Raw genomic sequence first — 144179 nt, forward strand, 5'->3', positions numbered from 1 at the left:
TTTCTCGTCGATCCATCGAGAGTTCGAGACCCTTTCTCATAAAAAAAACAAAATCATTTTATATTTTCACAGCTGACGGGCTTTTTTCACGTATACCATTTATGACTATTTTGGAGATTTGACAAATTTTAATTATTTTTTGAATAGTGTTTAAAATGTTAGCTTTATTTGTCTTTTTCCTCCGTTTACATAATGGATTAAAATCACATCATGTGGATTTTATGTAGAGTTGAATCCGCCTTGAAATCCTTGTGTGCTTGAGCCATTTTAAAGCTTTAGTTCGTTCCTTGAACCGTTTGTGCGGCGATGTGTGATGTAAAACGTGTGCACAATAACATTATTAATCATACGGTTCATGTATTCTTTGATGAAAATTGCAAAAAGGCGAATGATCAATGAAGCCGACACAGTTTTGGTAAAGTGAAAATAAAGTAGTATTAATTTAAGATACCCTTTTACATGTGATCAATATTGACAAGAACATCTTGTCTTAAACCCTATAGAGTCCCTCTGAAATTAAAAACCCCGATTTATGTTAACATAGAAAAAGAGTAGCCAAAAGTTGTTTTGATGGCCGATTTAGACCCGTAAAGTACAATGTGTGACATTTTAGTTTTGGTTTCGTGGTTTTCTTTTATATAAAAACGTACCTTTACTTTACTACCTTTGGACATTGATATTGCTTTTTGGTTAGATGCATGATGAGTAGCCAAAACTTGTGTGCGCCAACTTAAAATTCAAGTGATACATTCATGGATCAATAAAAACGTGAGAGAAAGGTCCATCATGTGTCATTGATTTCACACAATTTAACAGATAGACAAAAATAAAATAGAACCAAAATAGTTGAATATAGAATATCGATCCCTAATAAAAATTTTGAATTGTCGAGAACCAAAGTAGTTCCTTTAATTTTATTTCAAAGCTCTAATTTTTGGGAGAATCTGTAAAAAAAATATGCCTATATAACTACGTTGACATAATTTTCGAAGCGATTTTGTATCAATGCCAATTTGAATTTCTCTTAAAAGGTATGTAAACGATGTATTTACTTTCGTTATGTGTAACTTTCCATGAACTCACAAGTTTGATAGACACAAAGCTAATTACTCGTAAACAAAGGGAGCTGAAAATTGTAGAGGGAGAAAGGAGAGCATAAGACCACATTTTTTGGGCGTGGAGTAAATGGGAGAGGTCCTATTTATAATGAATACCAAAAACTGAATCCCCTAAAAAAACGGATTTGCTGATGACATCTAGCCTCTCATAGGCTGCTATGTAGCAATCCGAATTTTGAATCCGATGACGTATCTCATCTGATTCAATCTGGGGTTTATCTAGTGTTTCTGGAGGCCTCCGGTAAAGAAAAGATAGAAAGAGCACATAACTTGTATCGGATAATGTAACATCCCAAAATACAAATAAAATTTTTGTTTTTAAATTCATTCAAAACTTGCGATAATCATATCAAAACAATCGAAAGTGTATCATGACAACATTTTATCAGAGTACAAATTCCCAAAATCACATAATGCGGAAAATGATATGGTGATGCAGTGCGATCAGGCAGACCCTTCCCCTTCGAGCTGGAAGTACGTGAAACATAAACTGAAAACCGTAAGCACAAAGCTTAGTGGGTTCCTCCAAAATACCCCATATCACACAAACATACAGTCAAGCATATATGGGTGCTTGCAATCCCCTTCGGTCCATTTCAACAAGATACCGTCAAGCATATATGGGTGCTTGCAATCCCCTTCGGTCTATTTCAACCGAATACAATCAAGCATATATGAGTGTTTGCAATCCCCTTCGACATTTTTCAACCGGATATTGGGTCTATTTCACCCCTACCACTACCACATAATATCATAACGAAAGAATCACAGAGTCATTAAGCAAATGTAGGCACAAATGACAGTTGTCACGAGGAGAATCATCATACTACAACATAAAACAATGGGCTCGACATTGGTGCCTTCGATCCACAGATATGGTGAAGGAAACTCACCTCAGACTGAAGGTATCAAATCACACTCAACGGCTGACTCACGAAATCCTCTCCCTAAGTCACAAACATAAAACCCTAATTAGAAATTAGGTCAATAGTCTAACCCGAGAGCCCAAACCCTAATTTTTGACTTAAAAGCAAAAGGTTTGCTTAACCCTTGCCTCATTGGGCCTACCCCACAAAGTCCCGAATCCAAAATTGTCCAAAAAGGCATTCCAAGCCCAACTACAAGGCCCTTAAGGCCCAATATGGCCCAAGAGCACCCAAAATGCAATAAAACCCAAAAATGTCATGCTTCTACAGGTAGGTCTGAGGCCCAAATCTAAACAAGGCAAAAATCCCAACAAAACTCGAGCCTAAAATCTCTTACATCCACAGACTGCGTATGCGTGACGAACCTGGCTCGTACGCCCGACATATGCTTGTTGATCCGGAATCGGGGCACTGGCTAGTACGCGCAACGTACCTAAGAGTACGCCCAATGTAATGGTCAGTTAGCCTAAAGATGCTCCAATGTCTTAACCCATTAAGCTTTAACGTCCAAAACTTAGATCCAAGCTCATAAAATTGTCATAAGCCATAAAGTTGCAAACTATATGCTCTTGCATGCCTCATTGAGACTCAAACCATGAATTAAGCCTTCTATCTCTCTTAAGTGGTCACAGACTCATGCATGGTTGAGTCTTAACCTCCAAGATACAATTTTTATGAGTTCATGCACCCTAAGAGTCCAAAAGGACAACTCAAATGGTCTGGAGTAGCCCATACCCCCAAAGACCAAGTTATGGGACCAAAAGATGTTGAGTTCTTCCATAAACCTAGATCTAAGCTTAGAATGAACAAGTTTCATACTTTATAGATCCAATGAGCTAAAAACGATGCACAAACTCTGGATCTACAAGTTTCTTCTTCTCCTCAAGCTTCCTTATTCTTCAAAACCACAAAAGAACAACCAAAAAATCTTTGTAAGCTCAAAAATGCACTCAAGATGGCTATGGTTTCGAGATTAGCCCTAAAAGGCAATGGGGGATGAAAATGTGATGAACTTGAAGGACTTAATGATCTTAAATAGGGTGCAAACCCTAAAAATTAGGGTTTGCCCCTAGCTTGAGTACACCTAGCGTACATATAGGTACGCCCAACATATGCAATGATCACCCCGATGCACGCATGCAAGGAGTACGCCATGCGTACCTAGTGTACGACCATCATACTTATGGGCCCTTCATGACTATTAATTGATTAATGGTTTAATTTCGTACCTGGGGACTCGGGCGCTACAAATAAAACTCGCAAATTTTATTGAAGAAAACTAACTCAAAACATCAATCTTAACTCTCTGATTACAGAATACAGGATCCTATCTAATTATATACTAAAACAAAATACATTAGAATATAACCATGATTCTGTTGGATAAGGTGTCTAAGTCCATAACTTATTTGATATATACTTGACCCGACCGACATGGTCCATTTGGGTTGCATCTCATCCAAACTATTTATGGATAATTTTCTGAGAGTTATACACATATGTTTATTAATATATTATAAGTTATAATATATTAATATGAAGTTATGTTATTTAATTAGTATTAGTCTTAAATTAATTATGAATTAATTTAGAGATTAAAAGGAAGACTAATTAGATTATGGGCTATTGGTTTTATATGGTGTGGGCTAACACTCATTTGTTAATGGGCTAGGCTTATATGGAAGTCCATGGATGATCCATGGAGCTTTTAACCCATGGATCCTTAGAAAGGAAAAGTCATGGGTTATTAGGGTTTCACCCTAACCATGTACACTATATAATCATGCTTATGGAGCATGAAATGGCAACTAGTGAAATAGTGTGTGTGAGCTTGTGTGTGGCCGAAAATATACAAGTGTGTATACTCTCTCAAAGTTTTCCAAGAGTTTGTGGTGTTTTGTGATTCCATTTGAGGCATTCACACTATTGGTGCTTGGCCCTCAAACTCCTCAAGAACCAAACTCATCAAAAAGGTATGTAATCTCTTCTAACTTTTTATGTTGAAATGTTCCCCATGCCATGTTAGATAGCTTATAAACCTTGGAAAATTATTATTTTGCATGTATTTAGACAAACATAGATCCAAGGTTTATTAGGGTTGCATGCACACTTAAGAAGTGTTAGATTGCTCAAAACCCAATAGTGGTATCAGAGCCTAGGCTTGCTTGTTTAATACTTGATGCAAAATAGTTGAAAAAGTCGAAAAACTTGCTGTCTGCCTGATGAACTCGCCGAGTCCATGGGGGGACTCGCCGAGTTCATGTGTATCTTCAACCTACTCGCCGAGTAGGTTCATGCACTCGACGAGTAGGAGCCACAAAGTGCAGATTTTCGACTTTTGCTGCTGGAAATGGACTAGAAACATTACCCTAAACTGTTTTGGTGTTTTAAAACTTGTTTTAGTTGGTGTAATGGTTGTTCTAATCCATTTACAATAGCATATATCAAAATTCCATGATTTTTATGTGTTCATATAATTTTTGAAATTTTGATGATCATGTTCATGTTCTTATGAATTTAGAAGATAGTAGGAATTATTTGCTGAATTGTTTAGAATTAATTCTTGATCATTTATGTGTTTTAATGGAGTCCATAATTTGTCCTCAAGATATGGATATCCAAAGGTCACTTTCTTTAACACACACATTTAAACACATAATTTACATGAAAGTGAAGAGTCTTCATTTTATGAACCTTGAATTCATAAGTTATGAAATGAAAAGTTTTGCATAGTTACAAAACTTGTCCTCAAGTTTTGGAATTTGTAAAGTTTCACACACTTTAATAAACTTTAATTCCAACCCTTAGAGTTTTAATAGTTAAAATTCAACCCTTATACTATTTATAACATTAATGGTTAATTATTATATATATGTATAAGAATAAGTCGTTCTACCGTTAGTAGGCCTCATTCACGAAGCCGGTCTATAAGGTGGGTATAAGGTTGTTGCCTATAAAATGGTGACTTAATGGGTGTCCACTCTCACCCACCGCTCGCTTGACTGGTGGAGGGTCGTTAGCCGAACGGGTAGGACAATGACTTTAAATCCTCATTAAAAGTATAATGATTATTATAAAGTAACTAAACCTTTTTAATTCCCAATCTTAGTTATTTTAGGAAAAATGTGAACATGGTGCTAGTCCATGGAATTCACACTTTGTACCTTACCAAGTCGTTGGTGGAGCGTGTGTGGTTAACCGGCACACTAACTTGGACTAGTAAGGATCACGAAGGGTGACTTAATGTTTGTCATGGATCAATGGAGCGTGTGTGGTTTACCGACACATTGATTAGGTGATAATATTAAGGGTACCAAGTGAATTAGCATGGTTATTCACACCTTGTTTTGTGATCCTCGACATCCCAGTCACAAAACTTGAAGGGCACAATCGAGATTGAAACATGCCATTGAAAAGTTCAATGAATCTCAAAAGAATCTAGGAATTTCAAATCCAATTAAAACCTAATAATTCATTTTGTTTTTCATGGTGGAAATTGGTGAATCGTCATTCACCTACCTTTCAAATATATTGTTACTTAGATTACGGCATCCCTCTTCTAAGTATAATATATTGTGATTGGGTCCTAGCCTTAATATTACATTTGGGTGTCTTATTAAGGATTCTGTATATCTAATCTAAACTTGCTTTCTTCCTTCAGATGTCTTCCAACACTAATGCTTCAGGCTCTAACCCAACTGGTTCTTTCTCTCTCATGAATCTTTGTGGGAGGGTCATCTTTGTTGGTTCCAACTTCATGGATTGGATTAGGAACATCATGATGGTTACTCGTTATGAGGACAAGGAATATGTCCTCGATAAGGAGTTAAAAGAGCTTGATGAGTCTACTGCTACTCCTGAGGAGATCGCTGAATTCAGGACACATGAGAGAGATGCTACTAAGGTGGCATGCATCATGATGGCCACGATGACAGCCGAGCTCCAAAATTCATATGAAGATTTCTACCCTTTTGAGATGCACCAAGACATGATGGAAAGGTACCATCAGAGTGCTCTTCAGGAGCGGTATGAAATAATCTCCTCCATAATAACTACCCGCATGAAGGACGGTGATTCCGTCACGGCTCACATGCAAAAGATGCAAAGGTATGTGGACCGTTTGCTGAAGCTGAATGTGAACATCCCTGAGGAGTTGGCAATTGACATCATTTTGCACTCCTTACCTTCTTGTTATGATCAATTTCGTATAACGTATCATATGAACAAGGAGGAAGTTACCCTCAGCAAGCTTCAAGGACTCTTGAAGACCGCAGAAACCGGTCTTAAGGGCAAGGCGGTTGTTACCTCTCCTACTCCTACTCCAACACCTACCCCTGTTTTAGCTATCGGGCAAGGCAAAGGGAAAAAGAGGAAGCACCCTTCGAAGGGTACCAAGGGAAAGTCTCTTGAAGGCTCCTCATCGAAGACCAAGAGCGGTTCTATCACTCCTTCTGCCATTCCCAAGGATGCTGAATGCTTTTATTGCCATGAAAAGGCACACTGGAAGCGAAACTGTCCTAAGTACTTGCAGGATCTAAAGGATGGGAAAGTGAAACCCACCCATGCAGGTATTTACACAATATTGTCTAATTACTCATCATATTCTAACTCTTGGGTGCTTGATACAGGATGTGTTATTCACATATGTTCTGATATGCAGGGCCTAAGAAGAAGTGAGGATGTGGAGCACGGGAAGATAAACTTGATCATGGGGAATAGGAAGGCTTCACCTGTTTCCAAGATTGGAGTTTATACTTTGTTGCTTAATAATGGGTTAAAATTAGATTTGAATAAATGTGTGTACTCGTCTGAAATGGCGAGGAATATTATTTCTTTTCATGCTTTGTACAAACAAGGTTTTACCTTTTCGTTTGATAATGCATGTGGTGGTATTAATGCTTTCTATAAAAATGTGTTTTATTTTAAAGCGTTACCTTGTGATGGTGTGTATGAAACTGTGTCGATTGTAGACAACTTAGGAAATAATGTGTTGTATATTAATTCTTCTACTAGCCTAGATAAAGCATCATTGTGGCATTGTCGTCTTGGACATGTAAACAAGAAACGCATAGGCCAACTCCAAAAGAGCGGAGTTTTGGAATCATTCGACCTTAAATCGGATGATAGTTGTGAATCTTGTCTACTTGGAAAGATGACAAAATCACCATTCACTGGAACTTGTGAAAGGGGTGAGGGTTTGCTGGACCTAATACATACTGATGTATGTGGCCCATTCAAAACCGCCACAAGGGATGCTAATCGGTATTATGTGACTTTTATTGATGATTTTAGTAGATATGGGTATGTCTACTTAATCAAACATAAGTCAGAAACCTTTGAAAGGTTTAAGGAATTCAAACAGGAAGTAGAAAATCAATTGGGCAAGAACATTAAGATGCTTCGATCCGATCGAGGTGGTGAGTATCTTAGTACCGAGTTCCTTGACTATCTTAAGGAGTGTGGGATTGTCTCACAATTGACTCCTCCCAGGACACCACAGCTGAATGGTGTAGCTGAGAGGCGTAATCGAACCTTGTTGGACATGGTTCGCTCTATGATGAGTCGAGTTTCGTTACCAATCTCTTTTTGGGGGTATGCCTTAGAGACTGTCGCCCATATCCTTAATCTAGTCCCTACAAAGAAGGTTACCAAAACACCTCATGAGACGTGGACTGGGAAGGTTCCCAATTTGAACCACATCAAGATTTGGGGTTGCGAGGCTTTCATGAGGCGTGAGACTCATGATAAGCTCGAACCCCGAAATGAAAGGTGTATTTTCATCGGCTACCCACAGAAATCCTTCGGTTACCTCTTCTATAGACCCAGTGAGAATGTGGTCTTTGTAGCAAGAAGAGGGGTCTTTCGTGAGAGAGAATTTATAAGCCAAGGAGACAGTGGGAGGCAAATTGATCTTGAAGAAATTCAAGAAGCAATTGGTGAAGGAACCTCAGACACTAGCAATCAACCTGAGGAGGAAACTCCTGTTGAGCAAGCTGACATGTCTGTCCCTCCGAGGCGTTCCACATGGGTTAGGAACACACCTTCGTTTTATTATGGCTTTCATATTACTACGGAAGGTGATACGTTTATCAGTGATAGTACACTGGTAAATTTGGATGAACCTAGCAGTGTTAAGGAAGCCATGGCAGGCCCGAAGTCTGCTAAATGGAAGGAGGCTATGGACAGCGAGATACAGTCCATGTATGACAATTAAGTTTGGAACTTGGTTGACAATGTACCAGGCCGTAAAACAGTCGGGTGCAAATGGATCTTCAAGAAGAAAACCGACATGGAAGGAAAGGTGCATACTTATAAGGCTCGACTGGTTGCGAAGGGTTTTACTCAGACTCGGGGTATTGATTATGATGAAACCTTCCCGCCGGTAGCCATGATTAAGTCTATTAGGGTTATGCTAGCCATTGCAGCATTTCATGATTATGAAATATGGCAAATGGATGTCAAAACCGCTTTCCTTAATGGAAAGTTGGCTGAGGATGTGTACATGAATCAGCCAGAGGGTTTTGTCAGTGCAGAGTACCCTAATAGAGTATGCAAGCTTGAGAAATCCATTTATGGATTAAAACAAGCATCTCGTAGCTGGAATCTTTGTTTTGATGATAAGGTAAAAGAGTTTGGCTTCTCGAGAAGCGAAGATGAGTCTTGCGTGTATGTCAGAGCTAGTGGGAGTATAGTTAGCTTCTTGGTACTGTATGTGGATGACATACTAATTATAGGAAATGACATCCCAACCTTGCAGGAGGTTAAGTCCTGGCTTGGGAAGTGCTTTGCTATGAAGGACCTAGGGGAGGCTGCCTATATCCTAGGGATAAGGATATTAAGAGAAAGGAGTAAAAGACTAATTGGACTTAGTCAGAGTATCTACTTGGATAAGGTCTTGAATAGGTTCAACATGTAGAATTCCAAGAAAGGAGATTTACCGATCCAAAGCAATGCCAAACTAAGTAAGACTCAGAGTCCAAGTACAGAGGCAGAGATAGCTAAGATGAGCCAACTACCGTATGCTTCCGCTGTTGGCTCGATCATGTATGCTATGACTTGTACCCGCCCTGATGTGACATTTGCTTTGAGCATGGTCAGCAGGTATCAGGGGAACCCTGGCAAGGCTCATTGGACCGCGGTAAAGAACATTCTCAAGTACCTGCGGAGGACTAAGGATTGGGTCCTTACCCTTGGTGGGAGTGATGACTTGAGAGTGTTAGGGTATAGTGATGCTGGTTTTCAGACTGATAGGGATAACTTCCGCTCTCAGTCGGGCTGGATCTTTACCTTAAATGGAGGGGCAATCTCTTGGAAGAGTTCCAAGCAGGAGACAGTGGCTGATTCGACTTGTGAATCAGAGTATATAGCAGCGAGTGAAGCGGCGAAGGAGGCGATATGGCTGAAGAACTTCATCGGAGACCTTGGAGTTGTACCAGCTATTAAAGAACCTATGGAGATTTTCTGTGACAACAATAGTGCGATTGCCTTAGCCAAGGAACCGAGAGATCATGGCAGATCCCGACACATTGACAGAAAATATCACTTCATAAGACACAAGATTGAAGAAGGACTCCTCGTGGCAAGGAGGATATCGTCGGATGAGAATCCTGCAGATCCCCTTACGAAGGGACTGACAAGGGTTAAGCATTTTCAGCATGCGAGGAGCATCGGGCTGAGGGACGATATTAGTTTTACAGATTAGATAGTTTTCCTGAAACTTGTAAAATGTAATTGACGTTTGATGATGAATAAAATTTGTGATTTATTTATGAGTAAAGTGTTACTATCATTGTCAATTATTTACTATTGTTTCAGTTTTGCATGTTTTGACTTCCAGAATAATTAATTTATTCAAACCTCCACAATCGATCATATGTCGGAAGTAGGTATGAATCAAGATTGTCATGAATTGGGTTTGTAGATGGCTAAAGGTGTTTGGACATGGCAATGGTGGCTGCAACATTCATGAGTACTCATAAGTTATGAGTATTGGTATAAACCCACGCTCACTTGTATCACTTCATGGAATTTATCTCGAGTGATCGTGAGACGATAATATCATATAAGTCTTCAAACCTAGAGATATGAGTTGTTATCTATGAGTTGGTTGTGCATTGATTGCACGAAAACGCATCAGTAACTCGATATTATAAAGCGTGCCTTTGTGTACAATTCAACAAGTAGTAGAACAAACATATGAGTCGAAGTTTATCTGTTCCTTCTAGAAATAGAAGCAATATCTGGGCCCCTCGATGATTTTGTGTTGACCCATGTACCGGGCCCGGTCAGAACTAAACTGATGTGTTCAGTGAAGTTCTTAGTCAAACAAATCGGAAATCAAGAAACAACTGCTAGACAATAAGCAAGACATAGTTCCATGTGTTTGTCCGGCTGATATCATGAGAACAGAGGATTATATGATCACTTGTCTTAAAATGGTGCTTCATAGTTCAACGGAGTTTTCGAGAGCTACGATTGCTGGTTGGTTCCTGAAGTTATATAGGCAAATAGAGTTATTAGACTTATCCAAGTGGGAGTCTGTTGGATAAGGTGTCTAAGTCCATAACTTATTTGGTATATACTTGACCCGACCGGCATGGTCCATTTGGGTTGCATCTCATCCAAACTATTTATGGATAATTTTCTGAGATTTATACACATATGTTTATTAATATATTATAAGTTATAATATATTAATATGAAGTTATGTTATTTAATTAGTATTAGTCTTAAATTAATTATGAATTAATTTAGAGATTAAAAGGAAGACTAATTAGATTACGGGCTATTGGTTTTATATGGTGTGGGCTAACACTCATTTGTTAATGGGCTAGGCTTATATGGAAGTCCATGGATGATCCATGGAACTTTTAACCCATGGATCCTTGGAAAGGAAAAGTCATGGGTTATTAGGGTTTCACCCTAACCATGTACACTATATAAGCATGCTTATGGAGCATGAAATGGCAACTAGTGAACTAGTGTGTGTGAGCTTGTGTGTGGCCGAAAATATACAAGTGTGTATACTCTCTCAAAGTTTTCCAAGAGTTTGTGGTGTTTTGTGATTCCATTTGAGGCATTCACACTATTGGTGCTTGGCCCTCAAACTCCTCAAGAACCAAACTCATCAAAAAGGTATGTAATCTCTTCTAACTTTTTATGATGAAATGTTCCCCATGCCATGTTAGATAGCTTATAAACCTTGGAAAATTATAATTTTGCATGTATTTAGACAAACATAGATCCAAGGTTTATTAGGGTTGCATGCACACTTAGGAAGTGTTAGATTGCTCAAAACCCAATAGATTCTGTTATAGGAACATCTAGACTTTCCTTCTATACATTCCCTATAACTCAAGGACTCTAGAACTTGGACAACACTCGAAGTTACTTGGACTACACACTGATGAATTATGATCTAGACCAAACATGCATGGAATGCCACATTGGGCTCATATATTCGCCAACAATCACCCCTTGAAATTTTGAGTTGAGGGTTATGCTTGCATGCCAAGTAATTCTCTCATTTTTCATGAACCTTATCCGAGCTAAGGCCTTCGTAAGTGGATCTGCACGTTGTTTGTCCCTAGAAACATGTTCAACTATCACTTTTTCATTTTCAACCCGCTCTTAAATGAAGTGGAATCAAGTGTGGATGTGTGTTGCTTCTTCCATGAAAAACAGGGTCCTTGACGGTGCAATTGCTGATTTGTTGTCTATGCAAATCAACACCTTAAGTTTCTTCATTCCTGTCAGCTCAACTAACAACTCTCTCAACTAACTTGCATGATACACAACTACAGTAGTTGCCATGAACTCAACTTCACATGAGGACAAGCTACTGTATCTTGCTTTTAGGAGAACCAAGTGATTGGTGAGTCACCAAGGTAGAAAACATGTCATATTGTACTTTTACCACCATCTACATCATCATTATGACTACTATCACTGTAACCTAGCAAGCTCATATTTTTACTTCGTTTATCTGTTATCCAAAAATATGTTGTACTATGCAAGTAACGAAGAATTTTCTTAATGGCACGTGCATGAGTTTCTCTTGGACTTTGCATATAATAACTAAGTACTCCAACCGAATATGCTAATTCTGGACGTGTGTGAAAGAGATATCGTAAGAAACCCACTAGTTTTCGATAATGGGCAACTTCAACTTTAGGCTCATCTTCAACTTTAGACAGTTTTAGTCCCAGATCCATAGGACATTGAGTTGAATTACAGTCTTCCATGCCTGCTTCTTTTAGAATTTTCATGGAATAACTCTCTTGTTTTACCTTTTCACAACCATTTTCTTGCAATATTTCAATACCCAAGTAGCACGTTAGTTCTCCAAGGTTCGAAATTTATAATTGTAACGCCATTGGTTTCTTGAAATGGTTTATAAACGCTACACTTGTTCTCGTCGCGGATAAATCATCTACATAAACTGCAACAATTATAAATTCTCAAAGTATTATTAAGTTTCAAAAGTGTAAACTTTTTTAAGTTTCAAAATTTCTTGCATGAATCGTTGAAAACCCATATTTTTTCAAAGTATTATTAAGTTTTAAATTCCATGCTCTTGCATATTGTCGAAGACCGTTTAAAGCTTTTGCCAATTTATAAACTTTTTTTTTCTTCACCTTGCTTCACGAAACCTTCCAGTTGGATAACATACACTTTTTCCTTTAATTTACCATTCAAGAATTCCATTTTTATGTCCAAGTGATGAATCTTCCATCAATTCCCGGCTGCGAGAGCAATCAATAGTCTTATTATCTTGAGACGAGATACCAGTGCGAATACTTCATCAAAATCAATACCTTGTTCTTGTACATAGCCTTTAGCCACTAGATGCACTTTGTACATTGTAATTGATCCATTTTTATTTCTTTTAATTTTGTACAACCATCTTAAGCCGATAGGTTTAGTATCTTTACGTAGAGGAACTAATTTCCAAGTGTTGTTCTTTTCATTGGAATCAATTTTGGCCTTCATAGCTTTAAGCCAATCGTTCTTCACTTTGGATTCATTAAAATTCTTTGGTTCTTCATCTAACATTAATAATAAATGATCCACATATTGCTCGTGGTCATTTAATCTTCTTGGCAACACTGATGTTCGAGTGAGTCGTCGACGTGGGACATAACCTATATCATTATTATCATCAATAGGTTGCGATGGGTTGCTGTGTCAATGTGAGAGGTGCCATCAGTTTGGTCGGTTTGGGCATGATCAAGGGTTGTTCGGTTACTGTTGCAGTTGGGCTCGAACCACCATTAAATTGGGTCTCTTGATCATTACTCCAAAAGACTGTAAATGTACCCGGTCCATTTCCAACTTGATTTTCGGGTACATTACACCACTACCATGTCTTATTTTCATCACACACTTAGGCGCTTACAATAACTTTATTTTCCCGCGGATTGTATAACCGAAATCCTCCCAAATTGGGTTCCTTTCCAAAATATACCAACGGACGTGATTTATCATCAAGTTTCTTCAAATGTTTTATGATTATTTTTTCATATGCAACACAACTGAATACTATCAATTCAAGGTTTGGTTTTTTACCATAAAACTTCTTGAATGGTGTAGCACCTATCAATTATTGAGTTGATGTTTGATTTATAATGTAAGTTGAATGATGAATCACTTCACCCCAAAATTGGTTAGGAATATCTTTTATTTTCATTAGGCACCGTGTCATCTCGAGTAGAGTTCAATTTCACCATTCAAAAATTTTGTTTTGTTGAGGTGCATAAGGAGCCGTCAACATATGTGTTGTCCCTTATTCATCATAAAAATGGTTTAACTCGTGTGATGTGGATTCTCCACCTCTATCCATATGAAATGTCTTGATATCTTTACCGGTTCTTTTTCAATTGAAGTCTTAAAACTCTTAATAATTTCGGATGCATCGCTTTTGTGCTTTAAAAGAAAAGACCACAAATGTCTCCATGCTTGGGTGAGGGGATCAACCGGTCCACAAAATATAAATGTTACCTGCTTGGGTGAGGGGATCAACCGGTCCACAAATGTCTCCATGCACCATCTTGAGAATATTTGTAGCTCTATACTTAGTTTTCTTTGGAAACGACTGCTTTGTTTGTCTTCCAACAATGCAAGATTCACAAAGTTAGTCTTGATGTTGGATTGCGGGTACCCGTTTAGCTAGCTTGTGCATCAAGTTTATCTCGCCAAGTTATGCGTGCCATAACCAAGCTTTTTTTTTTGTGACATCCTCAAATTTACAGACATTTTAATACTTTTATTTATGCTTATTTTTAAACTAGAGTTTTTATTTTGTTGCGGAATTGGTCCCAAAAATATTATTTCAATTTGAGATGTTTTAACTGATACAGAACATAAGCATAAACAGACCTTACATTAATTTACACTAATGATCTACATCTCCTTTAATCTCTCAATGTAATGTATCTTCATCGATACCTGTGATACAAATAGACTGAGTGGGTCAGGTTTAGAAAACTTGTGAGTACATAAGGTTTTCAACCCATAATAATATAGTTAATGTGTTTAATCATCAAACAATTAACCCAATTATCCATCACCGTTTTACTATTTATTCTTCCCTAAGGATTTATCCTAAGGGTCATCTTAATCATCGTTGCTGACAGTACTGTTACAGGGATTTCTTCGTAATACATGTCAGTATGTTTCTTTCTATTTTTATTCCTAAGGATTTGTCCTAAGGAATACGCATGAAGTCCATCGTTGCCAGTGTTTAGGAACAAAGTCTATTGTTTCCAGCATTTAGGCACGAATTCCATCGTTGCCGGTGTTTAGTGTGACATCCCCAATTTCACGGCCATAAAAGACCGATTTGTTTATGTTTATTTAAAAATCAGAGTAACCTTTTTTAGGAATAATATTGCGGTATTTGTTCCCAGAAAACATGATAATGATATAATCAAAACATTTCCGAAGAAATGTATTTTATTTATATTAAAACATTGAGATGTCATCGTCAATACAAAAACATAAGCATAAACAGACCTTACATTAATTTAAACTAATGATCTACATCTCCTTGAATCCCTCAGCAGAATATATCTTTATTGCCGCTACCTGTGATACAATAAACTGAGTGGGTCATGTTGGGAAACCTGGTGAGTACCCATCGCCATTTTCTTTATTTATTAATCGGAGTATCCTTTTTTAGTACATAAGCATAAACAGGCCTTACATTAATCGGAGTATCCTTTTTTAGTACATAAGCAGAAACAGACCTTACATTAATCAGAGTATCCTTTTTTAGTACATAGGTTTTTCAACACACAATAATATAGTTTTTGTTTCTTCACATATTTCATGTCAAACAATTAACCCGATTACCCATCGCCATTTTCTTTATTTATTTTTCCCTAAAGATTTATCCTAAAGTTCTTCTCCTACATCGTATTTACCTCTCACTGCCTGGCATCACATTTCCTTATATGTTTGTTCCTAAGGACTTTTCCTAAGGATCATCGCCTACATCGCATAGATAATATTGATTCGGGGATTACTCCCCCAATACGTGACCAGTAAGGGTTAGAGTATCATCGCATGAATACGTAGTTACTACATTGCTTGAACTCGTAATTCATCACCTACAGGTTATGAGCCTGACGGCGTTTCCACATGACTTGTTTAGATTAGTCAGTGGTTGCCTTCTATACTCTGTTAAATGACTACATCGCAACATCGCAGGCCAAAATTATGGCATATCCTAATCATTTCTTATCTCGCATCACCTATCTATCATAACCTAGTTATCATCACCTGTCTATCATCACCTATCTCTCATCACCCGTCGCTCCACAATACATATTTTTAAGTATATAATAATTATATGGTTAAATCAGTTAAACATCATCTCATAATATCTTATCTAACACATAATATTCTTAGCACAAATAATAAGCACGTAAGCATGTAATTATATAGATACTTCATATCTATGTGTAAGATGAAAGTAAATATGCACTCCCTTGTTAAAGTGATGAATCGTAATTCGGACAGTGCTTCGCTTATAGCAATTGTCTTTTTCGTTGATGAAACCTAGTATCATAATTACTAAGTTTTAGTATAATATTTATTGCGACACATTATTAGTCTAGATTCATCATTAAATCAAAGTCTACTTTCATGATCTATCAAGTAAGGAACAACCAGGTATGATCATATTGGAGGTAGAGTCCGTTTGTTATATGAAATATATATATACTACTTGGAAATCCCACTTTAAACACCTCACTAAATCACAGTCTATACTGATGGGTTTTTGGCCATAAGAACATCCTATGTGCTCATGCAAACCCTAATGATTGGATCTAGGTTTCTTTATTGTACATGCAATTCATCCAAGAATTTAAACCCTAGTTCTAGCATACAATTAATCATATTAACATGTGAAAGGGTTTTTAGACCTTACCTTGATTGTTATGTAGTAATAACAATCTCAAATCCTCCTTGTAATGACTTTAGAAAGCTTAGAGTCACAATTGTCACTCCTCTAATGGCTCACAAACACCAAGAGCAAGAGGATGAAGAATGAGGAGAGAGGAGGCTTCCCAAAACCGTCCAAACCCTAAGGAGTTTCTTCCACACGTTTTTGGTGCTCTAGGGATCTTTAAATAGTGAGGCTATTAGGGTTATCAAACAAGGAAACCCTAATTTGGATGCTTAGGCCCTAAGCAACCCATGGACTCCTTCCTTAAAGGCCTAGGACGATTTCTAATGGGTTTCCCCATAGAATTCGTCCACCCCTTTAATATGGAATCCATTAGCTCAATATTCAACTATCATACAATTGACAGTTCTAGTCCCTTAAGTTTAATTAATGTCTTTTAGCCACAAAATTAATTCCTAATTAATTATTGACTAATATTATTTAAACAATATGATTTCTCCTGAAATATATTATTCTCATAATATATTAATAAATCATAATTAATCCTTTCTCTCCATAATTCATCCTATCAATTTGGTTTGGTGAAGGCAACCCAAAAGGACCATGCACCATCGGGTCAAGTACATACCAAAATAGTTATGGACTTAGACACTAATCCAACAGTCTCCCACTTGGATAAGTCTAATAACTATTCTGCGTATGGCTTCAGATCCTGATCTGCAATCGTAGCTTTCCAAAGCCACTGTCAACTCTGATCTTATCAGATACGCGTGTCCTTTAGATAAGAGATCATATATTCCTCCATTCTAGATATCGTATAGATATGAGACATGAACTTAATCATTCTCTCTATACTATTTCCTGACTTCCGATTTATGACGACTGACAACAGACTACAATTGAACCATCAATTTAGTCCCGGCATGGCCAAGCACTTAGGTGCCATCACTAAATCATCGAGGGGCCCAAAGATATCGCTTTTATCCTACTTTGGATAAAAGGAACGGATAAACTTTGACTCAATGCTCGCTTGCACTCACTTACCGAATCACACACAACAATATGTTTTATAACACCAAGTTACTGGTGCGTTCACATATTATCAATGTGCAACCGACTCGCAAGATACAACTCACACATCTCGGTTTTAAGAATGTAAGATATTATCGTCTCACCAATCACTCGTGATAAAATCCATGAAGTGATCCAAGTGAGCGTGAGTTTAATCCAATGCTCAAATCATATTCATAAGCACTCATGAACGTTGCAGCAAACATTTGCTTATGTCTAATACACTTTAGACAATCCACACCCCAATTCATGACAGTCTTCATTCATACCTACTTCCAACATATGAACGGGTGTGGCCCGTTCGAATAATTTGACTGTTCTGAACCAATTAAATTATTCAGGAAGTCAAAACATGCAAAGTGAAACACAAGAATAATACTAATCCCATATGGCCTCAAACCTTTGAGTATAAATAAAACACCTTTTATTTATCACCATATCGATTACTCATTATTTGTTGTTTCGGGTAATCAACTTCCTACTTGAATTATTACTACACTTGTCCCATGCTCTTAGCATGCACACAATGTTTACCTACGGTTCTTGCTTTGTGAAATAGATCAAATGAACACATTTCAAACCATACTCATTTCACAACTCCCAATCCTTTTCACAAGTGAAAGAATATCAAATTCTTGCCACTTATAGAATATGCTATGTTCTAACATTTTATGCAATGATCGTTTTGTAACGTCATAGCACAAAAGTCACAATGACTATTGCCAATTTCTATCAGAAACAATCCTATAGATATGATGTCTCTCACTCAAAGTACATTCCTTTGAACATCCTTCTTGCATAAAAGTTTCTAATCTAGACATAGATTCTCAATATCCAACTCTCAATATGGAAACATTTCCACATTTACCATATGACAATTCATTCTTAATAGAATCTTATCTATTCATAATAATGTCGATATGGTTCATTCAATATCATACTTCCAACTACACACAAGCGACCAATCCTCAGCGAGCTTTGGATCGTCCTTTGATAGTTGTTTAATTATCTTAGTCAAAACCGATTCTTGTCCTTTTTCCCTCTAAATGCGCTAGACATTTGGAAAAAAATTTAGAATGGTCAAATATTATAGCATTTGCAATCAATCCTATACCCGAAGCGTATGGGACACGATGCATAATAAAGATACGATACTTTATCAATCTTTTGCCATAATATTTTATGTGTCACGTTCTAACAATTCGAACTATGAAGAGGGATGCCATAATCATAATCGAAATTTGAGAACGCACTACGTATCCTTGACTAAATTTATTAACATTCCACAACCTAAGCCTTTAGATTTGAAATGAAGCATAATATTCTCTCCTTTAATTATAGCAAAACAACTATTCAACCCTTACGACTTTGTAAAGTATAACTCTTGTTTTCTATAATTAATATTGCTAACTTGCAATTCTTGCCTTAATAATCATACAAGCACAACATTTATGCTCCCACTATCATGATGATTATTATCATATAAGCATAACACTTATGCTCCCATTAGCTTTGACATGATAATCCTTTATCCAATCTTCTTAAACTTATACACCTTTGCTTTAGATAGCTCATATGTGTGTCTAAACAATTCAGACTAATTGCCAAATCTCACAATTCGAATTATGGAAAGGGATACCGTAACCATAATCGAATTTGAGAATACAATTTCACAGTCATTATCTTCTTAAAATCTCTCTTAGTGAAAGCATTTCCTCACAGTCATCTTCATGAATGAGGAAATCTTATGACACTTAGATTTTAATGGTGTATGTGTTCCTATCCATGCGAATTTTTCAAAACCAAAGTTTGCGACAAATCCAAACTCATATGGACCGAACTTTCTTAATCTTGATCTCTTGCCTTATGGTAACACGGCTGTCCACCATGTCTTCCAAGTAGTTAAGCAACTCACCCTTTCCTATCAATGTACTTTTCATTTATCAAGGTGCTTGCCTTTTATGCGTTCAAATGAGAACTCATATGAATAATTAATTCACTTGGAACGACACAGAAACAAGATAGTGTCAACACGATAGGTCGTAAACCTCAAGTTGTGTGCTAGTGATGATTAATAAGGTTTATTCGTGATTTGTTCTTGAAACCTTTCAAGAGTATTGAGACTCCCACTGACTCCTTGACATATAAGATTCTTTTGTCAATAACATTTCTTGACAAACAAATATTCAAGAGTTAGTGTAGCTTTTATCAAAACAAAACATTTCATAAAATTGGTCCTAGTTGGTCTTTGTCTTATCCAAGACATCACAACTTTCCACATTTGATGAATGTTATAAACCTTCTTAAGACTTGTCACTCAATGTCACAATCTTAACTCTAAGAATTGTTTTTGGAACGAAGTATGATTCACTTCTTGATTTAACCATTTCTTCAATTCTTGATTCCTCTTCTCAGACATACAATTGTACTAAGACTCATTTAGAGGATCAATTGAGATATGGTTCTTAATCATTAAGACCTATCATAAAACATAATAAAAGGTACTCTCCCTTCTTCTTAGAATAGAGAAACTTTTATCTTTCTGCCTACTTGATTCTTCTTATTCATTCTGCTATTGATTTAAACTCTTTCAATCAATTCAGAATTATACTTAATCTTATAAGTATAATCATATCCACTAAACTTTTAGTAAATCATGACGAATATCTTTGTTACTCTTGTGGTGGACTTGATCAACACACAACCTTTGTGTACTTGATCTCCTAGTCCTTCACCTGACACTTTGTCAACAAATTAGTCTAATTTCCAAATATGAAACTTCTCATTCATCATGCAATACTTGTTGTATGATTCCAAGTTTCTATCCAGTTGAACCTTGGGCGATGAGAAACTCTCCCTATTTGGTAATTCTCGACATTTCCACAAATAACATAATTAAGAATCAAATCCATTATTGCTAATAATAGAAAACATTCAAACATCAATTTTTCATACACGCCATTGCAAGGATAAATAAATAAACAAAATCAAATTTTATCTTATTGCGGAAAAATTTGTCCTTACAATGCAAATCATTGAAAAACTATGCTAATACATATATTTCTTAGCAATCTATTCTAACTCTAAGTAGTAGCTCAGGATTCTAATCTTCAAGTAATGCGATCGAAATCCATTTCTTCACGATTAGATTCCGCTCACTTCTTCCCTTAAGTTTCCTCTCTTTTCTTCGATCGTACAAGACATCGAAATGTAATCTTATCACCTCATGTAGAATAGGAACTTAAAAGAGTTAGTAGGGACCGGTCTAGGTGAGAACCCTCTGGTCTCACTGCTCTTTGGACCCTCCGGTCCGGTCTAAGTGAGGACCCTCCGGTCTCATAATTCGTTGGACCCACTGGTCCGGTCTAAATATCACATAATATAGCACACAACACATATCACATAGAAAATGTACAACTCAAGCAAGCACATAAGACCCTCTAGTCACACATAACTACCACTCTAGGTAAAGTATAGTGAGAAGACTCACCTCGGATGGCGAACAGATCCTATAAATGCTGCTGGTACACTCCGACTTCTATCACTAAGCCAAAACCACAAATAAACCCATTAGGATCTGAGACCAACCTTCACATATTATGTCTAAACATGGTCCACCAACCTGGCCCATAAATAACTCAAGTCCATTGGGCCCACCAAGGCCCAACCATGGCCCAATTTTCCCAAATTGGGCCCAAACCCTCATATGGGCCTTACCCTAAAGCCCACTAAATATTCTAGTCCATATGACTGCTCTTTGATGGCCCATCAATAGCCCAAACACCAAAGCCCAATTCAAGGCCCAAGCCAAAAATTAGGGTTTTCACATGAAATGACGATTAGGGTTAAGTGTTTCTCACTTAACCCATTAAGTCCATCACTCCACTAGGCCATTCATACAACGAAGTCAGATATAATTCACAATGTCAATCCAATAGTCTAACGCGGGTCCCGGTAAAATCCAAACTGACAAACCCAAAAATTAGGGTTTTCCAAACCCTAATTAGGGTTTCTAGCCCAATCACCATACAACTAGTCCAAATCACGCATTTGGGCCGATTAGGGTTCACTATGCCAAACACCACCCACTACCACCTCAGGCAGTGGTGGTCAGTGGCGGATCACGGTGGTGGTGGTCAAGATTTTAGGCCGAAAAAATAATAAAGTACTTCAAACACCGATCCATATATACCCACAAACACACAGCCACCAGAGATGGTGGTTGGTGGCGGCAAGGAAGTGGCAGCCACCACCTCACGGTGGTGGTGGTTTACCGGCCACACAATCACCAATATAGCCCCAAGATGGCCAAGGCAATGACTACTCTCAATTTCACGTCCATACAAACACCAACAACCACATCCCACGGTGGCTGGTGGTGGTGAAACACGACAACAAGCAACGATATTAATAAAAGAAGGACGGCAGCGAACCATATTGGACACCGAACCTGAGAAGAGGAACGAAGGAAAATGAGGTGTAGTGCCTTACCGAGAATCTTTCAATCACGCCAGACCCATGCAGTGACGAATGTGGTTGTAGCCGCCGGTCTCGGTGACTCCTCGGGTTCCCTTACGTCTCCGGCAGCAGTAAGGAGGGGGTGCTCGTCGGCGCTTCAATAGAATAGGACGTGGGGAAGGGATACGGGTTAGTCCCGTATCTCATTTCAAACTTTGTACCAATTCTCCAAATTTGGTCCCTCCTCCTAAAAACATTTTCAACTTAGTGCCATATTTACCAATTAGCCCCTATCTTTAATAATTCATTACAATGGAAGTCCCAACAATTACCAACCAACCCTCGCCTCTAGAAATATTTACAAAGTGGCCCGGAAATTATACTTTAACCCTCGAAATCCATAATTATATCAATTTGCTCCCCAACGCCAACATCCCGTTCAATATTAATTAATTCAGAACTATTATCCATTTATAAATCTTTATCTACTTATTTAATCAATGAAAGGGATGTTACATATGTTCTTATTTAATTTAGTAAAATAAGAGTAGTTTTCGGTCATGTGGTTGCTCGCACCATTTTCTAAGTCTCAAATTCCGTCTTCATCGATATTTGCTTCAATTTTTTGAGGGATATATTAGTCTTCGTTCAAGAACACCATTCTTGAATTGTATTCATCATAAAAACATCCATTCTTCATGATTCGTATCTCCTTCGCGTGTCCCGCTAAGGTTTGCCTCATGATTTTTGGTTCGATCTAGGCATCTTGAAGCGAAGTGTTTGTATTTGTCACACCGGTAACATTGGATGTTTGAGAGATCTCTTTGCTCGCGTTGTTTTTCTTTTTTTGCTTTTGATATTCTTGATTTTTAGATGATTCTGAGTGACCGTGAGCTTGTGTGTTACCTCGACCAAGTCCACAACCACGTCCTCTACCTCGATAATTTGAACCTTGTGCTCTACCTCTTGATGATTCGAGGTTTCTGTTGGACGATTCACTTTTAGAATAGAGTAGCTTCGCTTGTGTTTCAGATGCTTTATCTTCTCCCTTGATTCGTTCTTCATAGGTTTTTAAGCGACCAACCACATCCACAAAACCTATTGTTTTAAGATCCAAGACTTGTTCAAGAGCTGCTACAATGTGAACAAATCGTCTAGGAAGGCTCATAAGAAACTTCTTCACAAGTTTCTGCTATGTCATGACTTCTCTTGGCGAGGCTGATTTTGAAACAATTCCCAATAATTTTGCAGCAAAATCGGCGATTGATCCAGTGTCATTCATCTTCATGTTCTTGAACTCGGTAGTCAATGTTTGGAGCCTTGCTTCCTTTAATTGATCAACCCCCGAATATTGTGTTTTTATTGCATCCCACATCTCTTTTCTGGTTTTCAGATAACTAATTTGAAGGATTAAGTCTCATGGAACCGATTGAAACAACAATCCTTTCAAGATGTTGTTCTTCTTCCCGTCATCTAGTCCGGGACCGATCCCATACCAGACGCCATGAATACCTAGTAACACCTCCATGCGCATCATCCAGATGGTGAAATTTGAAAAATGGATCGTGTATTATCATTAAAAGGAAAATGATCAATTTTGTTTGAAGGAAAAAACGGAGAGCAAAAACTAATGAAGGATATTTATTATATCTCGTCACTCCGTAGCAATGTTATTAGCCTCATGCAATCTACAGTAACCGGTTGTGACATTTCGGATGAGAGATGATTTCTTAACCATGCGAGATGGAGACAGAAGATTGCTTATGAAAGTCCTGAGAAGTGCAAACCGACTTTACAAATAAAGTTAAAAGTTGGTAAACCATAATTCTTGCAAGCTAAATTCAATGAAGAAGCTTGGGTATGGCACACAGGATTTGGTCACATTAATTTTAGCATGATAAACTTGATGCACAAGCTAGCTAAAGGGGTACCGATTGGTAAACCACATTAGTTACAAAATGTTCATTCTGCTTATCCACGAAGTCAATGTTGATGGACGTGTTGAATAGTCCGGTCTAGTGACTTAACCCGAACTCACCAAAATCAAAGCTATTGAGCGAAGTGAAAATTGTGTATGCATCAAATAATTGGTTTTACACTGAAACTTACAACCTTATATAGAGCGACATAAAAGCCTATGGAAGAAGCGATAAATTAAAAGGTGATTACTCGGAAATATGAAGAAGCGCATGTAATTACAGAGGGAGAGAGGATATTTGAAGGCTACGTTTTTAGGGTATGGAATTAATAAGACCTGAGATATCTTATTTATATTGAATATGAACAAATTAATCCCCCAAAAAACAGATCTGGTGACAACGTCTAACCGTGAGACTACAATGTGGCAATTCAAATTTCGAATTCGGTGACATCGTTATCCGGTATCTCATCCGATGTTTGACCTGACTCAAAAAATGGAAATCACAGTTTTTCTGACACAAAAATGAAAATCAAAGTGTTTCTAGAGGTGTCTAGAATGTTCAGTGTGCTTATCCACGAAATAAGCGCATTGAATGAGTCCGTCTAACTGATATGACCTAAACAAGAATAAGTTCTTCCTTAGCAATCTGCAAACTGGACCTATACACATCCATGTTGTGTGTGCATATGAGTTTGATATATCTCTTGTCTTCATTAAAGCTTTTAAAGTGGTACAAGAAGAAAAAAACTTATAACTACATTTTTTTCCTCCACCAATATAGGACGATAAAAACTTACCTACTTGCAAGCAAACTTCAAATTTCCAAAGAGAGTAACACTATTTCTTTTTGACAGTAACGGAACAAAATATTTGCGTATAAAATAATTTATTCAAAATTAGAAGGGATTGGTAAGGGAGTAAGGTGTTGTTTGTTTTTCGAAGCCAAAATGTCTGTAGTCTGCGGACCATATATGCAAGCCTTTGCAGGCTTGCAGCAAAAGAGGTGGACCAAATGTCTGCAGTCTGCAATAAGAAATCTGTTTGTTTTTTTAACGTTTGCAGGTACTGAAATAAACTGATTTTTCAAACTTAATTTCATGCAATAAACATAAAAAAAAGTCATTTTCGGCAAAAAAGATAGGCGGAAGAGAAAGAAAAAAAGATAAGCGACGTTTTTTTTGTTTAGGTTAAAATGAGGCGTGGAGACTTTTGAAGACAGTGGCTCATGTCTGCGTCAGGAAGATTTTGCACAGACGTTTTTTGATCTGCACACTTCCAAAAAACAAACACTCTACAATGACATATGTTTGCGCGTTGTCTGTGCGGCGCAGACAAAAGTGATTGCACAGATCTAAAAAAAAAAAAATCAGCCTACCTCAGTAAAGTGACTAAATTTTTCATGAGATAAAGAAATGAAAAACTAAAAAACCGCTTACTTTATGTTTTGGGTGGGTGCAAAGAAATTTCTTCCACCAAAAAGTATGATGACAAAACTCTCTTGCTAAGTAAAGTAAAGGGTCAACAAATCTGGTACTGCTATTTAATTTGTTTTTAAATTAAATTGGGTTTTGCTTATTGTAAAGTACTTGCAGAAGACATTGAAATGCGGTCAAAAGTCAAGTAGCCATGTATTGCCGTTCAAAAAGAGAATTGATGTTATTACCCAATATAATTTCTAAGGTTATGCCGATAGTCTTTTATATGAATATGATCAGAATAATTTTGACAAGGTAATCATAAATTCAGATTTCCAAAGAATACTCAATTAATAATAAACAAATGATGTTTACTTCCTGAGATAGATGGCTGTGGAAATTTGTAATTTTACGTAATTTTCAATAATCATAAAATATAATGAAAGCCAAAATTTCCTCGAAACTTTGAATATGGAGCATAAATAAAAGATTATGGGTCCAACGATGTTCTCTAACACTCTCACGAACTTTATGTTGAGCGTTACCAGCCTACTAGCTAGGCTTTGTAGCTTTTACCAATTAAAATTATGGGCAATTGAAATTTGAAAGTTTATATGGGGTGCTACTAACTACTTCATCAGCGTTTAAGTTAATTGTGTCCTTCGAAACCTCTATATCTCTCCCTTTTAGATTTTGCATTACTTGAATAATGTAATTGCTCTTTTGAACCGATGCTAGCTAAATTTGATGTTTAAGCATTTGGCTTATAGCAGGATACTTGAGAAACAATTAAAGGCCCTACGTCTATAATTCATTTAAGCTTAGCCAACGATACACATTATTTGATATCTATTTTAGTGTTAAAAAAAGTAAATGTCACTATATCTTAACTATGTTGTTTAAATAGTCATTTTTTTTTTGTTTTTGTTTTTGTTTTTTTGTTTTTTTTTTGCTTTTAAGGGATACGAATTTTTATTTACCTATTCTTAAAGCCATTATGTAGAAAATGAAGGGGTGAGCCGGTTAACCCCATCCTAGTCACCAGGCAGTAAACCACAAGTCACTTCAATTTATGCCACCGTTGCCACACATACCTTATCAATAATTGAGATTTCCCTACATAACCTTTTCTAAAGAGCATATTCCCCCGCCGCTGTCTTCTTCCTCTTTTTGTCTTACTGTTCCTCTAAAAAATCCCAAATATGGTCGTTTATGTGAAGATCGATCTTCATTTTGTTGGAATTTTTACAAGGTACCCCATAATTAGTTACGCAGATGGAGTGGAACAAAGGTTCGATGATATCGATTTTGCTGGAATGAACAAGAACGAGTTTGTGGTGTTCCTTGAAAGATTCTCAAACGAGATGTGTATGAATGTTTACTTTTGCATGCCCGATATTGAGATTTCTGATGGATGGAAGATATTAGCTACTGAAATGACTACTAGGAGTTCATCGAAGTAGGATATGCTTGTGGCTGTGTCATGACTATATACATGGATCATCTTGGTGTTAATGTACATCAATGGATTATTGATGAGCAAGCTGAAGTTTGCAGTCCCTCATACAATCATTCTGGTGTAGCTGAAGCTAATGAAGAAGTACGTGTTGAGAGAATTTTTTAGAATGACCTAGAAGAATTTCAAGGTAATATTCACGATGAACTTGAACATGTCGGTTGAATTCCTATGACTAAGACCATAAATGATATGTTTTTGAGCAAGCTATGCCCCAATGTGCAGTCAACCCCATATAATCCACCTCATGATGATTCATATGTTTAGATGGATGACAATGAATCAAATCTTAACGAGGTAACTACTTATAATGAAAATGAGCATTGGAAAACACAAAAACCTATGTTAGGTATGTGATTTGAAAGTCCAAAACAGTTAAAGCAAACATATGTTATGTAATTACGCTATTGCTAATGGGTATCAGTTATGCTACAAAAAAATGATAGTAGGAGACTTTGAGTCCAATATATTAAAAAATGTGGGTAAAAGATTCAAATCTATACTTTTAAAATAAGATTTTTACTTTTGAAATGATATACTAATTTTATGTCGCCCTTAATGTTGTAATCCTACAATTACGCCAAAAGAAGTTCCAAATTACCTCGATTTAAACCTTACATTCATATGGATTAACAAAATGCTAGTTGAATTATTTTGGTCATGATCAACATGTTTATTAAATAATTTTTCTAAGCAAACCTTATGTTAATTTTGTATTGTATATATTAATGATCACTTGAAATTTAAATATTAAAAGTAGAATTGACCCAACATATCACTTTAAAAATAGGCAAAAGAATTGCATATGTAATGGCATGATTTGAACATGTAAAATGCTTCCTCAAGGACCTAACTTTTTTATGGCCATTCAATATTGCATTGTCATTTGTGAAGTGGCTTTTTTAGGTTGTCCTTACTTGCAACTTTTGTTTTGTTGCTTTAAATACCATCGTCTTCCTCTCCTTCTTTAACTGCAAACATCAAGTCTCTCTCTCTCTCTCTCTCTCTCTCTCTCTCTCTCTCTCTCTCTCTCTCTCTCTCTCTCTCTCAAATTAATCAAACCCCCAGAGAGAGAATGGAGCAAAATTTACCAGTAATGGCAAAGAAAGTATGGAGCTTGGTGCGTGTGATGTTCATCATGTTGAAGAAGGGCATCATTTCCAAAAGAAAATTCTTTGTTGATCTTAATATGATGATGAAGCGTGGCAAGATCGCCGGCAAGGCCTTTCACAACCTTATGTTCCACGGCCACCACAATTGGGCTGCTTCCACCTTCCACCGCCACCCACAACACCTCGCCACCCCTACCACACCACCACGCGAATACGAATTCAGCTGCAGCAACACTCCACCTTACCCTCTCTCCCTGTTTTCTACCCACAAGAAACACAAAAACAAGCACCACCGTGTTGCTACTCCGAACCCGCCGCTGGCTGTAGACGATTGTGATGACATAATAATCGATGATGCGGTTTTTAAGGTTCTCAATATGCTGACAAGCGCCGCAGCGTCGCCACCACTGCCGGAATTTAGGAACACCCCGATGGTGGAGCAGATGAGGATAACGGACTCACCGTTTCCGTTCACTCACTGTGGCGAAGATGGTCATGTTGACGAGGCTGCTGACAAGTTCATAAAGAGATTTTATAACGGTCTAAAACGGGAAAACTAAATGAGTTCAGTATGATTAGTTAATTCATCAGGAGGTTATACAAATTTTTACGTGATGATCCCTTCTCTGAATCTGAATGCTTCAAGATTGTTGGTTTTGTCATTTGTGTAACCCCAAATTTTTTGCTATTTTTTTTATTAATATTAATGAAAATAAATTATTGATATCAACTTTGCTAGTCGATATCCTTTTTCAGTCATATCTTGATTTTAATTTTCAAACTGTGTTTATTATCTCGATTGTTGAACATTAATTGTTATGAATTGATGGTAACTTCCGCGAGGGGGTTAAGGACTTTTTTTTTTTTTTTTTTTTTTTTAAATCTTAATAGTAAATAAATTAAAAAATAATAAAGATAAAGAAAGACAAAACTTCAAAAATGGTCTTGTGGTTTTCGGAAATATGAAGTTTAGTCCTTAATTTTTAAAAACCTCATAGGTGGTCTTGTGGTTTCAAAACTTTTTAAAAAATGGTCACTTCATTAGCTTTTGACCGTTAAGTGAAGAACATTTCTGTCATTTCACTACCACATAGATCATTTATGAAGTTTTGCCTTTATATATATATATATATATATATATATATATATATATATATATATATATATATATTAAAGGGTACCTCTCTCTCTCTCTTGTACATCTTCTTCCTAATCAGGTCAAGAATCAAATTCCAAATCAAATTTCCACAAGCTTGATGTCATCTGGGTTTTGAATCTCGTTATCAATCGACCCTCAAATTCCAAATCAGATCAAGATTCAAAGCTTTGTTACATGTTTTAATTGAATCGAAATCTCTCTATTTCTTTTCCCTGCTCAAGTTGAGCTTAATTTGCATCTTTATCGGACAAAGAAGACTCCCGTTATTTCAGTTCGAGCTCCAACTTTTCCGATTCACCCTTTTCCCTTTCTCTTCTTCCATAAACAACCACCACCACCGTTTTATGTTATCTCCGACCAACAGCTACCCTCCCCTGCCTATCTGATATGTCTTCTCCGACAAGTTCAAAAAAATCAGTCCAAAACAATTTCAAAATCAAACATGTTGCAACCTCTTAGTGACCCATGTGAGAATACAATCGCCAGAAATCATTGCTTTTCTCTTGCCTGACCCACCCGACTTGACCCTCAACATCACCTAGCATATCTCGCCATCACCCAAACAGGTAACATCTTCAACGAACACCAACAACACCATCCCCTCTTCTTTATTCGTCCCTATTTTCTTCTGTCACTCTGAACAACCCGACCATGTTTACAGGAACACAATGTTATAGGAAAATAATGCATAAACCCATTACAATACTTATAGAAACAATAAACCCTAGAAATCATATCATATTAAAAATCATTATTATTGGTTTTCAACAATGAAGTCATACCATATTAAAAATCATTCGTTCTAATTCGTCATTATCACCAACAATTTAGAATAATAATTGTAAACTCCTTTCATCAAAATTAATTATAAAAAACTTCATCGAAGTTATTTACAAAATAAGCGATTGAAACTAACATGGTATATACATACCATAAAATATACGTTGAATAATGTTATCTTATACATAAAATATATTTTCTTAACATAAAAAAGAGAGAGAGAACATAAAGATACATACATGTTAACAAATTTGATTGCTCTAACTTATATATAACTTGATGGTTGATTTACAAAAAGCTCATGAGAAGTAATTATCAATCCCACTTCATCATCCCGTGATTAAGAAAGATGCATAACACATAAACATAAAAAATGATCTCCAATATACCTTTACAAACATACCTAAATTTGAACCATGGTTAATATCTAAAACTTTACATGCACCTAATTTGAGTTTACATGAATTTATATTTGGAAAAGTTGCAATTGCTTTCTTACATCTATGGAACCACTCATATAACTCTTTAAACCCTATAAATATAATTTATCATTTTGTGTTGACATGCATGTAATATGTAATCTACAAATTTCTTATGTAGGATAAATATGTTATTTAACTTATCAATTAAATAGCCTGATTTGAAGAATTTTAAGAGTTACAAATCATAATAGTTCAATGAATCATAAATTAATTTGTATAAGTTGAATAGTCTTGGGAGTTTCAAATGCACGAGGTTCAAAAAAATGGTCTTGAGAGTTTCAAATGCATGAGGTTCAAAGAAAAATGATAGTTTTATAAGATACTAGGTGTAACCTCGCGCGTTGCGCAAGAATGCATTTAAGTGGTTAAAATAATTATGGGAAAAACAGAAATATGTTGAAATTTACGTTTTTAGTCATGTATTGGGCATTAACCGAATTATCAAATAACGTAAAAATCCATCAACTTATATTTTGATACTATCTAATATAGTTCATACCTTATAAACTTTACTTTTACATTTATAATATCCAATATATATTATAAGTTTTTGTATAACATTAATATAATCTACTTTCCTTGCGTCCGATAATATTTTTTTGGGTAAAATAAGAAATAAGTTGTTTTGAATGAACTATTAATAAACAATATTGAACTAATAAACTTTGTATTACACTATTTATATTACACCAAAACATCCAATGTTTCATATATGAACTTTCAAATATTAAACATTAAAATTACGAATGAACTCATACAAAATATGTCATTATACATAAATGTCATCAAGAGTTGTAAAATAAGTCGATTACTAATATGATATTTAATTTTAATTACATATTTTGCAACGCGTACGTTTGACTTTATGTTGGTGCGCCGATAATCATCTTTCTTAATTTGTACCTAAAAAATTAAGGTGAATAGGAATATAAAATAGATATTACTAAGCTTTAATATAAATAATTAAAAAGGATATGTGGATCTCCTACCACCGGTTAAAGACAAGTTAAAACGACATATTTTAGATGTTTAGTACCTAAGCTTAGGTGGAGCTGTAATGTATATTCCCTATCCCCACATATATATATATATATATATATATATATATATATATATATATATATATATATATATATATATATATATATATATATATATATATATGGCTAGGTTAAATTGTTTCTTATATTTATTGTGTGCTAGAATGCACCAATAAGAATTTAGTAAAATTTAATTATTATTTAATTAAATAAAGATAGATATTAAATGATATCCATAATTATAGTTTTTTATTTATGGAAAGTGGAAACTAATTAAATTCGTCATTAATGTTAACAATAATATTTTTTCAGAATGAATTCGTATCTAAATTTTTATGTCAGCAATAACATTTTTTCAGAATTCACTCACTTAAAATACAATAAAGTTGTACGAAATATGAAAAATGAGGGTGTATTCTAGTAGAGTATACTCTCGTTCTGCTAGAATACACTCTTATTATTCTATGGGCGTGTTTGGTACGGAGCGTTTGAGAGCTTCTAGCTTCTAGCGTTTGACAAAACGCTTCATTTTAAACAAAAAGTTTCGTTCAACACTACAAGTTTCTAGCGTTTGGTTTAAACAAAACGCTCCAAATCCAAATGCTACTTCATGTAGCGTTTAACAAAACGTTACAAGCTACAAGCTACCCGCTACAAGCCACCCGCTACCAGCTAATTTTGCCGAACACGCCATATATATGAATTCATTCTGAAAGAATATTATTATTGACATTGATGAAGAATTTAATTAGTTTCCTATAAAAAAGAATTATAAGTAAGAATATCATTTAATATACATTTAAAGTTTACTAAATTTTTATTGGTATATTTTAGCACACAATAGATGTGAGAAACATTTAAACCTACCTACCTACCTCTCTCTCTCTCTCTATCTCTCTCTCTATCTCTCTCTCTCTCTCTCTCTCTCTCTCTCTATATATATATATATATATATATAGAGAGAGAGAGGGGGGGGGAGGGAGAGAGAGAGAGAGAGATGGAAGGTATAACATATGTATGCATTTTAATTAATTATCTTTTGAAACGGTGCAATTACAAAACTAAAAAAAAAACATATTTAAAATATTTAATTAAACATTTTCGACATCACCCTACATAACATATAATCAATATATTAAGGATTAAACCACAATATAGAACGACTGTATTACAATAATCCAAAAACGAAGAAAATATTAAAACGAATTAGTATAACATACTTACAAATTAAAAGCACTAATATAATAACATATCTCCAAAAATGGTCATAAGACCTCAACCAAACACAAAAACCTTTAAGTTTATTTTCTTTCTGAAATTTTTATATGATTTGTATGCTTGTCTTCCCAAAAGATCAACATTTTTATAGTAAACTTTTCACTAAATGCTAATTAAACATAATATAAGTAATAAAACTTTTGAAAGTTAAATCATAATTAAAAAAAACTTTCGATTTCTATGTATAAAAAAACCAAAGTAGTATGAAAAAAGTAAATACTACAACTTTTGATGATTTTATAGAACGTATTAAGTTGTGTAAATTATATATGAAATGTTGCCGATTTATATATAAAACAAATAACAAATAGTATGAAAAATACTATAACTTTAAATAAAATAAAAACACTACAACATTATAACATTTAAATCAAACAAAACTTATTAAATACTTATAAATCATTTAAACTGAATATTTAGAAATCAACATATATTTGATATATAGAAATATTGTTATAAACAATTTATGTTGAAATAACCATTGATGCGATAAAACGTATTATTTTTTAACTCTTCCACTTTGAATCACAAATATTTTCAAACATATGATTTTTTAAGCAAAACTTACTTATATACTACTAATATAGCTACAATGTGTATAATAAATAAGTGAAAAATAAAAAAAACATTGCACATTAATAACCATAATATTAAAAACTTTTGAATGTAGTGGAAAATATAAAAGCAAATTACGTTAAATTTAAATAAAAAACTATTGAGTTATAGAGAGAGTTTTAAACTCTTGATTTGTACTTAACAATGTAATATAAATATTAACAATTATATGTTATAAAAACAATATTATAAGTATTTATCATTGAAATAATAATTTTTATACTAAGTTCTAACTAATATTATAATAATTTTATTTATACAATAAGAAAGATATAAAAATTTGTGTTTGAATTAAATTTCTGATTTAAAATTATTTTAAACTATAGGTATTTTTAAATAATTTATATATAATTTATTTGAATATTTTTTTCCTATATTATTATTATTATTATTATTATTGAATAATGTTCTCTTGTATATAAAATATATTTTTCTTAACATAAAAAAGAGAGACAATATAAAGATACACACATGTTAACAACGTTAATTGCTCTAACTGATAAATAGTTTGATGGTTGATTTACCAAAAGCTTATGAGAAGTAATTATCAATCTCATTTATTTATCATGTGATTATAAAAAGATACATAACATATAAACTTAAAAAATGATTTCAAGTATACCTTTACAAACATACCTAAATTTGAACCTTGGTTAATATCTAAAACTTTACATGCACCTAAATTTGGAAACTTTTAACGATTATAAAAATATATTTAGGAATTATTCTAGTTAAATTAAGATTACAATTTAATTTTTGCTTTTATCACTACAATTTATCACTTTTAATTATTTACAAAATATTATTTGGTTTATTAAGTGGAATTGAAATTTATATTTAAGTTGACATTCTAATGCGTAGAAACACCTATATAGTTAAAGTCTTTATAATTATATGTTTTTTTTTTATAAATATAACAATAACGTTATTGTTACATTTAATATAATAATTCATATACTAAATTGATATAATATATTGATTATTTTGACTTATATGATAATATATACATCTATTATAACATCATAATCTCAATCGTTTGAATGACTTCTATCAGTGAGTTACATATGAAGAAAATTAAATGTAATATATGGTTTAATATTATTTATAGTTGTTGTTATTGTTAATTAATTTTTTAAAATTTATATGCTTAATGTTTAATTTCTATCATTATAATTATTTAAAACATCAAACATTATTTTTTGATTTTAAAGGTAACAATATAATCATTTATATAGAGTTATTTTTAACAATTGTTATTGTAAGTTATTTTAAGCTACTTATTTGAGAATTTTTAACGATTATAAAAATATTTTTAGTAAATATTTTAGTTTAATTGATATTACAATTTAGTTTTTGCATTTATCACTACAATTTATCACTTTTAACTACTTATAAAATATTCTTTGGTTTTTTAAGTGGAACTGAAATTTATATTTAAGTTGACATTTTAGTGTTATATTTAAGTTAACAATTTAAGTATTTTGTCCAAACTGTTCAAAAGTTGTAGCTTTAAACTGATAATGATGTACATAAAACAACATATTAAATCTAATAAAGTAAGTATAATATATTAAAAGTTAAAGACATAACTTTATAAGTAGAAGTAAAGATATTATATTAAAATTGAAATTTAGTTTATTTATGATTACACTTTAGATTTGATATTTATTTAACCTTATTAACCAACTTACAATCATCATTAGAAAGACACTACAATTTATCATTTTTGACTCTTTACAAAATATTCTTTGGGTTGCTTAAGTTAAACTAAAATTTATATTTATTTTGAGCATGTAATGTTATATTTAAATTAATAATGTAAGTATTTTATACAAATTATTCCAAAATTGTATCTTTAAAATGATAATGGTTTACATCCAACAAAATATTAAAACTAATAAATTAAGCAAAAAGTGTTAAAGTTAAAAAACATAACTTTATAAGTAGTAGTAAAAATATTATTTTTAATATTGAAATTTGGTTTATGTATGATTACACTTTAGATTTGATATTTATTTATCCTAATTAACTAAATTATAATTATTATTAGAAAGAAATTTAAAAGTCATGGGAGTTTCAAATGAATGTGGAGAAAGGAAAAATGTTTCCTTTATAAGTATAAGTATAAGTATATATATATATATATATATATATACTAGACGAATGCCCGCGCGTTACGCAGAAACACTTATACAGTTGAAGTCTTTATAAATATACGATTTTTTGAATATAACAATAACGTTGTTGTTAAATTTGATATAATAATTTTTATATACTATATTGATAATATATATTGATTATTTTGAATTATATGATAATATATACATTTAGTATAACTTCATAATCTCAATCGTTTGAATGACTTCTACCCGCGAGTTACATATGAATAAAATTTAATATAATATATGATTTGATGTTATTTATAGTTGTTTTTACTGTTAATTAATTTTTTAAAATTTAGTTGTTTAATGTTTTAATTTCTATCATTATCATTATTTAAAACATCAAACATTGTTTTTTATTTTAAAGCTAACAATATAATCATTTATATAGAGTTGTTTTTAACTATTGTTATTGTAAGTTATTTTAAGCTACTTATTTGGAAACTTTTAACGATTATATAAATATATTTAAGAAATATTTTAGTTAAATTGAAATTACAATTTAGTTTTGCTTTTATCACTACAATTTATCACTTTTAACTATTTACAAAATATTCTTTAGTTTTTTTAAATGAAACTGAAATTTATATTTGAGTTGACATTGTAATCCGCAGAAACACCTATATAGTTGAAGTCTTTACAAATATATATTTTTTAAAATATAACACTAACGTTGTTGTTAAATTTGATACAATATATTGACTATTTTGAATTATATGATAATATATAAATATATTATAACGTCATAATCTCAATCGTTTGAATGACTTCTACTCGCGAGTTACACATCAATAAAATTAAATATTATATATGATTTAATATTATTTATAGTTGTTATTTTTAACTAATTTTTTAAAATATATTTGCTTAATGTTTTAATTTCTATCATTATAATTATTTAAAACATCAAAAATTATTTTTTTGATTTTAAGGGTAACAATATAATCATTTATATAGAGTTATTTTTAATTATTGTTATTATAAGTTATTTTAAGTTACTTATTTGAAAATTTTTAACGATTATATAAATATATTTAGGAAATATTTCAGTTAAAATGATATTACAATTTAGTTTTTTTTGCATTTATCACTATAATTTATCACTTTTAACTATTTACAAAATATTATTTGGTTTTTTTAGTCGAACTGAAATTTATATTTAACTTGACACTGTAATATTATATTTAAATTAACAATTTAAGTATTTTGTCCAAACTGTTCAAAAATTGTAGCTTTAAACTGATAATGGTTTACATGCAACAACATTTTAAATTTAATAAATGAAGTATAATATGTTAAAATTTAAAGAAATAACTTTATAAATAGAAGTAAATATATTATTTTAAAATTGAAATTTAGTCTATTTATGATTACACTTTAGGTTTGATATTTATTTAACCTTATTAACCAACTTACAATCATTCTTAGAAAGACACTACAATTTATCACTTTTAACTATTTATAAAATAATCTTTGGTTTGTTTAAGTTAAATAAAATTTATATTTAAGTGGAGCCTATAATGTTATATTTTAATTAATAATGTAAGTATTTTATATAAATTGTTCAAAAATTATACATTTAAAATGATAATTGTTTACATCCAACAATATATTAAAACTAATAAATTAAGTATAATATGTTAAAAGTTAAAAAACATAATTTTATAAGTAGAATTAAAGATATTATTTTAATATTGAAATTTATTTTATATATGAATACACTTTAGATTTGATATTTATTTAACCTAATTACCAAATTATAATTATCATTATAAAGAAATTGAAAAGTCATGGGAGTTTCAAATGAATGTGGTGAAAGAAAAAAAGAACAGGGGTTTCAAATGCATGAAATTCAAGAAAAAATGCTAGTTTTATAAGTATGTATGATATATATATATATATATATATATACACACACACACACACACCAGATTATGACCCGCGTTAAACGCAGAGAATATAAATTAAATACACATCACATTAATAGATGATATTGTTTTAGGTGAAATTTTAATAAAAAAATATTAATTAGATTCATTTTGAGTTTTTGAACCAAACTTATTAAATTAAAATATTTAATATTTATATTAGAGGAATTTTGTGTTTTAATACAGTAATTTTTAACATAAATGATCCACGTGATATTTGTTTTATCACAACATGATGCGACTCATTGATTAAAACATGCTGTCTAGTAGCTTTATGAATTGACTTTGTCCAGTATACAAACCCCCATGGAGGCTCATATGACACTTTTCATATTGGTCATGTAAAACCAAAAGAAACAATAAGTTGTTATATGTACCCACAACGTTAAATTTTGTAAAGAAATTTGATAAACATTACAATTAAAGTGATTGTCATAGCCATAACCATCAAACTCAGACATTGTAATTTGGTCAATTTCTAAAGTATTTATTTCCTTATAATAATTAAAATATAATTTTTCAGGCTACACCTAAATAGATATACATATATCTTCCGATCAAAGAAATTATTATAAAAAAAACTTGTTATGAACCAAAATATAATATTAGTTTCATAATTTTCCAAAAGTTAACACTTATAAATAATAATGAACTTTCACAAATCTTGCATTTTAGTCACTGTATCTAACTAACAAATGAATTTTAGTTTAGAGGATTGATTCAAGAAGTGCATACATGACTTCTTGTACTTGAATTTGGGGGAATGCTAAGAACTATTAAGATATGTGAGAATGGTCTATGAGACTACAGTTGGTTTCTGGAGGGCAATAAAAATTCAAACTGTTAGCACGTATCCTTCCTATAGTAGATTGATTAATTTTTTGTTTTTTGACATTTCAACAGGAATATAGTAATAACACGTAATAAGAACAGAGTAAATTCATGAAATTAGAGAAGAAGAAGGAGACAGAGTAAAAAAAAGAACCTAGAAAAAAGAAATGGAGAAGAAGACCATTGAAGAAGAGAATTATAAATTGTACAACTCAATCCAAAATCGTAAGAATAAAAAATTATATATATATATATATATATATATATATATATATATATATATATATATATATATATATAGTATTTTTGAATAAGGAAATCATTATTTTCCAAAAAATTGGGATCCTAAGATATCAACTTGGAGATTTTCGGCTATTCATTTGGAAAAAAAGATATCGGTTATATTGATTCAAAATTTCAAATTAATTAACTTGCTTATTTAATAAGTTTTAAAATTCAAACTGTTATCTCAAATTGATTCATTTTACGTGGGATATACTGGGAAATAAATTATGAATAATATTAACTTTAATTTTGACTCACAAATATTTTTGTTGATTTAATGGGATTAGATTAGATTTTGTGGGTTAATAACCGAATTATTGATATTCTTATTTAATAAGTTTTTAAAAAAAAATAATAAAAGAAATAAACGTGTTTGAATTTTGAAGCCAAAAGCTATAAATAAAGGAGTTAAATTAGAAACAATATTAATTATAAAATATGATATCTCGTATATAAATAGAATTATATGCTTCAATTGATAACATAATTGCTGAATTAAAAGATTCTATAACTAAATGTAATTGTGTTTGATTTTTATTTGGGGAAGGTGATGTGAGCAATTTGATCTAAGGGTGGAAAACATATGATTGAAGTACGATCAAGGGTCCTGATTGCTTCATTGGTGAAATAAGGGTTCTCTTGTAATAATATTTAGATATGAATGAAACTAATATGCTTAAAGTAGATTGATTAATTTTTTTCATGATCTCTCAACAAGAATACATTAATAACATGTAATTAGAAGAGAGAGTAAATGCAAGAAATTGGAGAAAGAGAAAGAGCACAAAGTAAAGAAAGAACCTAGAAAAAAGAATTGAAGAAGAAAATTGCTAAAGAACACTATAAATTGTAGGACTCAATCCAAAATCGTAAGAATACCAAGTTCAATACAATCATATATATATATATATATATATATATATATATATATATATATATATATATATATGATGTTTTTGAATAATCAAATAATTATCTTCTAAAAAATGGGATCCTAAGATATCATCTTGGAGATTTCCGGCTATTAATCAAGAAAAAAAAATCAGTTATATTGCTTCAAATTTACAAATTAATTGACTTGCTTATTTTATGAGTTTTAAAATTCAAATTATTATCTCAAATCGATTCATTTTATGTGGGATATTTTTTGAGATAAATGATGAATGATAGTGACTTTAATTTTGACTCTCAAATATTTTGCAGATTTAATTGGATTAGATTAGATTTTATAAGTTAATAACCAAATTAAGGATATGTTTATTTAAAGAGTTATTTCAAAAAAAATGGATTTAAATTTTGAAGCCAAATGCTATAAATAAATGAGTTAAATTAGAATCAATATTAATTATAGAAATTGATATATTTTATTTAAATAGAATGATATGTTTTAATTGATAACATAATTGTTGATTTTAAAGATTATATAATTAATGTAATTGTGTTTGAATTCTATTTGGAAAATATGATGTCATCAATTTATCTAATGGTGGAAAACATATGATTGAAATACAATCAAGGGCCGTAATTGCTTCATTAGTGAATTAAAGGTTCTCTTTTAATAATATTTAGAGATATTGAAAAATTCATGTTGCAAAAAAGATAGAGCATCACAAAAAACTGTTTCTTCTTCCAAATCAATTTTTCAGAATTATACCATATCAAATTTGGATTAGCCCTTAATTCCAAATCATTTTTTTAGGATTATACCATATCAAATTTCATAATACCCGAGCAATATTGTCATAATTACATATTTCAAAGAATGTTTATATATACGTGGTCTTTAAAATATCCAAATAAATTATGATATTTGAAACCTAAAATCTAATATGTATATTAACAATGTACAGTGTCTCTCGTAGTGTTGTATGGATGAGCAAACCAAATATCAAGAGAGCATCTAGGTAGGCCCTCATTTACCCTTTAAATACTCATGTAATCTTCCTTCATCCCGTTAACCTTAAACCTCAAATATCAACCTCTCTCTCTCCTCCTGCCTAGAGAGAGAATGGAACAAAATTTACCAATAATTGCCAAGAAAGTAAGGAGTTTGGTTCGTGTCATCTTCTTCATGTTGAGGAAAGGCATTTCCAAAATTAAATTCTTCGCTGATTTGAACATGATGATTAACCGTGGCAAGATCGCCGGCAAAGCCTTGCACAACCTTCTTTTCAACCACCACCACAATTGGGTTGCTTCCACCTTCCACCGCCAACCACACCACCTCTCCTTCCCTACGACACCACCAGGCGAATACGAATTCAGCTGCAAAGACACGCCTCCTTACCCACTCTCCCTCTTTTCTACCCACAAGAAACACCAAAACAAACATCACCGCCTGGCAACTCCTCACGCGCCTCCGCCTCCTGATGCCAATGACGACATAATCATCAATGCTGCGGTTATGAAGGCCCTGGAGATGCTGACAAGCACCACCGCGTCGCCGGCACTGCCGGGATTTGGGAAGTCTCCGATGGTTAAGCAGCTGAGGATAACAGACTCACCTTTTCCGTTAAGTAACGGTGAGGAAGATGGTCATGTGGATGAGGCTGCTGAGAAGTTCATAATGAGGTTCTATAACAATTTGAAACGGCAAAACTAAATGCCGGTGTAATAAAATGCCATTAGCTAATTTTTCAGAGGTTACACGAGGCTATAACTTGTGCAATTCTCATTTATATTTCTTTTAATCAATTTTGATAATAAAAGTAAATTCGCAATTGCACAAATAGTCAATAGACCAGTCCTAAAAAAACAATATAAACTGAGTCCGCAAAAAAAATGACGAGATCAGTTCGAGACTGGTCCCAGAAAAGACCATACCGTAAAAATGAGTTAGATGTGTGTGTGTCTGTGATGATCAATCCAGAGATGCAATGAATATATAACACCGAATGGAAACAAAAAATGAAAGAATGAATAGGTAAATTTACGAGCGTTGACAATATAAATGGAAAATACAAGTGACTATTTGATATTCAAAAAGAATGATCATTTACTTTGGACATGTTTCGCTGCTATTACTTGAAGAAATGGATCCATGGCGTCATAAACTAAATCAGTATTTTATTACAAAAGCGTAATGTTGTTCATATTGATATTCTCAGTTCATCGTCTAGCGAAAGTCCGCAGTATGTTTCTTGGTGAAAAAAAGCTTTCTATGGATCTGCCCACTTATTTTTCACATGATTTGTATGTAGATATAATTAAAGCATCCGTGTGAATTGATTTACTTCTCACATATTTTTTGGGTATATGAATGCCCTTAGATTTGTCGAATTGTAATTTGTAAAGTACATGTTTTGCAATTTTGTCAAGAAATTGCATGATAAGTTGGAGTTACTTCTAAAACTCACACTTTTCGGTATGGAGAAGTTAGCTAAAATGATGTACTTAAGAGTATTAATAAGTCAATAATTTTAGTTTTACACTAGATATTTATAAATGTTGAAGTTTTATACACTAATAAGAATGTAAAAAGATTATTATTTGTACAAAGTTACAAGTGTGAACTTTTTACAATTTCTACATTTCCATAACATAATATAAACACAATCATTACAAAAAGTCCCACCTTGTGAACTTTAACTTTTTGTAAGTAGGTTATAGGGGTTAATATATATGTAATTGATTTCTTCGTCATTAAGGATACAAGGCTTCAATGAGGTAGACAAAAGGTCAAAATTTTGGTAGTTTTAGTTCCACATCAATTTGTATTAAAACTTTGGGGGTAGCAATTTGATATCCTAACGACCTAACCAAACCTTTTGTTTTCCTTTTGTTTACGGGTAAACTACCACCTCAAAATTATTTTAGTTCATTTTGAATAAATATATGATCTGAATGACGTTTATCTTTAATAATAATCGATGTTTTTGGTCATACCTCGTTGCATTAAAGGTCGAACTGTATTGAAATTTGGAAGGGGTTGGCTAAAGGGACATCTCATTTTACCATTTAGATATCCTATATAGTTTTTAAGGTAATTTTATTGGTTAAAATTGTATTCTTTTTTTGAAAAAGATGATTAAAAATAGTTAACTATAGGTTGACTTTTAATAAAGATGTCTATAGAGTGTCTAAAAGGTATCTTAATAGTAACACTAATTTGGAAAGGTCTAACAGATTTGTAGGGAGATTTAGACATGAATTTCTACGTAGATTCGAATTGATGAACTTTTGTTCAATTATTGTTATGTTTTATTTTTTTAACTGTTATTATGTAGTTTTGACTATTTTAGTTTGAATTAATGAAATCAAATTCATTTTTTATTAATTTTGATTTTATTTAAATTAATTGTACTTTTCATATATTTCTTTTAAAAACATGTGAAAAGACAAAAGTGAAGAAAAATGAGAGGTGATTTCCTTTATGAAAGGAAAGTAAAATAAGAATTGACCCGAGCGCTAATATTGACAGGACAGGAACTCTGTTGATTGTTGAGTAGTTGAGTACACTATTTGAAGTTTTGAACAAATAATTTTTTCGCATGCCCGGGAAATTTTGATTTTTGATATTTGGATCGCACTTTATTACTATGAATATCAACCCCCCTTTACGCAATACTTTTGTCAAACAAAGACATAAAGCTTAAGTCCTAACACGTGATGAATAAAGTTCATATATATGGGCACAGGGCATATCATTATCAATTATCAACACTTTTCTAACTAGAGTACCTAAGTTTCGAAAGAATTCTAAGATATTTTAAAAGAACACGACGCTTTGTAACAACTATAAGTAATAGAAAGCAACAATAAGCCAAAACGATTTTTAACACTTAAGATGGGCCGGTAAAAAATATTAACCTACCAACCCAACCCAATCGGTAAACCCATTAAAATTTAATATATATTTAATTATTATTATTATTTAATATTTTAATTATAATGTTTTATAATATCTCTTTTCCTTATTCTAATAAAAAAATAATTTTATTTTTCGAATAAAAAAGTCTTGACTTTTTAACCTTTTGTATAGAAAAGCCCAGAAACCGGTTAATTTATTCACTTAGCCCTTTTTGACCTGTTTAGCAGGTCAAATGACCAAATTGTTAATTTTTCGAAAATAATGAGAATTTTTTGCAGATTTCGTCAAAAATTTTATGTAATGTATAAACATATTTCTTACATATCTATATCTATTTTTACGTATTATTGTATTTTTTATGTTTTTATATGTATATATTTACGTATTTTTATGTATTTTAAATGTATAAATGTATTTTTTACTTATTTATATGTATTTGTAACCATTTTACATATTTTTTATGTATTTTTATGTATTACTTTTTATGTATTATGTATTTATATGTATGTTATATATTTTTACGTATTTATGTATTTTTTAAGCTTTTTATATAGATGTTTATGTATTTTAAGTGTATAAACGTATTTTTTACGTATTTATATATATTTTTAAGTATTTTACATATTTTTATGTATTACGTATTTATGTATTTTTTTAAGTTTTTAATATAGATGTTTTTGTATATTTATGTATTATAAATGTATAAACCTATTTTTTACGTATTTATATGTATTTTTAAGTATTTTACATATTTTTCGTGTTTTTTTATGTATTACGTGTATATATATACTTTTGTATTTATGTATTTTTTTTAGTTTTCTTATATAGATTTTTAAGTATATTAAATGTTTAATTGTATTATTTTTACGTAAAAAATATATAAACACATAAAAATAATACAATTAAACATTTAATATACATAAAAATATATAAACATCTATATAGGAAAACTAAAAAATACATAAATACGCAAAAATACATATAAATACATAATACACAAAAAAAAACACATAAAAACACACAAAAATATGTAAAATACCTAAAAATACATATAAATATGTAAAACAATATGTCTATACATTTAAAATACATAAATACACAAAAACATCTATATAAAACACTTGAAAAAATACTTAAATACGTAATACATAAAAAATATATAAAATACTTAAAAATAGATATAAATACATCAAAAATATGTTTATAAATTTAAAATACATAAACATCTATATAAAAAGCTTTAAAAAATACATAAATACGTAAAAATACATATAAATACATAATACATAATAAATGACACGCAAAAATACATAAAAAAAATATGTAAAATGGTTAAAAATACATATAAATAAGTAAAAAAAATACGTTTATACATTTAAAATACATAAAAATATGTAAATATATACATATAAAAACATAAAAAAATACATAAATACGTAAAAATAGATATAGATATGTAAAAAAATATGTTTATACGTTATATAAAAATTTTAACGAAATTTGCAAAAAAATCCATTATTTTCAAAAAATTAACAATTTGGTCTCATGACCTGCTGAACAGGTCAAAAAGGCTAAAGTGAATAAATTAGCCAGTTTTTGGGCCTTTCTATTCAAAATGTGAAAAAATTAGGACTTTTTTACTCAAAAAATAAAATTTATGACTTTATTAAAAATTTGCCCAAAACATTGGGACTTTTTTGGAGATATCTCTTAATACTTGCCACTTGTCAACCTATTGATTATTAATTTCAAATTTACATTTTAAATTTCCCACTATATCTATATTAAATGTAACGCCCGCGTTTCCAGGCTAGACATTTTCGTTGATGTAATAGTCTAGGTTAACCTTTGTAACCCATTTTGAAATAATAGAAGTGTATTATTTGAGTATTATGTGTTGTGTGCTTAATTGCTTAATTATGTGGTTTGATTAATTAAGAATAAAAATAAGCGTCAAAATTTAAGTGTAAAATAAACTTGATATCTTTGGATAATGTTGTAGTAGTTGAAACGAGGTTTCCGAATATATAAAGAGCGCCAGAATCTGACTTCGTATGAGGAAGTTATGATTTTCGGAAGTTTCGACTTAGCGGTATGCAGCCCGAAATACTCGATTTGAGATCGAGCGGTTTTTAGTCGAATCGATCTAAACGAGAATCGAAGATCTCGTTGTTGGTATCAAAACGATGAAAAGTTAGGCGAGAACGGATGTCAAATGAAGAAGTTATGAATTTATAACGAAGTTTTTATGTCCCGGCCTACTAAAAACAATTAATAAAAATAAAGTCAAAATTAGCCGACGGAGTCTAAACGAGAGTTGTAGAGCTTAGTCTCACCTACGCGTTGATATAAAGAACGTCGAAAACGGAGTTCGTATGAAGAAGATATGAATTTCCGAAGTTTATTAAATAATTTGTATTTAAATTTAATCTTTAATTCGGATGTATATCCGAAGGAGTCACCGATCTGATCCGAAGTACGCCCAGCGTACCGCGAAGCATGACGCACCTCGCACTCGAGTTCTTCGGAGATGCATGCCATGACGATTCGGACGCGTACGCCCAACGTACTCCGAGGCTCCAACCTCCTATAAATAAGATGCGAGGGTTCCGGGCATTTTTGCTCATTTCTTCTCCTTTTTGTGCCGAATCTCTGCGCGTAAACCCCCGAAGCCATCCCGACACCCCGGATCTCATATCCAAATTAAGAAGGAAGTTTCACGCTCCCGGGATCCCAAGAAGTGCGATTCCCCAGCCGAAGCTCTGCCCGCGAGAAGTTCGATTTTTGTAGAGATCTTCCAGATCTGCTGAGGATTACTACTTCTGTAAGCCGTAGTGTTGTCCGATCATCTTCTGATCAAGTGAGTGTATACTACCTTTCATAAACACGATAATAATACAAGTATGGTTTGAGTGTATTAAGTATATTGTTGTTTATATGCATGAGTGTGTGGTTACTTTCTTCTAACGCATAATTATAAAGTATTTTATACGAAATACGTGTTATGTGTATATTTTGTGTTATATGTGTGAATGTGTATTCACTTTCTTTTATCTCATAGATATGATTTATTTTCTATGAAATACGTGTTATATGTGTGTGCCTCATCTGTTACGTGGAATATGTATTGATTAAAGCATGTTATACAGGTTTTAAACTATGTATAAAAATGTATATTTTTATCTACTAATATGTTGGGTAGAACATGGGTAGATAGTTGGTGTGTAATAAACAGATGAGAGGCCTCGTTGTTGTTTTGATTCAGTCATCTAGCGGAGTTTAGTTGACGACCACAGACTTTTCTAGACAGTCCTGTGGAATGCTAGCAGGTTCGCCACCTGTAGGTGTTAATGAACTTGGGTGTTCATTCGCTGTACTCCATCCCCCTCATGGTTGCCTTATTTGACTTATATTGCTGAGGAACCCCCGAAGCATGTGTTGTCGCCCCGATGAAATATTCTTAGACTAGGTCCCTTGTGTTAGTTATTTTAGGGACATAAAGTGAGAATAACAGGAATGGGTAATTGGGTTATTGTTGGTTGGTGGAACTAAATATAATTATTTATTGTGGGTTGAAAACCCTATATGCTCACCAGGTTCCCAAGTCTGACCCACTCAGTTTTATTTGTATTACAGGAAGTGACACAAGGGTATAAGATGGATGAACCATCAAGTTGTTTTGTTTACAAGTCTGTATATGTATATATTTATTGAATGACTTGTAATGTTATCGTTTATGCTTTATTGTCTGTATCGAAACATGACATCCCAAGTTTGATTATATAATGAAAATACATTTCTTTTATGAAATGCTTTGGTAAAAATTGTTTTATCACGTTTTGTTTTTGGGAACAAATTCCGCAACTCTTTCAAATCAAAAGGATTTACTCTGAAATTATTTTAAAAACATAAATGAAAATCAGTATTTTCTGGCCGAGATTTTGGGGATGTCACATTAAATTAATAGCATTAAAATAAAAATTAAAATAAAATTAATATAAATTATAAAGTGATATAATTTCACATATTTATTTAAATCAATGATTATAATTTTATATAACTAAAAAATCTCTTAATAAATAATTTATTTAAAATAATTGATTAATAACTTTGAATTTTTACTATAAAAGTTTAATTAATTTTGTAACTGTGGTTCACACGGGTTATAAACTAGTTTATGTTAATAAATAAATGCAATCGTAGTTCCCATCTCTAATCATGGTGTCTAAAACACTATACACTTTAAACCTGAGTCTCCAATCACGTCTCACACTGCTTAGCCACAAATTGTCGAGCTCGGAAAACATAAATTGGTCAACCTGATACACACTCATTTATCTAACAAGTTGAGTTATTAATAATATCAATTCATTTAATTAAACATGATGGATTGAACTGTGTTGATATATTAGCTCATTTAATAAATAAATTGAATTGTTCAAACACTACACACTTTAGACCTTACTTTTCAATCAAATATCGCACAACTCAACCACAAGTTATCGAGCTCGAAAATACATAAATCAGTCAACACGTTACATATTTATTTATCTAACAGGTTGGGTTGAATTGGAAATATAACTCATTTAAGTAAACATATTTGTTTGGATTAGATTGATTCTCATTTAATAAATGAATTGAACTCGAATCCAACCCAAATCCAACTAAACTCTAATTTTAATTTTCAAGTAGTAAATTACAAATTGTATAAATAGGTCAACATAAGGTTTATTCACTAAAATAAGTAAAATGGAAGTTGCATAACCATGTTCTTTTTTAGAATTATCACTAAATAATCATGTACTGTTTTAAAAATTATGAAATATTAATAATTTAGTGAAATTTGTGTATGACATGTTACCACTAAAAAACACTTACTTTGTCATGTATTGAAAAGGTATATTATAAAATTGGTCCATGTGCTTTATATTAGTGATGAAAGTGGGTCCAAATCCAGCCCGATGAACCCGAAAAACCCAGAACTGGTTAACAGGATTTTTTAGGATCGGAAACCGGACCGGTATATAGGAGTCGGTTCCGGATACAGTACCAGGTAAAAGGAGTCTGGAACTGGAAAATCCGGAAACATCAAAATGGGTAGGTGGAACCGGGTAAAGTAGCTCTAGAACCAAAAAACTCAGGAAAACCGGAATTTTTTGGTAATTGCTTAGTGGGTTGAAATTTGAAATTTTTTCATTTTTGATATCCTAACTATAGAGGAATATAAGTCAATGAATATGAAACCAAAAATGACAACATTATAATCTAAAATCATGTATAAACTCTAAACTACATGTGAGAGAAAATCTTATGTCAATCCGACTTCAAACAAATGAGATATGCATGTTTTAAATTTTCACAAAATACAAAGTATAAAACAAATGGTTGAAAAGCAAAACATTTCCAGCTTGATATCTTGACTTCAGGGGATGTAAGTCATTGAAAATAAAATTAAAAATGAGAAAATTATAGTCTAAAATCATGTACATACTCTAAATTATACGTTGGAAAAAAAGCATGTCAATATTTGGTTTTTCCAAAAAGTCAGTAAGGAGTTTAAAAGCACTGCCAAACATTAGAAGACAATTTGTTGTGTTTGAGGTATTGTTTCTTTAAACCAATGTATTTTGTTTATCATGTTACATATTTGTATGACTTGATTACTTCAAATGCTAACTCATAGTCAATACCAAATTCAAGGGTTTATTGTAAGACCTTTATCCAAAATGAAGTTTAAAAACATTCAAAACTATCTTAAATTTGATTAAATAGTTTAGCTGGTATAAGAAGAGTTACACTTTATCAAGAGCTTTAGTTTAAGTGAATTAGATCCACATCAAGAGGTTTTGGTTTGATAACTCATAATCAATACCAAATTCAAGGGTATACTAACCCACATAATCAACCAAAAAAAGGTAATGATATGAAGTCCAAAGTCAAAGATTTAATGATCCATAATATAAGATGAAAACGATTTTATAACCAATAATCCATATTAAAGGTTTAGGAACGCATAATCCAAAGCATAAACTTTAATAAACCCATAATCCAAACAAAAGAATCCCTAGACTCATGAATAATATGTAAGAAGCATTACCTTAAAAAAATTTTAACCAGATAAAAATATGGAGCCATCAATAGTATGAATTTAGCACCAGCTTCTAACTTTTTTTTCCAATAGCATAACAATGAACACGCTAGGTTTTATAAGGATGATTCTACAAAAATAAATATAATATACATGCATCTACCTTGACCCCGAGTTCATTCCATAAGACCCAACTCCTCGCATATATATATATATATATATATATATATATATATATATATATATATATATATATATATAAATGGTTCACAAAATTTGACTCATTAGTAGTGAGTACTTAGCACAACTCTAAACTTTTTGTCCATTGTAACAAATTAGGCAAAATGAACCATTACACTATGTTACACAAAGTGTTGCGAACCATGCTTGTTCTCGCGAGGGCTTTCTAGAATCCTGCTCATGACCCACATCATGATTATTCTTACAAAATATGAGATCCCAAAGTCATGTGTCCATTCATTTCAACCCAAATCTTGAATGAATGAATACTTAGGATGCTTTAAACTCGTTTCAAAACTATGCATATATTTTTATCAAAATAATATTTTTGTAATGTCCCAAATTTCAACCCGACGGACCTCGCCCAACATGCATAATAGGTCTCACTCAACCGACCTCTCCCAACATATATATATATATATATATATATATATATATATATATATATATATATATATATATATATATATATATATATATATCATTCCAACTTCAACCAATCATAACTTATTCGTATCAAAATCGTATTCAATGATCTTTATATGCACATGAAGGTATTAACAAGCCCCAAAAATTATATACAATTACTTTTGACTTCTCATAATCAAATCAAGTACATAACAAAAATAGTTATGGGCTTAGACACCTAATCCAACAGTCATCTTCATGGGGAATTTTTTTTTCCAAAAGATTCGGGAAGACCATAGTTGTTAGAATTTGACATCTACAAAAGGGAGAAATTCAAGTTAGTTGATTCAATCCTTAATATAACACCCAAATGAAATATTAAGGCTAGGACCCAAAACAATACTCTACAATTCGAAAGAGGGATGCCATAATCCAATTGTAAAATATTTGAAGGTAGGTAAATGACAATTTACCAATTTCCACCATGAAAAACGAAAATGAAAATTAGGTTTTAAATGAATTGAAACTCCTAGATCTTTTGAGATTCATTGAACTTTTCAATGGCATGTTTAATACCGATTATGCCCTTCAAGTTTGTGACTATGATACCGAGGATCACAAACGAGGTGTGAATAACCATACAAATTAGTTTGGTACTCTCGAAGACATATATCACCTAATCAATGTGTCGGTTAACCACACATGCTCCATTGATCTATGATAATCTACGAGTTACCCATTACCATCCTTCATTGGTTCCATATTAGTGTGTCGGTTAACCACACACGCTCCACTAACGAACAACAAGGTGCAATGTGCAATTTCATAGATTAGCACCAAATTCACATTTTTCCTAAACTAACTAAGATTTGGGAATTTTATAAAAGTTTTTAGTTACTTCGTACTTCATTATACTTATAATGGAAGGTTGTGTCCTATCCTACCCGTTCGTCTAACGATCCTCCACTAGTCAAGGGTGCGGTGGGTAAGAGTGGATACCTAATGGCGGTCATTTTATTGGCCGTTTCATTAAACACCATTTTTGACCAACTTCATGAATGAGGCCTACTAACGGTAAGACTGACATTTACTTATACATATAATATATTAGACTTTTAGTTTTATATAGTATAAGGGTGTATTTTATACATTTAAAATATCAAGTGGTTTAATCTATTAATAAATTATATTTTTAATTTGATTAAGCTTAAACCATATTATTATGGATTGATTAATTCTCTAATTTAATAAAATACATAAGGGTGTAATTTGAACTTTTCAAAACACTAGGGTTTTAGAATTTAATATTTCAAAATTAATAACTTTTAATTAAATTTTAAATTACAAAACTTATTTCAAAATTAATAACTTTTAATTAAATTTTAAATTACAAAACTTGAGGACAAACTTTGAAAACCTTTTAAAATATTAGGGCTTAACAATTTAAATTTCAAAAACTAAAACTTTTAATTTCAAATTTAAACTATAAAACATAAAGGGTGTAATTTAAAACTTTTTCAAAAATTACAAGGTCAAATGTTTGAATCACAATAATCCTATATTATCCATATTTAACCAAATCAAAAAATTTTGATAAGGATATCTCATACCAAACATAAAAATCGATTTTAGGCAAGAAAAATGAGTTTTGGTAATTATCCTAATAAAAATCTGGCCAAAAAATCGAAAATCCCAGCAACAGAACCTTGGACTCGTCGAGTCAACTATGGAACTCGTCGATTTCATGCAACTCGTCGAGTCCATACATGGACTCATCGAGTAGACCTGCCAGACAGCAAAAATTTTGACTTTTTGATCCTTTGGCCGTTCACTTTTGCATCTATTCAATAGAAAAACGACCTAGTTTCTAATACCACTGTTGGGTTTTGAGCATTATAACATTCTTATGGTGTACATACAACCCTAATTGCTTTGGATCTAGGTTTTTCTAATTTGAACATATAACTATGAATACCAAAGCAATAACCCTATGACTAGCATACATATATCGAAAATCACATATGATTAGGGTTAGAATCTTTACATCTCTTGTTATGTAGCAATAACAAGTTTAATCCTTCTTGATTTTGACTTTTGAAAGCCTAGTGCCCTAAGTTTTGTACCTCTAATGGAGTCACAAACACCCAATGCAAGGAGGATGACTTAGGAGAGAAGGATTTCGACTAGGGTTTCTTTCTTGAATGATTAGCCGAAAATCCCCTCATATAGGGTCCTATATATAGTTGTGGTTGCTAGGGTTTTCAGGTGGAAACCCTAATACCTAACTTAGGCAACAAGCAGTCCATGAACTCCTTCCTTATAGCCCATGGAAAAAATCTATAGGGCTTCCCTCTAGGATTTCGTCCACTCCACTCATTGGAGTCCATCAGCGCATTTATGCAACTATCAATGATTTGCATATCAGTCCCCCAATTATTTAATCAGTTTTTTTATTACTAAATTAATTCCAAATTAATTTTTAATCAATACTAATTAAATAATATGATTTCCAAATAATATATTAATCTTGTAACATATTAATAAAATCATTTTCGGGTACTAATTATTATTCATATAATAAATTCTACTCTTTCTCCTCTCGTCATCCTATCAAGTTTCATGAGTGAAGGCAACCCAAAAAGATCATGCTTATAATCAAATCAAGTACATACCAAAAATAGTTATGGGCTTAGACACCTAATCCAACATCAAGTTGGGCCTCAGGTATATCGGACCTTTCAGGGTGGTTTCTCGGGTGGGAAGAGTTGTGTATGGTTTAGATCTACCCGAGGAACTGATTCAGATCCACAGTACTTTTCACGTCTCTCAGCTACGGAAGTGTTTGGTTGATGATTTCGCAGTGGTACATTTGGAGGACATTTAAGTGGACGAGTGCTTGAATTATATAGAGAGACCAATTTTCATCCTCGACAAGAAGATGAAGACTTTGTGTAGCAAGGTTGTGAGCTTGGTGAAGGTGCAATGGCGACATCACAAGGGTTTAGAGTGGACATGGGAACCCGAAGAGGAGATGAGAGAGTATTACCCAGAGTTGTTTGCAACATCGGACTTTGAGGATGAAGTCTGATTCAAGTTGGGGAGAATTTTAACATATAGAGTCTTGGAGGTATTTAATTTTAATGTATTTTGGATTTTGGGAGTGAGCGCATCGTGGTGAAGGCATCCCACGACGTGGCAATGCTGGAAGTTTCGCGGATCATTTAATCATCCCCACGATGTGGCATCTATTAACCACGACGTGGTGACGCCCTGTCGTGAAAACCCTAATTTTCGAGTATTTAAAGGAATGTGTGAAGTATAGGGTTGCCTATCTTCAGCCTCCATCACTCTTAAGCCCTGAAAATCTAACCCTAACCCACCTTGAAGCTTTTTAGCTCATTTTTAAGCCATTTTGGTAATTTTAAAGGAAGTAGAAGAAGATTGAGTGCAAGAAGCAAGCAAACAACACTCTCCAATCTCTGGAATCATTTTGCTAGATCGTTTGTAAGGATCTTTAATCTATATTTTCATCTTTTCTCTAGGGATCTAGAGTTATCTTGCATTATTGAACTCTTTGATGGATTTTGAGTGAAGCAAAGTGATAAAGTTTGCAACTTAATGACTCTTAGGAGTCCCAAGGACACTATACTTTGTAGATTTGAGAAATGGTTATGGTTTGGGATCCTTGCATAAGTTTAGGTCCCTTTTTCTACTCTTTTGACCAAGATTTGATGGAGGACATGCATGGGGCATGCATATCCATAAAATTTTACATTTTTAGGGATCAATAGGACCCCTAGATGCTTTCTAGAAATTTTGGGCAAAAGGCTTTACAGATTAAGGATCTTTGAAAGAGTTCTTCCATCAGACGTTTCCCCACAACGTGGAAGTAGGGTACCTCATTGTGGCGATGGCATTTTCCATGACTGTTTTGAGAATGTCTCTTCCACAACGTGGTGCTTTGGGGCTACAATGTGGCTATGTATTTTGGTATGTATCTGGTTTAATCCGAGATAAGGTTCTGATCTAGTTGAACCCACCAGCCACAACGTGGAGGTCGACTAAGGTTGACTTTGACTTTGAATGTGGACTTATTGACTTGTGTTGACATTTGGTCAAAACCCTAGTTTTGGAGGGTAAGATAAGAGTGTACCTTCTAGCGCCATATAAGTGGTGTATAACATTTGTACTCTCGATAGGAAGAGCGGTAACAGTTGATCGTTGTCTGATAGGTGGGTCTCTTCATTGTACTTGCGGGTCGAAGACACTAATGCCTGCCTACTAGATTATATTGTATGATGCTAGTCATCTGTGTGATACTTGCATGTTTTTTATGTTGGGTGGGGTCGTTATGCTAGTTAGGGCAAGGCCCGTTATACACATTGGGCGGGCCCATTATGCAAGTTAGGGTGAGGCATGTTATACTAATTAGGCGGGTCTCCTTATACGAGTTAGGGCAAGGCCCGTTGCTTGTATGGTATGTGGTATTTTAGGGAACTCAATAAGCTTTGTGCTTATGGTTTAAGTTTATGTTTGAAATACTTTCGGTTCGAAAGGGAAGGGTCAGACCTGATCGCAGTGTATCCACTCGTGTCCAAACATACATGTGTATCCTCCTCTGAAGCACCATATCTATATACGTGATAAATATGTCGGTCAATCTCCGTGGAAAATAAACATTACTCCCTCTGTCCCAAAATTATTATCAACGTTTGACTTTTTAAGTCTTTTTCATTCAACTTTGACCTTAAATAATTTATTTTTTGTTATATAATTTTTTATGCAAGAGATATGAATAGATTGTTTTTTAAATTTATTTTCATTGTTATAAGTTTCATCAAAAATTATATAACATAAATAAAGTTATTTATGGCCAAAGTTGACATGGAAAGACTTCAAAAGTCAAACGTGGACAATAATTTGGGGACGGAGGGAGTATTATTTTTGGTAATTTTACAACTAAATAATATTTCAATATTTATATAGTATTTTACCCATATGTCACTGCGTTGAATAAAAATCCATTGAATGTATACACGAATGACCTCAATGAGTGTTATTATCGATACATTGCGGTCATTAAATGATAACACCATGAGATATTCTAGAATATCGATGTTAAGTACATTCCAATGGATGTTAGCGAAATTGCATAACTGGTGTTAGCAGGCACCTCACATGCATTTGGGGTTAGCCGAAATAATGTTTCTTCAAAATCAGACGTAGTATATGATTTGCATGTACGCTAGAACAAATGTTCAAATGTTCTGTTTCGACAACTATTGTAAGCAAATGCAATGCCAAACACTTACAACAATACACATGATAAAAATTAGGGAATAATTGACCGAGGGAAGAAGTTATCACATTGTCCATATTGATTATGAATGATACTTCTCTAGCGTCCCTAAGAGCTTCTTTTAACCTCATCAAGAACCAGATACAATAGTCAATATTATTTGTCATGCCTAGATAAAATATTGTAGGCAGGGTCTGGGTTTTTTCGTCTATAACAACCGCTATGAACATTATCTGTAGGTAGCCCCCTCTTAGATTATAACAAGCAACAAACAATCTATGAATGTATGAAGCGGGGTTTTTTTTTTGCAAAGTAAAACAATTACTTGTAATAACATTAGAAAATTAAAATAAAAAATTAAATTTTGGAACAAAATCATTTTACCACACATCTAACGGCCACAAAATAGAATTGAAAACGATCCATAACATCTGATGTTGGTGTAACTATGAAGGTTTGTCCTTCCAAAGTTATATAAGTTATGCAGGTAAACAAACAAGTTAGCAAAGCTTTTTTCATAATCATTATCTGAGAAACTCATTTTGAAACAATTATAAAACAACACAATTACAATTTTGGTTGTAAGTAAACTAAATTAGAATACACATGTTTGTATAGTCTATTTGTGTTTGGAATGTGTGTTTTGTCCTTTGTATGGTATTCGGTCCGAAATATCAATATGATATGTACGGTTTTGACTAAGGTGGTCCGGAATTGACCATGTCAGTCTGGAATGAACGACCGGAATCGAATCCCTGCCTATCATGTTGATCCAAAATGCATAGTATTTCTCTAGAATATCCTACTCCGAAAAAGATGGTCATTTTTCCAAAAAAAAAAAGTTGTTAATTGTTTTTATTAAAAATGTTGTTTATAATGATTAAATTACTCAATTTTTCTAAAAAAAAATTGTTACATGTGTCCTTTTTATCGATCTTAGTTATAACATATTCCAACTACACAAATAAATTATATATGCTGTAAAATTGTCATAGTTTTGCTTTGTTGTGACTGTGGTCCTTTGTTGGAACGCTTTTTTGGTGTTCAAAAGTTTTAAGCCAAAGTTTCTCTCGTGGATATCGATCTTTTGAAGTACAATGATTAATACATTGCTTTGATCTTTGAGTGATAAGACATGTAACTTTTTTTTAAAGCATATATAAAGTTCCAGAGTTAACTTTTTTTTTTTAGATGGCAACAACTTGGGCTACTGATATTTTTTTTAACGAGTCGTTGGAAGTTTTCATATATCGTTTTAGCGTATACCCAAGTCTAAACTTGCGTTATGTCATAGTTATTTTTTAATTACGAATAAAGGTTTGTTTATGTTCGTTCGTTTAATTTAACTAGACAATCGAATGAACACGAACGGGTTAACAAATGAGTTTTATTTTCATGTTCGTTCATTTAACAAATTTCATTATTCATGTTCGTGAATATGTTAAACGACCGGAGATAAACAAACATAATCAAACATATATAAACATAAACAAACATATAATATAATAATGTATCGAACACAATTGAACATATATAATAATAAAATGAACTTAAATGAACGAATATAAACGAACATTCACAAACATAACTGAATAAACGAGATCATTGTTCATGTTCGTTCATTTATTAAATAAATGAACACACAAGAACTTTCCGTCGAACAGTTCACAAACAATTCGTTGAACATTCGTTTCATTTACAAACCTATCATATATGAAAATCAAAAAATAGTTTATATATAGTTTTTTTAATAGTTTTCCATACAAGATTGTGTTAATTTTTTTTAATTATCTCAAATATAACCTTCAGCTACCAGATTGTTTTTAAATGGTTATGACAAATTAAGCATACACCCGTACGTTGCGCAGATTAATATAACGAGAAAATGATTTGCATCTCTAAATTGTTTTATCATTGTACTCCAATTGCATATAAATATAATTAAACATATTCTTCAACATTCTACCACTTTTATTTATTGTTAAAATTAGCGTGCATATAACTTATATAACCATTTTTTATTTGGATATATATATATATATATATATATATATATATATATATATATATATATATATATATATATATATATATATATATGAGAGAGAGATGTTATTTTCAATTATTATTGTTAATAATTAATTGATCAAGTATATTTTTTTTGAAAAACTTATTACTATTATAAAAATAATTTATAGAAAATTTTGAGTAGATATGCTATTTGATATTTGAATTTTAGTTTTATTTAATAGTATATTAAAATATTAAAATATTTAAGAATAAATAATAATTAAATATTTTTTAAGTTTATTTGATGTTTTGATTTAGGCTTTGTATTTAACATCATATCTATATTAAAAATTCCAACAGATTAGATTATTAATTCAAAATTTATAGCATTAAAGTTAGAAAGACGTACATATTGAAAAACTTATAAAAACTTGAGACTTAAAAGGAAAATATAATATATTCATGACTTTTAATTATTTATTTTTTTAAAGCAACACAAAATAAACAATTATGATCCACATCACACATATATAATATATAATCGATAACGTGTATCTAATCTAATTTATGTTAATGATTCCGCTATACCATATAAAAAATAACTAATATATAGCAAACTTAGAAATTAAGAGTTCTAACATAATATCATACTTAATTTACAGTAATGATTCAACCACAACATATAAAAAAGTTATATTGTATAACAAACTTACAAATTAAGAGTTCTAGCATAATAACATATCTAATTTACATTAATGATTCTACCAAAACATATAAAAAGAATTACTATATAACAAACTTACAAATTAAGAGTTCTAACATAATAACATATCTAATTTACATTAATGATTCTACCAAAATATATAAAAAAAAATAAATATATAACAAACTTACAAAATAAATTTCTGACATAATAACATGTATTCAAATATGGTAAAAAGACCTCAAATATTTCTATAACATGTAATCAATAACATACAAATTAAAAATTCCAACATAATAACATGTCTTCAAAAATAGTAAAAAGACTTCAAATATTTATCTAACATGTGATCTATAACACGTATATAATCTAATTTACATTAATGACTCACCTGCAACATATAAAACAAATTATTATATAACAAAACTTACAAATTAAATGTTCTAACAACCAACACAAAAACATTTAAAACTTTTTTGCTTTGTGAATTTTGTATGTAATTTATATATGTCTCTACTCTAAAGGTTGTTTTTTATTCTAAAATTTTCATTAAGTGTTATTAAACATAATGTATAAATTATAAAACTTTTGGGTGAAATCATTATTAAGAAGACTTTTGGATGATATTATTTAAAATATGGAGGGTTCAAATGAATATGGCTTGAATAAAAATGTCTTTTTATAAGATATATAGATAGATATAGAAGTTATTATAAATATGACGAAAATGTAACAAAATACTATTACACTAGTGCTTGTACTACATGTACATAGAACAAACAACACCTATAATTGATTTACAAAAACTCTAAATGTCATAAATTAAACTAAATATAACCTAGTTCTATCTTCATTTTTAGACGAGGAGACATACTCTAACCTTTTTCTAAATTACAAGGGTAAATGACATAAAAGCCTTTAAGTTTTCAAGAAACGTTTGGATTTATCATTTGGTGAGTTTTAGGTTCAATAAGGCCTAAAGTTTTGTCTAATTTGTTCATTTTTGTCTTTTAAAAGGTTTGGTCGGTCACATGTTTAAGTAGGGGGCATGTAGGCCGATGACAGGGCAGATCCGTCTGACGTGGCACCACATTGTTTCACTTAATTAATCAAATAAAAGTTTTTATGTAACACTTGGATTTTTGGGTATGTTCCTTTTTGACCCTTCTATTTTTAATTGTTGCGTCTTTGGTCCTTGGAGTATTACACGGGGCGTACCACATGGTACGCTTAGCGTACTAACGTGGAGCTCGGGGGTGCGAGGCCTCATATGCTAGGCATACGAGGATTACGCATGGCGTAATGGTCAGACTTGAAAACCCTAATTTTAGGGTGTTGTACCCTATTTAAAGACCTTAAGCCCCTAGGGATGGCCTCTTTACCATCCCCCATATCTTCTAAACCTAAAAATCGACCTTAAGCCTCCATTGTTGTGTCTTTGAGCTTTTGAGAAGACGTTGGTGCTTATTTTGCTCATCTTTAAGGATTTGAAGAATGGTGAAGGTACTTGGCTTGGTGGGAAGTTTAGAGATCCAAAATCATCATTCATTTTGCAAGCTTTTAGAGGTATCAAGTCCAAACCTTGTCTTCTCCATGCTTAGATCTCTTTATATCTTCATTTTTAGGCTTTTGGTCCCTTTTTGGGTTGGTTGATGAGTTAAGATGTTTGTGGGGCTTGTACTTTTAGATCTGATCATGTTATGAGGTTCTTAAGCATAAAGGCGCAAGCTTTATGGGGTTTATGGTCACATGCATGCATTAAGTCATCTATTAGGACCTTTTGAGCTTTAAGAGCTTCATTTATCCATGCATGAACGTAAATTTAGCAACTTTACGTGACTAACCAGCTCAAGGAAGTCAGATCTACGTTTTGGAGCAATGTCTTAAAGTATTAAGAGCTTAATTTTGGAAGATGGCTGAATAGGATAGTACGTTGGGCGTAAGAATTTTGAGAGATAGAAAGAATAGACTAATTGGACTTAGTCAAAGTATATACTTGGACAGGGTACTAAAACGGTTTTGTGTGGATGAAGAGATAGATGATGTGAGTCGATTCCCTTATGCTTCGACTATAGGATCGATCATGTACGCTATGACATGTACTCACCCTGATGTGTCCTTTGCCTTGAGCTTGGTCAGTAGCTATCAGCAAAATGCTAGCAGAGCTCATTTGAAGTAATTAAGAACATTCTCAAGTATTTGTGAAGGACAAAGGACATGGTTCTAGTCCTTGGTGGCAATGATATATTGAGGGTGACTGGGTATAGTGACCCCCGCTTTCAAACATATAGAGACAACTTTCGTTCTCAATTTGGATGGGTATCTACATTAAATGGAGGAACAGTTACTTGGAAAAGTTTCAAGCAAGACACAGTGGCTGATTTTACTTGTGAATCAAGTACATAGCGGCAAGTGAAGCATCAAAGGAAGCAGCTTGGTTGAAGAACTTCATCGGATATCTTGGAGTTGTTCCAACCATTCAGGAACCAATGGAACTTTTTGCGATAATAAAGGAGCGATTGCTTTAACTAAAGAATCGAGAGATCATGGCAAATCAAGACATATCGACAGAAAGTACCATTATATCAAACATAGAGTTGAAGAAGGTCATCTCATAATGAAAAGAGTATCGTCATAAGAAAATCATGTAGATTCTCTGACAAAGGTTATGAGTATGATTAAGCATAGACAACATGTTAGGAGCATTAGATTGAGAGATGACATTAGTTTTAGTAGTTAGATGATTAGCTTGAAACTTGTAACAAAAATAAACGTATTTGACTTTTGGTGATTAAGTAACAGAGATTATTTATGAGTTTGTTTACTGCCTTGGTCAATTATTTATTCTTGTGTTTCGTTTTGCATGTTTTACTTCTAGAATAATTTAATTATTCAAATTCCACAGTCGCTCATACTTTGGGAAGTAATTATTGAATTAAGACTGTCATGAATTGGATTGTAGATTGTCTAAAGGAGTTAAGCATAGCAGTTATATTGCTACAACTTTCATGGGTACTTAGAAATGGAGATTTAGGTATTGGATAAACCTACGCTCAGAGAATTACTTCATGGATTATATCACGATTAATTTTGAGACGATAATATCTTATATTCTTGAAATGGATATATATATATATATGAGTTGTAATTTACAATTCGGTTGTGAATTGGTGTTGCGTAAACGCGTCAGTAACATGACGTTATAAAATGCAATATCATGTATGATTTGATGAGTAAAGGATACAAGCATATAAGTAAAAGTTTATTCGTTCCTTTTTCCCTAACAGAAAAAGCGATATCTTTGGGCCTCTTGTGATTTGGTTTTGACTTATAGTGTTGGCCCCAACCAAGACTCGGTTGATTTGTTCAATTTAAAGTCATATGTCGTCATCACAAATCATGAAATCGAGAAACAAAATTTTGGACAATTAGATTGATTCAAATCCATGTCTCATGTATGTATGATATCAAGTAGAACGGAGGAATATTGGATCACTTATCTTAGGACCAATGTCTGTTTATTTCAGAGTTCGGCAGTTGCTAAGGAAGCACTCTTTGCTGTTTAATTTAGAAGTTATAACAGTAATTTAGTTTTAGACTTATCCAAGTGGGATATTGTTGGATTATGTGTCTAAGCCAATAACTAAATTAGTATAATCTTGAATTATTAGCAAAGTCTTTTTGGGTTGTCCTCAAACCTAGTAATTGAGTATGATGACTTTTAGAGAGACAAACTAATTTATTAATTTATTATGTGATTAATAAATTAATTAGAAATAAAGATAAATGAATTTATTAATATGTTATGAAAATAATATATTAATTAGCAATCATATTATTTAATTAATAATTAATCAGAAATTAATTAGAATTAATTTTGGGATTACTTGGATTAATTAAAAGTGAAGGGACTATTTGGTTATTTATTGAAAGTTAAAGCAGGAAGGCTTTAAAATCTCATAGAATGAGGTGGACGAAAATTGGCTAGGGTAAGCTTAGAATTTTTGTCCATGGGGTAAGGGATAAGGAGATCAGACAGTTTGATTATTATATTAATTAATCTAGGCCTTATCCCAAAAACCCTAGCTTTGGCCCCAAGTTTTTTTCAGCTATATAAAGAGCTTCCTGGCCTTCAAAATTTCGTCCATCCCTTCTCATAAGCCAAATGCCAAAATTTTGAGCTCCCCTCTCTTCTCTCTCTAAGCCTCCTTGATACTAGGGTTGGGTGTTAACCATCTGGTGGTTGTCGAGGCCAACACAAATAATAACCCTAAATATTACACACTAAAATAGTGTATAGTGGTAAAGGGATCGAATCCACGGAGATTGGTTCAATTTATAACTCTATGAAAAATCTCTTTGTAAAAATACTTGTAAAATGACAATAAAAATAAAATGGGGGGTTATGGTGTTTTGAAATACTTGAAACAAACTAGAATTAACTATGATTTAAATAGACAAATGCAACAAAACTAAGAGTTTGATGTAAAATCAATAAGGGAGAGATGGTTGACTTAAAGTTTCCTCACTTTGACTTTTGATGAACATATCATTAGAATCCAATGGTGCAATACTTTGATTTAAATCCTTAGTTTGACTATAGTAATCCAAGGAGCTTGAGATTACCTAGACTTTTCTTAATTGTTGAAATGGCTAGAGAAGCTCATAATAATTTTCTTAGTCAAAGTCACTAATTCCAAATAGCATGTAATTAGTGAAAGTCAACTAGCATTAAGAACCAAAAAGTCACCAAATCCAAGAGGGGTCAAATGCTTTCACCACCATGTTGGAGGAAATGTTTTTATGATTGTGTGAAGCAAAAACAACACAAAAATCATTTTTTGCTTGCTAATTTGAGGATCCTTTACTTAATTAAGAAATTAGCCAACTAATCACCACAAACACATTTAAACTCGTGAACTAAAACATACAAGTAATGATAAGATATTAAAACACAAAACATTCCCATAAAGATTCAAGAACATGTTCATGGATTCTTCAACATTCAACAAAATTTCAAAGGATTAACCAAAAGTCAACCAAGATTAGTTTAGCCAAGCATGGCTAAACTCAAAGAAACAAAGTTAGAGAAAATTGTACCAAACATTAAGCAAGAATCAAGAGGTAAAAATATGATGTTCTTCAAGTGTTCTTGGCCTTCAAAAGTCTTCACAACTCCAGAGAGAATCTCCAAAAATCGGATGTCCAAGAGTCCCCAAAAGATGGGCACCAACCTTCCTCAAATAGCCTTCCAAATGGATTTCCGAAATTGCCCCTGCAGGAGGTTGCGCGACCCGCGTGCTTGAGAGGAATGGAGTGGGTGCTGGAAGGTTACGTGCTTGAGAGGAATGGAGTGGGAGGTCAAGATGGTTAAATGAAGAAGAAGGGAAGCTGAACATTGTACTCTATGGGTCAATAAGGGTCAATTTCGGTCAATGTTGGTCAAGAAAAGTCAAAAGGTCAACTCATTAAAACCTTTGGTCAACACCTGGTCAAATAATAGCCAAAAATAGCCCAAATTGCCCAGCACAGTGCGCGGGTCGCGCAGAGTATCACGCGGGTCGCACAGACCTTGCAGTTAAGTCTTGGGCCAATGTCGCTTCATCACACCTGGCCGCGCAACTCACCCGCGCAACAGCACGCGGGTCGCGCAACCTCCTGATCCTGATCTTCATTTTTGCTTCATTTTTCTTCGTTTTTCACCCGTTCTTGCTTTGGAAGGCCCCAAGCACCTAGAAACTCTTGGTTTCTTCAAAAACAACTCTTTTGAATCCCAAAAGCATCTTCAAAACTCATTTATTGAAATTAAAAACACGAAAACACAATGTGTTCCAAAAATGCCATTCTTTAACATCTTTGGCGAGACGCCTCCAAACTTCACTTTAACACTTTAGGGCGTCCAAATGGACGACATCTTGGACATTTGAATCAAAAACTTCATTGAATGGATTCAATCGATGTCCATTAACCTTGTAAATTTTCCCCGTGTCGACATTTTTTAATTTCCACACCTCCATTGGGACTCTTTTCTTGTATTTGACTTTCTTTTTACGGGAAAACCATACCGGACTCAAACCTTTGATAATAGCAATCATCCAACCATATTCTTTCTTGTAATTGTTCAGTAAGGTGACCAAATCTTCCTTCTTTGACATGGTGGTTAAGTAGGTGACAGGTTGGACATCTTCTTTATCAAGATACGTATCCTTTGAAGGGTCCGACAGATTTATCGTTTCCGGCTCTTGTGGTTGTTCTACCACTGGAGTTAGTTTCTCAATGGTAGTGGGTGGCTCAATCTCTCTTTCGTTAACCCCTATTACTTCCTTTACAGTTTCATTGACAACATTCTTAATTTCTTCTTCCTCTTTGACAACTTCTTCCACTTCTACTTCTTCTTCCTCTTCTTCATATAACACTCTTGGGTCATCAAAAATTTTCTCATCTTTCAAAGGAATGCAACATGCGTTATGACATGGGCTCTCTTCAGATGGTAATTTGTGTTGAGCTTCCACTATACTCAATGATTGAGCAATTTGTGTTATTTGTTGCTCTAAGCTTTTGACGCTAGCTTGAGTTGTTTCCTGGAAAATTTGGGTAGAAGTGGCAATGCTTTTCACAATGTCCTCTAAGGACATGCTTGGCGTTTCAGTTTGTTGAGGAGGGTAAGGATAAGGTTCTTGGAACAGTGGAGTTGGTTGGTATTGGTTATTTCCCCATGTTTGGTATGGGTTTTGGTAATGGTTATTTTCCCAAACTTGGTTGTTGTCCCACCATTGATCATGTTGAGGCTGATCATAACTCCATTGGTTTGACCGGTAGTAGCTTCCCTTATCTTGCACTTCTTCCCATTCTCCTTGTAAATATGGACACATGTCAGAATGATGTCCATTTTGGGCACAAATATCGCAAAGAAGAGGCATGGGTTGCACACTTTGGTCACTTTCAATCATCATAACTAACTGAGCTAGCTCAGAAAGTTTATCTTCAATGCAAGGAGTGTTCATTTCTGAACCATACTTTTTTTTCGATTTTTGAGTATTAAACTGGCGTACCTGCACAATGAGATCTACGCATAGAGAAACAAACTGATTAAATATAAACCAATCCCCGGCAACGGTGCGAAAAATTTGGTGGTTGTCGAGGCCAACACAAATAATAACCCTAAATATTACACACTAAAATAGTGTATAGTGGTAAAGGGATCGAATCCACGGAGATTGGTTCAATTTATAACTCTATGAAAAATCTCTTTGTAAAAATACTTGTAAAATGACAATAAAAATAAAATGGGGGGGTTTTGGTGTTTTGAAATACTTGAAACAAACTAGAATTAACTATGATTTAAATAGACAAATGCAACAAAAATAAGAGTTTGATGTAAAATCAATAAGGGAGAGATGGTTGACTTAAAGTTTCCTCACTTTGACTTTTGATGAACATATCATTAGAATCCAATGGTGCAATACTTTGATTTAAATCCTTAATTTGGCTATAGTAATCCAAGGAGCTTGAGATTACCTAGACTTTTCTTAATTGTTGAAATGGCTAGAGAAGCTCATAACAATTTCCTTAGTCAAAGTCACTAATTCCAAATAGCATGTAATTAGTGAAAGTCAACTAGCATTAAGAACCAAAAAGTCACCAAATCCAAGAGGGGTCAAATGCTTTAACCACCATGTTGGAGGAAATGTTTTTATGATTGTGTGAAGCAAAAACAACACAAAAATCATTTGTTGCTTGCTAATTTGAGGATCCTTTACTTAATCAAGAAATTAGCCAACTAATCACCACAAACACATTTAAACTCATGAACTAAAACATACAAGTAATGATAAGATATTAAAACACAAAACATTCCCATAAAGATTCAAGAACATGTTCATGGATTCTTCAACATTCAACAAAAGTTCAAAGGATTAACCAAAAGTCAACCAAAATTAGTTTAGCCAAGCATGGCTAAACTCAAAGAAACAAAGTTAGAGAAAATTGTACCAAACATTAAGCAAGAATCAAGAGGTAAAAATATGATGTTCTTCAAGTGTTCTTGGCCTTCAAAAGTCTTCAAAACTCCAGAGAGAATCTCCAAAAATCGGATGTCCAAGAGTCCCCAAAAGATGGGCACCAACCTTCCTCAAATAGCCTTCCAAATGGATTTCCGAAATTGCCCCTGCAGGAGGTTGCATGACCCGCGCGCTGCTGCGCGGGTGGTGCCTGACATGGGTTTTTTTTGAGTTTTTGGGCCTCCAAAGCATATCTCACTAGCCCAGATCGAGTCCAATCACCTCCTAGCCCATTTTCTTCAAGTTTTTCTTCATTTTAAGCCCAATTTGACCTCTCCAAATCCTCCAAAGCTCGTGCACTCGCCCGATTAACAATCTACGCACGCTTGAATAAACTCCCGCATCTTACAAATTTAAAGTTTATTTCTCTCCAAGCCTTCAAATAATCATCAAGCTCGCTTCATGCATCATCTCCACAATCACCAAGCCTAACATCCTTTTTGTCTACCAAATCCCATCGCTTTCCATATGTCCTGAACACTCCCGCTCCGCTAGACCCGAAAACCTGCAATCATGCTCACAAGATTCGAAAGTACCCGAAATAGTCATAAAATAACAAAAAGGAAAATATGCATGGAAATTATCTAAATTATGAATGAAATATGCTAAAATAAACTATAAAAAGAAGTAAACAAAACAAACTATCACCATCAGAGACACCAGATTTCTGGTGCTAGCTTCCAAGCAATTTCAAGAAGGATTTTGATTTGATTATCTGCTAGCATAATCAAAATGTATGTTTTCTATACCCTTTTATGATTTTCGAAAATCCTAGGATTCTTGATATTCAACTTCATTATTGCATTTAATAATGAAAACTTAAATCCTTATGGTGTATGCAAACGTAGCGTTTTATTTTTCCGTCCAAAATATGATTTTTGTTATGTATAAAACCCATCATTTAGATCTTGGCCTTTTTATGTCAAATATGAGTTAGGGTTTGGGATTGGGTTTGATTGAGTCATAGATCTGGATAAAGTTAGAAAATTTAACCATTAAGATCCTCTAGGTATTCAGATCTGAAAGATCCCAACCCTAGTTGTAAGGATTAAGTTCTTAATGAGAAAAGGGGTTGGATTTATGGAGGGTGCAACATGTCAAGTTTCCCGATTATTTTTTCCTTATTAGGATGCAACGCACCTGGTCTGTTGACATGTGTTTTTTCTTAACGAAAAATCTAAACTACTCCTTAAATCCACTTATGTACATAATGGGACTTGAACCCTCGACCTCAAATAGGAAGAGAAACACCTGATACCGCTAGGCTAAAAGCCTTTTGGTTGTTGACTAGTGTTGACCTTAACCATTGATAGTTGACTTTTTTTGACAAGTTTGACTTTTTGGTCAAACTTTGATGGGATTAAGTATTTAGCTGAGGTTTTACCTCTAAATGTTATTTAGATAGTTCACATATTTCGTCTAAAGAGACTGCCTTTGAGATCATGTTGTTGGCTTACGTGAGTTTCCACACTATATTACGTGTGACATTGTACATTCTTTGTATAATAATATATATGTATAGTTAAGGTACAATTACATTAATGAATTAAGATAGTCTTTATTATGTATGTGCTTAGTTGATTGTATGATGTTGTTATGTGTTATGTTTGGTTGAAGTATTGTCAATATTAGATGATCGTTAAGTGAATGTGTGACAACCCAACAATTTCCATTAGTTTTAACGTCGAAATTAATCACATCAAAAATTAGCCAAATTTATCCCAAAAATATTTTTGACCAGATTTAAACCCGTTGGAATATTTTAAATAATATTCGTCAAGCGAACCAAAATTAAGGAGGTATAATTTTAAAATTTGTCGTGTTTAACGGTAGTCGTGAAAAACCCCGTTCGCGGTTGGTGTCGGGTGAACCCCAACCAGGCCATAAACCCCACCCTATATAAGGGTTGAGTGGGTTTCATTCCCACCTTAGACACACTCTCTCTCTACTTTCTCTCTCTACAAAACGGATTTTGGTCAAAAATCGCCCCTTCGAGCTTCAAATCGGTAAGTTAACTTTCCTAGCTTGTTGTTTATCTTATCTAGCTTGCAAATTTGTGGCTTAATCATCCAAAAGCCCCAAGAACAAGATTTTACGGTCTTGGGAGCATCCCAAAACCGTAAACACCTTGAAAGAGGGATAACCCTTCCAAACCACTTCTAATGCTTAGCAATGACTTAGAGGCTTGCATGAAAGGACTTAAAACACCAAAATCGTAACAAATGGGGAGTAAACATGAGTTTACAGTATAAGAACATCCTTAGACCGTAAACCCATCTTTAAGGACCATAAACACTTATTTAGATGTTAAACTACCCCTCAAACACCTCCAAAAGCTTCCATGAGTGCCTAGAGCCTTGTAAACCTTCATTTGATGCAACAAAACACATGATTCATGGACTAACATGAGTTTACTGTCGTAAACTCATGTGTTTAAGGTAGTAAACTCCCCAAGAACACCTTCTTATACCGTAAACACCTTTCCAAGGTGTTTAAGTGCCTTTAACACCTTCCTATGCTCATATAAGTGACTAGAATCTTGCGTGCATGAGTTAGAACCACCAAACAACAAAAGAAATGGACTAACATGAGTTTACTACCGTAAAATCATGTATTTACGGCCGTAAACTCCTCAAGGAGTGGTCAATGGATCGTAAACACCCTAAAATGGTCCATTTGGAGCCTAAACCACTTCCTATGCCCTAGAATTGAACCTAGCCTAATTCCACAAGTGAGATAAGGCCTTAAAGCATCCAAGGACACACCACCCATGAGTTTACGGCCGTAAACTCATGGGGATATGGTCATAGGGCCATAAACTCTATAAAGAGTTTACTCTTGAGGAGTAAACTCCCTAACTAGGCCATACACTCCCTTAGATGTTACCCGGGACACCCCTAGCGCTTAACCAAAGTGTTTTCTGCATTTTAGGATGTGTATACATGTTTAATTAGTATTATATTTACTAATTGTATGTAAACATATGTCATCATATGTTAATAGGTCACTGAGTGTGTTCAAGTCTTTACTTGACACCGAGCACCCAACCGGCACTTCCACCCGATCCACTTACAACAGGTGAGTTCATACCCCTGAATTAACCTTTTAAATGTTTTTACATGCTTTTATGGGGGGGAATACAAGTTAAAACATGCCAGTTATAATATCAATCATATGTGATTAATAACCCGCATGCATAAGGATTTATTACACTTTCAGCTGTTTTACCAAGTATGATACTATAAATGGTTTTCAAAAACGTCTTTACTTGTTTAAATCTGTTCTCAAATTGTCTCTCGCGCTGTATGTTTTACTTCAAAACCATTTACGCCAACATTTTAAACAGAGGTTTTCTTTACTTATATTGTTTTATCAAAATTACATTCAAAACTTGTTTATGAAAGGTTTTCAAAGGATTTCCAGAGGTCTTCAAACTTATTTTACAAAAGGATATCAAGACACGATTTTCTTAAGTGTAAAGGATTTCCAAAGTTTTCGTCAAAGTTTGCTTCCATGCTTCTATGCTTCTACTTCGTTAAATGCTTCTACTTCGTTAAATGCATGCATGTACTTGTATAGTTATATAAATAATGTTTAAAGGAATTAGGAAGGCTAGTTCGCCCTATTTCCTTTTCCTCGTTTGGATGTGGTCTGGTGGGTATCGGATATCCGTCCGAAGGTCGTTTAATCATTAATTATATATCATGTATACATGTATAGACATAAAGTTTTCCATTGGCCAGTTCATGTTCCTTGGGTAGCAAGGGCATCCTCCCACTCATCACTCATAGATCAGGGACACTGGTAACTATTATAGGAATAGTTAGGAAGCTCTATTTACTCTTTCTAGTACGCGAATTCCAAAGGAGTCAGTTCAGTTATGAGTCTCTATCATTAGTCCAGTACCTACATCAGAATTCATTCTACGAGATGCATCTTCGAGACACGGATCTCCCCGTCGTCGAGTTGGTAACCAGAGTCTCCTGTAGGGAGAACGGGCATTATGTGTATAGATCTATACGGGACTGACACTCCCGCACCCTTATTGCTAGCTACAGTCCACGGCCTACCAAGCAAAGGGGTGACAAATGTCATATATATTCTGACGCTTGCAGGGCTACAAGTACTCTAGTGTCAATCAGTATGGTTACGAGTATCTCCATGTTTACCTTATAATTCATGGCCATAAGGTAACGAGAATTAACACTGTATTCTGGAAACAACACTCTTAGGATTACTCTTTGTTTTAGACCTTACTAGCTGTATCTTTCATTTGATACTGTCTGGGGTCTGTGTTTCTTTGTTTTAGACCTTGCTAGCTGTATCTTTCATTTGATACTGTCTGGGGTCTGTGTCTCTTTGTTTTAGACCTTGCTAGTTGTATCTTTCATTTGATACTGTCTGGGGTCTGTGTTTCTTTGTTTTAGACCTTGCTAGTTGTATCTTTCATTTGATACTGTCTGGGGTCTGTGTTTCTTTGTTTTAGACCTTGCTAGCCGTATCGTACATTTGATACCGTCTGGGGTCTGTGTTTCCTTTTGTTAGACTGAGCCAAGCATATCATTCATTCGATACTCTCCTGGAGTCTATGATTTCTTTGCCTTAGTCAGTAGTATTTTCTGCCGAGGCATATGTTATTTTCCCCTAGTACTTTTACTAGTGATATTCTCCTACTTTCTTTAAAGTCAAATACCGTATTTTGGTAATGATAGCATTTCAGGGAAAATTTCTCTTTAAAACATAACATTGTCGAGTCTTGGTAGAAGACTGCTTTTAATTAGAAAATATAGGATTTTCTGGAAAGGACGCTAATACACCGTAGATTCTAAACTACTACTTTTTATAAAGTTATTTTTGAATAAAATGCTTACTTACACAAATGACACTAAATACTTATGAACTCACCAGCATTTATAAAAATGCTGATACTCGCTTTCAAAATAACTTGTATTCTCAGGTCAGCAATAGACAGGTACACCCGGGAGCTTTTGTGAAGCCAGCCTAGAACCGAGTTGCATCTATACTAGTTTCTGTATTACTTTAATGTCTCTATGAAATGTAACTTATGTAAAACTATTACTATTAATGCAATGATTGTTGTACTTTGATTACTATACTGCATATGTTGTGATACTTGACATGGCGTCATCCACCCCAGAACGTTTCCGCCGTTCCGATTTTGGGGTGTGACAAAATGTCATAGGGGTCATATGTAATTTAAACCAGATAGCCTTAGAACCCTAGTATGACCTTATTGCATGGTTCTTGTTTAAAGTATTGCTTTCGGGTAGGATCATATGTTTGATTGTCTATCTTATTGACTATGTATGATTATGCATTCATAAGGCAACCATTAATTATTCGTGATAACTTTGGTGTGGTTATGTAATAGTTGGGAGTTGGTAGTTGTATGTTGGATGGGAAGTGGTAGTTTTGTAAGGGCTGGGACTCGGTAGCTGTATGAAGGCAATGTATATATGGTTGATATGTATGTTGATATAACATGTTGATCATGTGGATTTGAATCTGAAGTCGAGAGCCCTTGTTTGTATGCATTTTATATATGGTGGAATATGTGGTATATTGGGGAACTCACTAATATTTATGTTTATGTCGTTAAGTTAAATGGTTTTCAAGTTGTACGAGATAAGGGCACTGTGTGATTGTACATTCAAATCGATGTTACACTGTTGTTCAACTTCCTTTGGTTTTCGTATTTTAACTCTGTTTAAACCTTATACTTTTGAAACAAATGGATGATAATATGTTTTCAAGGAATGACTTTGAGCCTTTGAATGCTTAATTTGATTCTAAATGAAAGTTTTTGTTTGAAGTTTAGGACATTACATATAATATTTTTAATTTATTAATTAACAATTAAATTTTTAAATAAATATTAAATTAAATATATATTATATTTAAATGGGTTGATGTATTGAAAATAAGTTAATAGTTTTTATCCAACACAACACATTTAATTAAACGGGTAGGAATGATTGACCCATTAAATTTAAATAGGTTCAAAATCTTAATCCAACTCGTTAATTTTAGGTTGGGTTTGTGTTAGACTGACAGGTTGAACCAGCTTTTTTCGGCTATAATTCTATACTTCTAGTCACCTGGATACAATGAATTCTTAAATTCTATAATTTTATCCCACTACTAAGAGCAAACGAAGAAAAATGATTATAATCGTTTGGCTTTTATTAGATTAAAATAAGAAAGGCTAAGAATTCAAACTAACTAACTAAGACATTTGTTGATTGTTTTTATGTAAGTTTGCCTAAAAGTATTAAACCAAATTTTATTGGCAAGAAAAGGTCAAGGACGCAAAGTCCATTTTTCAAAAGGGCAGAAAAGTAAATCAACAAAGCAATAGTTTTTTTTTCCAAAGATGGTAAGTTAAAGAGAGTGAGTGGGTAGGTGTGGATGGGAAAGGTGGTGTTAACGGAATTAAAAAACAGTTTCCGTCATCAAGCTTTTTGAGTGTCATTGAAATTTCGATTCTTGTTATTCATTTATGTTTTAATTTTAGTTATACTTTACTTTGAATGAATTAAATGAACTTTCCTAAAGTGAATGTATACTATAGTCAAAAATGTGTTCTTTAATACTTATAGCTTAACTTATTAATTCAAATAAAAATATATTATTTTTAAATTCATCGACCCTCGTCACACATTTACTTTCGATGAAGGTTGTAAAGCATATAATGTCATGCCATTGCTGACTAATACTCGTACAATCAATGTTGATACAGAAAGGTCTTATTTTGGGTTTTGAAAGGACATAAAGATGAACGCAAAAAGCAATAACTTTCCACAAAAAGAGACGTGGGGGTGGGTAGATGTGTAAAGATGCCAACTGGGAAGTAGTAAGGCTACACGGATAGTAAGGCTTCAGTAATAATTAGAGCTTGCTAAGAGATCATGTTACGAGTGTTAGACAATATTTTTATGGGAAGTAGTAAGGCTACCGGAAGTGGAGCTTGCTAAGAGGTGTTATGAGTGTTAGACAATATTTTTAAGAGATGTTAAAGCAAGCTACTAAGAGGTGTTATGAGTATTAGACAATATTTTTAAGAGGTATTAAGCAAGTTGTTAAGAATGAGGTGTTAAGCGGGTAGCGAGAGGAGTGATGAGATGTTCACTATTCGGATAAAACCGAATTATTCAATTGGACAATTTTGATTAGACTATTTGGTTCGGATATTCGGATTTTTGGATTGGTTTTCAACAAAACCGAATTATTATTTTGGATTTCAGATTGTTTTGGTTTATAAAATAAGAACAGAATAGACCAAAAAAAAAACGAATAAACATTTATTATTTATCTATTTATATATATATATATATATATATATATATATATATATATATATATATATATATATATATATATATCTATAATTATTTATTAATTTTGTAATTTATTTTTTCAAATAGATTCAAAACGTTTCATCCGATAAAAAAAAACATTAATATGCATTTTCTCTCGAAAGTTTCGTATCTATAAAATATTTAACTATAATATATCTTCTTATTAGTTGTTTATAAATTTCAAATCACAACTAAATTAGGTCGGATCGAATCGGATTTGAATTTAGTTTGGACAATTCGGATACATGTTTTGAAAACCATAATCAATTTAGATTTATTTGATTGGATCGGATCAAACCGATCAATCCAAACAAACACCCCTAGATGAGAGATAAAGTGAAAATAAGTGTTTTGATTGGCTGATGCTATTTATTTATTTATTTATTTATTTTCTCCTAAAATCAAATGCTATCACTTCCTACCTTTTTGTGCTAGACATGTTAAGATTATGTGACATCAAAAAAATTAAAAAATTCTACATGACAACGTGCTAAGAGTGTTAGCATTCCCTCTAGTCTAATATAGTGGTACTAGTACTACAGTTTGTAAAGTTTTTATGTTTCTTGAATTTAAATGTAATCTTTTTTATCAGCGTATCGAAGTACTCATCGTTGATCATAAATATGTTAAACATAAATATGGTGGATATGAAATATTAGGGATGAGCATGGGACGGAACCGGTATCGACCCGTACCGTTCCCGATTTCCCGAAAACCGAATTCGATCCCGAGTACCGAACCGAATTAAAATCACCGGTACCGGGAATGGTACTGATTTTCGGTACTAGTACCGGTACCGGCGGTACCGAATCCCGAATTTTGTGTATTTGGAGTACCAAGTACCGTCCCATATTTTTAAATTCGGTATGGTTTGGTACTGATACGGGATCAGGATTTGGGAAAAACTGTTCATCCCTATGAAATACTGTGGATGTCATATTGTTCCTATCTTATTACTACATTCAACTACTAAAAGTTAGTATACCCATCGGTGAATATCATTATATTTATCTTATTTTTTATTATTTAAATGAAAAAAAAATATTTCTTAATTATTTAAAATGTAGAGAGAGATAGTGAGAGTTAGAAAGAGAAAAATAATTAATTAGACGTTGTCCGTTGTCCTCCCAACCACAAATGAGCATAGCCACTAAAGCTGGAGGGAGTCGGCCGCTACGAACGCTCGCTAGGAGCTCGTGATCAGTCTTACAATAGGTTGTAGGTTAGGGGGCTCGCTACGGGTGAGTCGCTAAGAGAGAGAGAGAGAGAGAGAGAGAGAGAGAGAGAGAGAGAGAGAGAGAGAGAGAGAGAGAGAGAGAGAGAGAGAGAGAGAGAGATTTCAGTGATTGGTGCTTCTTGCTTTGATTGGATTCCACTTCACATTAGACAAATTCATTAAAAAAAAATTAAAATCCCTCCATTTTAGGCGGTTGGGAGGCATCGAAAGCTTCCATTTTGTTGCAAAATTTGATGTGTTCCTTATCAAAGAATGGGGAAGAGAAACCGAGAAGAAGATTTACAAAAAAAAAAAAAAAAAAAAAAAAAGTTATACATTTGGTCCCCAACCTTTCAGCAATTTGGTATTTTTTTGTCTCAAAGTTTAAGCAACTTGGTATTTTTTGTCTAAAACATAAACTTTTTTATTTAGTATTATGTTTTAAATTAGTGCAATATTTTTTATTTAAATATTAAGTGTTTGTCTTTTAAAAAAATATAATTTATATAATATTAAATGTTTGTGTATTAAAAAAATATATAATTTAATTAAATTTAAAAAATAAAATAAAAAAATAAAGTGCTATGAGTATTATCATTCCCTATGAAATGCTAAGAATTAAATGCTAAGATAAAAAAAATGACGAGCCACTCGAAAAAGTGACATAACAAAATGCTTAATAGTATTGCCACTCCCTCTGGTATAAAAACTATTAGCCACCACTAACTATCGAGGGGGTGTTCACGCTTAGTGGTTTGGTGCCAAGTGGACAACAAAACTCTCTATGGAGAGTACTCTAGATAGTCTTATATGTAGTCCTGACCCAAATAAGAGAACATGCATAATATGATGCAAAAGAGGACCGACAGCCATATTTTGAAGGCCTATACAATTTGTCATTTAGCCATAAATCTAGTAAATATATATTTGTCTATTGTCAATTTACAAATTAAAATTTTAAAATTTGTAACTTCCAAATTATATATATATATATATATATATATATATATATATATATATATATATATATATATATATATAAAATAGAATTTAGAAATAGTTCAAAAGATGAGTAGATTTACAAAAGATAAGTAAAAAAATATATGATTAATATTTAATAGAATTTAGAAATAGTTCAAAAGATGAGTAGATAAATATGATCAATATTTAATAAAATTCTAAAACAATCCAAAAGATAGTAGAGATGATTAGAAACCGGAACCAGACCAAATTAAGAATCGTATTAGTTTATACTGTTTGTTATCGGGTTTTGTTTTTGCATGTATTCGGTATTATCAAGTCGGATTCCATGGATTTTCCCAAAAATATCCTCTTAGTAACGAGAATTGTATTGGGCATATAGCATATGTTTTGTTTTCTCTTGATTTCCCATCAATACCATATAAGAACTAACAATCCTAACTTAAGATAATCATTACCTTACATTAAATGCATGTGAAGTAGTTATTTTTTCTGAATATGACAAGCTATACGGAAGTGCTTAAGAAAAACATATTCTGAATATGACAAGCTATACGGAAGTGCTTAAGAAAAACATAATCATCACCGAATTGAAGTCGTAATTTGAATTGTTAATACATCGTTGCTACCAGATAAAAGATTTATTGCTAATCATATACTGTAGGAAACTAGGAATTACAAAATATTCCAGACATGTGGCTTCAAGTGGTTCACATTCTAACAAAAACACAGAAGTTGAATACCAACTTTTTCTGTTTAAAGGTTGTTTATATATCTATCTTCTACAAATGCATTGGATTCAAGCGTATGAAAATGGATTCATATTCTTTGTAGCGGACCTAAATCGGAAAAAGAACAAAAGAAATCGATCTATTTAAATTTTAACCTAAAATTTATTTTCAGTTTTTAGTTGGGTTTCCTAATTCAAAAACTGATGTCGGAAAATTAAATACGCCCACCGTGGGGCTCGAACCCACGACCACAAGGTTAAGAGCCTTGCGCTCTACCAACTGAGCTAGACGGGCCGTTTGTTAAATTTATAAACAAAAAATTAATGTATTAAAAATAGTAACACTGAGCTAAAAAGAAAATTAAACAACTTACACAAAAACATTAACCGCCCACCGTGGGGCTCGAACCCACGACCACAAGGTTAAGAGCCTTGCGCTCTACCAACTGAGCTAGACGGGCTACATGTAGGTGAAATTGAGCTAGTGCTATTGAACTAGAATTATTCCAAGTATTTGTTAGCTGCCTACGAGCATTCAGTTTCGTATATTTATTACAACAAAACTAAGTAAATACTTTTACTTGTACCATAATTTAGCTTTGTACTCTGTCCTTTAAAAATACTAATATTAAAAATATATATATAATAAATTATCTCAATACTTAAAAGTCACAACAACCAATTAACCACATAATGTAATCCAAATCACTAGCATCATGTTTCATGACAACATAATAATGTCTACCAACCAAAGTAACATACATCTTCATGATGGCCTGCGACAAATCTCGCTGCAATGAACTTCCACCTGTTTAAACGAGACAAATTAGAAAAAAGAAAAAAGAGCACAACCATAAACCAAATAAGAAATAAAATTTAAGTGCGTTGAAATTCCTTTTCTACAATAAGTGAAATTTATTTTATTTACCTCAGCATTATCATACTCAAAGCGAACAAGAAAGGCACATGTGCAACTATCTGTATCATGCAGCTGCCTTTCAACACGTAGGAGTTGTGCATCAGAATAAAGTGCATGATCTTCATTTGCCTGTAAATCAACATCAACAAATAATATGATCATATTGTATTGGTATAAAACTATGAAAATAAGTTAATGTACTTTTTAGCAACCATCTTGCACATTTCTACTAATAAACAATACTATAAGGAAAAGAGATATATATGTAAAGCATACCCTGAAGCATAGCAAAAGATCACCAACTTTGACTTTGTGACATTCTGAAGGCACCAAGGGTATTGACCTCTCACGAAGTCCCTTTCTTACATTCACCCACTCATCTTGATCATGACTAAAACCAGAAAATCTCACACGAACTTCCTGCACATTTCAAAAAAAAAACTTAAATAAAGACAAGATTGCCCCTGATTCATAATTACACAATTGTGAGGTCTTACGAGCTCGCCATGGTAAAGAACTCTGAAATTAGTGAAAGCAGCAACATCATACCTGAAAAGTTAGTGAGGAAATTTTTACTCATAGCCACTTCACATGGTAATTACCTTTACCTATAAAAAGGATACATCAAATATATTTACAGTTACTCACCAAGCACAATCCTTTGCTGACAAGGCTTCAAAAATCAAATCTGAAAGTTCTGCCACTCTTTGAGCTGTAGAAGAATCATATGAATGAAGCATAATACTTTTCCAGAAGCAAAAAATCATGCATATTAAAGAAATCTGTAACAGTTAATTAATAGATGTTTTCTTTTTTAGTTTCATGCTTGATGAGAAAGAGAGAGATGAAATGAACCTTTGGGTGTTTTAGGTTTTTCAGATGCAGCCCAAGCTTTTGACAAGGCCACAAGATTTTTTAGAGCATTTGGAGAAGAGTTTATGATTGCAGGCTGTTTTGGCACTTCATTTGAATGGGCCACTGGAGTTTTACTCTTAACAGCTGAAAATAATTGTCTATCAAGGAACCAGGTGTGTACCTATGCAAGGAAGACAAAAACATGGTCATTTGTGTGTGTAGGGAGTAGATAAAAAGGATTAGATAAGTAAAAGAATGTGTAAAACTAACTTGGTCCCATGTTATGCTAGATTTTCCATCTCTATTACCTGAGCAACTGTGTGAGAGAGAAAAGGTTAGAACAAGAACAAGCTATGCAAAGTTTTAACAAAATTTTTACCTGAATTTGGTTGCAAGTTCTTCACAGAACTCCTGTTGTTGTACTTCTTTACCCCTTTTCCTGTATAAGTTTTCCATTTCCAGGATCTGCCAAATGGAGAGAGAAATGAGAATGTAATATCTTATATAAAGTGTAAATAACATATTCACATCCCACATTTGCATCAACTTCTATCAGGTAGATGTGTATATGTATTCCTCTTTTATTGGATGTGTCATGTGAGTTCAACAACTTTGCATTCTCGAATATTCTTGTCTCTTACCATGTTAGAATGAGATGAATACTATAATACTACTAATACTGATAAACATTTACCAATAATGATAATGTATATTATGTTTAAGGACCTATGTTAGGAAATAACTGTAGCATACAAACCCAAATAACCATTCAAATCCACATTACCATACAATAACTAACAAAAACCCTCCCTCGGCTTTTTGAGATATAAGGAGCTAATCAATCACAATTCACATCCAAGGTGTTATATATGATTATATGAATTAGATTTAAGGCAATCATTTGTGAAGTTTTGGTGATCCCTAATCACAGAAACCTTCACAAATCACAATGGGGGTATAAAGACCCTGAGAAAAAAATTACAAATGGATTATGTTACAAAATTAAGGCCACAGTTCTCTATAGAGTTTAATAAGGTGAATTTTTTCAGAGTTTTGGAATGCATAACAATTTTAGTTTACTGAAAGTCTACTTGAAATCGAAAGTCATTTTCTTTGGGCACGGAGGAGTGATCTTGTTCACTAAAAGGTGATTACAATAGTCATTTCATATCATTTATTAAACTATATGTGATATGTCCTAAGCTGTGAAATCTTAAGTTTGATCCACCAAGACACGGCTTGATACTGGAATTACCCTTATGTTCATGTCAAAGTGATTTTGTTGCAAATTACAAATCGGCATCAAAATAATAATTTCCCACAATCATTCAGAAAAAAAGTTAAAACAAAAACCCCTGCCTCAACTAAAGCATGAACGATCAAAATTTAACATTTTTTTATCAAACAGGTAAAGCATATGGTGTACTACATCCACAACAATTGGCATAAACTCTGAACAGTCGTAGAAAAATTCGACAAATACATCACATTTCTGAAAAGGTTTACCCAATAAATTAGCTATATGATTTATCCAAACTTTTGTATACGAGAGCTAATACTTTCTATTAGCAACATGCAGACAGCGCGCACTGACACATAAGTAGACATGGATTTTTAAGAAGAGGCGATACCTCGGCAAGTGTAAATTCAGAAACATTCTCTGTTTCTGTAGTGTCCATCGGTTCACTAGTCATCGTTGATCGGTTCGGTGTCCGGTAGTGGCGGAATTTAAAGGTTAACAACGATGTTTATAAGTAATTTATGAATTGAAGGCGGTAGATATGTGTTTAACAGTAGCAGTCATTCGGCAGCTTTTGTCTCCGTCTTCTTTGTTGATCATCACTGCGACTGACCTTAATTTGAGTTAAAATATCGCTATGGATTTGAGCTAGGGTTCCTGATTCTCTGATGAACCCCTACAGTGGGACAGTGTAGCTTCGATCACCGCGCTCCTGCTCATACATCGACATTTTCAGCGTTGGTGGTGTTTGGTGTAACGCTATCAATCACTTTTACATTTTCAGTTTTACTAAATTACTACTGTAACCTCTTTTTTATTTAATGTTGATAAACAATATAATTTAAATTGTAGAATATTAAGGAAATTATTATGCAGTGAAAAATAACTTATCAGGTAATATTTTTATGGTTTTATTCACATTTATATAACTTTTTAATTTTATATATATATGACCAATTAATTTTTTTATATTTGTTTCTATATTGTCATTGTCACCGGCTAGACAATAACAATAGGTGAACAAAAATAACAAGTTAAATTGTTCAATTTGTATAAAAAAACTAAGTTTGTTTAAATGTAAACAAAGCAAAAAGTTCATTATCTTAATAAGTCATTTTTCTCATTTTTAATAGATATTTTATTTTTCATATTTGTCTGTATTATTTTTTTTCAAATATTATTTTTAAAATATTCATAATTTCTTAAATATTAATTAACTATTGATCAATTTTAAACGTTATCTTTTAATTAATAATTATCTTTTTGTTTTGTGAAATATTTTATATCACCTCTTATAATTTTTTTTCTTTTGTTTTTAAGCATATACAATATTTTTAAAGTAAGTAGTATCTAACAAGAAAATTAAGTAAATTAAATATGTAACAATAAATATGGAGGGTCTTTAAAAAAATAAAAAGAAAATAGTACTTAGCAAATAAAAAAACAAAAAAAATCTATATAATGTAAATGTTTTAAAATTATTCCAACTTTTTAATACTTTTTAATTAGAAGTTTATAAACTTTTAATTTTTTTAATACAAGGTTTTAAACTAGTATTTAACGAAACTATTTTAAAATGTTATGAAAAAATATTAAATTATCATAACAAATCTGTGAAACACTTTAAAATGTTGTAAAAAAAGTTTATAAATAAATGTATGAAATTTATAAAAAAATTGTATCAAAATATAAAAAAATGTAAGAAATATTTAAAACATTTATAAAATATTTGGTCTAAAAGCACTTGTACTAAATTTATATGAAAAAAAAGTTTAAAATATATATATATATATATATATATATATATATATATATATATATATATATATATATATATATATATATAAGCAAAAGTATTAGAAAAACCTATAGGAAAAAATATATATCATAAAAATGTTGTAAGAAATTAAAAAAAATTCTTAAGAAATTTGTAAAAAAAATAATAAATAAATAATTGTTCACATTTAGACAACTTTTTTTTTTATATATTTGATCATTTAACAAGTTAAATAGTCTAATGTGTACAAAAAATGAAGTTACCTAAACGTGAACAAGATGAAAAAGTAATTGCTCTCGCAAGTCATTTTCCCTATTATGTATTAAATAATTTTACCACAACATCTTCAATTACTTAAAAATATATATACATAAATTCTTAATCTGTTTTGGATTCAAATAATCATCATAGCGCGATTACAATAGTACGTACATACATGGTATTTCAATTCAAGATGACAACATGAATTTTAAGAAAATAGTATTTTCATATGGTATTCCTATTTGATTCATCCATGAAATAGATGATTAAGGTGAGGGTCTAAAGGTGTTTTGGGAACAATAGATCATTTCACCTGACCATTGTGAGTTTCCAAATCTAAGAGAGCCATGTGACATCATAATGAGTTCTAAGTCTAAGACTAAGGTTGTGGCATCTTCATTGTTGAGTGGCCTTGACAAACACCATTCCACTTGCACAAAATGTCGAGTTCGGTATCTCCCAACGACAACAAGTGAGAAAGAAATTTTTAGTTTTTTACCTCATTTCCAATAAAAACTAGTTGTTTTAAACCAAAAAATTGGGAAAAAAAATCAAAAATTTTACACAAGTGTAACCGATATAAATACTAACATCGACCTTCATATTTTACCATACTCTAACATTCACAATTCAAATTACTTTCCTTAAACCATCCATACTCAAGCTTAAAAACATCTTCTCTAAGCAATCAAAAAACTCCAAGAATAAACAAGAAAAAAAACTACAAACACTTGTTCTCTAAATCCTTCATCACCGTTGACCAACCTCAAATGGATCGTCCGATCTTTTCACCAACAGTGTTTCATTGTGACAAAAATGATCCATTTTATAATCGATATGGACCAAACCAATTTCAATCCCAATCCCAATCTCATTTCTAATCCCAATCCCAAATCTGATCCATACCCCAATCCAATTTTAATCCATTTGGGACAATTCAAAGAACTCAATTCCAATCCCAACTCTAACACTAAATTGATTCCTCAACTGATTCTGATGGTGTATCCTATCCTCAACACAACCCAAACAAAAAATGTAAGGCCCTAAATATACCATCGACCCAAAAAGAAGAGATGGCATTGACACAATCATTGTTTGATATTTCGGAAGACTTTGCGGCTTGTGACAATCAAAGTGGAACTTCTTTTTATAAGAAAGTATGGAAATGTTTTCTTGCCAAATAATGAAACACAACAACCAAACAAAATATCAAATTTAATCAAAATCGAGGAACACCAACAAAACTGTAATGGAGGTCAATGATTTGTTCATCAACTTGAAGCGACAACAGCTAAATTGTACAAATGGTAACTAAAACTCAAGAACTTTTATGGAAAGAGACGAAGGGTATTTTCAAACCTTTTGAGTTTTGGGATGTTATGAAGCATTCATAAAAATCGTTTCAAGTAAATACATTGGAAGATACCACTACGAAATGGTTTTAAAAGAACCAAAACCTCTTAAACCAGCCATACTCGATCATCAAAAGGCAATGTCAGGTTCGATCTCAACCTTGTAACATTCGTAAAAATTCATAAAAATTTAAACTTTTTCAACCAACCAAAAATCATAATTATTTACATTGTAGTTGTAACGTCCGGGTTTCGTAACTAGGCATTAATAGATGATGTAGTAGTCTAGGTCAACTATTGTAACTCTTTTTGAAGTAATAATGATGAAATATTTGAGAATTATGTGAATTATGTGCATTTATGTGCTTATTACTTATTTATAAATATATAATAAATAAAGGATAAAAATAAGCGTCAAAATTAAAGTATGAGATAAGCCCGATATCTTTACATAAAGTTGTAGTGGTCGAAACAAGGATTCCATATATATTAAGAACGCCGAAATCTGAGTTATAACGAAGAAGTTATGACTCGTCGAAGTTTCGCGACGGAACCGGCACGACACCGGGAAGCGTAAATAGTGAATTTACGATATAATACTTTTTGGACTTAGTAATCTAAACAAAATTCATAGAATATGTTAAACCGAGAACATCCATAAAAAGAACGCCCAAATCTGAAATCGTATGAGGAAGTTATTAATTTTTCTAAGATTTGACATAGCAGTGCACGACCTGAAACTCGAATTTTAGTTCGAGCGGTTTTTGGCCTACGCGACCTAAATGAGAGTTGAAGATCTCATTAATAGGGGTGTTGATCGGGTAATTTTTCGGGTTTCAGGTAATTCGGGTTTTTTATGTTAGAAAAAATACCCGTTACCCTACCCAAACTAAATTCGGGTAATTCGGGTATCGGGTTTGGGTAATTCAGGTATTGCCTGAAATATATATATTTTTTTTGAATTTCACCTGAAAATAAATTTAATGAAATAAATACGTCGTGCTTTATTAGTCTTGTTTATATAAACAAACGAGACATAAACGAAGTTACTCAAGCTTTGAACATTGAGATTTTTTAGTCAATAATACCTAAGATATCACGTGATTTTTTAACAACTTAATCTAATCTAATAAGATGTTAAAAAAAACAAATACTTAAAGATCTTAATTTAAAAGTTTAAAATGTTTAAGATAATTGTAGCCATAAGTTTTGCCATGTTCTGAAGTTTCGTCAAGATAATGAGTTTGTTAGTTGCAATAAAAACTATAATCTAGAAAACAGTTAAGTTTTAAAGAACATGATGATATATAAACAATTACTTTTAATATTGTTAGTGTCATATTGTCATAATAAATATGTAACATCCGGATTCCCAGGTTTTATATTTTGTTATTTTATTTTTGGGTGTTGTGAGGAAACTCGGCGAGTTGGTGTCTAAACTCGCCGAGTATGGTCGCGGATTCGTATGCGAGTTCACAGCTGGACTCGGTGAATTCATGAGTGGACTCGGCGAGTCCACGCTATTTAATGAAACCCTAATTTCCAGGGTTTGAGACCTATTTAAAGGGTCTTAGGGCCATCATTTGCGGCATTCCCGGCCCACCAAGCGAAACCAGTGGTTTCTTCCACCAACCCCCAGAGAGAAACCCTAAGAGATCTAGAGCGTTTGTGAGGAAGGATAGGCCATTCTTGATCCTTTTGTGGGTGTTTTTTCAAGAAGGAGGTGACCAAGGAAAGAGGAGGCTGAAGGAGGTGCGATTTTGGGGATTCCTGAGCTCATAGAGACCATATTGAGGTATTTTGCTCGGACCTTCTTCAGTTTTGGTGTTAATTCTTAGTGTTAGGGTTTTCTAACCCTTTTAGAGGTTGATTGAGCGGAGCATTTGGTCCCTTCTCGAGTTTATGTCTTGGATCTGGACCCAAAGAGGTCCAGAGACCTTGATCCTTGGAGCTTTATGAGTCATTTTGGGAGCCATGAGCTTGTGATGTCATTTTTGGGGCTAAATCACCAAGTTAGACCATTTTGATGTTGTATGAGTGTCAAGGTCTGAACTTTACGTGATTATCATGCTTGGGAAGGCCAGATCTATGAATATATGGAACAGATCTGACCTCAGGAGGCCTGTGGAGTTTGTGCATGGCATGAACTCGCCGAGTCCGAAGAACAGACTCGGCAAGTAGGATGAGGGTTTCCCATAAATCACTCGGCGAGTGGACTTGCCAAGTTGGGGAATAACTCGGTGAGTCAGGGTGAGTCAGGGGGACTAGAGTTCAAGGCGGAACTCGCCAAGTTGTTCTTGAGACTCGGCGAGTTGAGTCGGGGTGGCCCTGCGATTCATGCCAGGTGGAACTCGTCGAGTCAGGGGAAGTACTCGACGTGCCAAAGGAGGGGCTAAGAGAGTCAGTGGACACGTGTAGACTCGCCGAGTCGCCCTAGTGCACTCGACGAGTCGGGTCAAAGTTTGACCGTTGACCTTGTTGACTTTTAGGGTTGAGTACACTTGTATTTATGAGAGTATTTACTTTATGTGATTAGGCGGAGGCTAGATCACTTTTCTACCAAGTCAGATATTTACCGAGACACCGAGGTGAGTCTTCTCACTATACGTTACCTAGAGTGGTATTATGTGTGGACCAGAGGGTCTTATGTGTTATGTATGAGATTATGTGCTATGTGTTATATGTATGTTGTATGATGTTATAGACCGGACCAAAGGGTCCAACGATACAGACCGGGCCGGAGGGCCCAACAAGCTATGACCGGACCAGAGGGTCCAACGAGCTACAAGACTGGAGGGTCCCGCTGAGACACATCGATCGGAAGGTCGTACTATAGCCTCGAGCGGCGTATGTGTTGTATACGGTATTTTGGGGAACTCACTATGCATTTATGCTTACAGTTGTTGTGATATGTGTTTCAGGTACCAGTGATGAGCGCGGGAAGGCGCCGTCATGATTCGTACACACACTTGTGGAGTTTATGTTTGAGATTCTGGGGAGATGTTTTGTGATGATAACATTTGATACAATATGTTTTGACATTATTTTATGAGTAAATGTATGTTTTAAAAATGAAAAATTGTTTTGAAAATTTACGTTGTTACAAGTTGGTATCAGAGCCTTGGTTTGAGGGATTCGGATGCACCTTCGGGCGTATCTGAACTCAAACTGAGGATTTGAGGAAAATTTTGATAATGAAGTAAAATTTTTTAAAAGAGTAAAAAGAGTTTTGAGAAAAACAGAGTTGAGCCGTGTGTACGATCAGTCAGCGCCCGAACGGTGAATCCCCAAAAGTACCCTTACATTATGTGTTATGATATATGTTATGTTACATTATGCATGCTAGCGTAGGCTAGGTATACATATTAGGACTAGAGTGTCCTGATTTGTGATGCCTTAGCCTAGGAGATTTCTGCTGCTGAGATGCTTTGAGAGCGAGTAGATAGTAGTTAGGAGCTCATGAGAATAGAGTACTTGTAATCCAAGATCCAAGGAGGAGGACTTGGAGTGAATGTTGATGCGGTGTGATCAGTAGTATTGGGCCCGTACTACTGAAGACACCGGATCAGTGGGCATTCCAAGTAAGAATCTTTTGGACAACGGAGGATAAGTAGGGTTGTGTCATCGACTATGAGTATGCTCGATCGAGTCTCTAATAATTTTTGTTGTATTTAAGAGGCATCGTGGTTGGGACTCGACACACACTTGAGAGCAGTGGTGTCATCGACGAGGAGATCCGTCGATTGATTCATGAGGAGGTGGTTGCTGCCATCCGGGCTGAGATTCCTGAGATGTTTGGGGACATCAAGACCACATTGATTGAGACTTTTGATGAGCGGTATGCCGTGCTAACTGCGGCTGCTACAACTACAGCTACTGCTGCTGTTGCTGCTGCCAGACCTCAGCGAGATGACTCATTGTTGTTTCGGGAGTTCAGCAACACGAAGCCACCAGAGTTTGATGGGACGCAGGACCCGATTACCGCTATGAGATGGACCTCTGACATCGAGGGATGTTTCTATACGTGTTCTTGTCCAGAACACTTGAGGGTTCGGTTCGCCCTGAACCAGCTCCGCTTGGGAGCGAAGGATTGGTGGAAGTTCGTGACGGCGAATTTCACTTTGGCTGAGATTTCAGAGGTGACCTGGGAGAGGTTCACCGCTATGTTCAGAGAGGAGTATGTTCCCCCGGTGGAGAGGGAACGGTTGATTCAGGAGTTCTTGACCCTCAAGCGGGGTACTGATTCTGTGTCAGTGATCACCAGGAAGTTCCATGAGAGGGCGATGTTTTGCCCTGAGCAGGTGTCTTCTGAGCAGGCTCGTATGAGCCGTTATCTGAGTGTGCTGAGGAGAGATATTCGGGAGTTCGTGGCGAACTCGACTTACCGGACATTTGCTGAGCTCCAGGCAAATGCCCGAAAGAGGGAGATTGAGTTGGAGACTCAGGCCAGGGAGGAGGTCGAGTCACAGAGGGTGGATCGACGGCTGGCTCAGTCTCAGCCGGCAGCCAAGAGGGCTAGACCCGCCGATTCGAGATCTGGGGGCGTGAAGGGTCGCACTTGTGGGAAGTGCGATAAGAGTCACGAGGGGTCGTGCAGGGCTGGAGTATGCTACAAGTGTGGGAAGGAGGGGCATATCGCGAGGGATTGCCCCAAGGGATTTTCGGTTTGCTTTTATTGCAACCAGACCGGCCATCAGAAGGACGAGTGCCCTCAACTTCTTCAGGGGTCAGCGCCTGCTGCTAAGGCTACCGAGGTTCGGCCGGTGAAGGCCGAGGCCCCGAAGGCTCGTGGGAGAGCATTTCAGCTGACTGCGGAAGAGGTCCGCGCGGCGCCCGATGTTATGGTTGGTATGTATTCTCTATTCATCTTTTATTTGAGTTGAGTTTTTATGCTTATATGATGATATGCGTAGGTACTTTTCTTGTGAGTTATGTGCCTGCTTTGGTATTATTTGACTCGGGTGCGAGTCGGTCGTTTGTTTCCGTAGCATTTAGTCAGCACATTAGTATCCGTCGAGAGGCGTTGGATCGGCCTCTGCGAGTTTCCATAGCTGATGAGCGAGCAGTGTATGCTTCAGATGTGATTCGAGGATGTGTCCTTGAGATCTTCGGTGTGGAGTTTCCGATAGATCTGGTTCCGATCACGATGGGGGACGTGTGTGTTATAGTGGGTATGGATTGGTTGAGCCGATATGGAGCTGTGATAGACTGCGAACGTCAATTGGTGACGATTCGAGACCCTAGTGGGGGAGTTCTTACGATGTACGAAGAGGGTACACGTACAGGGTCAGCATTTTGCTCGGTTGCCAGAGCAAGGCAGAGTTTACAGCAGGGCTGTAAGGGATTTGTGGCATATGTGATGGATGCGAGGGTTGATTCAGAAAGACCGAAGTCAGTTGATGAGTTTCCGATAGTGTGTGAGTTTCCGGATGTGTTTCCAGAGGAGTTGCCGGGTGTGCCTCCGGAGAGGCAGGTAGAGTTCGGTATTGAATTGGTTCCGGGAGTTGCGCCTATCGCCAAGGCGCCTTATCGCCTTGCGCCTCCGGAGATGCAGGAGTTATCCTTGCAGCTCCAGGAGCTGCTGGGGAAGGGGTTCATCAGGTCGAGCAGTTCGCCATGGGGGGCGCCTATTCTCTTTGTCAAAAAGAAGGATGGTTCGCACTGGATGTGCATTGATTATCGGGAGTTGAACAAGTTAACGATCAAGAACCGTTACCCGTTGCCGAGGATCGACGATTTGTTCGATCAGTTGCAGGGAGCATCTTGGTTCTCCAAGATCGATTTGAGGTCTGGGTATCATCAGGTGAGGGTGCGGGAGGAGGACGCCCAGAAGACAACATTTCGGACTCGTTATGGGCATTACGAGTTCGTGGTGATGTCTTTTGGACTCACCAATGCACTGGCGGTGTTCATGGATCTCATGAACAGGGTGTGCAGACCGATGTTGGATTGCTCAGTGATCGTATTCATCGACGACATATTGGTGTATTCGAGATCCAGAGAGCAGAATGAGGAGCATTTGAGGGAGACCCTCGGAATCCTGAGATCGGAGAGGCTTTATGCCAAGTTCTCCAAATGTGAGTTCTGGCTACGAGAGGTTCGGTTTTTGGGCATCTCGTTAACCAGAATAGGATATTGGTCGATCTGGCCAAGATTGAGGGGGTTATGAGGTGGGAGGTGCCGAGATCACCCACCGAGATCAGGAGCTTTCTGGGTTTGGCCGGCTATTATCGGATATTTATTAAGGATTTCTCCAAGATCACCGTGCCACTCACCAAGTTGACCCGGAAGGGTGTTGCGTTTTCTTGGGGTCCGGAGCAGCAGACCTCGTTCGAGACACTTCACCAAAAATTATGCGAAGCCCCAGTGTGAGCCCTTCCGGAAGGGATGGAGGATTTTGTGGTATTTTGTGATGCATCGATATCCGAATTGGGATTGGTGCTTATGCAGAGGGGTCACGTGATAGCATATGCATCAAGGCAGCTTAAGCCTCATGAGTCGAGATATCCCACTCATTATTTGGAGTTGGGAGTGGTAGTGTTCGCCCTCAAGATCTGGCGACATTATCTGTATGGGGTTCGGTGTACGATATACACGGACCACAAGAGCTTGAAGTATTTGATGGATCAGCCCAACCTGAATATGCGCCAGTGGAGGTGGTTGGACGTGGTCAAGGATTATGATTATGAGATCCTGTACCACCCGGGCAAGGCTAATGTTGTAGCCGATGCACTGAGCCGTAGGGCGGAGGGCGCCCCAATACGAGATGTTTGTTTAAGATTGATAGTGATGACCCCGGTGTTGGATGCTATTCGTGGGGCCCAGGCTGAGGCTGTGAAGCCAGAAAGCCAGAAGAGAGAACGAGTTGTCGGGCTGGTATCGGAATTCGTTACCGATAGCCGCGGGCTTATGACATTTTAGGGTCGGATTTGGGTACCGTCTGTGGGCGGAACGCGTACCATTTTGATGGAAGAGGCTTATCGATCGAAATTCTCGAACCATCCCGGAGCCACTAAGATGTATTTGGACCTGAAAAAGGAATATTGGTGGCCCTGTATGAAGAGGGATGTCGCATGGTTTGTAGAGAGATGCTTGACATGTCGCAGGGTGAAGGCCGAGCACCAGCGTCCACATGGTAAGCTGCAGCCATTAGAGATTCCCGAGTGGAAATGGGAACAGATTACCATGGATTTCATCACCAAATTGCCAAGGACCGCGAGGGGTGTCGATGCAATTTGGATGACTGTGGACATATTGACGAAGAGTGCTCACTTCCTGGCCATCAGTGAGAGCTCTTCCGTGGAAAGGTTGGCAGAGATGTACGTGAGAGAGGTGGTATCGCGACATGGAGTGCCGATCTCGATTGTCTCAGATCAATATGTACGTTTCACTTCTAGATTCTGGAAGAAGTTTCATGAGGAATTGGGTACGAAACTGCATTTTAGTACCGCATACCACCCACAGACTAACGGGCAGAGTGAGCGGACGATTCAGACGCTCAAGGACATGCTCCGAGCATGTGTGTTGGATTTCGGCGGGAGTTGGGACACGTATTTTCCCTTGGCAGAGTTTTCTTACAACAACAACCATCATTCGAGCATTGGCATGCCGCCCTTTGAGCTGTTGTATGGGAGGAGGTGTCGGACCCCTATTTGCTGTGGAGAGGTAGGGCAGCGTGTGATGGGTAGTACCGATATTGTGCTTCAGACGACAGAGCAGATCCAACAGGTCATACAGAGGTTGTTGACCGCTCAGAGTCGTCAGAAGAGTTATGCGGACAAACGCCGGTCCGAGCTCGAGTTTCAGGTCGGCGACTTTGTGCTCCTGAAGATCTCTCCTTGGAAAGGAGTGATCCGATTCAGGAAGAGGGGCAAGTTGGGGCCCCGATATATTGGTCCTTTGTTAGGGTGCAAAGTCACTCTTGGATGTAGTGTTTTATGCTTACCCTCTTGTATGTGTAAATGGGTTGAGTCTTTCCTATAAATAGGAAGTGAGTGACTCCCATTATGTAAGAGATTCCATTTGGAGTGTTACACTAGAGAGAGAAACTTTGTACAAACCCATTTGTATATTCTTTCTAGATCTAATAAGAGTTTACAAATATTTATTTACTCCTTGTGTTCTTGATTTTACATGATGATTCACTAGATCTTTCTAATTCCGCACATGCCATCATAATCAACACCACTACAATTAGTATCAGAGCGGGTGTTCTTGATTTGATCAAGAATTGATCCTTGATGGCTTTCTTGATTTGGTGATTCATTTTATGATATTGGATCTTTGTGTTTTAGAGAGTTTTTGGATTCTAGAAATCGAATTCATCTTTGATTCTATTCATAATTCGATTTTCTTCACTAGAATTCAAGTGATTTTTGCTTTCTCTCTTTAGAAAACCCATTCAAAATCACTTTCTCTCTCTAGAATTCTTCAAGTTTTTGTGATCATGGTGGATTTTCCATATGTTTCTTGGATTGTGATCATTGAAGATATCAAATACAAAGTCAATGAAGATTAGTTTTATGGGTTGGTGTTAAGCAAATTGATTTCATGGGGTAATATGGTTTCTTATGGAGGTTTGAAGGATGATCATGGAAGCTTGGTATTTCAACCACTTTGTAAGATTGCATGGTTGAATAAAATTGCCTTGTCCATATTAGTTCGTAGTAGAAATCAAAAGGAAGGAGAAGAAAGAGATTTGTTCAATAAGAAATATGTTTCTCTTGTTGAAGACCCAGATGATCTTCGTGCTCTTAAGTTTGTTGAAGTTCTTGACAATGGAGTTCAATGTGATGTTCTTGATGTTCAAGAAAAAGGAGTTCAAGTTGATTCTCATGATGAAAAAGTTTTTTTGCTCGATTGGAGTTCAAACCGATGATATTTTGTGTTCTTGTGATTCGTTTGAAGGAATGATTCTTTATCGGAAGCCGGTGATCCAAGAAAATCACAAGTATCAAACTCCAAAAGATTTGATTCAAACTCACAAAGTTGATGTTGTGGAAAGTGGGTTTGTTCATGAAGTCAAGTCTTCAAGATGCAAAAAGATGAGAAAGAAAAAGAAGAAGAAGATCAATCGCAAAAACAAGCGGGTTTACTCACAAAAATCGTTAAATGTTGTGAAGCCGAAATCCTTTAAACAAATTTGGGTTCCAAAGCAACAATCTCCAAGTGTTGCGTTGAATTTGAAGTCAAAACCCAAAAGTGTTGGTGGTTCTTTTGAAGATGTTCTTGGATCGTTGAAGAACATGAAGAACACGAAGAACGAGCTGTACATCTCGCATGGTGGGTGGTACAATGTTCGATTTGGAGATTTTCTCATTCCGACAAAAGAACCAAGATCTTCCAAATTTGATTCATTCGTTGAAAATGGATCTCGATTCGTGAAAAAGGTAACTCAAATTCTCAAATGGATTCCAAAACGTCCATGATTTCGATTCATATTTTTCGTTTTTCATTTTTGATCGATTTGTCTCGTTGGATCAAATTCATTTCAACACCATTGGTGATCCAACAATATTTTTTTTAGATCAAGCCCAAATCAAACATTTAATTTTGTTTTGATTTAATCTTGAGCCCAAATCACATAATTCGTTACTGTTCACATTTTTTTAGCCCAAAAGTGTTTGATTCAACTTCTTTAAACTGTGAGCATCACAACTCGTTAAATCCATTCGATAAGCATCATCGTCATATGCTTATATGAGTTGTACGTTTCGATTGTACAAGTAACGCATCTAATTACACGTTTGTTCTTGAGTTCCGCTTTCATCTCTTTGTTCCTAATAATCAATGATTGTTGGTTGTGAGATTCGATTTCAAATGATTTGTATATGATGAAATCGATTTGCTTCATGTCATAGGGTAGAAATCGTCAAATCAATTCTTTGATTTTGATGAATACCTTACAAGAACTTTGAAATTTTGTGAAGAGGATATGAAGAACAGTTGAAACAATCCTATTTTGATCTCAAATTTGTTATGAGAATCATCAATTTGGTGTTTCTTGATCTTTGACTTTGAAAAGTCAAACTGTGAAAAAGTCAAAGTCGATGATTGTGTGATGAAATGATGAACTGGTAGATGAAATCGATAGAGACAAGTTGTTTTGAGTGTGTGTGTGTGTGTGTCGAAATCAAGTTCAATTTTGACTTTAATTTCGAATTTGGATGAGTTGTGTTCTTCATGACGAACTCTATAAATCGATTGGAAACGATGGATGGGAAAGAACTGAGAACTGATATGATCGATCAATGGTTGATAGCGAAATCAATATAAGAGGGTTGGATAACGAAGTGAATTGCGTAAATGGTTTGTTTGATGTCAAATGGGAAGGCTGTTTGAGATCATTCGCATCAATCGTTTATGGTTGGAAGAAGATCGATGTGTACCTGGTGATTTCGATTTATGATGAATTCTTTGAAAAGAAATGTCGACGTGTGATGCTCATATTCGCATTTGAAATTGCGTTTTGGATTTGAGTGTCTAAATCCAATAGCTTAAGGTCCAATGGTCTGAATAGATGGAACTCATTGGAGTCGAGTTTGATTTGAAATAGTTCGTGTTGGGATAGAAATCGAGTATTCAATGTTGGTATTTTGATTTTGATATTGCGAAAGGTCTCAAGATTTTGGAGTCGACACTGGTTTCAGATGATTGAGTTTGTATTTTCGCATATGAGTGAATATCAAAATCGTTTCGCATCCATGTTTCAATATGCGAAAGTTGTTCATTTGCATCTGTTGAAGTCGATGTGCGAAAGATTATTATGCGAAGCGTTTGTAAGGAACGTGCGAAGCGATCGATCTGTATAACGTGAATTGGGGAAGAAAACAGAAGTTTCGAAAAGAGTCCCTGCAGTTTTGTAATATTGGCAGTTTATACCCAACTTCGCAAATGGGTAATAAAAGCTGAGAAATTGCAGAATTTTCAATTCTGGTCCCTGCAGTTTGTGAGAATTTACATTTTCTATCCAGTTTCACAAATGGGGGAGAATTTCGCATATTTGGTTGTTTTTGGCGCAACGGGTTCCTGTAAGTTTCAGAAAGTGACAATTTATACCCGGTTTTTGAAAAATCTTGCAACTTTCACCCAAAAAGTCAAAAAATTTCATAAATTGGAAATTTTTGTGTCGCTTTTTCGTGATTGTTTTTCCGTGCAAGATTTTTGGTGATTCATTTTTGCTACACATCAAGGGGGAGTATCGTGAAGACTATTCCTCGGGCGCTTCTCACCCTTAATGGGTTTTATAATCATTTTTTGATTATAAAAAGGGGGAGAATGATGGGTATTCGAAGCTTCTCGGGTTTGTCGAATATTCATTTGTGGATTTGAAGACCGATGTTACTTCGAGGGGGAGTTTGGTCTTGATCGCGCTAGCTCGTTGGAGATTGAAGCCGGACATCAAATCCTAACTTTGAGGGGGAGAATGTTAGGGTGCAAAGTCACTCTTGGATGTAGTGTTTTAGGCTTACCCTCTTGTATGTGTAAATGGGTTGAGTCTTTCCTATAAATAGGATGTGAGTGACTCCCATTATGTAAGAGAATTCATTTGGAGTGTTAGACTAGAGAGAGAAACTTTGTACAAACCCATTTGTATATTCTTTCTAGATCTAATAAGAGTTTACAAAGATTTATTTACTCCTTGTGTTCTTGATTTTACATGATGATTCACTAGATCTTTCTAATTTCGCACATGCCATCATAATCAACACCACTACATCCTTTCAGGGTAATCTCGAGGGTAGGCAGGGTAGCCTATCGTTTGGAGTTGCCAGCAGAGTTGGGTCAGATTCATGACACTTTCCACGTGTCGCAGCTGCGAAAGTGTATAGCCGACGAGTCGGCAGTGGTGCCACTAGAAGATATTCAGGTGGATGCGAGCCTGAATTATGTTGAGAGACCGGTGGCGATTGGGGATCGGAAGATCAAGGTTTTGAGGAACAAGGAGGTGCCTCTGGTCTAGGTCCAGTGGCAACATCGGAAAGGGTCAGAGTTAACTTGGGAACCGGAGCGTGAGATGCGGGAGCAGCATCCAGAGTTGTTTGCAGAGTGAGACTTCGAGGGCGAAGTCTGATTCTAGTGGGGGAGAATTGTAACATCTGGATTCCCAGGTATTATATTTTGTTCTTTTATTTTTGGGTGTTTTGAGGAGACTCGGCGAGTTGGCGTCTAAACTCACCGAGTATGGTCGCGGATTCGTATGCGAGTTCACAGCTAGACTCGGCGAGTCCATGCTATTTAATGAAACCCTAATTTCCAGGGTTTGAGACCTATTTAAAGGGTCTTAGGGCCATCATTTGCGGCCACCAACCCCCAGAGAGAAACCCTAAGAGATCTAGAGTGTTTGTGAGGAAGGAAAGGCCATTCTTGATCCTTTTGTGGGTGTTTTTGCAAGAAGGAGGTGACCAAGGCAAGAGGAGGCTAAAGGAGGTGCGATTTTGGGGATTCCTGAGCTCATAGAGACCATATTGAGGTATTTTGCTCGGACCTTCTTCAGTTTTGGTGTTAATTCTTAGTGTTAGGGTTTTCTAACCCTTTTAGAGGTTGATTGAGCGGAGCATTTGGTCCCTTCTCGAGTTTATGTCTTGGATCTGGACCCAAAGAGGTCCAGAGACCTTGATCCTTGGATCTTTATGAGTCATTTTGGGAGCCATGAGCTTGGGATGTCATTTTTGGGGCTAAATCACCAAGTTAGACCATTTTGATGTTGTATGAGTGTCAAGGTCTGAACTTTACGTGATTATCATGCTTGGGAAGGCCAGATCTATGAATATATGGAACAGATCTGACCTCAGGAGGCCTGTGGAGTTTGTGCATGGCATGAACTCGCCGAGTCCGAAGAACAGACTCGGCAAGTAGGATGAGGGTTTCCCATAAATCACTCGGCGAGTGGACTTGCCAAGTTGGGGAATAACTCGGTGAGTCAGGGTGAGTCAGGGGGACTAGAGTTCAAGGCGGAACTCGCCGAGTTGTTCTTGAGACTCGGCGAGTTGAGTCGGGGTGGCCCTGCGATTCATGCCAGGTGGAACTCGTCGAGTCAGGGGAAGTACTCGACGTGCCAAAGGAGGGGCTAAGAGAGTCAGTGGACACGTGTAGACTCGCCGAGTCACCCTAGTGCACTCGACGAGTCGGGTCAAAGTTTGACCGTTGACCTTGTTGACTTTTAGGGTTGAGTACACTTGTATTTATGAGAGTATTTACTTTATGTGATTAGGCGGAGGCTAGATCACTTTTCTACCAAGTCAGAAATTTACCGAGACACCGAGGTGAGTCTTCTCACTATACGTTACCTAGAGTGGTATTATGTGTGGACCAGAGGGTCTTATGTGTTATGTATGAGATTATGTGCTATGTGTTATATGTATGTTGTATGATGTTATAGACCGGACCAAAGGGTCCAACGATACAGACCGGGCCAGAGGGCCCAACGAGCTATGACCGGACCAGAGGATCCAACGAGCTACGGGACTGGAGGGTCCCGTTGAGACACATCGATCGGAAGGTCGTACTATAGCCTCGAGCGGCGTATGTGTTGTATGCGGTATTTTGGGGAACTCATTATGCATTTATGCTTACAGTTGTTGTGATATGTGTTTCAGGTACCAGTGATGAGCGCGGGAAGGCGCCGTCATGATTCGTACACACACTTGTGGAGTTTATGTTTGAGATTATGGGGAGATGTTTTGTGATGATAACATTTGATACAATATGTTTTGACATTATTTTATGAGTAAATGTATGTTTTAAAAATGAAAAATTGTTTTGAAAATTTACGTTGTTACAAAATAGATAATGTTTTACAATAATGATAGTTAGTTTAAGCGTGATCAAATATCTGATATATAGTACAAGCTCTAAAAAAATGAATTTTTAAAATAATTTGGGTAATTCAGGTATACCCGAAACCCAAACAATGTACCCTTTACCCGACCCTAAAAAAAACCGGGTTACCCGATTACCCGAAAAAATTTACCCGATACCCGATTTATCCGATACCCGAAAAAATCGGACGGGTAATTCGGGTATCGGGTATTTTCGACAAAGCTACGTTTAACAATATAATCTCCTCCTACTGTTAAATTTAAGATCAGTCGAGAATTAGCCAATGGAGTCGAAATGAAAGTTGTAGATCTTGTTTTTACCTACACGTGGATATAAATAACGTCGAAAACGGAGCTCATATGCGAAAGTTACGGGGTTTAGAAGTCGACAGGGTGCTGTGCGAAATCGGGTGACGTGGTTGAATATGGGCCAAGGCGTTCTCCCCAAGGCAAGCCACCAGAAGGTGACATGTGGCATGGACTCGACGAGTAGAGCTGTTTGCAGCCTATAAATAGAGGTGTCGGGTTCCCTTCATTCTCCACACCATCCAACTTCACTTTCTCTCTCTAGTTTCTTTCTCTAAGCCCCCCCTCCCCCCTAAAGTCTAGGTAAACTCCCAAGGAAGCCCTGAGGCTCCCGAAGCCCCGAGAAAAGAGCCTTTCGGCTCAGAAACGTTGCTCCAGCGAAGCCCCCGGTTTTGAGAAAAACCCGTTGTAAGTGAACTACGCCTAACCTATCTTTAGTATAACTTATGTTTTAATATAATAATGTTATTAGGACTTTATAATAAGTACTTTGGCTATTCTTATATGTATTTTTTTTTTACATAAACGGCTTATATGTTTAAGACTTTCGTATGTTGGAAGATTTGGTGCTTCCCTATAATTTATAAAATAGATCCCCGCAGATTTTTATATAGAAACGGTGTATGTTCTAAAAAAAAGTTTACAAAAATGATCTCTACTTAATAGAAAATGTACAAATTACATCCCTGCAAAACAGGGGTAATATGAACCTAGTTGTATGGAAAATAGATATTCAAACAAAGCCATATATGTTCCTTTATAATTAGACAATAAATACCTCACGCAATGTAATTTCTCTCTATCATGACGCCAAATAATAACAAACGAAAAAACTTTTACAATGATATGAATGTTTGGTTAATTAAGTAGAAATATAAGAGAAAATATTGTAAAGAAGGATTAAAATCAAAACCAAAAAGAGTTGGTGGCCAAATGTTATCGTGTTGTCCTTTTGGTCTTTAGGTACAGGTGGAGGAGGACTATACAGAAAAGCCATTGATATATAATTCTCTAGTTCCCCTTTGAAGATTGGCCTCCCTATAACATGTTTGTATTTTCCTTCACTCCATGTCTGCATCACATTAGTGAACAAATTAACTACCCATAAATCACTCTTCTAATAGTCCGATGCACGTTGCTTTTTTTAAAATTTAGAATATATTAAAACATTCATAATCTATAATTATACTGTATATGATATGATTATGGTAAGCATGAATTTTATTAATAAGTAATAACTGGTCAAATATATAGTATAGACAAACTTAGCCAGTTAGCCAAAACGATACCTGCAATTGGTCGCCAATGGTGATGACCAACGCATTCTTATCTGGTAAAAACGAAACCCAGCCTTTCTTGGAGTAAACATGAAACTCAGAAGATCCATCACATACGTGAAAGCAGAGTGTGTGTGAGTGTTCGGATCCTCGAATCAGCATTCGGATCACATCATATCTCAATGACTCCATATATTGATCGTCATTTGATACTGAATCTGAATTCTGATGATGCTTGTAGATGTAACATATAGACCCATCGATTTCTTTCTCTTTCGTTTCAAAATCATCGAAGCTTAATTTTGGAGTAGCAGAACCAATAAACAATTTCAGTAGAATTTCGGATATCTTTTCGATCTCAGACATGAGGTTTTCCATTTTTTCACTGCAAAAATTCAATTGTAATCCAGATTTCTTTCGTGATGTAATGTTGCGATGAATCAAGTCATCAACAGAAAAAAGCTGATGAGAATGAATGAATTAAATTACCTGAAATTCGAATATTGAATTGGCCAAACTTCCTCCATCTCTGTTTTCAACGAATCGTCTCTACACCAGACGAACTCTTCATTCAATTCCTTATCGTCTCCATGGAACTCAACAAAACCGTATAACCGTTCAGCAGACCTCGAAACAGCAGACTTCTTCTCCGGTGGCAACTGGAACACTCCGGCTCCAGAATTGATCACGGAAGACAAAAGTCGATCGGAAATTCCATGGTTGACGAGTTCAAAACAGCCTGTTTGTGCGATGACTTTAATAACTTCCGCAAAATGATCATCCAAAAAATCAAAAACGTTTGGTGCTCCAAAATCAAGTTTGGGTAGGTTCTGGATCTTCGGATTTTGGCGAGGAAACGCCCGATCTGGCAAGACAAGGTCAGGCACGTGAAGCGAGCGGAGAAACTCAGTGAGTACATCATCGTTGGCGACGGAAGATCGACGGCCTGAGGCAACTGGAGACGGTGGTGGAGCACGGAAATCTGAGAGTATGTGGCGCGATGATTCAGGTGAATTAGCCATGGATGTGATCGGAAGATTGTCTGGAATCACACAGAGGCACCTGATCTTCGATCAAAAAACAGTTGTTAATCAGGTTTTTTCAGATAAAAAATGTGTAAGAATTTGTGTAGTGATTTAATATGAAAAGGAAAGAATTTAGGATGAAGTAGCAATGATGTGATTGTCTGGAACCAATCCCACATTCCGGCCCAGTCAACACTTTTTCTGTTTTGCCTTTTTGAAGCTTTGCTGATGAATTTAAAAAGGCGGGAATCAAAAACCCGGTTTTCTTCCGAAATACTGACAAGGGCCTACTGGTGTTTCCGGTCCAATTGGGCCGACTGTTTCTTATTAGTTTAAATGGGATGGGCTTTGCAGTCCAATAGTTGGGTTGGTCCGGTTTTTCTCTTTATGCTAATAGACAGGCCGACCTTGTTAAAATTGGATTCATTATAAAATAGTATACAGTTACAGTAAAGAATCACTTCAATAATTGTCTCCTTTCACATTAAGATCTTTAATATTGTAGATATTGGTCTTAGATTCATTATTATAAAAAAGATTAAATAGAGTGTTGATAGGTATAATAAAAGAACAAGAAATTAATTTTTTAAAGAACAAAAAGTGTTCCTAGTGAAATTTAAGTTTTTCTTTATATCCATTCTTAATTGATTCTGCGTCGTCAAGGAATTTTTCTAAATAACTGAAAGGTAATAGTGAGAGGGAATAAATGGTTTGGAAAGTCATAAGATTAGTCATGTTGATCATATTGTTTCTCGGAGATATTATAAAACAGTACTAAGTTTTTCCATATAAGTAGGGAAATTGAGTAATCTAATCCATACAAATGATTTTTCGAAAAAATAATCAAACTTTCATAAATTTTTGAAAATGATTGGTTTGTTTAGAACAGATCATTCCAGAGTGACCTTCGGGATACCGGAATAGTATTTCGGATAAGTGTTCTAAAATTATAATGCTTATTATTTTATTTTATTTATTTATTGTTGTTGTTACTGGGTTTATTGCAAAAAATAACAGTGTTTGAAGCCTTAAATCTAACAAAAGTAATAATTATATAAAGTTAAATATGTTTTAAATAATACTACAACGCTTAAAGGGACCCATATTTTTTCTTAACAAAAGTAATAATTATATGGTTCATTCTTTGGTTGAAGCATCTATCGTATATGATTTCCGTGTGATTAACATCTTCATGAACCAACATAAAAAAACTCATAATCCTCTATGCTATTAGACTGTTGTGGTATGTTTGCGGCCTTTTTAATGGTGAATTTGAAAACTCTCAAGGGGATTGACATCAATGGGTTTGGTACCCTTGATACCCACTAGGAGTTTGTGGATGCAGACTTGCATAGTTATAAACCAAGATGTATTTTCTAAAAAATTAATATTCTTCCGGTGATTATCGTATATATTCATTTTAAATGTCTTGAAATCTAAAACACCCAAAAACCAGTGAGCACTCGGTATATTGAGAGGAATGTAAAGCTGCACAAAATGTTGGAATTAAGTAATCATAAAATAACATTAAATTATAAATAATTATTATGTGGGTATTATAATCGAAAAATATTTATACCGTATCACACTCAAACCAAGCCGGGTAATAGATTTGTCAGTCATGTCACTCTAGTCAAATGCATTCGTGTTAAAAGTTGTTGGCACAAATGTCCACGGAGCATTGTCCTCTCTACACTCTATCAACAATGAGATCCACATCATGATGTGTTGCCAATCAACACATGTATATAATAAAGTAAGTATTGTTATTTGAAGCTTAGTACATATTGATCACATAATTATATAAATTACATCGCATCTCAACCAACTCACATAACTATCCACATATAAGTTTGTCTAAAACTCAATCGTCGGTATACCAGTGATAAAACAATGCGAAAACAACAGGGAAACATCTTGTTCTTTATATAACGTGGGAATGGAAGGGTCTAAAAGATTGTCCAGTGATGCTGGATGTTGTCATGCAAAACATTTCTTCTTCATATGTATACATTGGGACTTATACCATACGGGTACAATTTTTTTGGCATTAAGAACGCCTAAGAGGTGTTGCATGCATTTTGTATTGTTCTTAGGGAATCTCTTTTACATTCAACGACTGATTATATGCAGACGGTTGCTCAGGTCCATTATTCCACGACTGATCAAGTGTATCCAACCCATAATCATGTTCTCATAAGTAATTGTAGTATGTACCAAATGGCTTGTAGCCCAGCGGTATCAGGTGGTGTCCTCCCTCTTTGAGGTCGATGGTTCAAGTCTCGTTGTGGACATAGGTGGAATAGGTGTTGTTAGCTTACGAGTAGATTAGATTTGCCGGTTCAAAAAAAAAAAAAGTAATTGTAGTATGTTGTACCAACATCATCCATGAAAAGTGCATGTACAATTCAATAGTATTTAACTATAAATGATGCGATAACAACTAGATTGAAATAATTAATAAAGTACCTCCACCCCTTTTGTGGTACCCACAACATCTCCAACAACCTTATTATTAAGATTTAGAAGCATGACTACCATAGCTTCAAGTTCTACAAAACGCATCTCATGTTCCATCAACTGCTCGCGACATTCACGAATTAGTAATAATAACTAAAGATTAACAACATCATACATGTTGAAATCATCAAGGTTGGATAGCAAAGCAAAATACTCATCTATCACATGTTGACAAGGCAAATGCCTATTGAAACCTTTATCTAACAAATATACGATACATGCACGTACCTTATGCTCGTTCTGTAACTCATTAAGCAAATTGTCAAACACATTAATCACCTGTTCTAATTTCACAGAGAAATTCTTCTCGATCATGGGAAATACATGTGAACAAAAGGCGGTACCGAAAACGGAGACAGTAAAATAGTCACCATAGTGGAAGCCGGTGAGAAGACAAAATTCTTTCTTTTTGAAAGAGTGCTCGTAACCCCTAATCTCAAAAACCATTTCCTCAACTTCGCTTTGAGGGTCCGTGATAACTTCATAGAAAAACATGTAATGTAGAAGTAAATGTTCCCCTTCTACTGCATGAATGTCTAACCACCTTCCAAAACATGTATTTCAAACACAGTCTCGCATGTCGGTCTATCTTTGAGTGCTGCAAGAAATATACACAACGATCGTAGGTTGCAAGTTAGTGTAACTGATGCATCAAAAATCTCGTCATTCTACAAATATGAAAGTTCCATTGAGTTTAAATTTTGTTTCGGAGTGAAACATAATGAACATTTCAATCATGTTCTTCGCATTATGGAATGTTCTTCGTATTCCATACTACTTCATCGCATTCCGAAATGGTATTTTTTGTTTCAGTTCACATTTTTGATGTATCATACCCTAATATAAATAATTGTTCTTCGTATTCCATACTACTTCATCGCATTCCGAAATGGTATTTTTTGTTTCAGTTCACATTTTTGATGTATCATACCCTAATATAAATAATTAAACTAGTATCGGGTTGGTACTAAATGTAATGTTAACGTGTATTATAAGTCTGAAATATGTTTGTGCATTTCGAACATATTATTCATATTCCAAACTAAGTTTCTAAGAACAAAAATTTTATAATTAAACTACTAAAAGTGTAAGAGTAAAGGATTTCCATGTAAAACAACTAGGTCATCATGATCGTGTTCCATATCTTAACTTTGAAATGTGTAGTAGTGCCCGGAATGTATCGGAATGAGTTTGCGAATCGAGATCCAGAATGTGTCAGAATGAAATTCGGAAAATGGTTTTGTAATTCGAAATTGGGAATAAGTCGTTTTAGTCTAGAATAGGCATTCCTAAGGGTATTTGATGGGTCGGCCGGGATAGACAATCTGAAATGGACTCCGGAATGGTCCATTTCGAAAATTTTGGTTATTTTGCAAAAAAAAAAATATATTTATAATAGTTAATTTTTTCAAAAATACACGAAGAATGATTAAATTACTCAATTTTCTTATAAAGTAATGGTTGTTTAACCAATGAAATCATTAAAGTTTCTTTCTAACAAACAAAAAATGACTAGAAACAAAAAGAATACAATTTAGTCACAAATATCTTTGTACAAAGAGAGCATCATTCCTCAATACTCATCACCTTTGTTTGACTTGACATGGGTCTTAGAATATGGATTTTGACCATGTATTTATAAATAAGTCAGATTTTCTTTTAACACGAAAGTTTTATTAAAACACTAATAAATAGCTAGAAAAATTGCAAAAAATCAAGACATATATGAGTTGTTTAAGCAATCTGTGACTACAAACAAAAAGAATACAATTAAGTCATAATGTCATGAGTAAATTACACGAATGGTCTCTATAGTTTAGGGTAATTTGCACGTTTGGTTCTTAACTTATTTTTTTAACTTAGAAGGTCCCTACAGTTTGTTTTTGTTACACGTTTGGTCTCTGTCTTACCTAAAAAGACTATTTTTGTCATTGATTTTTTAATTTATTTAAATAAACACATCTCGAACCCCATTCCCCTCACCTTACCTTACCTATCCCACCATTTTTCCCTATTTAAATAATAGTCTTTTTAGGTAAGATAGAGACCAAACGTGTAACAAAAACAAATAGTAGAGACCAAACGCGTAACAAAAGCAAATAGTAGGGACTTTCCGAGTTAAAAAAATTAGTTAAGGACCAAACGCGTAAATTACCCCAAACCATAGGAACCATTCATGTAATTTACTCCAATGTCTTTATACAAAGATAACATCTTTCCTCGTCTCCTTTATTTGACAGGGAGCAATGTTTTAAACCCCGGGTCGACCCGGCCGGTTCAACCGGTTGGACCGTGACCGGGGTAGAAAGCGAGTCAATTGAGAGCGGTTTTTTGTAAAAATACAGACCGGATCGAACCGGCCGGATTTCCGTTAAACCGCGGTTCAACCGCTTATTTCGAACCGGTTAAAACCGGATTGACCCGTTTTAATAGGGTTTGGATAGTTTGATAAAAGTAACGAACACCAAAACAACGAGTTGTTTGCGGTTTCTTCAATGTTTTTCAATGTTGAAAGTTTGTGGACATCAAATTATTGGTTTTATATGTTTATGCATTATGCCGGAAAGTAAAAATATATAAAAATATAAAAAGACCATAAACTAGGTTGGCCCGGCGGTTCAACTGGTTGAACCGGTTGACCCGTGAACTGGTCATCACACCGGGTTAACTAAAAACTCGGATTTTAAAACATTGACAGGGACTGGAATAATAAAATCTGTAAACTACCTATTAAAATTGAATCAGTTTAGGTTAATGTTCTCTAACATGCCAAAAGTGTAAGATTAACAATATATTTAGTTGAAAGGGTAACTGGCCAAAGGAATTTAGGTCGTATAAAATGTATCTACATGACTACATGTATATAGTCTCTTAAACTATTTATTTCGTACGTGCCGAATATGAGTTTTATAATACTTTCCATCATATAAAATATTCGTAAAATTCAAAAAGCAAATGAGAAAACATTTAAATTCAATCTAACTCAACTCGTTTGCTAGCAATATGATTCACCTATTTTTATCAATTTAACTTTTTCTTTGGTAAAGGTTAAAACATTTCAATTCTTTAATATATGGTAATGATCATTATAAATAAATATACAAATATATATTAAATGATTTTAAATACACATAAAGTTAGCTTTTATGACAACACACGTAAAATATGTTGGATTTTTTTGACCACAAAGATGAATATTTTTTTATGAATTCGTGTGTTAATCACTTAATTGAGACTTCAAAAAGGCTTTAGGCCTTTAGCTATGAAAGTAGTTGCCACGAAAACGTGTGGTTCTCGACTGCTCGAATCGTATTGCTCTGGTTGGCCCACCAACGCTGCGACTCGACGTGGTGTGATGGTATCGCATAATTTTTACTTCCACCCCTCATATTTCTCGTTAACGATTATTTCCACCACAATACTTATATTGGTCAGCATCAAAAAATTTATTATCACAACCACGTCATTCAAAGTTTGTCTTCAAGTGGTATTTGATAACTCAGTTTTTGATTTTGTTTTAACGTTGTGAAAACAAAATTCTTATCGAAAATAAATAAGGATAGTACTAATGTACCACTTTTATATGTTACACTCTTTTAACATGAGGCATGAGGTGTTTATATTAATTTTAACTAGCCGTAAGATCCATGTATTATATTGGTTAATTAATATATATATATATATATATATATATATATATATATATATATATATATATATATATATATATAAACATCTAAATATTTAAAATATTTAAATTTATAAAAATATAAGAAAAATAATAAATTATTAAAATTGATTTTTTTTACCTTTTAAATTTAAATAAATAAATGAACTAAACTAATGAGCTTTAATTTGGTTATTTTGAAATAAGAAAATAAGTCTATTAATAAAATTGACATTCATTTATTACTATATTTATTGTAATTATTAGATTAAAGTATTATGTGGAATTTATTAAAATAGAAAAACTCATAAAATGATATGTGGAAAAAAAATTAATTTAAAATAACCACAAAATGACATTTGGCAAATTGAATGAGAGTGTGTCATGTGGCAAAAAAAAACTTTCATTATTAGAATAGATTTAATTTAATTAAACGGATGATCAAATCGAATTACATATCTACATTAATTACAAACATAAAATGTGTGTAATCCTGCCAGTTGTTACAATCAGAATTTTACATCAGATTGTTTTCGATTTTATAAAAATTTGATGGTAAAATCCTACCAAATTTGACATAATTTTTGTGAATGGCAATTAGTATAAAAAGAAAAGCACCATGAACAAAAATTAGTTCGAGTTACAAAACAAAAATGATAATAAATAGCAACACCAGGAACTACATATCATCCAAATAAAAGTGATAAGAATAACATCATGTATGGCATTGATCCAGGGACCACTCACATAGGACAGAGGGAATATTAGCAACAATGTGTCTCCAAACTTCCACGACCATTGTATAGAGATGGATTTGAGATAGCAACAAAAATGAATAAGGTTTCAATAAGATATTTGGAATAGTCTTTTTTTTTCAAAATTCCACAACCATTGCATAGAGATGGATTTGAGCTAGCAAAAAATGAATAAGGTTTCAATAAGATATTTGGAATAATCTTTTTTTTTTTTTCAAAATTCCACAACCATTGCATAGAGATGGATTTGAGCTAGCAAAAAATGAATAAGGTTTCAATAAGATATTTGGAATAATCTTTTTTTTTTCAAAATTCCACAACCATTGCATAGAGATGGATTTGAGCTAGCAAAAAATGAATAAGGTTTCAATAAGATATTTGAAATAGTCTTTTACAAATAATAAGATTAAAATTTGTAATAACCTTTGATAAGATATTTGAAATAGTTAATTAAAATAAGGTTAAAACTAAAAAATAATATTTTAAAATAAAGTTAGAAGTTATACACACCATGCATGTTGCTACTAAACATTCTTATGGAAATTATAGTCATGACATGACTCATGGATCTATCTATATGTAGAAAAGAATGTAGCCACGTGGATGATCCGAATCCACTTGCACATGAGAAACTTCCACAACTTAGCTAATTGAAGATACATTAAAGACCAAATCAATTAGAGCCAACATCTCTAACTAACCCATTTCGTAAAACTTTTGCATTTTATATTGGATGTCTAAAGTTTTTACTTTACGTTAACGATTTCGTGATACAAACTTCTAATTTAAGAAAAAAAAAAACAAATGTACCATATTTTAGCTCTATTTCACATATACTCGAAATCGTTTCCACATATAGTCAAGTATGTAAATTTGCACAGCGGAATCATCAGAAAATCTAATTATAGCAACATGTTATTAAAACTATCATAAACCCTAGGTGTAATCGAATTTTATAAGTAAAGTTACATACATTTAGTGTTACAATCGTATGTACCAATCTTGAATCCTTAGTTGTTTTTCAGAAAGCTAGCACCAAAATTACAACTATCTCTAATGGTTCACACCTAAAACCTAGAAACTAGAAACAATTTATAGAGAGAGAGAAAGAGAGAAGAGCATAAATTTGGCTATACGTTTGCAAAATATCAAGTGGTCGAATTTCATAACCCTATGAGTCTATTTATAACTGCTAGATATCTTGGATAAACCTTAATTTGAATATTAAAATAATATTTTAACTTAATTCAAATATGTTTCTTTATCTGCACTTGGAGGCTTCCAGAACCCCTAAAGAGAAGCTCCCTAAAACCGTCCAAGCAAGGAGGATCTTAGAATCCCTCCTTTGCTTTACTTTTAAGCAATTGTAGTTCAACCTTTGTACCTTTAATTAATTTCAATTAACCCAAAATTAATTTTCAGTTAATTCTGATTCATTCTAAATATATAATTTATGATTAATTTATAATAAACTAGATAAGAAACCCACTTTGCGGGGGTTGGATTTGTGACTTTATTAAATACGTTTTTTTGTTTAAGTGTGTGTGCGGAAAGTAGTAGCTAGTGCCGCACATAGATACATTCCAAATTCAAGTACTAAATAACAAATATTTACTTTTTGATGCATAAAATGATAATAGAGTAACCTACAGATTTGGTGATTATCCCTCCAATTCTAGTGATATCTAAGGGTAAAATCCTACCTTCATTACATTAAATTAGGCGAATGTCCGCGCGTTGCGCAAAAACAACCATATAGTTGAAGTCTTTACAAATATATGTTTTTTTAAATATAACAATAACGTTGTTGTTAAATTTGATATAATAATTTTTATACTAAATTGATATAATATATTGATTATTTTGAATTATATGATAGTATATACATCTATTATAACTTCGTAATCTCAATCGTTTGAATGACTTCTACCCGCTACTTACACATGAATAAAATTAAATATAATATATGGTTTAATGTTATTTATAGTTGTTATTGTAAATTAATTTTTTAAAATTTATTTGCTTAATGTTTTAATTTCTATCATTATAATTATTTAAAACATCAAACATTATTTTTTTTTATTTTAAAGGTAACAATATAATCATTTATACATAATTATTTTTAACTATTGTTATTGTAAGTTATTTTAAACTACTTATTTGGAAACTTTTAACAATTATAAAAATATATTTTGAAAATATTTCAGTTAATCTGATATTACAATTTAGTTTTTGCATTTATGACAACAATTTATCACTTTTAACTATTTACAAAATATTCTTTGGTTATTGAAGTGGAATTGAAATTTATATTTATATTAATATTGTAATGCGCAGAAATTCCTATATAATTGAAGTATTTACAAATATATGTTTTTTTTAATATAACAATAACGTTGTTGTTAAATTTGATAAAATAGTTTGTATACTAAATTGATATAATATATTGGTTATTTTGAGTTATATGATAATATATACATCTATTATAACTTCATAATCTCAATCGTTTGAATGACTTTTATCCGCGAGTTACACATGAATAAAATTAAATATAATATATGGTTTAATGTTATTTATAGTTGTTATTGTTGTTAACTAATTTTTTAAAATTGATTTGCTTAATGTTTTAAATTCTATCATTATAATTATTTAAAATATCAAACATTATTTTTGATTTTAATGGTAACAATATAATCGTTTATATAGAGTTACTTTTAACCATTATAAAATATGTTTAGTAATATTTTAGTTAAGCTGAGATTGCAATTTAGTTTTTGCATTTATCATTACAATTTATCACTTTTAACTATTTATAAAATATTCATTTGTTTTTTAAATGGAACTGAGATTTATATTTATGTTGGCATTGTAATGTTATATTTTAGTTAAAAATTTAAGTATTTTGTCCAAACTGTTTAAATGTTATAGCTTTAAACTGATAATGGTTTACAACATATAACAACATATTAAATCTAATAAATTAAGTATAATATGTTAAAAGTTAAAGACATAACTTTATAAGTAAAAGGAAATATATTATTTTAAATTTAAAATTTAGTTTATTTATGATTACACTTTAGGTTTGATATTTATTTAACCTTATTAACCAACTTATAATCATTATTATAGATACACTACAGTTTATCACTTTTAACTATTTACAAAATATTATTTGGGTTGTTTAAGTTAAACTAAAATTTATATTTAAGTTGACCTTGTAAATCTAAATTAATAATTTAAGTGTTTTATACAAATTGTTCTACAATTATATGTTTAAAATGATAATGGTTTACATCCTACAATATATTAAAACTAATAAATTAAGTATAATATGTTAAAAGTTAAAAAACATAACTTTATAAGTAGAAGTAATGATATTATTTTAATATTGCAATTTAGCTTATATATGACTACACTTTCGATTTGATATTTATTTAACTTAGTTAACAAAATTATAAATATTATTAGAAAGAAATTGAAAAGTCATGGGGGTTTCAAATGAATGTGATGAAAGGAAAAAATACATGGAAGTTTCAAATGAATGTAGTGAAAGGAAAAATGCTTCCTTTATAAGTATACTAGGCGAATGCCCGCACGTTGCGTGGGATATAAAAAAAATATTTTTTATTAAAAATAACTAAATCATTGTTATTAACAATAAATAATAATTTCATAAAAAATATAAAAAATGATTTTTAGTATTGGTATTATGTTGAACTATATTATAAGAGATAATGTTGGAACTTGAAGTTGTTTTGCATATACAAAGTTATATGATTAAAATAGAAAAAAATTAATTTTTAAAAATAAATAAATCGTTATTGTTATCTATTAAATAATAATTTCATATTAAATTAAAACGTTTATATTAAATAATATCACTATGTAGAAAATACGATAATAGTGACATCTTTTTATCTATCTCAAATTTTATCATTCTGTACAACATATGATAATAGAGACAACTTTTTATCTTAAATATTAAAAAAAAAATTGTATCATAAATATTACCATAATTATGTAGAACATATGATAATAGTGACGTATTTTATAAGGTTAGAACTTTAAATTGTATTACATACAGGGTTGTAAAACTTGGCTAACACAACCAAATACTCGGCATGTTACTTAAACTCGGCCTCCAATGGAAGCGAGTTTGCCTAAATCAGCCAGAAGACACTCGGATCCTTATTAAACTCGATCTAAATCTAAAAGATACGATCAAAAATCATTTTCGAAATTCTGAAATTTAATTGGTCACTTGTCGACAAAGACAATCTCACCAAAGAATACACTCAACGTCCTACAAAGTTAGATGCAAGGAAGATCTCATGGCTTAGTCCCTTTGAAATATTTCACAACCTTTCCTATTTATAGAGGAGAATACATTCTCTTGTTTACTCTCACGACCAATATGAGATGAATACATTTTAATTAAACTCATTTCTTTATTTGCCAATAATTTCATTTTGTTAAATAAAATATTAAATAATAAAAAAAACGTTATCCAGAAAATTTATTGTTCAATAGTTCTATTTTTCAGTAATCTCGTAAGTTGCAATAAAAAATTAAGTTTTTATTGCATAACTTTTTGTTAAATCCTTAAAATTATAAATTCAGTTAGGTACTTAATATAGAAAGTTTGTTTATATGTATTTTCATGATTCAAAATGTCATTATAAAATGAATTCATTTATAAAATATAATCGAGTATATATGTTGTGCTTTTGAATCAAAGTGATTTTTCAAACAATTATAATTTTATGTTTAGGTAGATTTTTTTTTACATTTATATAACATTATGTAACTTATAATATTATTATAAACAATTTGAATAATCATGGGAGTTTCAAATGTATGTGATGAAAGGAAAATGCTTCATTTATTGGTCCAAATTAATCAAACTCGGACTGATTCAGCTTAATATACCAAACTACATAACGTTTTTTCTATTGAAACCCGGTTTGTATATATTTTGTGTTTTTGAATCAAATTTCTTTTTCAAACAATTATAATTTTATGTTTAGGTAACTTATTTATAATATTATTAGAAACAATTTCAAAAATCATGGGAGTTTCAAATGTATGTGCTGAAAGGAAAATGCTTCCTTTATCGGTCCAAATTGATCAAACTCAGACTGATTCAACTCAATATACCAAACTACATAATGGTTTTTCAACTGAAACTCTGTTTGAACCTAAAAAAATCTTGTTCAAAACCATTTTGGGGATTCTAAAACTTAAATGGACTGTTGCCAATAAAGACAATTTCACCAAAGAATACCCTTAACATCCTAAAAAGGTAGGCATAAGGAAGTTCTCATGGTTTGGTATGTTTGAAACATTTCACAACCTTTCCTATTTATAGAAGAGAAAACGTTTTCTTGTTTACTCTCACCATCGATATGGGATGAAGACATTGTACTAAAACACGCTTTCTTGTTAATAAAACATTATTCAACTTATTTAGTAAAACATCATTTCTCTTGTTTACCTTTTTTTTATTGTTCAATAGTTCTATTTTTCTATAATCTCATAAGTTGCTATCCAAAAAAGTAAGTTTTTATTGAATAACTTTTTGTTCAATTCTAAAATCATAAATTTAGTTAGGTACTTAATATAGAAAGTTTGTTTATATGTATTTTCATGATTCAAAAGTTCATTATAAAAAGAATTCATTTATAAAATATAATATGCGTATATATTTCATGCTTTTGATCAAATCGAATTTTCAAACAATTATAATTTTATGTTTAGGTAGATGTTTTTTTATATTTATATAACATTATGTAACTTTTTTAAAATATCATTGGAAACAATTTGAAAAATCATGGGAGTTTCAAATGTATGTGGTGAAAGGAAAATGCTTCTTTTATGGTCCAAATAGATCAAACTCGGACCGATTCAACTAAATATACCAAACTACATATTTTTTTCTAGTGAAACCCAGTTTGTATATATTTCGTGTTTTTGAATCAAAGTGATTTTTCAAACAGTTATAATTTTAGGTTTAGGTAGATGCTTTTTTATATTTATATAAAATTATGTAACTTATTTATAATATTATTAGAAATAATTTGAAAAATCATGAGAGTTTCAAATATTTGTTGTGAAAGGAAAATGATTCTTTTATCGGTCCAAATTGATCCAGCTCCGGTTCAACTCAATATACCCAACTACATAATTTTTTTTTCTAACTGAAACACGGTTTAAACATGAAAAAATTCGGTGCAAAACCATGTTTGGAATTCTAAAAGTTAACTGGACACTTGCTAATATCGACAATCTTACCAAATAATACCTTCAAAATCCTACAAAGGTAGGCATGAGGAAGTTCTCAGGTCCCTTTGAAACATTTCACAACATTTCCTATTTATAGAAGAGGAAACATTCTCTTGTTTACTCTCATCATCGATATGGGATGAAGACATTGTAATAAAACACCCTTTCTTTTTATAGAACATTATTTAATTTGTTTATAATATTATTGTAAAGAAATTGAAAAGTCATGGGAGTTTCAAATGAATGTGGTGAAAGGAAGTTAAAAAAGGGGGGTTTCAAATGCATGAGATTTAAGAAAAAATGTTAACTTTATAAGTATGTATGATAATGAAGTGAATAATTAGAAGTAAAAGAAAGGAAAATACATTTCAGAAAATTACAAATAAACAATGTGGGTTAAATGCAAGAAAAAACAACATACTTCCAATTTTTTTCCAATAACCACATTGTACTTTGAAAATATATACAATTTGGAACGGACAAATCTCAAGTTCTTGATTCCATTTACCTCAGCATTCCGACTTTTTACAGCTGTTGCAGATGTATTCATTTGAATTCCAGCCCCCTAAAAGAGTTACAAACCAAAAAACTATAAGCATGTGCCAAACCAATAATTCATATATATTCAGATAACATGTAAGACCATAAAAATCAAACTTATATTCTATAAACTAAATGTGTGATTAATAAACAAACGAATAAAATGGAGAGTAAATGAAAGTTTTTAAACCTAGTATCCAGGAAAATGATTGTATAAACCAATCATTACAAAATCACCACTCCTGCATACAACAAAAGAAACCTTAAAACTTTTTCAACTTTTTCATTTAATAAATGCCTGTCTATTTCATTTTCACTATACCTTTTGTAGGTAATACAATATTATTGGACCTTATATAAATAATCAAATAATCATAAACGAAATAGAAAAATGTTATGGATGAAAAAATATAGACAAAAACAAACTTAAAAGGCATAATGTGACACAATAAAAACTACCTTCATTAGGTAGGTACATAACATTTTCCAAGTTTTCTTATAAGGACTTCATACACTAACAGAAATCCAATAAGTCAGAAAGTCATACATAACCACAGACATATAAACAAACACTTATAATTATGAAGTTTAGGGATAACTTATTCTCGTCAATTGACTTGCCCTAGCTCATTGCCACTTATCAATCACGAATTTAAACTAACAATTGTGATATAAAATAACAAAATTAAACATTTAAAAAAAGAAATCAAAACCGATCGATGAACACTGAATTGAAATCACTGAAATATAATGAAATACAAATACCATACATTAAATTGCAACGTTTTTTGACAAATCAATTTAAATTGGAGTGACCACAAAACTATACATAAGTATCAAAGATAAAGGAATGGTGAAAAGAACTAATACCTGCAAAATGGGGCCGTTTCATGACAATATGCTCACCATAGTAGAGTATAACATGTGAGTGATAGTCGGTTATTGTGGTGGTGAGAAGGTGTCGACCCCAAATCTGGAACGAACATATTGTCACGAAAAAAATAATAAACTTGAAAATCTGGACGACCGAAATAGAGACGCTATACTCTTATGAGATGAGAGGATTGAAAGGAGCCAACCTGCAGGGCCAAGATAGGAAACACATTATTAATAGCCTTTTTCACAAAAACACAGATAACGTATTATTATTGCTAACAATTGTCTTTTTTTTCTTTTTTTCTTGTAGTTTGTTAAAGATGGAGATGGAGTATATGTTGTGTTTGTTTTCATTTTTAGTCCTTAATTGAGATTCTTGCAACATTTTTGGTCCAAAAAATATAGTCAGTTTCTTGGAAGACGGACAAAATCGTTAAAAAACATTAAAGTAAGGACCAATCATACAAACAAATATTTTTTGGGAAAAAAACTGAAAGAATCGACTATACTCAACAATCAAAAGTGTAATTCATTGCAATTTTGATAATTTGTTTAAAAAAGTGGCAAACCTTATTGTGCCATTTTGATCACTTCCTCTGCCTATATAGATAGTGTGTGTGATACCTTTAAGGTTAAGTTCGTACATTAAATTAACAACGTACGGGTTTTTCAGTGTCTCTGAAATCTTTTATAGTAACAAGAAATGTAGTTGAAAACATCAAAATTTGTCAGTTTTTTGGAGGGAAACTGATGAGATGCTCAACAGAAGGTTGAAACTCAGGGGACAAAAGCTTATCAGCATGTCAAAATATTATCATTATTATTATTCGTTATAGTTTTAAACAATTGATAAAAAAAAACAAAAAATATACCTCATATAATACCAGCGTTGCAGTCATTGAGAATACAAACACCCTTTTTGTTTAGATCAAGAATTCTTCCAGGAGTTCCAACTATCACATGAACAGGTTGATATAATCGCATGGTGTCATCTCTTAGACTTGTGCTTCCAGTTATCACCATTACTTGAATTTGTAACTGTTTTCCAAGCTCATTACAGTTATTAAATCCATAAGTTATTCATAAAATTTCAAAGTAAACATGTCATTGAATTATTAAAATACAACCTTGGATGACATTGTTGTCTGTATCGATCTTTTCAAGAGCAGGTATAAAAAAGGGGTTGTTTTTCCAGTTCCATTTTTGGCACTAGAAAGAATATCACTACTAGTTAAAACATGATGTTCCATAATGAATTTATAGAAAATCACATTGAAACAACCCAAAAATACGACCCAAAAATTTCAATTTTTATCATAACCAAAAACATGAAACCAAGTATCACATAACAAAATCATACGTTACGTGTTTCAAAAACCATGATAAAATACTGAGAGAGAGAAAAATGTATCACAACTGTATCCAAACATATCAACTAACGGAATCAACTCCCAGGACAAAAACTGAAGTTGTGGTGTGTGCGATGCCATCATCCCGAGCTCTTCCCTTTTGTTGCGGAAGTACCTGAAACCAAAACTGAAATTGTAAGCACGAAGCTTAGTGAGCTCCCCCAAACTACCACATACCAAACAGTACATATAAAGCACATACTGGGCCTTGCCCACTGCATCGGACCGAAGTCCGGGCTAACTGGGGCCTTGCCCCCTACATCGGACCGAAGTCCGAAGCTGACTGGGACCTCCGTCCCCTACATCGGACCGAAGTCCGAAGCTGACTGGGACCTCCGTCCCCTACATCGGACCGAAGTCCGATGCTGACTAACTGAACACAGCATAGCATAACATATCAACTAGCATAAACACATAAATCCTGTCTGAGCCACGGAGGCGTCATACATACTAGCTACTGCATTAGACCGAAGTCCAGAAACTACGGCTAACTGAACGGGCCAGCATTGTGGCCTTAGACCCGTTCCTACTGAAAGGAAACTCACCTCATGAACTGGCTGCTGTGTGAATGGCTCTGGAAGCTAACTGTTGCTGCTCCGGTATCTCCCCGGCTACAAATCCATAAACACACTCAATCAAATGCTAATCACTGCACTGGGGTGAAATGACTCTTTTACCCTTGGTCAAAGTCAACTCTCCCGGTCAAAGTCAACATACAGTTGACCTAACTCGCCGAGTTGGGCCGTCAACTCGCCGAGTCTCTAGTCTCACTTCTCGACCCTACTCATGGCTACTCGTCGAGTATGGCACCTACTCGACGAGTACCCTCTCGATTCAAGAACTCAGACAATCTGCATCCGACTCACCGAGTCATATGAACAACTCGATGAGTTGTTATTGAGCTAAGAAGATTGCCTTGGACTCGCCGAGTTGTATCAACAACTCGGCGAGTCCCTCCATTACTGAGTCTGCCCTCCAACTCACTGAGTCCACTCTACTACTCACAGGCTCCCACTCGACATCACTCAAAAAGGGAAAAAACGGGACTCACGACTTGACTCGCCGAGTCGTTCTTCCGAATCGCCGAGTCACATCGATGCAACTACTCTAAACTCGACTCTGCTTGAATCCAGCGTCTAAAACTTATAGATTTGGGTTTCCTTAGTTCGATTAGCACGTAAAGATTCTATCTTTACGTGCCCATAAGCGACCAAGAAGATAATAAGGCTCAAAAAGCATAATAAAGGCTAGATCTAGGGTTCTTATGCAAAGCATCTTCAAAAAGGCAATAGATCCGGGCTCTACAACTCCTAAATGAACAGATCTAGGGATCTCTCGGCCTATTAAGGCATCCATACAACTATAAGGTTTGGAAAATACATCAAACTAGCCCTAGAAGTGTTCTAATGGAGTTCTAAAGCATAAAACAGAAGGAATCCGAGAAATACCTCAATGAACTCTGATTTTGCCCTTGGATCTTTGCTCTACACCTCTTCTCTTTGCTCCTTTCTTCTTCTTCTTCTTCAAGCCTTCAAAATCCACACAAAAACACTTAAAACAAACAAGGGATGGATTAGGGTTTCTCACAGCTCTCTGAGGGTGAAGGAGGCGAGTTTGGGGCACATAACATTGCTTAAATAGTGAGCAACCCGGGGATTTAGGGTTTCTTCCTGGCAGGCAGACTCGCCGAGTCCCGAATATGGACTCGCCGAGTCGCCGACTAACACGTGCTCGAAAACTCGACCCTACTCGACGAGTCAGGCCATAGACTTGCCGAGTCCCTCAATAAAACTTCTAAATAAATGCCATAGGAACAACATACCAGAGATGGGGCGTTACAATTCTCCCTCCACTTGTCTCAGACTTCGTCCTCGAAGTCTGTTACGGCTGAATCTGCAAATAACTCCGGGTAGTGCTCTCTCATTTCCTCCTCAGCCTCCCACGTCCACTCAGACCCCTTCCGGTGCTACCACTGCACCTTCACTAACTGAATTGCCTTGTTCCTCAAGGTCTTTGTCTTCCGGTCCAGAATCGCGACCGGCCTCTCAATATAATTCAGGCTGCTATCAACCTGAATATCCTCTAGGGGAACAACTGCTGACTCATCCACCAAACACTTCCTCAACTGAGACACATGGAAAGTGTTGTGGATCTGGCTAAGCTCTACAGGAAGATCCAACCGATAAGCAACCCGACCCACTCGGGCCAAAACCCTGAAAGGACCAATGAACCTGGGGCCCAGCTTGCCCCTCTTCCGAAACCTGATGACACCCTTCCATGGTGAGACCTTCAGAAGGACCATATCGCCCACCCGGAACTCCAAGTTTGAACGCCTCCTGTCGGCGTAGCTCTTCTGCCGACTCTGTGCAGTCTGCAATCTACTACGGACCTGCTGAATCAACTCGGTCGTCTTGAGCACCACCTTTGTGCTCCCAATGACTCGTTGACCGACCTCGCCCCAACAAATCGGGGTCCTACACTTCCTCCCATAAAGCATCTCAAAGGGAGGTCGATCAATGCTCGCATGATAACCGTTGTTATACGAAAATTCCGCTAACAGAAGATACATATCCCAACTGCCACCGAAGTCTAGAACACATGCTCTGAGCATGTCCTCGAAAGTCTGAATCGTCCTCTCGCTCTGCCCATCCGTCTGAGGGTGGAAAGCGGTGTTGAAATGAAGACGAGTACCCATCTCGTCGTGAAACCGCTTCCAGAATCTGGATGTAAAACGGACATCTCGTTCTGACACCACCGATACCGACACTCCATGACGTGCCACGATCTCACGCACATAGATATCGGCTAACTTTTCTGCCGATATACTCTCCTGGATCGGGATAAAATGAGCACTCTTCGTCAACCGATCCACTACTACCCATATCGAATCTACTCCTCGTGCGGTCCTGGGAAGCTTGGTGACAAAATCCATGGTGATGTCCTCCCATTTCCACACGGGAATGTCTAACGGCTGCATCTTTCCGTGAGGCCTCTGGTGCTCCGCCTTGACCTTCCTGCAAGTCAGGCATCTCTCAACATACCAAGCGACATCCCGCTTCATGCAGGGCCACCAATAATCGGGTCGAAGATCTCTATACATCTTCGTCGCCCCTGGGTGGATAGAAAATCGAGACTTATGAGCCTCGTCCATCAACACCTGCCGTACTCCTCCCCAGTACGGTACCCACACTCTCCCATGAAGCGTCAGCAATCCCCGACTGTCATAATCAAATGAAGCTACTCGGCCCACTATCCTTTCACACTTTTGCCTCTCCTCCTTGAGGCCCTCACCCTGAGCCTCCTTGATCCGCTCCAACAACGGAGTAATCACTGTCATCCTCAAACACAAATCTCTGATAGGGGCTGCCGACACTTTGCGGTTTAGGGCGTCGGCCACCACGTCGGCCTTCCCTGGATGCACATCCAACCACCTCCTCTGCCTCATGTTCAGACTCGGCTGATCCATAAGGTACCTCAAACTCTTGTGATCCGTGTAGATAGTACAACAGACCCCATAAAGATAGTGCCTCCAAATCTTGAGGGCAAACACAACCGCCCCCAGATCTAAATCATGGGTAGGATAGTTAGCCTCGTGAGGCTTCAACTGCCTCGAGGCGTAAGCTATCACATGGCCTCGCTGCATCAACACTGCTCCCATACCTGTGATTGAGGCATCACAGTAGACTACGAAGTCCTCTACTCCCTCTGGCAAGGTAAGGATCGGAGCTTCGCACAATCTCTGTCTGAGGGTCTCGAACGCTGCTTGCTGCTCAGGCCCCCAACGAAATACCACCGACTTCTTGGTCAGTCGGGTGAGCGGCACTGCTATCTTGGAGAAATCCTAAATGAACCTCCGGTAATACCCTTCCAACCCTAGGAAGCTCCGAATCTCGGATGGAGACTTCGGGACCTCCCACTACATCACGGCCTCTATCTTGGCCGGATCCACCAAAATACCCTTCTGGTTGACGAGGTGACCAAGGAACTGCACCTCGCGCAACCAGAACTCACACTTGGAGAACTTTGCGAAAAGTTTCTCCCTCCTCAAAACTTCTAGCACCTCCCTCAGGTGCTCCTCGTGCTGCTCCTGCGTCTTGGAATATACCAAGATATCATCTATGAATACCATCACTGACCGATCCAGCATCGGCCTGCACACGTGATTCATGAGATCCATGAACGTGGCTGGGGCATTGGTGAGCCCAAATGGCATCACCACAAACTCATAATGACCATACCTGGTCCTGAAAGCAGTTTTCTGCACATCCTCATCCCTAACCCGCATCTGATGATACCCGGAGCGTAGATCGATCTTGGAGAACCAAGACGCTCCCTGAAGCTGGTCAAACAAATCATCTATCCTCGGAAGTGGGTAACGGTTCTTCACCGTTACCTTATTCAACTCCCGGTAATCAATACATATACAATGCGACCCATCCTTCTTCCTCACAAACAGGATCGGCGCTCCCCAAGGCGAACTGCTCAGCCGAATGAAACCCTTGTCTAGCAGCTCCTACAGCTGCGTAGACAACTCCTGCATCTCAGGGGGAGCTAGGCGATACGGTGCCTTGGCTATCGGAGCCGCACCAGGAATCAGGTCGATCCTAAACTCAACCTGCCTCTCAGGAGGTATTCCCGGTAAATCCTCGGGAAATACATCCGGGAAGTCTCGCACTATCAGAACATCATCAACTGTCGTCTTGCCCTTCTCCCGGTCATCCAAGACAAAAGCTACATAACCAGCGCAACCCTGCTGAAAATAGCGCCTCGCCCTTGCGGCGGAACAAAAGGTCGGTCCGCGCTGTGGCCTCTCGCCCTGGATCACTAACTCTCCCCCACTGGGAGTGCGAACCCTCACTAGCTGAAGCTCACAATCAATCACCGCCCCTATTGGGGCTTAGCCAATCCATGCCTACAATAACCTTATTCCCTCGCAGGGGAATAGGAATCAGGTCCACCGAAAACTGCTCGTCAAACAACTGAAGAGAACACCCTCTATGCACTCTGGCGACCTTCACGGTCCTGTCATCTGCTATCTCAACCTCTAGTGGACAATCCAGCTCCCCTGGAGCTCTGCTAAATCTCTTGCTAAGCGCAAGCGATACAAATAATCGGGTAGCCCCCGAATCGAATAATACCATAGCAGAAATGTCGTTCACAGAGAACGACCCTATATAAAACATACAATCATAAGCAATAATCAATCAATAATAATACAAAGATGAAGGGAAGATACATACCCGTCACCACATCAGGTGTCACTCGCGCCTCCTCTGCTGTCATCTGAAACGCCCTACTCTTCGCCACTGGCGCCTCGGCTCGGCCCTGCCGGCCATCTGTAATCCTCAAAGTAGCAGGGGCAGGTGCAGCCACCTTCCCTACTGCAGCTAAACTCGGACACTGGGACTTTTTATGACCCCTATGATTGCACTGAAAGCAAATCAGATCTGATGTTGCAACGGCAGTAGCAGGGGTCGTACAATCCTTGCTCAAATGCCCAGTCCGACCGCACTTGAAGCAGCCGGAACTCCCTGCCTTGCACACCCCATCGTGCATCCTCCCACACCTGCCACATCGACTATGGCTCGGCTGAATCCTGGATCTGTGATCTGAAACCTTGGGCTTTTTGCCCGAACCTCCTGAACCCGAAACCGCCTCCGGTTTCCTCTTCTTCTCCATCTCGAGATCAATCTCCCTCTCTCGAGCCCTAGCAATCATGTCGTCCAACGTTTTACAGTTGGACCAGCTCACAAACTGGCGAATATCGCTCCGCAACATCTCATGATAACGGGACTTTTTCATCTCCTCATCGGCTGCATACTGAGGAACAAGAAGAGCCCTCTCCCTGAACTTGGCGGTGATCTCCGCCACGGTCTCTATAGTCTGGGTGAGGTCCTGAAACTCTCTGGCTAACTGCTGCACCTCAATAACCGGTGCGAACTCCGCCCTGAACCTGGTAGAGAAATCAACCCAGGTCATGGCATCCAACGCTGCATCATCTCCAATGGTATGTCCGACCTCCTCCCACCAATCCCGTACCCTGTCCTTCAGAAGACAGGACGCCAATCTAACCTTGTCCCCCTCGGGACACCTGCTAGTGCGGAACGCGTTGGCCACATCCGCCAACCATCTAGTACTCGCTATGGGGTCCCGCGCCCCGTGATAGTCTGGAGCTCCACATGCCCTGAACTCCCTGAACGTAAGTGTGCGCGACCCCATCATGGCCGCCACCTCGGCACAGAAGGTGCCCAACCTCTCATCCATCAACTCTAGGATACCCTCCTTGATTGAACCGAAGATCACAGGAGTCTGCTCTAAAATGATACGAGTAATCTATGAAGAAAGAAACTCTCTGGTCTGCTCATCCATGCGCTCGTCCCCCGAGCCTGATCCTGATCCCTCCCCGGCACCTCCACTGTCGGCTGCTGTCCTCGGACGCAAAACCACCATTCTGAAACACATCATAGCAACATCAGAAAACTGAAATATCTCAAGGGATCATTGATACTACTACTAACTTCCTGGTCTTGTCTCGACCTTCCTTGATTCGAGTACGGATCCTCTACTTTCAGTAGTACGGCCCCATACTACCTTCCACATCTATCCGTACTTTCCTCAATAACTGCCTTGACTCCAACAAGTCACTTCTACTACTACTGATCTCTGCTACTCTCATCCTAGGCTTGCCCTAGGGAAATCTCTGACTCCACTCAAACCAGTCCTCAGCTGCTGAAGGCCTCCTTGTAATGCTAATTAGCCGTCACCTGAATACCATCACATATGATGAGGCTCGGATAATCCTTCGAGTAAAAGGCTCGTCCCTACCACGGTTAGACTCAAACAAGAGCTGCGCAATAGGGCCAAATCCAATACTCTGAGATTATTCAACCCTGATCACATGTGACGTGGCGTATTCGTCTAACGGCTAACTCTCATCACCAAGAGTTCTACAAAGCACGAAGCCAACAGCATTCGGACACCGGAAACTACTCAAGCAAATCTTCTCTCATAACGAGAAACTATACTAGCATACAATGCTAAGCTCGCGCTACCAGGCATAACCTAAACAGGCTATCCTACTGCTGTCTACTCAGTACTAGCATGCAATTCTCATAAAGCTGTAACACATATAGCAGTCACATAAGGCATCCTCCTAGATCCTTAGTCCTATACTAGCATGCTGTTCTACTAAAACTGGAACAATTAATCATAATAATGAAACTTGTATTGGTAATTTGGGAGTACTTACTTGAGATCGGCTGATCGCATGCACCACACCCTTATCTTGTTTAAAAAAAAATTCTTTTCTAAGTGCTTTTCAAAATTTCATTCGAAACATTTTTCTTTTTGAAAATCTTTTTATCTTTCCCTTAGTTTGAGTTCAGATGCACCCGGAGGTGTATCCGAATCCCTCAAACCAAGGCTCTGATACCAACTTGAAACAACCCAAAAATACGACCCAAAAATTTCAATTTTTATCATAACCAAAAACATGAAACCAAGTATCACATAACAAAATCATACGTTGCGTGTTTCAAAAACCATGATAAAATACTGAGAGAAAGAAAACTGTATCACAACTGTATCCAAACATATCAACTAACGGAATCAACTCCCAGGACAAAAACTGAAGCTGTGGTGTGTGCGATGCCATCATCCCGAGCTCTTCCCTTTTGTTGCGGAAGTACCTGAAACCAAAACTGAAACTGTAAGCACGAAGCTTAGTGAGCTCCCCCAAACTACCACATACCAAACAGTACATATAAAGCACATACTGGGCCTTGCCCACTGCATCAGACCGAAGTTCGGGCTAACTGGGGCCTTGCCCCCTACATCGGACCGAAGTCCGAAGCTGACTGGGACCTCCGTCCCCTACATCGGACCGAAGTCCGAAGCTGACTGGGACCTCCGTCCCCTACATCGGACCGAAGTCCGAAGCTGACTGGGACCTCCGTCCCCTACATCGCACCGAAGTCCGAAGCTGACTGGGACCTCCGTCCCCTACATCGAACCGAAGTCCGAAGCTGACTAACTGAACACAGCATAGCATAACATATCAACTAGCATAAACACATAAATCCTGTCTGAGCCACGGAGGCATCATACATACTAGCTACTACATTAGACCGAAGTCCAGAAACTACGGCTAACTGAACGGGCCAGCATTGTGGCCTTAGACCCGTTCCTACTGAAAGGAAACTCACCTCGTGAACTGGCTGCTGTGTGAATGGCTCTGGAAGCTAACTGCTGCTGCTCCGGTATCTCCCCGGCTAAAAATCCATAAACACACTCAATCAAATGCTAATCACTGCACTGGGGTGAAATGACTCTTTTACCCTTGGTCAAAGTCAACTCTCCCGGTCAAAGTCAACATACAGTTGACCTGACTCGCCGAGTTGGGCCGTCAACTCGCCGAGTCTCTAGTCTCACTTCTCGACCCTACTCATGGCTACTCGTCGAGTATGGAACCTACTCGACGAGTACCCTCTCGATTCAAGAACTCAGACAATCTGCATCCGACTCGCCGAGTCATATGAACAACTCGACGAGTTGTTCTTAAGCTAAGAAGATTGCCTTGGACTCGCCGAGTTGTATGAACAACTCATCGAGTCCCTCCATTACTGAGTCTGCCCTCCAACTCACTGAGTCCACTCTACTACTCACAGGCTCCCACTCGACATCACTCGAAAAGGGGAAAAACGGGACGCGCGACTTGACTCGCCGAGTCACATCCATGCAGCTACTCTAAACTCAATTCTGCTTGAATCCAGCGTCTAAAACTTATAGATCTGGGCTTCCTTAGTTCGATTAGCACGTAAAGATTCTATCTTTACGTGCCCATAAGGGACCAAGAAGATAATAAGGCTCAAAAAGCATAATAAAGGCTAGATCTAGGGTTCTTATGCAAAGCATCTTCAAAAAGGCAATAGATCCGGGCTCTACAACTCCTAAATGAACAAATCTAGGGATCTCTCGGCCTATTAAGGCATCTATACAACTATAAGGTTTGGAAAATACATCAAACTAGCCCTAGAAGTGTTCTAATGGAGTTCTAAAGCATAAAACAGAAGGAATCCGAGAAATACCTCAATGAACTCTGATTTTGCCCTTGGATCTTTGCTCTACACCTCTTCTCTTTGCTCCTTTCTTCTTCTTCTTCTTCAAGCCTTCAAAATCCACACAAAAACACTTAAAACAAACAAGGGATGGATTAGGGTTTCTCACAGCTCTCTGAGGGTGAAGGAGGCGAGTTTGGGGCACATAACATTGCTTAAATAGTGAGAAACCCGGGGATTTAGGGTTTCTTCCTGGCAGGCAGACTCGCCGAGTCCCGAATACGGACTCGCCGAGTCGCCGACTAACACGTGCTCGAAAACTCGACCCTACTCGATGATTCAGGCCATAGACTCGCCGAGTCCCTCAATAAAACTTCTAAATAAATGCCACGGGAACAACATACCAGAGATGGGGCGTTACACACATTTTCAGTCCCTAGGAGTAGCTGATTTTAGCGATTTTAGTCCTTATTTGAGGTTTTTGTAATGCTTTTTATCCTGGTTTGATGTAAGCTGACTATTATTGTTCCTTGCATAAAAAAAATATCAAATAAAGGCCAAATACACAAAAGACAACTTCTTGGTACCAATATTGAAAAATTCAGCTACATTCGGAACCGAAAATGTAATTTACCCTTGAATTTAACTACTCGGCTTTTAATTTTTCTAAAAGGACCATTATTATTTATCATGCCCTTGGACCAAAACTGGGAAAAACAGTAAACCATAGGGACCAATATTGCAAATATCTCTTAATTTTATTATCAATCTACTTTCGAAATTATAATTCATTCTATTTTACTTGTCTTGAAAAATATAAGTTTTTAAGCTATTTCACATGCAAAATGACCATTTTGTCCTTGGCCACGACACTTTTAGTTCTTTTTTTTTTGTAGATACTAATGTTCCACTGTGGAAATGGGAAGATATCACGATGGATTTTATCACGAAGCTTCCCAGGACCGCACGTGGAGTGGATTCGATTTGGGTGATCGTGGATAGATTGACCAAGAGTGCTCACTTTATTCCGATTCAGGAGAGCATATCGGCCGAGAAATTGGCCGACATCTATATCAGGGAGATTGTGGCACGGCATGGGGTGCCAGTATCGGTGATCTCGGACAGGGATGTGCGTTTTACTTCCAGATTTTGGAAGAGATTCCATGACGAGTTGGGCACTCGTCTGCATTTTAGCACTGCCTTTCACCCGCAGACGGATGGGCAGAGCGAGCGGACCATCCAGACTCTGGAGGATATGCTGCGGGCGTGCGTGCTAGACTTCGGTGGTAGCTGGGATACCTATCTTCCCCTGGCCGAGTTCTCCTACAACAACAGCTATCACGCGAGTATCGACCGCCCTCCTTTCGAGATGTTGTACGGACGGAGGTGCAGGACCCCGATATGCTGGGGTGAAGTTGGCCAGAGGGTCATGGGGAGCACCGATGTGGTGCTCAAGACGACCGAGAGGATCCAACAGGTCCGGAGCAGGCTTCAGATTGCTCAGAGTCGGCAGAAAAGTTATGCCGACAAGCGTCGATCCGACTTGGAGTTCCAAGTCGGGGATATGGTTCTCCTGAAGGTGTCGCCCTGGAAAGGCGTCATTCGATTCAGGAAGCGGGGCAAGTTGGGCCCGCGACTCATCGGACCGTTCAGGGTCATAGCCCGAGTGGGCAAGGTAGCGTATAGGTTGGATCTGCCAGCCGAGCTCAGCCAGATCCACAGCACTTTCCATGTTTCTCAGTTGCGGAAGTGCTTAGTGGACGATTCTGCAGTAGTGCCTTTGGAGGATATTCAGGTTGATGACAGCCTGAATTACATTGAGCGCCCAGTCGCAATCCTCGACAGGAAGTCGAAGGATTTGAGGAACAAGAAGGTGGAGCTAGTGAAGGTGCAATGGCAGCACCGCAAGGGTTCGGAATGGACTTGGGAGCCGGTGGACGAGATGATGGAGCATTATCCCGAGCTGTTTCAAGATCGAGCAGCAGACATCGAGGATGAAGTCTAAAATAAGTGGGGGAGATTTGTAGCACCCGGTTCCTGGTACGTAAATCTTATTTGAGTATTTCCCTTCTTTTAGCCTTGGACTCGGCGAGTCATAGGTCCGACTCGCCGAGTGGATCCGGGACCCGGGACACGTTTAAGTTGGCGACTCGACGAGTCCATATCCTGGACTCGGCGAGTCACAGCTGTTGGGTGAAACCCTAATTTTCAGGGGTTTGCACCCTATTTAAGCGACTTATCCGCCCCAGGCCAGCCCCCATTCTCTCCCCAGAGCTCCCAACCCTCGTTTATGCTTGTTCTTTGAAGATTTGAAGCTTTGTTGTGTGCTTTTGAAGGTTTTGAAGGAGGAAGGAAGTAGATCCAGAAGAAGGGAAGCCATCCAGGCATAATTGTGTTCTTCCAGCAGTTCCTGTGAGGTATAGCCCGTTTTCCCCTTGATTCTATGCTTAGTACTTCATTTAGGTCTTTCTTGGACAAATCCCCAAGCTTGTATGTGCATTATATGTCGTAATAAGATGTTTGGCCTCTGGATCTAGGCAAGATTGAGCTCCAGGAGCTCAGATCTGTTAGCTTTATGGCCCCATGTTGCTTGTTCACCCTAGATCTACCCTTTTGAGGCATTTTGAGCCCTAAAATCCATTTTGGTGAATATCCACACGTAAAGTTGGAAACTTTACGTGTGATTCGTGTCCTAGAAGTCCAGATCTGTGAATGGCATGGACTGGAATCAAGCAAATTTGTGTATTTAGTGGGTGCATGGCAACGACTCGGCGAGTCGTTCATGTGACTCGACGAGTCTGTTCGCGAGTCTCTGAGTTTGTCCCCTTTTCGTAGTGTCGAGTGAGCAGTGAGTCATGGGGTGTGACTCAGTGAGTCGGAAGCTGAACTCATCTATGGAGGTACTCGGCGAGTCAATGCCCTGACTCGGCGAGTTCAAGGCAATCTCCTTAGATCAAGAACAGACTCGACGAGTTGTTCATACAACTCGGCGAGTCGCAGCATAAGTGTTCATCGGATGAAGATGAACTCGACGAGTTGTTCATACAACTCGGCGAGTAGGATGAAGGACTTGAATATCAGTTTAGAAGGAGAACTCGTCGAGTCATCGCCTAACTCGACGAGTAGGAGCGGGATCCAGGATAATCGTTTGGGTGGTGACTCAACGAGTTGGAAAGCCAACTCGGCGAGTCGGGTCAACTGAAAGTTGACTCTGACTTTGACTTAGGGCATGGTCAGGGGTAAAATGGTCATTTACCCAAAGGTCAGTGAGCAGTGTTTGATTGAGTATGTTGTGGGAATTGCAGCCGGAGGATTTCTGGAGCAGCAGCAGCAGCAGTAGGCAGTCAATTCCCAATCAGATCAGCAGCTACTTCGTGGTGAGTTACCTTCCAGTAGCGGTGGGTATACGGCCACAATGTCGGCCCACCAGTAGGAGTTGTATGTTAGATGATTGTCTTTGTGATATCATCTAGGTTGCTACTACCTGATATGTTGTATGCTGGCATGATATGTATATGTGACAGTTGTAGAGTTCGGTTGTTAGGACCGAAGGGTAGGTCGGACACCCCAGATATGTCTGACAGTACGTGATGATATGATTGCATGCTGGCTTGTTATGTTATATGAGATAAAGGTAGTAAGAGGGGATTAGTCCCCGAGGATCGGTTGTTAGGACCGATGGGTAGTCCGCACCCCAGAATGGCTTGACATGGGTAGTCAGCACCCCAGAATGGCTTGACACGGGTAGTCAGCACCCCAGAATGGCTTGACACGGGTAGGATGGCACCCCAGAACGGCCGTACCGGGTAGTCAGGCACCCCAGAATAGCCTGGCAGTATGTATGTTATGTGTGCGTATGGTATGTGGTACGATGGGGGAACTCACTAAGCTTTGTGCTTACAGTTTTCAGTTTTGGTTTCAGGTACCTCCTCAGCTAGGGGAAAGGAGCCGGCGCGGTAGCAGCATGTCACACACACACTCTCCGGTTTCCGCATTTACGAGCTTCACTGGGATTTGTACTTTGATATTTTGATTGGGTGTATGAATTGGCTTTTAGACATGGTTCACTTTGTGTTATGGTTTGATCAAACAATGTTTTTAGTTATTAATATTTTCTAAAGTAACGTTTTAAAACAAAATTTTTGGTCGTGAAAATTGGGTCGTTACAATTTGATTCTTTACCTATATGTTTACAGCTACTTAAGTTTCAATAACTTTAAGGGCAAATACCCAGGAAGCTTGCTACTCTTCCACAAATTATGCATCCTCATCTGCAAGATAAACCTACAACATTAAGAAAAATGATTTTTTATATTTGGGTATTTGGTTTAGTCGGACATTTCGACAAACAGGTGGTGGGCATGGATAGAAAGACATACAAGCAAGTGAAGCCTAAACCAACAAAAAGTATTATGAAATTGCATAATCAATACCCTTGTATACTCGATGGTGAACCAATTCTTGTGGTAATCCTCAGGGAGAACATCAATTAGAGACAATTATCACCAAAATTTGCAAGAAATCAACCTTCGTACACTGTAAATGGCAGTAAAATTCCCACAGAATGAGGATGCAAGCAAGTGAGGATCTTCAAATACTTCAGCAGTTGCTACTAAACAAAGAAATCCAATAAATCTGAGAAACTTCAACATTTAATAGTTTTCATCAACTTGGACATAAAGGCAATTAAAAAGTAAAACACCTAAGAAAATAATTAACAATAACACAGAGACTATCAATTACATTTGATAAAGGTGAAATTAGGGTTCAAGAATCTGATTGGATCCGCAAAATTCATCAAAATTTTGAAAAACCCTTATGGGAAACAATGTACCAGATATGTTGCAACAGTGAATGAAAATTTCGACGCTAGGGTTAAGCTTTAATCACCACCTTCAAAAATACTTCAAAACAATGTTCCAAACATAACCAATCTGAAGTTGGAAGTCAGAAATACTAATAGTAAAAGGATCTAGAAGTTAGTGGCTTTTGTGCCTTCATACCGTGTATTTATTTGGATCCTCAAATGTCGATCATCTTCGTCTCTGATGTCGAAGGGATCCTCAAGAATGGAAGCTAGAAATGAATCCGGCGAAAACCCTCCATTAGACGGAGCATCAACTCTAAATTCAAAAATAGAAAGAATAGAGGAAGTGATGTCCAGTGGAGCGCGTAATTAGGAAGGAGGTGGAGAAGCGAGGTGGTAGAAGAGTATACACGATGGTGGTGAAGAAGGAGATTGTTGGTGGTGTTGAACGATCGCCTGTAGGGTGATGGTGGTGAGAGCCTTTCCAGGTTTAACTGAGAAGGAGAATCGAGAAGCGATGGAATAAGAACAGAGTTGAGGCGGTGACTACGGTAACAGAAATCGAAACCTGATTGGTCAACAAAATGGTGAAGCAAATCCAAAACAACATGTGTACACAAAGAACATACAAAATGGCATAAAATGACCCCTTAAAAGAAAGGAGACATAATTGTACCCACATCCATAAATAGAGGACCCATTTTGCCAAAAGCTTAGGAACTTTACTATTCCTAAGCAGGGGAGGCTCAACTACTTTGGGGGCTCTAAGCGAACAAAAAATTTGGGACTCTTTGACTTGTACTATACTAAAATCGTTGGTATACACATGACAGGGCATGAATCAATGTTGGGAATGCACATTATGTATGTGATATTTGGATAAAGTTCATTATGTATGTGCAAAATTTAAGTCTAGACCAACTGGAATCAAGAAATAACACTTATCAGATTGAGATAAAGTGCATTACTCATGTGAAGCTGAACCAATATTCTTTTTTTATTCCTAGTAAAGTGACAATCATTTCAATCTAACACACATTAATCACATACTAACCTAATTCAACAATTTAAATTTACACTAAAACGATAAGCATACCATGTGAAGCCGAACTATGTTCTGTTATTGCTCATGTTATTCGTGATCTTCCTCATAGTCTTTGTTCATCAATGTCAAACTAAATGGGGGAAACAATGAATTCATTTTTTCATTAACCGAAAACCATTTCAATAATCCTTTTTTGGGGAAGCAATGTGTTTAACATAAACACATGTTTATAGGGCAACAATGTGTTTGACATAAACACATGTTTATGGGGCAGCAATGTGTTTAACAGAAACACATGTTTATTATGAATACAATAAAGTTGGACCATATTTTTGGAAAATATGGTCTTTAGTGGTATCTATTATGTTAGAAATCAGAAAATAAATATATTAAAGAACTATAAAGTAGAGAAACAAAAATTAAGATTCCTAGTGAAACCATGCAACTTATGTATTGATACATTCTGCACTTCATACAACATTGTTTTGGGATTATTATTGCAAAAATAATGTGAGGATAAGACTACTACTATTACAACCCTAATGAAACAGGAAAATCAGTATCTGATAATGGAAAAATCAAGTGAAAACAGTCAAACACTACACATACCTTGAATCATCATAAACTTTTGAACAATGGAGAATCAGATAAAATCATCAGAGAAGCCGAGAATAGAGAAGGAAGAAGAACAATGAATGTATTTCAGCAATCAACGGTTCAAACAACCTTTCAATGTTCAAGAATCGAGGTTGGAGAAGCCTAAATCGATCAGCGAGAGTGGAGAAGGAAGGAAGAAGAACAGAAGTCGTCGCTTTTGATTTTTGATGAGGCGTGCATATCAGTAATCATCGAACGGAGTCCGGAGAAGAGAAGTATCAACATTGAGGTATTTTGGTTAAGTGGGGCCCTTTAGGAAATAGGGCCCTAAGCCCTAACTTAACTCAACAACACATAAGGTCGGCCCTGATCCCTCATCATTCATCTATCCATGTTTTACCCAACATATTCATAGATATAAAATACATATACAGTTTAAATCATTTAAAACATGTATAAATCGTTCATCCAACATAGATATCAAGAACACAGATAATATGTACACATAGCACGTAATTTATATTAAATACTTCATATTTATATGTAAGATAAAAATAACTATGCACTCACTTGTCAAAACGATGACTTGAAATTCAGACAACGTTTCGCTTCTAACAATCGTTTCCTTCAACGAAACCTAGTATTATTATCACTAGATTTTAGTCTAATATTTATAGCGCCTATTTACGAGCGACATTGTTTTATAAGTGTTAAACAATATTTTTCAACCACTATTTACAGACAGGGGCCAAACATGAAATACCGGAGGGCAGGACGATTTTGTCATTATAGCATTTTTGAAATCCAACAACCCTATGTGGCCCTTCAAACCAAATTCCCCATACCACGAGAAGTTAAAAGATATTATAATAGCACTTTATATATATATATATATATATATATATATATATATATATATATATATATATATATTGTTTATAAGTTCATAATAACGATAATAAATTAAAACCTAAGCTATACTTAAAGTAGGGTAAACATAACTCATTTACAAGGAGGTTTGGCTAGAAACCGAGCTTTACGAGGGCAGAGTTTCCGAGTCGAAAAACTCTTTTTCTCAGAGCCTTCTAGCACTTCGAGTCTTTCCTCTAGCCCTTAGAAGATACTAGATCTTGAGTCAGAAGTCCCAATATTTTCAGGAAAGTTACACTTTAGTCTTAGGATTTTTTTTTTTTAACATAAGAGTCTTGATTATTTATAAAAACACAATAATATGTCATTTTCTGTTAAAAGAAAAAAAAATGATTTTTTTGTAAACTTAAGCCAAAATGAAATAATATGGACTTTTATATTTATAAAAAATCTTGAAACTAAAATGTAAATTTATTAAGACTTTTCTAACAATTTTCCTCAAAGTTATAAAATAAAAAATATAAAATGTAAATTTATTAAGACTTTTCTAACAATTTTCCTCAAAGTTATAAAATAAAAAATAGAAAATGATTAATTCCATGTCATATGAAGTATGAATTTAGCATGGGTTTGTCCGTCGTACCCAAACAGATATGTGTAATATCCACTTCTCACGTTTATATCAAGCATTTCATTTTCAAACAAGGTGGGGTAAAGTATAATAAACATCAAACCTCAAACATCAAAATCATCTATACATTTACCGACAAACTATTTTAAATTGGATTTCGTCAAATATAATAAAATAACAATAATACATGTTACAAATGTATTAAACCTTATACGACAGCTAGGAAATTTAGCCCTGTCGAAAATATCCGATACCCGAATTACCCGTCCGATTTTTTCGGGTATCGAATAAATCGGGTATCGGGTAAAATTTTCCGGGTAATCGGGTTACCCGAAATTTTTTCGGGTCGGGTAAAAGGTATATTTTTTGGGTTTCGGGTATACCCGAATTACCCAAATTATTAAAAAAAAAAATTTGTAGAGCTTGTACTATATAACAGGTATTTGATCACGCTTAAACTAACTATCATTATTGTAAAACATAAATATATTTATTATGACAATACGACACTAACAATATTAAAAATAATTTTTATATATCATCACGTTCTTTAAAATTTAACTGTTTTCTTGATTATAGTTTTTATTACAACTAACAAACTCATTATCTTGACGAAACTTTAGAACATGACAAAACTTATGACTACATTTATCTTAATCATTTTAAACTTTTAAATTAAGATCTTTAGGTATTTGTTTTTTTAACATCTTATTAGATTAGATTAAGTCGTTAAAAAATTACTTGATATCTCATGTATTATTGAATAGAAAATCTCAATGTTCAAAGCTTGAGTAACTTCGTTTATGTCTCGTTTGTTTATATAAACAAGACTAATAAAACACGACGTATTTATTTCATTAAATTTATTTTTAGGTGAAATTTTTAAAAAAAATCATATATTTCGGGTAATACCCGAATTACCCAAACCCGACCCGATACCCGAATTATCCGAATTTAGTTTGGGTAGGGTAACGGGTAATTTTTCTAACATGAAAAACCCGAATTACCTGATCCGAATTACCCGAAACCCGAAAAAATTACCCGTTCAACACCCATGAGTATATAATTAGCATTTATAAAAATTTTAAGAACGTTATTAACCTCTACAAAAGCTACGCCTTTCGAGTTTATGTCATTTACACCAAAACCATGATGAAATTATTGTTATATCCTTTACATTATTAAAACTAATACAAAATCCAAAGTTATTTCGAAACCTTTCAAAAATTAAGCTTAAAATTTAAAACACGAATTTTATGTAACAATACAGTTTTATATCGCACGCTCTGGAACATTTGAATTGTCAGAAAAGATTGGATTATAAAATATACGAGTATCTTCAACAATGGTAACAGATGTCATTATCGCTAATTTACACTCGTGGTGCAAATACAAGAGAAAAAATGGTTCTGGTAAATGGACCGAATGGATTTGCTCACATTTTACTCATTTATCTTTGTAATTTGTTTTACTTTTATTTTCGTCTTTTTCTCCTTATATTGTTTTTCTATCGCGATTTAGTTACTTGCTAATTGTCGACTTTTAATGATATATATATATATATATATATATATATATATATATATATATATATATATATATATATATATATATAGAGAGAGAGAGAGAGAGAGAGAGAGAGAGAGGTGGGTTCAATGGAGAAAATAAAAAAGGTTGAGAATGGGGGAATCATTCTCAGCCACTCATTTAATTAGCATATTAACATAAAATACATGGTGGCAAATTTATAAATATGATATATTAACCTTCAATCACAGATACCATTTTTTCTGGATCGTTTATCTGTTCTTCATCAACATCATCTGTTATTCATTCATCTCGATTGTTCCTCTATGTTCTTCATCAACATCATATGTTCTACTACTTGTTCGCTATCAAAATCACTTGTTCTCCATAAAAAAAAAAAGACATCAACACTTCATAAAAACATCAATTTTTCATCAAAAATCTTTGTTTATTCATCAAAATGTTGTGATTCGTCACTAAAAACATTAATTTGTATTATTAAGTGTAACTCGTGATTAAATCTTGTCCAGTTTCGTTGACATCAAACAAAATCGTTAAAATAATCCACATTTATCAATGTCACATCATTTAGTGATCACCAATCATCGAAACTTCATCAAAGGAACCTTCGCCAATATCAAACAACAGGTAGCAATCGAAAGTTTATCAACATAACCATATATTTGAAGATTTTTTTAAAAATCGTTTTTCAAGTTTGAAAAACTTCGTTTTTCATACTTTTTTTTCACAATTTTTGATATAAACCTATTGATTATTAATCGATTTTGATAGAATTTGATTTGTTTTGTAATTATTGGCTTCAATTGTGAATTTTTTACCATAGTTATATAAATTAATTTATTTGCACGCCAACTATTCGATGAAATGCATAAACTAAATATATTACGTAATATTCACAAGTGAATATGCCTTTATACGAGAATCAATGTATATCTTTTAAAAACACAGAGCAAGTATGTAATTAATATGTGAATAATATAAAAAAAATATTCACATGCGAATACATGTAATATTCACAAATGAATACAAGTAATATTCATAAATGAATACATGTAATGCGTCATTTTAAGGATCTAAGCAAGTTTGTAATTCATATGTGAATAACATATACGAATTATATCCGCATGTAAACATATGTAATATTCACAAATGAATATATATGTAATAGTTAAATGTGAATATATATGTATTATCCACAAATGAATAAAATTGTCAATAAACCGACGACTATAAAATATATAAAATTAAAGATAAAAAAATATTTGATAAGAATATATATTTGTTCACGTACAACTAATATTTTTAGGTTAATAAAATAATTATATGAGCATATATATTTTTATTAATGTTATATTTATTTGTGAATAAATGATAACTTTTTTTTTTCAGAAAATTAAAAAAATATAAAAACGTCATTTTGAGGCCCTAAACAGTCTCGAATGGCCGAAAAACACTGTACGTCACGGCGAAGCGGTGAGTTTTGTAAACCGCACTCATTATTCATATATGAATAAAGTTTAGAAATCATTACGACATATTTACTGATTATGTTACTAACTTCAATCCCACTAGTAAAAACATCGTTATTGTAATCTGTTATTTTTATTTATGTGAATAAACTATACATGTTGATTTATTTATTTTGTGAATACAACCTTTATATATAAAAATAAATAATACACTATAAGAATTGGTTTGTGCATAGTTTTTTTTGTATAATGTAACAATATTATTTTACATGTAAAATCAACATTATACTAAGACAAACAACATTGTATTGGTTAATGAATATCATTTGCATTTGAATTTAATACGATCAAAATAAAGAATATATTAAATTGTATAACATTTTGTCACACCCCCGAACCAGACGGCGGAAACGTCCGGGGGCTGTCGTAACTCAATTAAATACCATAACATTGAATATATGAAACATAACAACATTCGTCACCATGCATTAATATAGTACAACCAGTAGAATTTACATGAAGTATATTGTTTAAACATTACATTCCCAAAAATAAATTGTTCGATTCGTACATCAATACACTGCAAGCCATCACTGAATATGATTTCCTTTGGTTCACTGGTTCCCTGAGAATACAAGTATTTTGAAAAACGTCAACATATGAAATGTTGGTGAGTTCATAAGTAGTGTTTGAAATCCAATGTTTGTATTGTTTGAAAACCACCAGAAAATCCGATATTTTCTGAAAAGAAAAAGCTTTTGAAAACGTTTGTGAAGATCCATAGGTATGCTTGTTTGTTTCTATACTTGTAAAAAAAAATTGTTCATTGAAGTTGTATGCATTTCAAATCTATATGTATTGAAAACCCTAGGAAAACCCGATGTTTTCCTAATTCCTTGAATTACATGAAGTTACATTGAAACCATTGCATAGCGTATAGTGTCAGTCCCAGGCGACGTTGGATTATTTTGAGCATGATTAGTTGCTACAAACACGCATTACACAAACGACCAGTTTATAGCTATACTAACGATCCCGTAGGCGTCGTCCGTACTAATCACGTTATCCAACCGCCCTGACTATGTGTAGTCCCACATCCGAAGAGAAAGAGGACACGAAGACCTCTATGACTCTATTAACCGGTTGGGGATAAAATGTGTACGAGGGGTCCCCGACCCGCCTCGCAAAAAATGTAGACTTTACTAGCAATACCAAAGGACCCTTGGGGACCAGTAGTATACAAGCCATTGAAAGTCCCTCTACGTTGTGCCAAGTCGGTGAAACCCAACACTTCGTAGAAAAAAAAATGTCTTCGGGCCTTAAGATCAGGTCGTTGAGCTAGCTAGGCCCAACAAACAAGATTTTACACTTTTGGGGCCCAAAGATGGTGCGTAGACGTCTGTGCACACTCGCATGTAAATTGAGTTCCCAAACGTTATTTGTATGTATCGTAGTGTCGCCATGTTAGTAGTTTCGGATTTTCATTGGTTCGAGACCGAACCAATTCGTTTTACAACGATTTTGGTATTGTAGTGTATTGTATTTCGTCGATAGTCGCGGTACCATTGTTTGATCAAATTGCATGTATTGGATTAGCCTTGAAAGTTTTCTGTTTCAGCCCCTCATTGTTTGTAAAATTTACTTTTTCACCCCTTTAATTGAATACTTTCCGGTTTGGTCCTTAAATCAATTTTCTTGACATTTTAACACCAAAAATTATTGAAATTAATATTTTTCAGCATATTTTTCATAGAAAACAGTTTAAGTCCCTGAAAATGCAATTTTCTCGGTTATAACCCTTCTTTTTCGCAACTTTGACAATTTTGGCCCAAATTGTAAGATTTTTGCAATTTTGGTCCTTTTTAAATTTAAAAGCATTTTAAACCTTTGAAAAGGACTTGGAACAATTATAGTCCACTGTTTTACAGAAAAATACAGTTTTGACCCTCCAAAACAGGAAATCTTGCATAATGGGCCTCATTGGGCCGAAAATGTCATTTTTAGCCCATTAAGCTTGAAATTTATGTTTTTAATCCTCTAAATGAGTAAATTTCCAGAAATTGTTTTATTGAAACTGTTTTGGCACACCTCATCCATCAGAATTCGTGGTATGTCAATTTGGGCCCTTAATTTTGTATTTTTCACATTTTAGGCCCAAAATTTGTGTTTTTAGCCCAAAGAAAATTGTTACTAACTACTTAGCTATTTTTCTTGAAACACTTTGTATGTAGAAATATATTTGATGCTAAAATCATTTAACATAAGATATATCTCGGTTTTGAGGGGTTTTATGGCTAGATCCAACATTATAACACACAAAAGCATACATGTAAGCATGGAAATCATACAAGGCATACAAAACACATATAGATCTACACTTTCACTTGTATTCTCCCCCCCACAAAACTCATAAAAACAGAAAATAGGGGGTATGAAGCTCACATTAGGGTGTGATTTTCGGTTTTTGGAAGAAAAGATGGAAGAAAACTTGGTGATTTTTGGCCTTAGCACCTTTCCTTGGTAGATCTCGAGTTTGAGATGGTTCTAGGATGCAAGATCACGATTTTTGCATAGATTAGGAAGGGATTTTGATAACAAAAAGAATCTAAATCATAGATCCATGCATAATCTTACCTTAGATGAAGAGTTTGTGGAAATTTCCTCTTGAATGCTTCCTAAAACTCGAGATTTTTGAGTGGAGAGGGGGGATGTTCTTGAGAGAGTGTGAGAGATTTTTGTGAGTGTGTGTGGGTGTATGGCCGAGAGTGAGAGAGATAGGAAGAAGAGATGTGATCTTTGAAGTGATATGCTCCTAGAAGTATGAGTTGTGCATGGAAACATGTTGGATATTAATGAGGTGGCAAGCAAATAGTCAACTCTTCCATTTCTTCTTGGACTTGGGCCTTGGGCCGAGAATTTGAAAGGGAAAAAGGAAGAATTTGGGCCTTTGCCCCTAAGCCCAATATTAGAGTTAATTTGGGTGAATTTTCTCATAAAAGAATATAGTATGATTTTTCCATTTTTGTTGAACTAGTTTAGGGTATTCATGGATCAAAGCTTTCAATTCATTTCATTCTAGGCCCAATATGGCCCAAAAATGTTGAAATAAATTAGTGTGGGTCCAATTAGAGCCCAATTAGGGTTCTAAGCCCATGATAGTCTAATTGGAAGCTTATTGGTCCATTTGGATCCAATAACGGAGTCCTAGTCCAAAGTGGACTTAAACAAGGACTTCTAGGGTTTCCAATTGTTTGGTGACTATTTGTAGTACTTGTATAATGTATTTGATTGAAGTTTTTGAAGTCATAATCATAGGTGTTACACATGTTCTTAAGTTTTTGATTCACATTAGCTTGAATGTATAGATTACATAACACAAAATTTCCAGTTGTGACATCATCCCCCCGTTAGAGGGAATTTCGTCCCGAAATTCTGTTTGAAAGCTAGATTTGAGAATTGCTAGAATAGGTGAGGGTACTTTTGTTTCATTTGATCTTCGCGTTCCCATGTGAATTCTGGCCCACGCTTTGCGTTCCACCGTACTTTCATGATCGGGATGCGACTTTGCTTAGTACGCTTCACCTCCCTGTCCATGATTTCGATTGGTTCTTCGACGAACAGGAGATTCTCATTGATTTCGATTTCGTCAAGAGGAATGACAAGGGTTTCATCTGATAGGCACTTCTTCAGATTAGAGACATGAAACACGGGGTGTACACCGTTTAGCTCCGCAGGTAGTTGTAGTCTGTATGCTACTGGGCCTATACGTGCGACGATTTCGAAAGGTCCAATGTATCGCGGGTTCAGCTTTCCCCATTTTCCGAAACGTATAACCCCTTTCCAGGGTGAGACTTTCAACAGTACTCGATCACCGACCTGGAATTCTAAGGGTTTTCGCCGTTTATCGGCGTAGCTCTTTTGCCGGTCACGCGATGCTTGCAATCGAGCTCTGATCTGAACGATCTTTTCTGTGGTTTCGCGAATGATCTCCGGTCCTGTTAGTGCCCTATCCGACGTATGCGTTCTTGCTAGTTGGGTGTCACCTACTTCAGCCCAACATAACGGTGATCTACATTTACGCCCGTACAGTGCTTCGAAAGGAGCCACCTTGATGCTCGAATGGTAACTATTGTTATATGAGAATTCGATCAACGGTAGGTGGGTATCCCAAGACTTTCCAAAGTCTATCACACATGCACGAAGCATGTCCTCAAGCATTTGAATGGTTCGTTCACTTTGACCGTCCGTTTGTGGGTGATATGCGGTGCTCATATCGAGATGAGTTCCCATTGCCTTGTGGAGTGATTGCCAAAAGCGCGATGTGAACCTACTGTCCCTATCCGAGATGATAGATTTTGGCACTCCATGGAGTCTTACGATTTATCGTAGGTACAACCGCGTCAATCTTTCCATCTTGTAGGATTCTTTGATTGGCAGGAAATGGGCAGATTTCGTCAGTCGGTCGATTATTACCCATATGGTGTCCAGTCCGTCCGACGTCTTGGGCAGCTTGGTCACGAAATCCATAGAAATCCCCTCCCATTTCCACTCAGGGATTGCCGGTTGCTGTAACAATCCGGAAGGTTTCTGGTATTCCACCTTTACTTTGGCGCACGTAAGGCACTTACTAACATAGGTTGCGATTTCCGCCTTCATGTTAGGCCACCAATAGTGTTGTTTAATGTCCAAATACATCTTGTCCGAACCGGGATGAATGGAGTATCGTGTCTTGTGGGCTTCCTTCATAACGGTCTCCCTAAATCCTCCGATTTTTGGGACCTAAATACGGTTTGTGAAGTAGTATACCCCATTCTCTTTTGCTTCTAGGTTCTTCTCCATCCCGCGCAATGCCTCGCTAGTTCTATTTTCCGCTTTCACAGCCTCTGACTGGGCTGATGCAATTTGAGTGGCCAAATGAGACTGAATGGTTATCGAGTGCGTTTTCGTACTGCGATTAGTGTACTCCTTCCGACTTAATGCATCAGCTACCACGTTGGCCTTACCTGGATGGTACTTGATCTCGCATTCGTAGTCGTTTAGCAATTCCACCCATCTTCGCTGTCTCATGTTCAGCTCCTTCTGATTCAAGATGTGCTGGAGGCTCTTGTGGTCTGTGAAGATGGTGCACTTTGTACCGTACAGGTAGTGCCTCCAAATTTTTAGAGCAAAGACCACGGCTCCCAGTTCTAGGTCATGGGTCGTGTAATTTACCTCGTGCGTCTTTAGTTGGCGGGACGCATATGCTATCACTCTTCCACGTTGCATGAGAACGCAACCTAAGCCCTGATTCGACGCGTCACAGTAGACTACAAAATCTTCCGTTCCTTCAGGCAGTGATAGTACAGGAGCGCTACAGAGAGCTTGCTTCAAGGTTCGAAACGCAATCTCTTGTCGGTCCGTCCACTTGAATGGCACGCCCTTTTGCGTAAGCAAGGTAAGCGGCTTGGCGATCTTAGAGAAGTTTTGGATGAATCTCCTATAGTAGCCTGCTAGGCCTAAGAACTGACGAATTTCTGTGGGCGTGGTCGGAGTTGCCCATCCTTCCACAGCTTTGACCTTAGAGGGATCCACATGAATTCCGTTTTGGCTAACTACGTGGCCTAGGAAATTCACACTCCGGAGCCAGAACTCGCACTTGGAGAGTTTGGCGTAAAGCTTTTCCGTTCGCAGAGTCTCTAGGACTTGTCGGAGATGTTGGCCATGCTCCTCTTTGCTTCGAGAATAGACGAGGATATCATCGATAAACACAATGACGAAGTTGTCAAGGAACGGTCGACAGACTCGATTCATTAGGTCCATGAATGCGGCAGGTGCATTTGTTAGACCGAAGGGCATTACGACGAATTCATAATGTCCGTAGCGGGTTCGGAAAGCGGTTTTAGGAATATCCTCTTCTCGGACTTTGAGTTGGTGGTATCCGGACCGTAAATCTATTTTAGAAAAATAACTAGCTCCTTGGAGCTGGTCGAATAGATCATCGATTCGTGGGAGTGGGTAGCGGTTTTTAACAGTGAGCTTATTTAACTCTTTGTAATCGATGCACATTCTGAAAGATCCGTCCTTCTTTTTGACAAAGAGCACCGGAGCTCCCCATGGCGAGTAGCTAGGTCGGATAAACCCCTTGTCCAGAAGCTCACTGAGTTGGCTGGACAATTCCTGCATTTCAGCAGGAGCCAACCGATATGGTGATTTAGCGAGAGGAGTTGCTCCTGGAACGAGGTCGATTCGGAACTCAACCTGTCTCTCTGGGGGTACTCCTGGAAGATCTTCAGGAAACACGTCCGGAAATTCACACGCTACCGGAATATCTTGGATGTTAGTTTCTTCTTTGGTCTTGTCCACTATGTGAGCCAAGAACGCCAAATTGTTCTTTCGCAGATGTTTTTGTGCTTTGATGCACGAGATAAGACGAAGATTCGTGCTAGGTTTGTCTCCGTAAATTACTAGGGTTTCGTGATTTGGGAGACGAAGGCGAACGGCCTTCTCGTGGCACATAATCTCAGCATGGTGGGGGCTTAACCAATCCATGCCGATAATCACATCGAAACTCCTAATTGATACTGGCATTAGGTCTATTCGAAAAACGTGTTGGTTGAGGGTTAGGGTACATCCGATGTAGATTTCCCTAGTGGATTCGGTTTTCCCATTGGCCATTTCCACCGTATAGGTTTCATTTAGCTGCTGGGGTTGTTGTTTTAATAAATGTTTAAACTTCTCGCTTACGAAACTTCGCTCTGCTCCGGTATCAAATAAGATGCATGCATAAGTGTGGTTTAGGGGAAACGTACCGGTCACAACTGCGGGGTCCTGAACTGCATCACTCTGACCCATAGTCAGCATTCTTCCTGCTCCCCTGTTTCCTGAGTTTAGGGCAATCCCGGCGGAAATGCCCCGTCCTTCCGCACCCGAAACAGGTGTGGCTAGGCCCTGCATTGTTGCCGCCGACATTGGTGTTGTTGTTATTGCGGTGGTTGTTGTTGTTGTTGTTCTGATTGTTTCCCTGACTCTGATTTTGGGAAGGATAAGTCCTGCAGAACCTTGTAGTGTGTCCCCTTCGGTTGCAACTGGTGCAATGGAAATCCCTACATTCTCCATGGTGATGGAAACCGCACTTGTTGCACTTGGGAAAATTACCGGAATAAGGTCTTGAAGCATTTGAAGCAGCTGAGGCTGGAGCATGTGGTGTGGCTGGAACCGGTGCGGTGACAGCGTTAACTGCCACTGTCTGCTGCTTTTTAGAGGCCTCGGGGCCCTGACGCCCCTTTCTCTTGTTGTTCCATCCTTTCTTACCATCACCCTCCTTCTTCTTCTCAGTCTCCACTGGTTTCTCGCCCTTCTTGTTGTTATGATCATATAGCCTCTTTGCCAATCTCTTCGCACTGTCAAACGTTTCAGGGTTTGCAGCTATCACATTCCCCTGAATGGGAGGTGTCAGTCCCCAGATGAATCGTTCGATCTTCTTTCCTTCTGATGTAATCATACCCGGGCACAACAGAGATAGTTAGCTAAATCTCGATATGTAGGCATCGATGTTCGCATTCTGCACAGTGAGGTTCCATAGTTCCTGCTCCATCTTTTGTATTTCGCCTCGAGGGCAGTACTCAGCCATTAACATTTCTTTCATTTCTGCCCAGGGGATAGAGTTGGCGACAGGGAGCGTCATAGCTTCCACGTGTCCGTTCCACCAAGTGAGTGCTTGGTCCACGAAAGTGTAGGCCGCGAACTTCACTTTCATCTGCTCGGGGCAATCACATATCTCGAATACCGACTCTACCTTCTTGATCCATCGCTTCAGAGTGATCACTCCTCCAGTGTCGTTGAAAGTTTGTGGTTTGGCGTTTGTGAAGTCCTTGTAGGTACATGTTTTGGTAGGTCCTTGATTCATCCCGTTGTTCGAACTTCCTGCCCCTTGCCCGTTGCCTCCTCCATTATTCCCCTGATGGAGTTGTGCCATAGCTGCGGTGACCGCAGCAGACACGGCTGCCTGGAATGCTGTGGAGTCAACTTCGGGTGGAGTTGGTCCTGGGTTTCCGCGAGTAGGTCGGAGAGGCATCTTTCTGTCACGGAACGGAAAGATGTTGAGTGTACGTGGTTTTTATGAGGTTGTGATCCTACTACCTAGGTGTATGGTACGAACCTAAACATTACTACCATCGGGCATACAATCATAACGTCTCAACACATAACAACTGGTAGTATCATAGCAAGACACACAAAAGTTCATTAATATTATTCACATTTAATACAAGAAAATTTGCTCGTAAGAGCATACATAAGTGACACTAATCCGACAGCATAACGACTCCATGAGTAGTGTAGTCACTTAAACATAGAGCCGGAGTACATAATATAGTTCCTAATGTCCTACCATGATAAGTCCATCCCTAATCGCGATGTGCTGCGTCTGGAGGTGGTGCCGAAGATGTGGATGCTCCCTGAAGACGAGCCACTAGGCGTTCTGCGTCCTGAAGTCGAGACTCCCACCTTACCTGCCTCATGTGAAACTCCCGGAGGACATCACGCGTCTCCTGCTCCGCACGCTCGACGCTAGTCCACAATTGGCGCACTTGATCAGCAGTGCCCTGAGCAAGGTCGCCGGTGTCCCGTAATCATCTCACCATGACCGGTAGGGCTCGGTCGGCCGGTCCTCCGTCCCTCAGATCAAAGAACTCCCGTGACATGCCAAACGGGGGTCGCTGTCCCTGATGTCTGCTCCATCTCCAAAGATCGATGCCCCAAGGAGGGGTAGGTCCAGTGGGACCCACACGATAAGCAGGCACCCTGATCGGGTAAGGGGGGTCGATGACCTCGGACTCTGCGTCCGAATCACCCCCTTCGCTA

At 35.3% G+C, this 144179-nt stretch overlaps 4 protein-coding genes and 2 non-coding genes across 6 annotated transcripts; 2 read left to right on the forward strand and 4 right to left on the reverse strand.

Moving 5' to 3' along the window:
• The first annotated feature begins 27934 nt into the window (after positions 1–27934).
• Positions 27935–28510, forward strand: LOC111900100 (uncharacterized). The gene has a single exon (XM_023895984.1). It carries the CDS (start codon positions 27935–27937, stop codon positions 28508–28510), a length of 576 nt encoding a protein of 191 aa, XP_023751752.1.
• A 12008-nt stretch (positions 28511–40518) lies between these two features.
• LOC111900099 (uncharacterized) lies at positions 40519–41112 on the forward strand. The gene has a single exon (XM_023895983.1). The coding sequence runs from the start codon at positions 40519–40521 to the stop codon at positions 41110–41112; it is 594 nt and encodes a 197-aa protein (XP_023751751.1).
• A 35544-nt stretch (positions 41113–76656) lies between these two features.
• TRNAK-CUU (transfer RNA lysine (anticodon CUU)) lies at positions 76657–76729 on the reverse strand. Its single transcript has one exon. It is a non-coding gene; the product is annotated as a tRNA-Lys (tRNA).
• A 93-nt stretch (positions 76730–76822) lies between these two features.
• On the reverse strand, positions 76823–76895 carry TRNAK-CUU (transfer RNA lysine (anticodon CUU)). The gene has a single exon. It is a non-coding gene; the product is annotated as a tRNA-Lys (tRNA).
• A 151-nt stretch (positions 76896–77046) lies between these two features.
• LOC111900085 (protein SAWADEE HOMEODOMAIN HOMOLOG 1) lies at positions 77047–80212 on the reverse strand. The gene is made up of 9 exons (XM_023895971.3): positions 79840–80212; positions 78588–78673; positions 78479–78524; positions 78209–78389; positions 78002–78065; positions 77851–77902; positions 77630–77773; positions 77363–77482; positions 77047–77242 (listed from the first exon to the last, which is right to left on the reverse strand). The coding sequence occupies exons 1-9, from the start codon at positions 79900–79902 to the stop codon at positions 77201–77203; spliced, it is 798 nt and encodes a 265-aa protein (XP_023751739.1). The 5' UTR covers positions 79903–80212; the 3' UTR covers positions 77047–77200.
• Positions 80213–97678: 17466 nt separating this feature from the next.
• LOC111900084 (gibberellin 3-beta-dioxygenase 4) lies at positions 97679–99449 on the reverse strand. Its single transcript, XM_023895970.3, has 3 exons — positions 98731–99449; positions 98254–98626; positions 97679–98036 (listed from the first exon to the last, which is right to left on the reverse strand). Exons 1-3 carry the CDS (start codon positions 99261–99263, stop codon positions 97827–97829), a joined length of 1116 nt encoding a protein of 371 aa, XP_023751738.1. The 5' UTR covers positions 99264–99449; the 3' UTR covers positions 97679–97826.
• Positions 99450–144179: the final 44730 nt, after the last annotated feature.

This window comes from Lactuca sativa, chromosome 1 (genome assembly GCF_002870075.4).
Source record: "Lactuca sativa cultivar Salinas chromosome 1, Lsat_Salinas_v11, whole genome shotgun sequence".
NCBI classification, from domain to species: Eukaryota; Viridiplantae; Streptophyta; class Magnoliopsida; order Asterales; family Asteraceae; genus Lactuca; species Lactuca sativa.

Bases quoted from the DNA above. Each gene is read 5' to 3' on its own strand.
- LOC111900100 (XM_023895984.1), top strand. From the start codon at position 27,935: ATGGCAAAGAAAGTATGGAGCTTGGTGCGTGTGATGTTCATCATGTTG.
- LOC111900099 (XM_023895983.1), top strand. From the start codon at position 40,519: ATGGAACAAAATTTACCAATAATTGCCAAGAAAGTAAGGAGTTTGGTT.
- LOC111900085 (XM_023895971.3), bottom strand. From the start codon at position 79,902: ATGACTAGTGAACCGATGGACACTACAGAAACAGAGAATGTTTCTGAA. The intron at 78,525-78,587 runs GTAAAAATTTTG...TCTCTCACACAG, and splicing joins GAACTTGCAACCAAATTCAG to TTGCTCAGGTAATAGAGATG. The intron at 77,903-78,001 runs GTGAGTAACTGT...CTAACTTTTCAG, and splicing joins TCAGCAAAGGATTGTGCTTG to GTATGATGTTGCTGCTTTCA.
- LOC111900084 (XM_023895970.3), bottom strand. From the start codon at position 99,263: ATGGCTAATTCACCTGAATCATCGCGCCACATACTCTCAGATTTCCGT. The intron at 98,627-98,730 runs GTAATTTAATTC...GAATTTTTGCAG, and splicing joins ATTCAATATTCGAATTTCAG to TGAAAAAATGGAAAACCTCA. The intron at 98,037-98,253 runs GTATCGTTTTGG...AATGTGATGCAG, and splicing joins CCATTGGCGACCAATTGCAG to ACATGGAGTGAAGGAAAATA.